The sequence below is a fragment of the Ixodes scapularis genome, unplaced genomic scaffold, assembly GCF_016920785.2.
Source record: "Ixodes scapularis isolate PalLabHiFi unplaced genomic scaffold, ASM1692078v2 PGA_scaffold1__304_contigs__length_218370807, whole genome shotgun sequence".
NCBI lineage: Eukaryota > Metazoa > Arthropoda > Arachnida > Ixodida > Ixodidae > Ixodes > Ixodes scapularis.
In genome coordinates, this window is record NW_024609846.1 from 78,516,917 (window position 1) to 78,660,474 (window position 143,558).

Sequence of the window (143,558 nt, forward strand, 5' to 3'; positions counted from 1 at the left end):
AACATTTACAAAGCTTGTAATTCAGGAACACTGACCAATACCACCTAGAATATTGCACTGACCGAATTACTAGTAAAGTAACAATCTAGTTACGTTGATAGGAAGTAAACTCTAAGAAACTATCCACCAACGGTTGCTACCCGCCAATGATGTACTCCGGTGACGACATGATCAAAAATATGAACTCCCTTTTTAATAGTTTCGGTTTCTCAAATAGTGTTCAGCTGACACCAGGGAGCGCTGGTGTATTTGCGCGCCAAATCTTCTAGGTTTATTGGTTTTTATCGTCACAGACTCGCGGTGGTGCGAAGTTATCGAGTGCCTGAACTGTACGAAAATCGCACTAATTCTTAATAAGAGTAGCGTTTACTAAGGTCTCTTATAGCACGCTTAGTACGTGCATCGAAGGAAACAGGTAAGCCATGCAGTCGACCCGAGACGGCAGTTTTGTTGCCGCCTTTTAAACAGCCGGGTACAGTTTCCGAGTTCTAATTCAAGTAAAGTTTTAGGCGATTCATTGTATTTCGCTGCTTGCGAAGGAAGACTGCCCTAAGGTCTTTTTGACTTTGAGCACGTCTATACGAATTATAACGTCCAAACACTCGCAAAGTAGCAATCTAAACCCCCGCGGTTTTTTTGTTTTTTTTTTAAATACCGTGTTGATATTTTGCAAATCTTTATTTCCAGGGTATCCGGCGCCGTCATTTTCTGCCAAGATGAGTGAACCATTGTGTGAAGTCGCGCCTCCGAAGAAGATGAAGCAGTGTAAGTCGAAAGGTAGTTCTTCATACAGCGTCATTCAACCTGCCCAGCACATATCTTAGCTGATCAGGTACTACACGTCACTTCAACGGCAACGGGTATGACTTGCCACCACCATTGTGCTTCGTGGACATTTGAAACAACCAAACAATTTTGAATATTTGAATTAAATTTTTTCAGATTATACTTTAAAAAGAAAAAAACAAACGCCCCTCGCCCCCCCCCCCCCCCCCCCCCCCCTTTTTTTTTTCTAAGATGCCAAGATGCCCCTGCCCAGTACAGCTAAGATGTAGTGGGCGGGGGAGTCATGGCTTATCAATAAGGCTTCACAACATTCGCGAACAGTCCTTTGTGGCCCCGGGTGTTCGCATTTCTGCACGTCATGACAAAATTTGCATAAGGAACCTCTTTTAGGAGTATCGCATTACTATCAGCACATATAGTCCCCTTCTGCAAACAACTAAATAAAGTAGTATGTCACACAACAATATTTCTGGTTTTATGCTTCGTCCACAACAGCTGGATCTATTTCTGCTGGTAGTGTGCTAGCCACATGTTATTACAGAGTTAACCTTCTGACCGTGTAGGAAACATTTCCTAGCTTGATCTCTGTCCATGAAATTCCTTGTCACTTCCCTTCACATACAAATAAGGTGCACACATCGAAATGTCAAGGTGTCCCTTGTCGCTTGATAGTCTCAGAATGTTGGTAACCGAAGCAGTGATTCATTGGCCCGTGTGTGTGAAAAGCTGGTGCCCACCGCTTATATCCGTTCAACTTGCTAAGGCTGGGTGCTACAAGTGATTGTAAGAGTAAGAACCTCAAGGTACTGGAAGGCACAGAGGTCATACACGGTCCATGTGTCGCCGTCATTCAGAAAAGTAGTTAAACGAGCTACTTTTGTGCAGATATTTTGCACTCGTTTATTTCTTGGCAGTTTCATTGGATCTAACTTGTAGTCCTGACCTACTTGGCACTTGGGATCCATGGGTCTCTTTCATTTAGCAGTTTGAGCAGAATGACCTTGAACATTTGTGATGTGCGCTCTTACATTCTGTCACTTGTGCTTCATTGTGGCACACATCTTTTTGTCAATGCGGAACACAAGTTTGTCTGCTTCTTTAGGAGGGGTTGGGGTGACGTCAGAACGCCGAGCTCTGGTCGGCTCTGATTGAAGGATAATGGGCAGACCTCGAGGCAGCCTGCCTTGAGGTCTACCCACTATCCTTCAATCAGAGCCAATCAGAACTCGGTGCTCTGATGTCACCACAACAATTGCAAAAGAAGCAGACAAACTTGCGCTCCGTATAGCATTCTCTTGGCCTAATCATAGAAAATCGTACAGCATGCCGAGTTGACACATGTGTCAAACAGCTGGAGAGCTTTGTGGGAACTTTTGAGTAAAATGTATGGCTCTTTATCCAGCCAGGGCATTTATTAAGGGTGCTGCTTGATTTTTTTTCTAATGAGCAGAAAGGCAGAATGAAAGAGCAGAATAAAAGCAAAGAATGCAGATGTGCCCTGGCTCGCAGTACAGTTGCCCCACACATATTGTTGCATGATGCCAACAATTTTTCACCCTGCTCGTTTTCTTTATTTTCTTGTCGCCTTCACTTGATGCGTAGTCATTGCAGTGAAACCCGTTTAGGACGAACCCACGTACAGAGAATTATTGTCGATATCGAACTCCCGGAAAATTTAAATAAAAATGCATGTAAAAAGTACTTTTTATAACAAACAACATATTGGCTATATCAAACATTTTCCCTCGGGAAGGCTTCCAAAAATGCACAATCGTCTTCTAGCCTGTCCCTTTCCCCAAAAAACAAGTAGGAAAGAAAAAAAATTTCTAAAGCTCAAGTTGCGAACAAAATTGAGCAAAGAGAAGCGATTCAGAAGGGGAGAATGCTAAAAAATACACTCTGCACGCACGCACAGAAAGAAAAAATCTTTTCATCCCAAAACGGTTGCCCACGAAGAGAAGCGATTCAGAAGGGGAGATAAACTAAAAGAACAAACTCTGATTACAACAGACGCATTGTGGAAGTTCGTTGTAAATGGTTTTTGCTATATCGAAGTGATCGCAGCGTTTTCTGCTGTTCGTTATAAATGTGTTTCACTGTATCACGTCTCTGGCATCTGATTGAGCTACCATTGGCCTTTTCAGCTCGCCTTCCTTTCCAAGTGCTGCCAGCATCCTCACCGCAACCAGGCAAGAAGAGGAAGCTGTCGGGCGAAGATGCAGCAAGCGTGCCGAAGTCGCCGCGCTCCAGCGCTACCTCAGCTGACGTAGAGAACATACCCTGCTCTGCTTCACCAGACACGGAGACGAAAGGCGCCAAGAAAACTGCCGACCCCGCCGAGGTTCCCAATAAAGGGGCATCGATTAAGAACTTCTTTCAAAAGACCATTAGCAGTGTCACTAAGGAAGAATTGTCTCCGAAACAGAACACTAAGAAAGAAGTTGTCATCGACGATGATTTGTTAGAAAGCCTTCCCCGTGGACAGGAACAAGAAAACGGGTCCCAGGACGAGCAGAATCCGACAAGTGTCGAAAAGGAGGCTGGGGAACTTTTTGTGGAACCTCGGTCCAGCACCCCCTCTTTTTCCGCCGACGTGAGCGAGTCCGAAGACATGGCAGACGTGATAGATTTGACGGACACCTCGTGTCGCGAGACCAGCATCCAGTCGGAGGATCCGGGTTCGACTGCCTCCTCCCAGGAGGCCTCCCCGACTGCCTCCTCCCAGGAGGCCTCCCCGACGGCGCCGTGCGACAAGCCAGACGAAAAAGTTGATCCGGACGATGCTTTTGGATCGGAACTCACTGGAAAAGAGGTGGATGGCAAGGAGGTAGTGACAAACTCCTTTCTCATTGTAGCTTGTTTGCTATTTTCGAATGGTTATGCGACGTGAACTTGTCCCGTATTTCTGGTATTTACAGTATTTCTGGTGCGACACGGATAAATGTGGTATAATATTTTGCCGACCTAACGGCAGAAAACAATTCGCAGTCGGCTCAACATTTCCACATGTTTCTGCAGTACTTCAGTTCTACCATCTTTTATGTGTTGGTACCATGGGGAGCAAATACGTGATGTTTGTACCGCGTAGTAACACCGCTTTTCAAAAATTGTGCAATCAGAATTGCACAGGCATCCAAACAAAGGTTAGGTTTCTTATATTCCGCACTTTGACAATTTATGCCGCTCTGAGTCACCTTCAGTAAGCTTCAAAGTTGTTCTTTAGACAGACAATAATGATAATAATCCCTGCAGAAGGGGAACAAAGGACAAACATAAATCTCCAAACACAGCTAGGTGACTGGTGCACGACCGAATGAATCCTCCCGGTCCTTTAGACAAATTTTGATTTAGCGTTGATTGACCTGTGGCTGATATGTGTCTACATAGTTTTTATGATCAACTTTTAAATGAAGCATTGAAGTTGTTTGCTCTTTCACTGTTACCAGAATCACCACAAATGTACCACAAATGTATTGACCAGAATGGAAACTCTACATCCCAGTAAGTTTCCATTCTGTAAAGTTTCCATTCTGGTCAATACATTTGTGGTACAGATTACAAAGTAAACACTGTTAAGGTGTAAAAATGATATAAGGTCCCCAAGTTTTTATTTTGATTGAATCTGTGCCACCTCTGTCTTTTTGACTAGGCACATTTTTATTTAAAGTATCTTAATAGGACACATTGCTTTGTTACAAAAAAAAAAAGTACCCCCCCCCCCCCCCTTTTAAAAAAAATATATATATTGGCGCAACATTTGTTTTATTAATTCATTTTGAGTTAGGAACAATCCTAAAACATGCTTCTCTTTCGAGGCCAATGTCTCAAAACAGAAGCAATTTCAGATAGCTCCCAACTCGAAATGAGCCTCACGACATTGACATTGCGCAAATAATGTTTTCATTTTTTTTTTTCTGGTAAATTCATTGTTAAATGTACATGTCCCAGTTGGGCACTTCAAAATGTTGTTTTTGGTGTTCAATGTACCTTTAAACAACTGACTGCCAGTGTCACCATTCTAAACCAGCTGCCAGTGTAGCCCTTAGAAAAGCCACGCAGAAAGCAAACTGAAGTAATGAAGCTTTTTTTTTTTATTTTCATTATGCACATCTAACAAAAACATAAAGAATCCTTAATCACATTTGTAAATCTGTTTGCCATATTATTTTTTCAACTTGCTACACTGCATAGACATTTGTTTTTACTAATTAAAGCAAGGAAAACTTTTATGCTCATTCTTCTGCCCAACTACCTTACAAAGTGGGCTGCAGCCTGTTCTACGGGGTTGGGTATGCTGGCTGGTTTTTAAATATTTTTTTTTTTTTATAGTTTGTTGCAGAATTGATAGGACATGTTATGTTTCCTCCTTATGAGAAGGTCCTTGTTTTGTTTGCTATGTTCTTTTTTTGACATCTCATCAAAATAGTAAGCAAGAAGGGAAAAAAGCGGAACTCTTTTTGTAACAAACCTAACATGGTGCTCCTTTTTGATGTCGTTCAGCTTTCTAGCTTCGGCAGTTCTTTTATTGTACGTATATCTGTGTCCTTGCAGCATGTGTACGTTCACTTTCAAATGTTTGCTTTCCCACCTTTGTTATATCTGCCAAAGGATCTGCGCAAAGTGCTGACATTTGTGACGCCGACCCTTTCTCTTTCTCATTCAGGTGCCTAAAGCAGCCAAAAATGGAAAGCCCGCCCAGACACTCACAAAGGCAGAAAGGGTGAGCAAACTGGGATTATTTTACCTCATTGCAGCAAGCGCCACTGAAGCTGAGTATTTCAATGCCTTTTGCAGCTAGCCTGAACAATGTCGTATCAATTGTTGGAGGGGTCCCGTTATAACAAAAGACAGATTAAAGTGGACTATTTATCTGACAATTGTTGTGCAAACTTGTTGAAGCTGCGAATGAGCCTTTTGATACATTGCGCATGGTGATCGTTAGTGTCCCCACGACCAATTCGTCCTGGAGGGAGGTTAATGCTCTTCCTGCAATACAGTAGCAAATCGCAGCACCTATGAACTTTGATCACAGCTAAGCTGACAAAGCCGTGGAAGCTACATGCACGCCGGTGCAGAAAATCACCTTCTTTTCGTTGCCTTACCCAGCTCTCCGCTTGACAGTATGCAAAAAACGTGATCAAATTGTGCAAGACCGACGGTTTACTGGTCCAACAAGCATATGTAGCTTCCTCCACCTTGCCGGCTTAGTGGTCAGCGGGGTGAATAACAGAGTGCGTTTTGCCGGAAGCATGCATTTCGTCACGTGCATGTGATTGTCCTGTTTCGTACAAAGTTTAGTTTTATTTACATTGCAACACTAAATGAAACTAATCCACAATACATATGTTTGTGAAATGTCATGCTCTTATTTTGCGCATCATTGAGCCAAAGCCGATGAATCATTTTTTGGTCCATGCATTAATACACATGTTTGCCTGACCATCTGGCAGGAGAGGCAGCGTCAGGAGAAGATTGCAGAGCGCGAGCGTCGGAGGAAGGAGCGCGCCGACCTGAAGGCGAAGCACAAGGAGGAGAAGTTGGCCAAGCAGAGGCTGAGAGAGGAGAACAAGCTGCGCAAGCAACAGCTCCTCGAGGAGCTCTCCAAGCAGAAGGAAGAGCGTAAAAGGTGAGCGAGACAGCGCTTCAACACTTACCTGCCTAAAAGTTGCATCTATTTTCACTTGAGTGTCTGAGCAACGATGCATTTGGGGAATCTGTTTCCTTCGCGTGCTTGCAAAAAGAACAATTTTTGCTCAGTTTTTTTCTTAGAGCACAGCTCTTAGGCGCCCGTTTCCGGCTTGAGTGGAGTCGCCGTCGGTGTAACCGTGAGCCCCCACCCCTCGAGGACCTCTGGAGGACCTCGGGTTCCTTCGGAAGGACCTCGGGTTCCTTCGGGAGGACCTCGGGTTCCTTCGGGAGGACCTCGGGTTCCTTCGGGAGGACATCGGGGAGGGGGTGGTCACATGACCTTCCTCCTCAGTGCCCTTCCCTCCTCCTCAAGAGCTGCTCTCTAATTCGGCGTTACAGGGAGGTGTAAACGGCTTTCACTTTTTTTTTTAGAGTGCAGCTCTTAGGCGCCCGTTTCCGGCTTGAGCGGCGTCGCCATCGTCGTCGGTGTAACCGCGCGGTGCATTATGGGTAAATTTTCCCGAAGGAACCCGAGGTCCTCCCGCAGGACCTCAAGTTTCTTCGGGCGAACCTCGGGTTCCTTCGGGCGAACCTCGGGTTCCTTCGGGAGGACCTCGGGTTCCTTTGGGAGGACCTCGGGTTCCTTCGGGAGGACCTCGGGAAGACCTCGGGTACCTTCGGTGGCCTCGAAGAGGAGGGGGTCATGTGCCCCCCCCCCCCCCCCCCCCCCCCCAAGATCCCAAAATCACGTGACCCCCCCCCCCCCCCAAGGTCACATGACCACCCCCCTCAGTACCCTTCCCTACTCCTCCTCAAGAGCTGCGCTCTAATTCGGCGTTACAGGGAGTTGTGAACGGCTTTCACTTTTTAATCTAAGATAAAGTTTTTACGTTCAAGTTTCTTGTAGAGATTTTCACATTTTGTTCATGTGTGTTTTCTGTCTTTGGAAATATATGCATTAAAAACCCAGTGTTTTTTTGGCAAGTTGTGAGAATTTTAATGGAGGCGCCTACAGTTTGAAACCAAGTAAAACAGTATGCTATATGTGTTTTAGGCTGCAATCTCATGGCGGCAGTATCGAATATGCAAGTTTTTATTCATCTTTAAAACATTAGAAATTTAGCCGAATTTCTTTGCTGCCATCAGTACCTTTATAACTTTCGTGGCCATGTGGAACCAATGTTTCATGGTTATGAAAAGATGGCTAAATGTAATAAAAGAAAATGTACAAGTTGCAACTACTGGTTGCCAAGGTTTACCAAATTACTACTTGATATGTCAGCACACTGCTGTCATATCAAGCTGGTTTAATAAAGGTTTAGCTGTGATGTTACCCAATTCATTAAAAAGTTTTTCTGCTTTCCTTTCCTTTAGAAATACTTTAAATATTAAAATTGAAATTAATTTTAATGAAAGGTTTGTGGTGATCAGTTTATTATTACAAGAAAAAGAGCATTTGGGGGGCCAATTATGATTTTCAACTTTTTTTGTATCTTGTTTAATAATATTATAACTCCCATTTTTTCAGCAGGCCTATATTGTTGATGTGGGACTATAGCCTGAAATGATTACAATACCTTCTGTGGATTTCATAGAGTAGTTCTAACAAATTAAATTTCACGTTTAGAAAAATATTGCACAAAGATAGGTGACACAAACACATAGTTTTATTGTCACAAATACTTTGCATACCTCCCTCAGTCACAGAATTGCGTGTCTGCAAAAAAAATATTCCTAAAGCTGAGTTTCAAAATTTCGTGAAATACCGAGCTCTCAAAAGTGAAATCATTTTGCAATATCTGATTTGTTTCTTGTTCCATTTGTTCCTTACAATACCAAAAGGACCTCAGTGTGGTTGGACACTGGAAGGATTAGTTGTACTTTTCTTTTTTAGAGCACAGCTCTTAGGCGCCAGTTTCTGGGTTGAGTGGCAGCACCGTTGGCATAACTGCGCGTTGCATTATCAACATTCTGGACAAAACCCCGAGACTGGGGAGGAAAAAGGACAACACAACATTAAGTCTCAAACACAGCTGAAGTTTATTGGACAGAAGATCGTGGTTTTATAGGGCACAGGTGCCCGAAAACCAAAAAGGAATGAAAAAGGAGAGGATGAACTTCTTTTTCCCGAACACACAAGAGAGGGAGGACATTGACCAACAGAAAAACCGGTACTGTTCTAGCTCAAACAAAAGGGGGGGAGGGGAAGATCCCTTAACCCACCTTGGTGAGGTCCTGATAACATCTCAAAAAAAGAAGAAAAAAAGAAATCTTTCCCATTAGGGGAAAGATCAAACATGGGACAAAAAACGAAGAACCCCTGTCATTCGTCACACCCGAAACAAAGGGGCAGGGGTGAAACTTAAACCCGAACAAACAATATCCTACACAGATATAAAGGTGACCTCCAAACAGTCAAATTTGTAGAAATCTTTTCAACTCCGTGTCCAAATTAAAAGACGGCCTATTTACTACATTTCCGTGGCTAATAATAGTGAGGGACTCTTTTACCAAGCGTTTATGATCCTCTCTCTCGGTCAACATAACCAATGTGGAATTCCAAAGAGGTACACAATTATTACAATCTAACACATGTTTGGACATTTCTGAATACTGATCTTTGTTTCTAATACAATGTTTGTGTTGAGTTAAACGATCATTCAAACACCGCTTCGTTTGTCCAATGTAACATAACCCACAGGCAAAAGGAATCTTGTAAACTATGCCTGACCACACAATCTACATCTTTTTCTCTATGTTTTTTGGTACATTCAGTTATGGCCGAGTTGAACGGGGTCAACCGACTTAGTTTGAAATCCTTTCTGAACACAGTGCTAATGCCGTAGCGGTTGCCGGCTGATTTTAGATTATGAGAAATACGGTGGAAGAAAGGGAGAACAACACGCCTGGCAGATTCACGAACCTTTGAACATTTCTTTCTCATATTAACCCGGTACAACAACTGTCTGAACACATAATCCTCGGGAAAACCTGCCATGCTGAAACGGTTAAAAATTATCAATGTTTCCCAAATGACATTATGTGTGATGTTACATGGATTACCCTCGTGACGTCACACATGACACCACTCAACTCGCCAAAAGTTTTCCGCTACATTTAGTGGGGAAATGGACGTCACGTAACCTCAACACCAGTTCAGTTTTCCCGCTAAATTTAGCATGGAAATTTTCGCTAAATTTAGCGGGAAATTTAGCGTAAAGTTTCCGCTAAATCGGATGGGAGCAGAGAGGACGGGAGCTTATGGAGGGGAAAGGAGGGGCGTACCCTCCCCTCTGCACGCTCCCCTCCTCCTCCTCAAGAGCTGCACTCTAATTTGGCATTACAGAGAATTGTAAACGCCTTTAATTTTTGTGTGTTTCAATAATAACGCCAAGGCCGCATGGCAGCCATCTTGAATTTTCTGAACATGTAGATTTTTGTTTCCATTTAATTTAAATTAAATTACTTTTTAACCTGTTGCTTGGTCAGTATTGCAACAACTTTTGTGAATGTATTGAGATATGGATATAATTTATTTATCTATTAATACCATGGAGGAATTAAGGTGGCAATGTAGTCGATTTAGTCCTTGAAGGCCTTGATGGAAGGTTGGGCGTGATGGAAGGTTGATAGATGGCGCTCCTTGTGTAGCCGACTAACGAAAGAAAAGAGACGACACGCAGACGAAATTTGTTGGCAGCAAGATCGCCATCATTAGTGGGCAACCATGTTTTTTGTTTTTTTTTGTTACTTAAAATTTTGTTATCATTGTCTGCATTTATTTTTAAATCAAAGTTTCATTACAAAAATATTTTTTTATTTTAGTAGACGACGGTTTTTGTGGTCAGTCTCGCTATATTTTTAAGAAAATCCGGAACAAGGAGGTAGTGCCGTCTATTATTCTTGGATGGAACAGCGTGGATGAACAGTCACACTCACATGCACACAAGAAGCAAACAGATTCGCAGCGCTGACTTTCAACTCAGTTCTATATTTATTCTTCCTGAAATCTTCAACTTCTTCACCTTTGCCGTTAATGAGAACAATCCAAGCGTGAATTACCAACTTGCCCAAGCATCCACATTATCAACCGTATATCATTACATGCGCTAAACACGACTTGATCGTCTGTTTCACTGTTTGCTGTTGACCCTGCCCTGGCAAGTTTTTGGCCATATTTTTTTTACAGAAAGGGAGCTATGCCCTGTAATTTTACAAGGTTAAACAGACCTGTGAGATACACCTTTGACAGAAAGTTTAGATTGCTACGTGCAGACACCGATTTTTACGGCCCATTTTAGATTGAGCCTCGGCATTTCAGGCACCCTACATATATTTGAATATGAACGTGATTCAGAAATTATTCGCGAAATCCTTTTAGTTAAATAAAATGCATTTAATGCAAAAGAATGGCATTAATAGGCAAACAAGCAAGTTTTCATTTGTGCCTGCATAATGTTTTGATTGTGTGTCGATACAGACGATCAAAGCTATGGACAGGCACTGATAGCCAGATTTCAGTATGCACATTGTGACCTTGTTCTACAATTTGAAATTCTAAGTGTTTTTTTTAAATAAAAGTAGTTGTAACAAAACCCTTCTAATTTTTTAAGCACAACTCAGAAATCTAAGTATTTCCGAAAACAAAATCCTATAGAGATATTTATTCACATAAAATGGCCTTGTAAAAAAAGAGTATGAGAAGGCAAACATTAGTAAACTAAAGTTAGCATTATAATTTTTTCTTTTATATTATTGTTTAGTAGCATCTTCGTTGGGCTCCTTTTTTACGAGATGTTACCATTACATACAAAGGCCATTACAACAGTGATGAAGTAACATGCTTATAAGCATGTTCATTTAGTAAATAGAAAAGAATAAGAATGAAGAATGGCATGTTCAGACAAATTCAAGATGGCAGCCTTGAGGTCTCGGTTTCCGTCAGCACTAGCATGAGACAGTAAACTTTACCGGCTCATTCAGGGAAGCACCCTTCAACGCAAAGTCTCAAACAATGTGACTGAGGGCACAGTGCCGATTCTGGAGGCATGTGTTTACTCTTGCCCACAGGGCCAAGGAGGCGGAGCTTCAGAAGAGAGAGGAGGAGAAGCAGAAGAGGGAGGAGGAGAGGCAGAAGAAGGAAGAGGAGAGACAGAAGAAGGAAGAGGAGAGACAGAAGAAAGAAGAGGAAAGACAGAAGAAGGAGGAAGAGAAGAAACGGGCAAAGGAGGAACAGGTAGGTCACTTTTTCTTTCTTGCCCCTTCCGTCGTTGCCTCGGCACAATAATTCTGGCCGTTTTGTGGAGACGACCACGGTGAAAAAACTGTCGGTCAATGCAAACACACTGCCACCAGATTAGGCAGTTTGTTTTTTTACATTTTACGCTCGCCCTTGGCCGACTTTTGGGACACCTCGCCCTCCGTTTGAAGAGCTCATGGTACTTCCTGCCAGGGGCGCATCTGCGCTTGCCCTGCGCCGCGCCCGTGTGCACGTCCTCTCCGGCTGCATCCTTCCTCTCGGTATGGTGCCTGGAACGCGTCTCGGACGGGTGCGTTGAGCATCCTATGTCGCACATGTATCGCAAGTGGTCCTGAAGCGACAACGAATGACGTCGCAAAAAGTATCGTGCTGTCGGATGTCGCGATTCGTGCTGTTGGACGTAGAAGTTTCTGAAACAAGCAAGGGAGAAAGCGAGTGTCTCTGTCGTCGCGGCGTCTCGACTGCCGAAGCTTCCGTGGACTGTTAAGCTGGAGAGCGACCTGTGGCAGAATAGTCGTCTGCAGCTGCTGGTACACCGCCAGGATTGTGGCCGGCGACAGCGTGACTCTTTTTACGACGCATCGGGCGGAAATTGAAGGAGCACTTTTAGGACGCAGTAAACACACCCGTCGGAGACGCGTTCCAGGCATTCATACTCTTGGCGAGGAGAGGTTTCTCGGCAACACCGGAGGGCAGCTAAAAGAAAAAGGCTCGAGGTACACTTAAGCACTTTTTACGAGTTGTGAATGCAAAAACATGCATGCCGCTCTTCCACTCTCTTCTTTCGTCTGCGGCGTACTTGCGTCGACAGTCAAGTGCGAGCGGCCAATGAGAGCCTCGTCGACGCGCGCCAGCCTATGGGACTGAAGCCGAAATCCCTCAGCTTTTCTCTGCTTTTTTTGGAATAGGAGAAACTAGGTGCCGTTTGGCTAGGCTTTTCGCGTAGTTGCATAGCTGGGAGCTGGCTTCACTTGAAGAAAGAATTTAAGGTGCTGTTTGGCGCGGCTTCAAAGCTTATGATGTCGGCTCCCTTCATGGGACAGTTAATGCTTTCGCATTAATGCTTGCGCGAATTGCGTTGTTTTGGTACATTCACAATTTCTGCGCCTGGCAGTGCCAAAAGCGTGAAATTGACCAAAATTAAACCATGCTGTGCCGAAAATCACGGTGATGCTAGATTTAGCGGAAAGTAAACACTATTGACAGCCATGGCTATTCCATTGCCATGTGACACAAGCTGCCGACCGATTCCTTGGTTCAGTTGTATCTGTTCATCCATCTGTCGAATGAATTCTCTGTATCATACATTGTGCATGCACTATGTACGATGCAACGTACCGTGCAACATTTATGTCGCTGAGTTGTACCTTTTCATTTTGATTGGAAAGTGGTTTCTGTAGTTAAAAATCTTTCTGTGTGCAATTTCATATATATCACAGTAAAGTTCTATACGGTGTGCAAGTGCTCTTTGCACACCTCGTGTGTTTGTTTACCCTCCTGACGCGCACACATGCTTTTGTTTCCTTCCAACCTCAACCAATGAAGGCACGCGCTTGCCTGCATCGTCATCGCGCATTTTCTGCGATTCTCTTTGTTGTCCTTTGATTGGCGTGCACCACCCTGCGTTCTGATGCACCCAAGGCGCTTTTTTGTAAGACTTGTTCTCTGTATTGAATACTTTTCAACACTTATAGTACAAACCTAGTTTAGTTGAATAGTAACTCATAGTATAATTACTGGCTAAGATGATCTTTAAAAATGATATCACAGCTACTCCTAAGGTGCTCCAAAATATGTTTCTTTTTATACTTTAGTGCTCCAAATTGCAGGTTTCTCTGCTTCTAAAGCATGGAACACATGAGCGGTGAAACTGGCTGCCGCTCGCCGCTAGGCGCACCACAGGTATTCACCAGCTCTGAGCTCTGTGCCGCCACGTGGAATTGATGTGGGGACGCCAGCTCCTGCTTAAGTTGCTCCAAAATGTAGGATTTCTGCTCCTAAGCTGCTTCAAAATGCAAACTTTTCCGCTTTCCCTGGTCTCCCCCCCAAAAATTGCAAATCGATCTATGGAGGTGGCAGGGGGGGGGAGGGGCTGCCTTGCTCTTCAGTTATACAATCGCTCTTTTACAGTGCCACTTTCGAGGTTGAGTTAAGTCAGTCGGAAGCACATTTTTCAAATCAGGTTTAGAGACTGCACAGCAGGCTGTGTTATGAAAAGACCAAGCAGCCTTGATCATGGCTCCAAGCAGAGGAAAGAGCAGAGTGAGGCTAGAAATAGCAACACACCAAAGCTCTACTTCCTCAGTGCACAAACCATTCCCTGCATTTAATATTCTTTGACGACTGTGTGAGATGGTGTATGCTGATCTTACTTTGTTTTTTCCAGGAGAAAAAGCAGCAGAAGGAAAAGGCAATTTTTGCCAACTTCTTTGTCAAGCGAACAGAGCCCAAACAAGCCAGTGAGGTAAATGCTCTTATCATTTACCCAGTTTGGGACGCCGTTCCATTTGTTAGCCCATTATTTTTTAATGCAACAACCCAGATTTTAGAAAGCATACATAAAAAAGAAACAGACGTGTGATCCTCCGCGTATACAAGGGTGAGTTTATGCACATGAGTGCAATCATATAATTGAGTAACAGGGGGAGCAGTTGCCTGTGAAGAGGTTAAAACTTCTTTGCAGGTATATCAACATTTATTTCTTGCATCCAGTGATAAAATTACTCAGGATCATATTGCAATGAATCACTCCTTGAAGTACTTACAGGGGTAAAGGAAAGGGGGGGGGGGGGGGGGGGGGTAGTACAGTAGTTGCAGACCACAAGGCATCTCACCTCAAGGTTCCCCAAATGCTTCAGGAGCAATAGCACGAGAGCATGTGCCACTTTACGAAATGGTCCATTGAAAGATGCGGCTGTGGTCGGTGGACACTGCCATAGTACTTCCCTTTCAGGGTGGCGGTGGGTCTGCTGCTGCCGCTGTGGGAGCATTCCGTCCGTTCCAGCTCAAAGATGGGATGACCTTAGCCTCCTTCGTGCCGCAGGATGTCTTGCGCCACTTTGATGCCTCTGCTCTTGACCAGCTGCTGCAGGCTCAGGTGGGTGGAACTCTTTCTCAGTTGGCAAAGTTTCCAGAAGCAGGACTATGTTCAAGGGGTTGAGTATGTTCATAGCCTCCTTTATTCTTCAACGCCTGTCAGTTCACCGATGAAGCAACGGAGTGCCTGGTTGCCGGAAAAAGGCGAGTAGTGGCGCCAAACGGTTACTGGTGTGGTAGTGCAGAGCCACTTTTGGGGTGAACCCTCAGCCAACGCTATGCGGCAACCTGCGGCGTCTCTGCGAAACATGCCTACCTTTGGTTGTTTGCATTATAGACAGCAAGCAAACAGGCGAGCTCCAAAACAAAAACAAACTGCAACGGAGAAGGAAAGAAAGGAGGCTTCAGGCGCATGGAGAAGCAGGAGAGGAGCGGAAAGCGGAGTGTCGATGCACCATTTTCTCCTTTCTAGCTGTAAGGAGCGCGTCCGTGTTTTTTAATTTTACCGCTGCAGTAGTTTTGGCGCTGCCTAAGCAAATCCTGCCCAGGCGGATTTGCCTCTGGGCGCTCCTTCTTCCTTGTTCCTCCTTTTCCCTTTACGGCGGTCAGGTTCTTTCACAGTTTGACAGACTTTGGAGAATAAAGGAGGCTATGGTACATTCTGAAGGGCAGTTCTGAAAAAACTATTTGAATTGAGTAGACGGAACAGTCAGGCTTCACTAGTTGCTGACCATATCCTTCAAAGTTGACGTGGATCGTGCAGAAGTGTGAATAATGGAGCAATTCAGGATACCTCTTTCAGCCGAAATATTCTATATTCTTATGCAACTTCCATTCAGTAGGGGCCACTTAATTACCACTTGATTGATAGTCTCAGCTTTTTTCATTAACAACGTGCTGTATTTGCAATGGTTTTTGTTGTAAATCTTTATGGGCACTATTTGTCGTCACTTTGAGACAATGCTCCGCCAGCCAAGATTGTTTGTACTGCTATGTACCGTATTTACTCGCAGAATGAACGCACTTTTTTTCCCGAAAAATCGATACAAAGTTAGGGGGGGCGTTCATTACGCGAAGTAAAAATTTTGCGACCGTATTTACTCGCATAATGAAAATGAAGGGACCTTTTATCCTGTAAAATCGAAGTAACTTCTTATCTCTTTGTGCGCGGCGCCCGACCCCGTAACCGAACTAAACTGTGCAAAAAAAAAAAAAGATTTCTTTTTTTTTAATTTTTTGGTTTTTTTTTTTTTTTGCCGCCTTTCGCAAGCTGTTTTGTTTGCTTAGGCGTTGCTTAGGCGAGGGCTCTCCGCTTATCTTTCTTATCTCCTTGCGCACGACGCACGACCCCCCGTAACCAAACTGCGCTGTGCAAAAAAAAAAAAAAAAAAATAACTTTTTCTTTGTTTTTTTTTTGTTCTGTGGGTTTTCTTTTTTTTTTTTTTGTTTTTTTGCAGCCTTTCGCAAGCTGTTTCGTTTGCTTAGAGGGCTTCTCCGCTCCTCTTTCTTTCCTCCTTGCGCGGGGCGCGCGACACTACGTAACCAAACTGCGCTGTGCAAAAAAAAAAAAAAAAGCTTTTTTGTTTTTTCTTAGTTTAGTGGTTCTTTTTCTTTTTTGCCGCCCTTCGCAAGCTGTTTCGTTCGCTTAGAGCGCTTCTCCGCCTCTCTTTCTTACCTCCTTGCGCGCGGCCGCGCGCAAACCCAAAGTCCAGATTGCTCTAAGCACAAAAAAAAAAAAAAAAAAAAAAAGCTTTTTTTATGTTTTTTTTTTCTTGCTTCCGTTGGATCTTTGCGAATTTTTTTAACGCCTTTTGCAATGCGTTTTGTTCGCCCACGCTGCCCATGCATTCGCGACCTCGCTGCACCAGGATAGAAAAGTGCGTTCATTTCGCACGCGTGGGGGGAGGGGGTCAAAATTTTGACGTCCGAGTTGGGGGGCGTTTATTACGCGAGTGAAAAAAAAAGTCGAAATTTTGAGAGCCGACTTGGGGGGTGCGTTTATTACGCGAGTGCGTTCATTGTGCGAGTAAATACGGTATACTCATAACTCGGTAAATGGCAAAGCCTACGGTCCTAGTGACCCAATGAGCACGTTAAAGCAAGGCGTGTGACAACATATCGTCGGAGTGTTCTCTTCCTGCCGAGAACCGTCTCGCAGCTCGGACCATCTCTCTGATTGACTCAAGAAGACCGTCGTGTTCACTCTTCGGTGAGTTACGGTGAAACCAAATTAGGCGTGTTTGCGGGGAGTGCACTTGAACTCAAGGAACACGAGAACGACAGCAGAGCATTTCGGTGGCAGATAGGTGATTGCTGTGGCCTCTGTAGCAAGCAGACGGTCTAGATGGCTACAACAGCAGTTACCACAGACTGGACAATTACAAAATCATAATTTCACTATATCCTGAATCCATTTTCTTCCTTTCGTAGTACTTTGTGGTGTCAAGGCTGCAAAGCTGATTGTGGAGATGGCACCCGATAACCGAGATTTTGATTAACATCAAAAGATCCATGGATGCTCAAAACTAATCCTCAGTCCTCCGTGGGGGCAGGAGAGATATTCTTTGTTGGTCTGGCACGTAAAGCCCCCAAATTAGCTTTGTTTGGAGCCGTACCAAACTCGAAGCAGTAGGGTTGAACCTGAGTGTGTTCAAGGCCCTAACTTTATTTGGCTTGTCCACGAGCCGAATTGGTTGAAGGCTCGCCCAAGCGTGTAAATATAGCTCTGGGCCCCACCGCCTGAGAAGGTTTTCTTGCTCTCAGGATGCGTCGGAGAAGGGCTGGCTGGCCAGGAAGGCTTTCCCCAGGCGTACCCTGCAGTCCCCCCGCCGGCAGGAGCAGCGTCCACGAGCCAAACTGCTCCAGTTCTGCGAGAATGTGAGGCCTGCCTACTGGGGAACCTGGAGAAAGAAGAGTCAGGCTGTTTCTGGCAGACGTCCCTGGGGGAAGGAGAAGGTAAGCTTTGGCTTTGGCATGGACCTGCTGGGATACGGGCTCGTTACCTCAAAATTAGGGAGCCCGTGCTGAGATATCTATGTTTCGTCGTGCATCCCGACACCTATGCTTCGTCTTATGTTCATAATTATTTAGAAAATATCTTACTCGTGTGGGTATTGAACTAAAAGGTTGAATAGACCTTCCGGAAAATACCGCAATGCCTCTCATCGACCCCACATTGCACCCGTGTGGCGGGGGAAATTGGGGGCAGTTCTGGCATACGCTTGCTTTGGAATGTACACACTGGAAGCAGCACTACAAGGCCAATAGTATGTACCCTGTTTTAGTATGGTCCTGCTTAGTTTGCATTCTGAAGTAGCAAAATGTTAGACAGACACAAACCACTCCTTCTACGGTATTCCTGGGTGTTCCTTTGCGCGCCGTACATCGGATTGCTGTAGTGCATCAAAAAGATGATTGGAAGCGCTTCATAGTATTTCTGGAAAGGTCACTCGAATACTACAGTGTGTGAAGCGATAATTGAAAATGCCACATACATTCACATTATCTCGTTAGAAAAACCAAAAACTGCCGGTGCATTTTAACAATGCTGATTTTTACAAGTCTGGTTTCCACGAGACGAGTGCAACATTCCAAACAAGTGTCTCAGAAAGCTGTTAAATTTAGTGAACCTACATCCTGCTCGATTTGGCGAGTCCCACTAATTAATTATTATTGAGTTGTAACGATAACGAATCAATCGATTAGAAGGAGAAAAAGACACGCATCCTTCCAGTGCACGCTCTGTCTCTCGACTTCCTTTGTAGGGTTATGGTGCATCTCATTTTTTTTTTCTTGCCAAGTACTCTCTCGTTGCAAAAACTCAAATTTTGTGTGCCAGTAATGCCCGTGTAGGATGGGTGCTGATTTCTTCTTTGCACGCCTGGACCTGTGACCCAGGAGCTGGACTATGAGGTGGACAGTGAGGAGGAGTGGGAGGAGGAGGAGCCCGGGGAGAGTCTCTCTGGAACGGAAGACGAGAAGGAGAGCGAAGACGACTACGAGGTGGACAACGACGTGTTCGTACCTCACGGATACCTCTCGGAGGACGAGGAGAAGGGAGACAACGACGTGAGTAACTGGTGGAGCTCCCGGCTTTGTTGGCTGTCCGCTTATTATTGGGTGGCAAGTTACGAGATTACGAGCTTGCCACAAACTGCTACAACCTCGAGAAGTCGTGCAAGCTGGTGTTTGTTAATAAGTAAGCTTTTATGAAAAATTTGACGGGCACGACCACCGTCAACTTTAAAAGATGTATATATCTGTGGCTGGTGCGCTTGGCTACGTTCCCCAAACCTGGTGCGGTTCCGAAATCAACCTATTCTAGCTTTTGCCTTTCTGAGGAAGGCTAGTCCAGAGAAAGTAACATCTTGCCGAGGTGAGGTCGAGAACGGTAGTAATGGCAATAGTGCCACTGGTGGGTCGCTCCTAGTTTTCTGCTGTGTGGGCACAATCTTTCTTTGAGCTCGAAACAGTCTCTCAAAGCTCAGTCATGCAGCTGATAATCAGAGTTTACCACGTCACCTGTAAACTTGTTCTTCCGCATGGCTGTTGGTCCCGTTCCTAACGGAGTACCGTATTTCCATACTGTACATGTTTAAAAGTTTATATTTCATGCGGTGTGGGCTATCTACGGCTGTAGACCATACCAGGATTCATTATTTCCAGACTATTCATTATGACAAGACGTGACAGTTTTTGTGAATGACAAAACATGTTAATGATTGATTATCTATGATCCATGGTCTTTTCTAAGCTAACAAGTCGGGTACTGGTCAAGGTGTGCTGTGTATGAGATTTTTCTTTTTATTTAAATGCTAAATATATAAGAAAAACTTTTTTTTAAATCAAATTGTGCTCTTGCAGATTGAACACGGGGTGCGGTCTGTCATGCGGAAAATATGGCATAGACGGAGCGACTTCTGGTCGCTCCGTTTTGACAGGCCTTCTAGGCTCGTTTGTGCCAGTTCCAGAAAAACAACGCAGTTAGGGATTTTGGGAGGACCTTACACTGTCCTATTTAACATATAACTAACATGAGATCGGTCTTCTTACAAGATTATTTCGAAAATTTCCAACAAATCTCTGGCTAACCGACCCTTCAGCTAAGCGCCTGTAGGACTGGTGATCAATGATTTTATGGACATTGCAAGAAGTGGTGCTAAGGCGGGGATTGTTTGTCTTCTCACTTGACCAGTAGCTTGCATGGACGTAAAATACAAATGCACTTCCTTGTTGCCCTTTATGAAATGGGTTTATGGACTCTTTTCGTAAAAAGGATGCAGGTAGGTGCTGTAGAAATTTGTATCCCCCAAGTTTACGGTCAAATGGGAGGACATACAGTCCCCCATAACACAGCAGCTTGTAACATTCATGAAATATTTAATCACAAACTCTTCAGGTGCTTAGCTAAAGGATCGGCGAGCAATAGATTTGCTGGACATTTTTTAATACTTTCGCACAACGACCGATCGCCTCTTATACATTGAAAGAGCGTAGGTTTAGGATTTTTATATTTCTCAAACTTTGTCGATTCACTAGCACTTACGCGTCCTAGAACATTGTGGCAGAAAGAAGCTTGGAAGGCCTAAATGGGGTGACCAGAAGTTGCTTGGGAGGCAGGAGCCGGGTCGTGTCTGCTAATGTGTCTGTGCCAACTTGAACTTGACTCGAGCTAGGCTTGTAGGCCCGCAACATATACAGTGCAGTCCACTTATGACGATGAGAAAATCCGAAATTTTAATCGTTATAACCGATTATTGTTGCATCTGGACTAGAAACTGATAATTGCCAGTCTATAAACTCTGGAAACTGATTGTTATAAGCGCTACATCGTTATATGTGGTATCGTTGTGGCTGCACTGTACTTCGCATCCGCCCCACAGCCCATGACGCCCGAGACCCTGAAGGCACGGCTGAAGCTTCGGCAGGAAGAGCTGCAGGCCGAGCTCAAGAGTAGCACCGCGCGGCCCATGCGACCCCTAGTCGTCGGCTGCATCTGGCAGACCACGGGCCTAGACCCTGGCCAGCAGGGTGCCGGCTGCCTGGACCAGTTTGCGGCCGTACGCCTCACGCTGAGCTTCAGACCCAGCTGGGAGGTGCGAGAGGAGGCCCTCCAGAAGAGCGCGCAGCCACTGCCTGACGCCGGTAAGCAGTTGCGGGATGCATGCAACCCGTGACTGTTCGTTTTGCGGGGCCCCAGTGCAGAGCGCAAGTTCGTCTGCTACTTTTGCAGGGATTGTGATGAAGTCAGAATGCCGAGCTCTGATCTGCTGTGATCGAAAGATTGTGGGTAGACCTCAAAGCAAGCTGCCTTGAGGTCTGCCCACTATCCTTCAAGCAGAGCCAATCAGGGTTCAGCGTTCTGATGTCACCACAACCCCTGCAAAAGAAGCAGACAAACTTACGCCCCGCATAAAGAGTTGCTCCCGCTCCCACAGACGGTTTGGCTGCGTTGCCCGGAACTCGTCTTGGACTAATGCGTTTGCCTTCCTGTCCCACCCGTGTGTCGAAAGTTATCCTGCAATGGCCGTCAAACATTGCGATCCCGGCAGTTGGTCGTAGGAATGCTGGCGAAAAAGGCTAGCGGACGCAAGGGTCGCCGTCTTCGCGGCGTCCCATTATGTGTCTGATTTGGTTTTCGTCAACCGCCAGGCTGCGGAGCGATTGGCGGCAGTACGGGTGTCTGCTACTGTGCCACCGCCAGGATTGCGACAGGCAACAGCACAACGCTTTTATGACAATGTTGGGTGCAAAGGCCGTAGATTTGGCGTGCGTGTTGCATTTTAGCATGCCCTTGCCATACCGTTTGTTATTTGTGAACGAAAATGCTGCGTTGTGCAGCTCTGTACATTTCTCAAGGTCCGATGATCGCTACGGCCTCACGCTGTGTTCCAACAATGTACAAAGAAGTTGGAAGCTAGTAAGAATAGAAGTCGACACTAGACTTCGTTCACTGCTGAGGGGACGGGGTGTTGGAAGCTACGTGCACCTGGGCCGGTCAGTCTCCCGAATCCGCTCTCTATCTGTGGTGGCGTGCAAAAAGAATGATTGTGTGATGCAAGGCTGACAGTTGATTTATCCAAAGAGCACAGACTGTATAGGCAATTGCAAGTTTTTATGAACACAAGTAATATTTTGCAAATTAAAGAAGGTACTGAAATAAGCGTACTAATAGCGCAAGCCAGCTGGTGAACAGTCATACTTTTAAAGCCCAGAGGGCAATGAAATCTCAAACATCGTCGTATTGTCCCTTGCTTTTCTTTCTCGTCTCGCGGTTTTGCAAGTATGAAGGTACAGAAGTGGCATTTACCTTAAAAGGTAACTGCAAAGAAAAAGTTTTTTTTTTAACAGCTTAATTGGGACAAGCATGTCAAAAAAACAATTTTTTCGCGAGTAACAGTTTTTTTATGGCAATATTTATTGCGTGAGACTGATTTTAGTTTGCGGCTATTTCGTCCGTTTTAAATCGCGCGCCACGAAGTTGGTGTTCCGTGACGTCTAGCACCAGTTGGCTGCTATACTTCTCATTGGCTAAAAGTTTGTTTGACAGCTTAGATCTTGGTTGTTAAACCTTTGTTATATGTTGTAATTACAAGACGGGCACTTCCGTTTGGATTCATACCATAACAAACAAAAGCTTTGCCATCCTTTTATGGCCGCCGAAGTCTCTGCTCCCGCCTGTCTCGCCTACCTCGACTAGTCGTTTCACCGAAGTGATCAGTGTTTCGTGTTGACCCAGGCGTTTGAGTGAGGCTTCCTGAAGTGAAGTAGTGTGTGTTTAGCAGCTGTCACCAGTGTTAGGGAAAGGAAGCGACGCGGGGTTTGGGCTTTCATAGCGCGGCTGGTTACTTTCGTTTTCCTCTTTGCTTTCTTACCGTGGATATATTTTTTTTTTTTTGCTTGTTTGCGTGTGCAAATGCTGATTTGTTTGGAGATGTCAGCTCCTGTAAACCGGTGCCATTGCTCTGTAAAGTGCTGCGAAATGAGTAATCGCGACAGCGAGTCTTCCAGCAGTCGCCCCAAAGATCACAAGCTGAATGCTATTTGGCTGCAGGCAATCGGGCGCTCACGTAGTGACAAACGAGTCCAGGTATATTCTCTTCATTTCGCTCCGGAGGCCTTCGAGATTCGCACCGAATGTCCGCAACTGAGACAGCTATTACATAAAAAAACCTAGCACAGCCAGGTTATTACATAACAACTGTCCGCAAAAGCCTTCGGACGACCGAATTCTGATTTAGACGACGGATCTTTTTTTGTCTTCTTCGGCTTCCGAACCATCCTACGTAAAGTTGTTTGAATTGAATGTGTACTGTTATCGTAAATCTTGGCTTGTGATTAAGCCCTTGTAGATAATCTTATTCGTTTTGCTGGAGAGACGCAAACGACGGGCATAACAAAATTGGTTGCATACTCCGCATACCTTGCAAAAGCACTTCCCCAGTCACCTTGTGAAAAGCGCGAAGCACGGAGTCCGCACCGTTTTTACTTCCCAGTCTTTTACCTGCTTTAGAGCAGTTTGTACCTGCTAGTAGGTATGCCTACTGAAACTACAACTTGAGCAGTGCCAGAGAGGAAAGAGACAATGTTCGGAAAGCTTGGTCACCCTCCCCAATTTCTGAACTGTCGAGTGATTGTACCATAATAAATGCACTAACGCCTCTTCCCAAAATAAAGAAAAACCACTATGTTCACTATGTAAAAAATGGTCTTAGTTTATACATCTGTGGGCAGGTTGGAAATCTCACCCAAATTTATTCACGCTGCATGATGAGAGCTACAAACTCACACGAGATTTACAGGAAAATATCGGTGGTGACTTAAGTTTCTCTGAAATTCTGTTTAACCGGTCGTTTGCAGGACCGAATCATCTACTCGAGCGGTGTGCGTCGTTGTGCAAACACGTTGCTGTGCAAACGCAGTCAAGCAACGCCAACTATAAAAATCTCAGATTTAGGACAACAATCCGGAGCACATTGTGCAATTAAAATGACGTAATTTTGTTGAAAACACCCCGCAGCTTTTTACTCTCAGAATGCGTCGGGAATCTTCCACATTTTGAAACGAAACGAAGGAAGATTTACTTTTAAAAACGCTCGCTGCCACAGCTCACTGCATCCCATCGGACCAGCTGGACCGGATCAGCTGACGACGACAGTACTGAACTTGTGGAACGTCAACCCCACAACAACCAATTTGCGCTCTGTGTTAGTGTGGGTTTCTACTTCCAAGGCCCCGCACCACACACCACGAACGTTTCAGTTCTTTGTCGCATCGAGGTGTCGCACCAAACAGAACGAGATCGCCGAAGTCAACGCAGCGCTGTCGTGAACGTTGGCTTGTGGTTGCGCACTCGTGAACCCTGCGACTCCCTTTGCTTTCAAAGCACACACGACGATTACGAATGATACTTTCCGTCTCCCGGGAACATTTCAGGGGCACCTCTCAGGTCACGTCTCCGCTACATGTGCTCGCAAACCGCGGATTCTTCTCGCGTCCCGTCAAACCAAAACAATACTGGCGCCATGTTGAACGTGCGTTGTTGCAAGATTTTCACCGACCAAACAAATACAACGAAAGCAAACCGGCTCCCCCTGATCTGCTGCCGGAAGTCAAGATGCTGCGTACTCCGCAGCCACGTCAATCCAAGAGAATCCAAGAGTGAGGGGCGGGGCGTACTTTTCCTCCGTAGGGTCGAAAGAGCGGGAGTTTCAAATATGGAGAGGTTGCGACTCCAACTAAATTGGGTCCTGTGGCGTAAATATTGCTAAAAAAAAACGTTCAGCCTTGCCATTCTCGTGAAGAAGGAAGACCAGCGGAGCTGTACTCAATACACTGTGTGCTTCTTCTTCGTCGTCGTCTGTTTTTCGCGCTGTTTCCTACGTTGAATTCCCACCAATGCGCCCAACTATCCATTCTTCTATAATAGCTGGAAAGGTTGCCGCCATCTACGAGCGACGGCGGAAACCATACTGGTTGTCTGCTTGCCGCCATCACTTATAGATGGCGGTAGCTGTCCAGGTAGGTTTGTGTCGACATACCGGACACAATCGTGGGAAACCTAGCCCTTAACAGCTCCGATGTAAAAAAAAAAAAAATTGTTTTCGCGGAAGATTTGTTTTGTGACATGCTTGTCCCAATTAGGCTGTTTAAAAAAAAAAAACTTTTTTTTCTTTGCAGTTACCCTTTAAAGGGACTATGAAATTACCTTTTTACTTTTGCCAAATAACCTTTACATTAAACCTTCAATGTTCACTGAATGCCGAACAGGCATCCTTTTTCGTTTCGGTTTTTTAACTTTTAAACAAAACAAATAATGAAATATTGACTTTTCCTTCGTCTTCGACTCGCCGCAAAATAAGCTGCGGCGTAATTTTGACGGTTGTGACGTCCGCCGCCATCGAAACCGGAAGTTCTTTTAACACTAGGAGAATGGAAGCGTTAGCGGCGGCGAGTTGGCGGTGTGCCGGTAGGTTTTACTGCACTGAAGGCGCTGATGCCACTGACATGTATTCTGAATCGGAACCTCTCATCTCTGCAAAAACTGTAATTCGGGCACTTCGGTACACTGCAGCGTTTCGGCATAGCAACTGAACAATCGATCACAAACAATGTAAACATTTCTCGAGCAGCCAGGAAACAAAAGTCTGCTCTGCGAAGAAAGCGCAACCAGGAGGAAAATTGTTCAGCAGACGGCAGTCGTGGGTTGACTGCGCAGGTGCAGTCGGGTCTTTCTCTTGCTTAGTTTACCACACAATAGATGGCGCTTGACTCTGAGCATTATCAAATTCGGCAATTTTCGTCACATCTCTAATTATGTTACAAAATGTGGATCTGTATATTATTTAACAAAACCTTTAGGAAACATTCGCCGGCTATTTATTATTTCTGACCGCAGTGCTGGTTAGGTTTACCTCTTACCCAATAGGCGACGTGGATTTGGTTGAGGTGCTGCGGTTCCGCGGATGCATCACAGTGAAAAGGCAGAGAGCTTTCGAAGGAAAGAAGGTGTAAAACAGTCCGGTTTTCTCTTAAACATTCTATAGCGAAGATTTTTTTTTTTTTTTTGACTCTCAGTTTTTGTGTTTTAGGGTTTCTTCTCACACCCTTTACGACGTGCAGTGGGTGAAGTTCCATTTCATAATCTTTTTATGGTCCCTTTAACTAAACATCAAAAAAAAAGGAAGGGTGTTTGACTTTCTTTGTCTTCCCACCCAAAATTTGACTTTTTGTAGTCTTGTTTTCAGATTTTAATATTTGTGCATACTGAGACCCTGAGATACCCCTTTCAAGTTCAAGGAATATGTTTAAACAGCCGAATAAAACTAAATTTCTCGTGCATTATTGCAAACAGGCAACTCAAAACCAGTGTTTCTATACTAAATGCATTTGTGGAATGTTTTCTGCTGCATGAATGGACTGCACTTCGCAGCAAGTCCAAAGTCACAGTAGCAGTGGCAATACAATGCTAATGGTTGAGATAAAAGTACAGAAAAAAATGAAAGCCGTTCACAGCTCCCTGTAACGCCAAATTAGAGCGCTGCTCTTGAAGAGGAGGAGGGAAGGGTACTGAGGGGAATGTATAGCCCTCCTCCGTCCTCCTCATCCTGTCTGCTTTCCTCTCTCCGAGCGGTGTCGCCGGCGCCTCACGAGGGTCCATGACCCCTGTGAGGTCATGTGACGATGACGTCATTGCCATCGTCGCTGATGACGTCATCGGTTACGTCATCATCACAGGTGATGTCATTAGTGACGATGCGGATGCCGATGACGTCATCAGTTACGTCACTGATGACGTCATCAGTGACAGTGGCGATGTGGATGCCGATGACGTCATCAGTGGCAATGACGATGCGGTTGCCAATGACGTCATCAGTGACAATGCCGATGACGTCACGCGTCCCATAATGCACCGTACAATTACACTGACAGCGACGCCGCTCAATCCGGAAATGGGCGCCTAAGAGCTTTGCTCTAGAAGAGGGTGAATGCTATCCAACCTGGAAGTTCAAGGCAGTTTGCAGCCACGGTGAACACCTCTTTCACGTAACAGTGCCATTGCATTTGTGCATTCTTGTTGAAAACCAAGTCCAAGATTAACAGGAGTTTAGGATGTGTAATGCAATGATTAATGGTGTTGACAGCCTTTGATTGAACAGAGTAGAGATCACCCAAGTGGTCATCATTCATATCTCATTAAAATCGTTCTTTTTGCAATTATTCCGCTCGTTGCCGGCCTCGCGACTCCAGCAAAACGGACGCCACCAAGCGGGAAAACCGGGAACCAGCCGGTCCAGGTCGCTCCGCGCCCCTCCGCGTCTCTGGTGGCTTTCGCGGACACGTGTTATCGGCGCGATGGCGAACAGTGTATTTCACGAAGGTCCGAAAATTTCTTAAGTTTGCCTGAGTGTTGATTAGTGTGGCGAAGCCTCAGTAGATTGTTTCCTTCCATCACGAGTTTTCAATTTCTTTGATGGGGAGGAATCGCGGAAAAACGTTTTGATTTCTTGTCTGTCTCGAATCACATTCAAAGTGACGACTACTTGGTAACTGATAAGGGGTTTCTTTATAAGGACTTAGAACAGTGTGAGGACGACAGATGAGTCATTTCACTAGAGGGAACACCAATGCTGCAGTCAAGTGAATGGGAAGGTTCGATAGCTGCTTTTCTTGAGTTTGGTTGTGTTCGATTAGCTTCAAGTCTGAGCCACCCACGGCGGTCGGTGCGTTGGCTATTCATCTTGGCTGGTTTTTGCCGAAAAATCTTCTGGGCCACTCTGAAGGACTTGGGCTGATTTCGCAATTATTTGATTCATGAAAGCCTGCTCGCTGCAAATGAAGAATGAGGGAAATTATCTGTTTTCAAAAGGTGGGGGACGACGAGTCTCGCAACGTTAGAAGCTGTCACGGCATTATGATCTATCGCGCCTCCAATATTTATATTATACTATCGTCGAATTAAGCCAGCAGCAATATACGTCTACATTGCTCAGGTTGATCGGCCACAAAAATACTAATTTTTTCCGTTCAGGATTCGAAGTCAAGTTCAGTGCAGAGAGGTTCTGCACTGAACTTGACTTCGAATCTCCAATGAATTGACTCTCCTCAGTTTGTCCGCATTCGTCTCCGTGCTACCGGCTAGAACCATTTGGCTAAGTTTAACTTAGTATCTCTCTGTCTGTCAAATATACTTTTATTCAGCAGTTCACCTAATAGCTAATTAACTAAGGTCATATTTCAAACCGAAGAATATTCTAATATCGCTTTAGTGGGACGTAGTACGTAATATAATACATAACCCGCTCGTCAAAATGACTTCTCGATTGCTACTAAAACCTGAATTGATGTACGAGTATCAGCTGCTCAGTGGGGTGCCGGCGGGTCAGCATGCTCCTTTGCTCAAGAAGCGCTTGCTTAATTTTCGTAATTTTCCTGCAGCCTGTGTTGTTGACCGAGCAGACGACTGAAGCTGTTTCTTAAACGCGGACACGCACAAAAGCCTGATTTCGCGGACAGATAAGTCGCATGGTCGAGGCATGCGAGTTGGCTGAAAATGACTGCCGCTGGGAGAAATTCTGCAGTCATTGCCGCTTTCCTTAGATGAGCAAAACTGATTAGTATATACCGTCTCTTCAGAAGCCCATAGTTTCGGTTTCGAACGAAATGTCCGAAACAAAAGTTTAGCATGAAAAAAAAAAAAGAACACACTTGGAAAACAAAACTATGTTCTGCAAATTTATATTCACCGGCCACACTGAGCCGTCTCAGTTCAAATACCTATAAAATTGGGCATTAAACGAAAGAAAATCTGTTAAATTGAACGCGCCACCTATTCAGGCGGCCCGGCCGAGCCGACGCGACCTGGACTCAGCCGCCATGTTTGTTTGGTGGTGGCGCCCCCTATAGGTCGCTGGAGTCGCGAATATGGCGTTCTCAGCGTTTTTCTGTTGAGCAAGCCACCCGGGAGCAAGCTCGCAAACCAGTGTGCTGACAACGAATGGGCTGTTGTAGAACATGGGTAATGCTGGCTGCCGTTTTCACTTTTTTTTTTTTAACATTTCATTACCTCGGAGTTGATCTCTAAAGAAAATAGTCTTGCATGAACAAAATGTAAGGGCGCAAACGAGCAGGTGTACATTGCACATGGTTGAAAAAAAAAAAAAAACCGAGACTGCGGGTAAATGACACAACACTGAAAAGTCTCTAAAAGACTTTTTAGTCTTGCATGCCCAATTTTAGGTATGCGTGTTTAAATTCGAATTTTGCAAGGCATGCCAAATGTTCTGATCCTTACGGCCGCTCCTCGCATATCACACATGCAGTGTAGAGTACATGTCCTTAGATAAGAGAAATGGCACAGGCTAGCCGGTGAACAGTCATACTCATAAAGCCGGAGACAAAAGGGGAAAACCCAAGCAAAAGAAAAAAGGAGACATCACAATGTCGTCTGAGAACACAGCTGCAAGATTTCTATTATTTGTGTAGAGCTTATCCTCTAAATAAATCTTGCAACTGTGTTTTGAGATATCGTGTTGTCGCTTCATCTTTGTTTTTGCCTTGTCGCAAGGTTTTATAAGGTCCCTAGCATTTCCTTGGGCCACCAGAACATTGCACAAACCCCCAAAGGGAATGCATACCGTAAAATACCGAGTGCCCGCACCTTCCACAATAAGCGCCCACTCCTCGATTTTGTAACATTCAGAAAATACACAGAGGACATATCTTTACATGTTGTTGGCCTAAGGAATGCCCATCCCCCAGTTTTACAAGATTATCTCAAAATTTGAAGTGGGCACTTCCTCAAATTTTACGGTAGGTCTCCCCGAGATGTCACACAGGGGGCTGCTAGAGTGACCCAGTCACAAAACTGGCTTACCAGAAATGTGTTGAGATTGTACCGATGTAATCATGCGCTTCAATCAACAACAGTTTTGTTTTGAGTATTTGAGTACAGCGAAAAGTTTGGACAGCAAACTGCTGTCTTGGGCAGATTGATAACTGCGAAAACGGCCGGGTCGCAGGGCTCGCGCAATGTTGAGTGCACATATACGCAGAATCGGTCGCTTCCACGTGATTTATGGCTTAAGTCATTCCAGCGCATTGTAGCACGACTATTCACTGTGCCGGTTTCTTTTTTGAGGCATCGTCTTGAAAATCGTTCACTGGACACCAAGATCGGAATCCAAAGGTACGCCGCTGTGGCCGTGCTCACGATGCCCTCCGGACTCTTTGTCCCATTTTCCTTTCGTACCACGTTGACTACGTTCGTCATTCCGAGCTTCGCGCCCACGAATTTGGTCGGCACGCCAACAGATCGTCCAGAGTCGGCGGGCGCAGGGAAGAGCCGACGAGGTGCTCGAACTGTCCTCCGGTCCCGACGCAGTGCTTCATGATCATGGCCTTGTACGCGAACGGTTCGGGCAGGCTGCCCTGTTCCCTCAACCGCTTCTCGGTCCAGTCCCGAAGCGTCACCTCGGACACGGGGCACTTAGCGACGGCCCGGGCGGCTTTCTCGTTTTCGGCGCGAAGCTCGAGCTCTCGCAGGTCGTCGGAGCTCATGTGCGAGAACTTGCAGGCGGTGCCGTAGTCGCAGGCGCCCGTCTGCTGGAAACGGCGGCAGGGTTTCTTCGCCGACTCGGCTTGGAAAAGGCTCGCGGCGTCGCGGAACGCATCGTAGTGGTTCTTGCGCAGCCGAATGTGGTGGCTGCCCTGAAGGTGCTTCTTGCGATTGTTCACGTTGTCCGGGAAGGTTTTGTCGCAGTAGTCGCAGTGGTACCGCCTTCCCATCTTGACTATTGCTTGTCGAGATGTTTATGGAGGACAATTGGATCTATCGGTGGTGTTCCGAACGATCTACCAGTGTGGCTGTTTCGGTAACACTGGAGTAACAATGAATTAAAATCGCTAAACGAACGGAATGTTTTTGTGTGGGGCCGCCATTTTGAAATGCAAAAGTTGAGGGGGGGGGGGGGGGGGGGGGGGGTTGCCAGATGCTTTTTTGTTTTGTGCTGCTGGTAGCTCCGCTAGCGCTAGCTGCCCGCAAATTGAAGCAGACAGCACCGGTATTTTCTCCCAATTCGTACGTACTCACTGATCTCTATGTACGTACTAGGCAGTTCGGAAAATTTTTCAGTCACTGCAGACAAAATAATTATTCAATTAAGCAAGTTTTTTTTTTTTTCATTCATAAATGGTGCCAAAATGGCTTCGAACATCTATGGCACCTGGGGGGCTATGTTGCGCTTTTTGCACTCCCAGGAGACTAGGGAGAGGGAAGTGACGTCAACAACGCAGCGAATGCAGATTGGATGATGATTTTGTTTTGTTTTGTCAACATCCAATCTGATTTGCTCTAGTCGTTGACGTCACTTCCCTCTTCCAAGTCTCCTGGGAGTGCAAAAAGCGCAACATAGCACCCCTGGTGCGCGTCTTCGACTAGTGTGTTTAGCGTCCAATGCTGCCCATACATCAAAAGCGGTCCCAAAGTGGCAGCAAATGACGTCACACATGCCGAAGTGTCATGCTGTTGTATGTTGCGATCCTGGCGGTTGGTCGTAGAAATAAGCTGCGAGTAGCACAGCCGAACGTGAGTGTCGCTGTCGTCGCGGCGTCCCAACTTTTGGCTGCCGAAGCTTCCATGGACTCACACTGGAGTGCGATTTGCAGCAGAATAGGTGTCTGCCACCGGAGGCATGCGGTTTAGAGAAGCTTGTTTTAGCAAACGCCGTTTTACCAACCCCAGTTTATCGAGTCCTTTTATAGAGAAACCCAGTTTAGGGAAAATGGCGACAAACCTCTTTTTAGTGAATTTGGCCGCCGCTAAGCGGCGTGTACGGATAAGTCAGGTGAGTTAACATTTTTATAATGAGCCCCCGCAGACTGCCGCCGCAAAGCGGCGGGAGCGCAGCGGGGGGCCTGGGTTAACACGCTCACCAGACGCACGGAGTAGGAAAGCCTTTTTTAAATAACGTCCCCTTTTCGATAAACGTCGTTTCTTTAAGCTGAGGCTCTGCTTTCTCTAAACCATGCCTCGATAAAACATGCCCGTTCTCTAAAACGTGCTTCGATGAAATGGCATTTTATCAACCATAGTAAACCCGTCTGTCACATGCACCACAGCTGTTGGGACGCCGCCAAGATCGGGACCGGCGACAGCATGACACTTCTATGATGTCATCAGGCGGAAATTGAGGGACCACTTTTTTGGACGTGGTAACCATACCAGTCGGAAACGGGTTTCAGGGACCATAGTACATGTATTTATGTGCACTGTCGGACGCTGTTAGCGCGTGTCGGTGCTTTTCAGCATGGGGGATATATAGCGTGACTGAAATACCGAGGCTCAATCTAAAATGAGCCGTAAAAATTTGCGCTTGCACGTAGCAATGTAAACTTTTCATTAAAGGTGTATTTCACACGTCAGTTTTTCTTGTAAAATTACAAAGCGTAGCTCCCTTTCTGTAAAAAAATATGGTGAAAAAACTTGGCAGGGTCAACGGCAAACAGCAACGCGGGCGACCGAGTCAAGTGGCAGGACGCGTTTGGTGCACATATTCATAGATGGTGCTACCTCCTTATAGAGACTGCTCGCGTCCACCGTGGTTTATTAAAATAAACATAATCTTGGTAGAAAAATGAAAGCCGCTTACAACTCCCTGTAACGCTAGATTAGAGCGTAGCTCTTGAGAAGGAGGAGGGGAAGGTATAGACCCTTTCAGGAAACATTTCACGGGCGCCGCCATTTTGACGTCACGTGACCCTGCCGCCATAGCCTACCTTCAGTTTCTCGCCGTTGCTCCGCGTTGTGTGCTGCACCGGCCACCACGGGAGGTTTGTTTTCGTGTTCTTTTACGTTCCGGGTTGAAATCGCGTGTTTTCTTTAGGTCTTTTCGGTATTTCGGGTTTTCATGCAATCATTTGATCTATATTTGAATATAGCTCTTGTATTTTGTCATTTATGGAATGGAATCGGAGAGCGAATGGATCGACAATACAAGATTATAGCCTAGGCTTCAGAGACCATGTAAGTTCATCAGATTCGTTCGTTCCTTCAGATTCGTTCCTTCAGATTCGAATGAAGGGCAGCCAACACCACTGCGACATATGCGCGCTTTAGACATTGTTTCCGTAAGTAAAAGCCGAACCGCACGTAAGCGCTTTAGCGAGCGAGCGACGAGACGAGCGACGGCGACAACGACGAGAGTCAGTGACGAGCGACGGAGATTTCTCACCGTTGTCCGTCGCGTCGCTGAGTTTTGGATTTCTAGAGAACTTAGCGCTCACCGTCTTGGTCGCTTGCTCCCGTCGCTTCCATGCGGTTTGCATTGTCGTGCGACTGACCGAGCGACAGCGAAGCGGGTGGCCGTCACTTGTCTCGTTGCTCGCCAAATCGCTTCCATGCGGTTTATTCTTATTATCGAGGCACCAATGGTTCAGTGCTGTGTGCATCGAAATTAGCTAAGTATAAACCGCATGTAAGCAATTTGGCGAGCGACAGCGACCCGCTTCGCTGTCCTTCGGTCAATCACGTGACGAGGCAAACCACATGGAAGCGACGAAGATGGTGAGCGACGTTTTCTAAAAATCCAAAAACCGAGCGAAGTGACGGGCGACAGCGCTGACTCTCGTCGTTGTCGCCGTCGCTGGCCAAAGCGCCTACATGCAGTTCGACTTTTACTTACGGAAACAATGTCTGAAACGCGCACATGCTGCGAGAAGCACGACTGCGATAGCCTTACTGTGTCAGTTGAAATTTCCATATGTCGCAATGATGTTGACTGCCCTTTATTAGTGACAAAAACAAAAGAATGTGGTGAACTTGCATGATCTCTGAAGCCTAGGCTATAATCTTGTAGCGTCAATCCATTCGCTGTCCGATTCCATTCCATAAAAGGAAACTACAAGAGCTATGTTGAAATATAGATGTCGAATGATTAAATGAAAGCCCAAAATATTGAAAAGACCTAAAAAAAACGCACAATTTCAACGCGGAACGTAAAAGAACACGAAAACAAAGCTCCGGTGGTGGCCGGAGCAGCACACAACGCGGAACAACGGCGACAAACTGAAGGTCGGCTACGGCGGCCCAGGAAGCGCGCTTACTGGTGGCAGCTCGAGTAACTGACTCCCTGAAAGCGTCTATATCCTTCCTCCCTCCTCCTCACCTCCTCATCCTGTCTGCTATTCCTCCCTCCGAGCGGCGTCGCCGTCGTCTCACGAGGGTTACATAACCTCACAGGGGGCACGTGACCCCTATGAGGTCATTTGACGATGACAATGATGACATCAGTGGTGATGACGATGCTGATGACGTCATCAGTGACGATGCGGACAACGTTGTTAGATTACCTCAGTTGTGGAACTCCCGCGGAGGGGGGCACCCCCCTCACTCACTCCAATAAGCCAAGCGTCGATCGAAGCGCCATCTATATTTTCGTTTCATAACTATGCGTTCCCAAGAGCCCAGCTGAAGCGCCAAATGGCGATCACAACGTCGCCATTTATCCTGCAGCGGTCACTCAAGGAACTGCACGTAACATCTATTTTGGCTTCAATCGGCCATTTCGGAGCCGAAACAGATACAATGGAAAGGGTCACAGGGATGCCACCCCCGTGTCCCCAGCGGACGCGCCGCGAAATTGCCCCGAAGTTAAGATGAGCCTAGGTCGGGGAAGCACTACCTGAAATCGCTGCTGAGGCATGGTTGCATGAAAACAATATTAATTGTACTGCAAAACCTTACAAACTAAAGATTTTAGAAAACATCTCGCGCCCCCCATTTTGTACTAGACTCCAATAAAAGTTACTACAGAAGGAGTTTTTTTTTCCGTTGATTTTTACGTTTCTAGTAACGTTGAAACGTACGTATCCTGATTCAGTTCCCAAAGCAGCCGTCTGGCGGCGTGTCGAGCGGCGCTTGGCGAGTCGTGGTGAGTGAGGGGGTACTGTTCGTGTATGCGGCGCCTATGAGCAGTTCCGTAACTGAGCTAATCTAATAATGTTGGATGCAGATGCCGATGACGTCATCAGTGACGATGCGGATGCCAATGACGTCATCAGTGACGATGACAATAACGTTACTGATTATGTCATCAGTGACGTTACGCGTCCCATAATGCACCGCGTGGTTACGCCGACGCCACTCACGCCGGAAACAGGTGCCTAAGAGCTGTGCTCTAAAAAAAACTTGTTTGTTAAACGACGGAACAGCATCGGTGGTCGGCTACACGTTTCGATGCTGTGCCCGACTCCATCTATCAATATGCGTGCCAAACGCGCCATGCAACTATACTCGGTCCTGTGCGTCGCCGTCCGCCATTGAGGCTGGCAAGTTTTTTGGCCCTATTTTTTTACAGAAAGTGAGCTACACTTTGAAATTTTACAAGAAGAAATGGGTTTGTGAAATTCACCTTTGATAAAAAGTTTAGATTGCTACGTGCCCATTTTACGGCCCACTTTAGATTGAGCCCGGTTATTTCAGCCACTCTGTACATGCCAAACAAACTGAGGACATCTGGAAAACCAAGAGAGACGGCAAGAACTATGCAGTAGCACTGGATCAGTAACTTTCTGTGCATGTACAATTAACATAAATTGAAGGCCACGTAATGTAGTCCGATTTTCAGTTAGTAAGTACGGCCTTATTCTTTCTTCTCTTTGCGAATATACTTGTTCTACGTTCAAAACATCACCTTCATGCTTGGAATCTTTGATAACGAGTGCCCGATAAAGGCTGCCCAGCAGAAAAAAATAAGAGACACCTTTCATAGCCCACATACTTTATTCTTTACGTTTTGAATGTTTTTAACCGCTTGTAAAGATGCAAGACAGGCAAAAAGTTGGAGCACAAACGAGCTGTTGAAGGTTTAACATAATTTAAAACAAACCCCCGAGACTAAGGAAAAGACAAAGGACAACACAACACGCAGCCTTGTGCTGTCCTTCGTCTTTTCCCCAGTCTTGGGGGTTTGTCTTAAAATATGCAAGACTTTCATATAGTGACAAGACTGGCATAGCATTAGTAATATATAAGCGTCACCAGAATACCAGCAAGCCTTGAACACACCCTATAGTATTCCTTTCGATTGTTGTTTTGCTTAGAGTCGTCGCTTGTTTTTATAAATCTGCTGTGGAGCACAGGTTTGGTCTTGAAATACAGCGAAGCGAAACGTTGTTCATTGGTGAAGCAAAATGTGCTAACTAAAGCAATTACACTTTTATTATGTTAATAAAGATACATGCTATTCAGTACGACCCAAATAACAAGTTTTCTATGTCATTTTTCAGCAAAGAGACAAAATGCACGCGACTTTGCAGAATGCTCAGGAGCACCCCAAAAATAGACTGGTTGCTGTCTGCTTCAATCTGCGTCACCGAAGTCGTTGAGACACTAGCGCCAGTTGAACCTCTAGCGTGCATTATGATAACCCCATGAGCACGACAGAGACCCCGGAAAGAATCATCAAAAAAACAAAGAACATGCAGGCGAGCTGGTGAACTTTCAATATCTTGAGCATCCGAGACTTAGGAACAAAACAAATTGGACAGCATGCACACATACCTTTTTTGTCTCTTCCAATAAAAATACTTTTCTTTTCAACGAAATTGCAATAATGTTCTTGAAAATTCCTGAAGTTTCAGGTAGAACTTCAGCTTTCTGGAACATGCTGTTTTCCATGTTCCAGAAAGCAACATGGTGCTTCCACGTTGCTTCCAGAAAGCAACATGGCCAGTTGAAGTTCCACTGCATTGCACCACGTTGCAAAAAGCAACTTGGTGCAATGCAGTGGAACTTCAACTTCCTGATACGTGGTGCTGAAGGCAAGTTTGGTTTGAATGCTAAAAAGATGGGTATTGCATCTACTAGTACTGTAAAAATTCAGTAAAAGTAGAACATGGAAAACCTTTTCCTACATTCTGATTTACCTTACGTTGGACCTCAGGAGGCTCTACGACCCATGTTAGCCAATCCAGCGCTTCATGCGTGCCACGTGACTTTATGCTCGGCACCTGGCTCCGCCCAACCAGGAGGTCACATGACACTCTCCAAACTATTTGTCAGCTCGAGTGGCTCATGGCATCTGCCGCGGTCCAACGTATGGCACCTGTGATGCCTTGCCTGTTCAAATAAAAGCCAAAACCATGAGCGCATTTTCGCGTTGCGACAGCCCTGTCCCTCCTGGCGTCCTTGGTGCACAACCGTGTGGTGAAGAAGGCCGAGGTGATGCGGGAGTTTGAATCCTCTTGGGACGGGAACCACGTGCCCCGGAAGCAGCTCCGGGAAGCCCTCCAGGGGCTGGGGGCACACCGGTCGGGGGGACGCTGGCTGCTGGCCCCGGATGCTTTGGAACGCCTCGGACTCTCGCACCTGGCCCAGCCAGTGCCGGTTGTCAAGGAGATCCCTCCCAAGGCCATTCCTAAAGCAGTGTGAGTAGTCAACAGAACTTGGTGCTGTTTCGGTCAAGTGGCGGTGATAGGAGAACGAGATCGCCTAAATCGGGCACCCTGAAATTTGTGAATACATCTGTTGCAACACGTACGGCGCTGCAACGGCGGGGCATTTTTGGAACCCTCAGTACAGATCACGCGCTTTCTCGTTGCACCTTTGCGACCGCGCGCGAGTAGCGCCAGCAATTGCCAGCAGCCGTCGCAGCCATTCACCATCCACTGGAATGTCGTACGTCATTGGCAGCGCAGTGGCAGCGTAAACGCATCACTACGGGTGAAGGTATTCACTTCTTTGAATGCGTTGTTCGTTGTAACTTACCTTCCTATCTGGCAGTGTCACTTAATCCACTTACTTTTCACTGCAAACGTGGCAGGGTTTGGCTAGGTTCATACAGCAATTCGCCCATGACGAAATGCTGTACGAGGGGGAAGGGGAAGAGGAGGCCCCAGCAAAATGGAAAATTTCGGGGGGGAGTATTGTGGTATTGTGGTATCGTGGTCAAGGCAATTCCCGCTCAGCTGTCGATAGAGAGAGCAGCGAACTTTGGCTTCACTCTGGTTCCAATGCGCTAAAGAGCACTGTCAATTTTAAATAGCAAATGTAGGTTTCCATATTATTTGTGGGTGGTTGTTTTTGTTGTTTATGTTTGAGTATTAAATTGGGTAGGTTTTTAAAACTGGAAGAAGCAGGGGGGGGAGGGGGGCACAATTTTTTATTAAGAAATACTTTAGTTGATATGCTGGTCTTTGCAGTCATTTTACAGAAATTATATCTACAGGCTAAATAAGCTACCTGGCATAAAAAAGGGGTTAGGTAGAGGCTTTATCCAAACTGAAGTGTTGTGTTACGATTCATTTTTTAACAATTTTTTGAGTATCCATTTTAAATGGAGCCTACTCTGACCAAAACCTTATTTTTAAAAATAAACTTCTCCTTTTGCAGCCCACCTATTCTTATTACTAAGGGTAATAAGTAATATGGCCCAGTATCAAAAAGAGACCTTCAGTCATTATATAGATTGAGTTATTTAACAACGCGTAAGGGTTTTTGCCTATCTGCCTTGCCTGGCACGCCGCCGTGTGCGCACCAATTTAAGTGCAAATAAATCACTCACTCACTCACTCACTCACTCACTTTTTCATTTTCGAGCTCCAAAATCGTCAGTGGCTGCTCCAAACCAGCATTTTGCCTGCAACAGAACCTGCTGCAAAAAGTCAAATATCGCTTCCACCACGGAGTGATATAAGTCAAGGTGTTCATTACTGCATCCCGCACAGATGCCTTGGTAGTGGTTGGGGAACCTGCGATAGTGGAGGTTAGAAAATGTATTTGGAGAGCAAGTCATCTGTTTCTTGCGCAGGAGTTGCGTTGACGTCAGAATGATGGTGGAGCTCTGATTGGCTTTGATTGAAAGGATAGTGGGTAGACCTGAATGCTAGATGCCTTGAGGTATTCCCACTTTTTTTTGGTCAGCTCGGCGTTCTGACATCGTTGCAACCCCTGTGCAAAAAGCAAACAAACTTGCACTCCGCACAGTCAGTTACAGGTTAAGAAACGTTTTTGGAGGGAAAACAAGGCTTGGGAGGAAAAAGCAGACCGAACGCTGGAGAGAGGAGGAGGTAAATTACTATAGGTCAAGCGTCCAAAGATAAGGTAAGCAAAAAATGGGGATGTTTTATTATATTTTTTGACAGAGAGAGGGAACTCTTTCTCGACTGGCGGCTAAAAAATGCAGCACCCGCAGTGCCACCTGGAATCGTATAAAATCCCTATTTCTAGTTCAAATTGGGCTGCAATATCCTCTTACTATTTAAATTCTGAAGTCCAAGTACAAAATAAAAGATAAATAAAGAACTCATATTTTCCATTTCGAAGCAACAGCTTTCGGGAAGGAATTGAACGACAGCCATATTTTTTAGCCTTACACACAGATGGTGCCACCATTGCATACAAGCACTGGAGCTTCTCTCTCTTCTCTTCCCAGACTCTTGGGAAGAGACTTGGTAAACTTTTTTCAAAAAATGAAATAGAGATTAATTCTGCCATAGTTTTGTCCTGTGAATCTGAATATTATGTTCGTTTTCTCCGAAGATATGTAACTAAATGCTAGAAAACACGAAAAACCTCCAACCAGTCGTGACGTTATAAAAGGATCTCTCAGCCGTCAAGCTCGTGTTGCCCAAGGGCTGTGCTTGCAATCGGACACGAAAACTCTTTTTGTGACGTCACGCCCCGGGAAAGAGAGCCTTCAGCAATACCGTATTTACTCGCAGAATGAACGCACTTTTTTTCCGAAAAATCGACGCAAAGTTGGGGGGTGCGTTCATTACGCGAAGTAAAAGTTTTGTGTCCGTATTTATTCGCATAATGAACGGACCCTTTATCCTGAAAAATCGAAGTAACTTCTTATCTCTTTGCGCGCGGCTCCCGACCCCGTAACCTAAGCTGTGCAAAAAAGAAATCCTCTTTGTTTTCTTTTTCTCTTAGTTCCTTGTTTTTTTTTTTTTTGTCCGCTTTTCGCAAGCTGTTTTGTTTGCTTAGGCGAAAGCTCTCCGCTTATCTTTCTTATCTCCTTGCTCGCGGCGCGCGACGCACGACCCCGGTAACCAAACTGCGCTGTGCGAAAAAAAAGAAAAAAAGAAACGTTTCTCTGGTTTTGTTTTTTCTTAGTTCCGTGGTGGTTTTCTTTTTTTGCCGTTTTTTGCAAGTTGTTTCGTTCGCTTAGAGCGCTTCTCCGCTTCTCTTTCATACCTCCTTGCGCGCGGCGGCGCACGAACCCCGCTGTGCAAAAAAAAAAAAAAAGCTCCTCTCCATGTTTTTTTTTCTTGCTACCGTTGGATCTTTGCGAATTTTTTTAACGCCTTTTGCAAGGCGTTTTGTTCGCCCACGCTGCCCATGCATTCGCGACCTCGCTGCACCAGGATAGAAAAGTGCGTTCGTTTCGCGCGCGGGGGGGGGGGGGGGGGGGGGGGTTCAAAATTTTGACGTCCGAGTAGGGGGTGCGTTTATTACGCAAGTGAAAAAAAAGTCGAAATTTTGAGAGCCGACTTGGGGGGTGCGTTCATTACGCGAGTGCGTTCATTGTGCGAGTAAATACGGTACTTTAAAAATGATTTTCTTCAGCCTCCATGCACCAAATTAAAAAATATTATCAATATTCGAGATCCGGTCAAATTAAGACGATTTAAGTGTGTTTCCTTAAATACAAAACCACTTCAGCCTCCTTTTAAAGATAAAACAGTGGCATACACTTCAAGCCACCCATGCTACAACGACTTTGCTTTCCATGTACCACTATGAATGATCACAAGCTCGCATCACACATGCTCCAGGCTCGCAACTGACCCTGAACTCGTGGCACTTGACATCATCAACAATGCAAGTGCCGACCCTACGTTCGCTTCACGGTGTTCCAGTACTTGTCACCCATGCATGCATTCCATTGCTGTACTGTTTCTACTCTAAAAGGATTGGGGTGTACGCCGACAGCAAATGATAAAGGAAGCTTTCCGTTCCTCAATGCAGACCTCTGGGACCTCTGGAACGGTTCCTGACCACTGCTACCAAGGAAGATAAAGCGGGCCAGGGTCACCAAGTTTCTCCGGCCAGAAAACTTCTTCCTTTGGGCAAATTCAAATCTCCGACCACTTTTGGAATCGGCTCCTGCGCAGAGCCCATCATACTCGAAGACGAGGGCGAAGATGTGCTCGTGACCACGCCGGGCGAACCCCTTGCAGGCCCCACAACAGAAGTGGGGCCCCACATTAAGAAGACTAGCTTGTGCACGTGACTGAAACTGCCCCGTTCAGAACTTTGTTGTGTTCGAGGGTCGGCGATTTTCTCGTGACAAGCAGCTTACTTACAATTGTGCTCCGGATTAGGGGCTTCGAATTTACGAGCGTTGAAAGGGAGGTAATCTGTACAGCGCTGCTTCCACGTCAGTACTGGGAACTGTGTTATTTTGCTTGATTTGGATCGCAGCGTTTCCTGGCACTTTACATATTATAGGCTGATTTAGAGGATAGATTTTAAATGTATTCTTAATTTTGGAGGATATTTGTTTTAAAGAGGGCTAGCTTTTATTCATGTGCCCTTTGCCTCCCATTTTCTTTTCTCTTTTTTGGCCTTCATGTAATGCTGGGAGGTGAGAAAAAAAAATCTGGTAATGTAACAAATACAAAAGATATAACAGGAGGCTCACCTAACAACTTTGCTGCTGTGCTTCCTACGCTCAACTTTGTTTTTTTTTAGTTAGCGTATGGAAGTTGAAAAGTTGAGGAATTATTTAAGATTGATAAATGTGTATATGCAAAAAAAGAGCCCACCAGGTCTGTTTCCTTTTTTTTTATTTACAGCATGGTTCCACATGAAGCAGCAAACGTGTCTCGTAAAGCGGCGGTGTGTAGTGTTTGTAAAATAATAGGCAAAATAACGAGGTAAGTAATTGGGTATTTATTCAGGCAGCGGTCTTAAAGTTCAAAGATAATTTTTGAAAGGACCCCTACCCAAGCCAAGTTTGGCTTGCGTGAATATAACTGGTAGAATGTAATATTATAGCCACCAGCAGAAGCCTGTTCAATCACTGTACAGTGTGTACGGGGTCATGAAATGCAGCTTTTCAGCATGCAAAAATAAACTGCATGGCAGAAGTCTGAAACCACTGGAACTCTTGGTGAATGTTGTGCTAGTGATGGTGATAAGTTGTGCTAGTGATGGTGATAAGTTGTGAAAGATTAAGAACATTACTTCAGCTAGATCAAAAGATAAAACAGACGAGTGATATTTCTTTGAGCCAACAGAGTCAGCATCCACTTTGGCCTAATTTTTGTCCGACCAAGAAATATTGTAAGCTTGTGTAACATTTATTTAAAAAAAAAAAGAAAAAGAACTTTTTCTTGTCCTGCTGTTTTTTTTTTTTTGTTTTTTTTTTACTGAAAATGTCAAAGCGTGCTCACAATATCTTAATTTAACGAAAATGTAGCTTGGGTGGACGTCTGCTCGTAGAGAAATTTTGTTTTTCTTTATATTTTGATCCAGGTAACATCGTGACGTCAAACGTTTGGATTTTATCTTCCGCACTTGTGTCGCATTCACACGCAGCCGGTGGAGGTGCAGCTTTTCTTGGATGCGCAGTGGGCATAAAAGCAGTGTTTAATTTTCGGGGCAATGATTGACGATGGAAATAATGCAAACAATGGCCACATTAGTGAGATACGAGCTTCTTCATGTGTGTCTTCATTATTAAAGCTTAGTAGGGTACGTTGTTGGGTTATTTGGTTCATCTTAGTAAAACATATAAAATAGCACAACAAAAAGACAAGGACAAGAAGTATACAGGACAGGCGTTTTATTATTAAAGCTGTTCTCGCATTTACGCGAATTTGACCCTGTAGGTGTGACGTCACTACTCCAAACAAATACTTGCTAGGGGCGTTGTTATGGACGAAACCGTGGGACAGGATTTAGTTCAGGAAGAACCGGTGTTCGCTAATTGTATGTATAATTCAAACGTTTAGAAATAATAGATATAGGACGGCCAGATTTCAAACTTTTAGGACAGAAGTTTGCCAGAAATGGTCTGTTTCTGAAAAATTTGCTGTAACAACTTTCTGACCTCGAGACGTCTTGAGACGTCTCTTGCACACTAAAATTTTACGTTGATGGCACATGAAATGACTGAGGTATGCCATCTGCAACAGTTTGAATCGTTATACGATTTTGATGGGTGGTTCCCGTTTCGACCCGTTCTCAATACAACCTTCCCGTTTGTACCTTCCTGTTTTGACCCAGCTCAAAGCGACCTTCTCGTTTCATCCTTTCCCATTTCGCCCTTTCCCGAAACAACCTTTCTGCTTCGCCCATCGTTCGGTTAGTTTGTATTGTTCGTTAAAAGTTTATTAGGTTCAAGCGTCCAGTGTCTGTTCCCCTTGCTCGCATCTCTTCTCCCTCTCCTGAAACAACCTCGGAGAAATGGCACCATAAGATAAACGCTGTGTCAGGGAGGGCTCACCCAAACATTTACAACTTCATTGACCTGCAAACGGGATGAGGCCTTGACAAGGATATCGCTGCAGCAGCTTCCCAAATGGTGACTGCCGTGAACTATCACAATTGGAGTGTTGCCTTTCTGATGGCGCGATTTTCATGCTCGACTTCCTCAACACGTCCCAAAAACTTCACGTTTTTGGGACGTGTTTCTTTTAGTTTGCACACATTTTGGTAGGAGAAACTTGTTTCGAAGTTCTGAGCTTGTGAATACTCAAGAATACAACACTTCCGACGAATTCTTGATAGTTTTTTTTTTCTCCAGCTTTTTATCCCCGCAATAATTGTTATGTTTATTTTTTAATTTATTTTTATCAATGGCACAGTTATTCAGGTCGAAAAGACATAGCTGTGAACTTCCGAACCACTAAGCATGTGACAAGTAGTGCCTTCTGACAACCAGTTTTCGAGAATGACCATCTACTCGATCTTTTATGCAGTGAAGAGCGACAGTAGCTATAGACCAACACGCGGCCCTGACGTCACGCAGCTGCGGTGGCGCTGTCGACGGCACTGCGCGTGCGCAGACGCTCCACTCCTCCCGAATTTGGTTTGTGCGCACGCGCAGTGCCCACACCTGGTGTGGGAAAACGCGGGCTTGTTTGTAAACAGCGTGTCGGTCTATACATATGCGTAAATAATTTCTGATTAAAATAACCTCAACCACGCCCTCTTTCCCCGTATTGTTTTCTTGTACAGTCCGAAATATCTGGAAGGGGGCTCTGCCCCCCCTCCCCCCCCCCCCCCCCCTCTCCCGTTTTTCTTCTACCGACGCCACTTGTATGGTAGAACGCTCCTCGACCTCGAGTTGTGTCAGCTTCTGTGTTTTTTTGCAAGGCATTTCCTCCGTCCCGGAAAATAAACCTCCAGGACATGTACAAACTTAATTTACTATATGTCAGCGTCACTCGGGCAGTGTTCGATCGGATTACTACCAGCGTGCAAGGGGTAGGGAAGTAGTTTGCAGGTCGCTTCAAGGTTTTTCTGAGCTTCAACCTCCTGGCCGCCCCTGGACGTTTCACTACTGTGGGATGCACGCTAAGGACCCTCCCTCCCTCCCTCCCTCCCTCCCCCCCCCCCCCCCCCCCCGCCCCCCGGGCCTGGCGGTCACAATTACTGATCTATGGTCACACGTCACTCTGCATCTGCACTGGCAAATATTCCAGTACATTTGGGACACCCGTCGTCTTATTTAATTGCCCGACTTAACTCCGCGGAGTCTAAATATCACACCCTATTTTTTCTAAACCTGATTTCGTGAAAAACAGTGAGTCGTGAAAACATTATTCGAAACTGAAACTGTGGAGGAACATGAAAATCGGACTTCGAACTATGAAAACTTGGACCTAAAAGAAATTCAAAACCTTCGAATATTTTTTTAAAATTTAGCGTTAAAAGAGAATCGAAGCCTTCAAACTTTTCGAACTTTATATAGAAAGAAGTTCGAAATATTCGAATTTTCCGAACTTTATGTTTATACAAATTCGAAGCGTTCAAATTTTTCTAATTTTATATCCAAAGAATTTCGAAATCTTCGAATTTCAGATCCGAGGAAATTTGAGATTTTCTAATTTTCAATTTCGGAAAGTTTGAAAACTTCGAATTTATCGAACCTCAAGTAAAAAAATATTCAAAATATTTGAAGCCGAAATTTTAGTTACCTTCGAACTTTTCGAATTCGAAACTCCACTGTGATCGAAAGTTGCGAATTTTACGAATTTGAACCTCGGTCGGTATGAAAATATAGAAATTTGTCGAATTCAAACCTCAGTTCGTTTCGAAAGTATCGAAACCTTTCGAAATCGAACCTAGGCTGGTTCGCGACATCCCTACCGACCAGCGACAGAAAGATGACATGCAGACGAAATCCTTTGGCAGCAAGAGTGCCATCGTTATGCAACCACAATGTTTTTTTTTACTTCCAAGTTTTTTGGGGTTTTTTTTGTCCACATTTATTTTTAAATTAAAGGTACATTACAAGAATCTTATGTTCATTTTAGGAGACTGCGGTCGTTGCGAGCAGTCTCGATTTGGGTGAATCGTTGCTAGCGCCACTCCCTGGGTGGAGGCATATCTGACATGGCAGGGCTACATCTGGTCCTACTTACTTTGGAGTGTATGGATGTACTTTGTGGGCTGAAAAGTTGTGTTTTTATCATTCATTGGACTACATTGACTCAAGACTAAGCTGACAAGGGCAGCTGAAAGTATGACCCTATATACCGCCTGTCCTCACCCTGGACGCGGCGCTGGGTATGTGGGCACCCTAGTCTCGATCGGAGCCATATATTGGGACTGTTTGGCCAATTTATGATCTCACCGCAGTTACGTGCCAATCAGCTTGCGGCATAGGGTGAGAGGCACGAGTGCATGCGCGTGAACTCCCATGTGAGCATGCATGGAGGGCTGCCATTTTCATTCATTTGCCCGGTGTAATGCATGGGTAGAGTGTACTAGAAAGGACGAGTGGGGCCATCAGAGTGCTATTTTGGTACCTCCGCATGTGGGAAAACACTGCTAATCCAAGCCACTTCGCTCGTTCTCGGGCGCTACGAGCGAAGTAGTTTGGATTCGTTCCGTTCCAACGCCAAGCTTGACCTGGTCAAGGTCAGGGTCATAGAAACGATAGAACGCCAGACCATATTTTTTATACAACCTAGACGTCGGGCATCGCATACATAAAGTCATTGCGACCTGACTTGTCGTCACAACGCCATGCGACATCAGGACGATGCCTTGACGTCAACGTCGTCATCGACAATGACATTGCGCGTTACACGCCATCAAGACTGCGTTCAGATGTCATATTGCGTTGACAGTGATGACAATGTCAACGTTGACGTTGATGACGACGATGACAACACGATGGAACATCAAGGTGACGGCGTCCTTGTCAGTGCACCGTCATAAGGACGCTTGGTGTCAGTTTGTTGACGTCAACATGATGCAACTCGACGTCACAGAAGACGTCCCGACAGCTTCACGATGCCGACGTCATCGTCGACGACGTTACACAACGCCTGGACTTCGTCGTGACTGCGCGTCGATGTTGATGCTGGTAAAGGCGACAACATTATGCCCTGTCAAGGCTTCGTAGTGACAATGACATTCACAATGACGTAAGGACGACGTTAACGTGATGTCATAGCAATGTTTGACGTTGCGTGGGGCGTCGATATCAATGTCGGCGTCGACGACCATGTCCTCGCTGTGGCGCACGACGTCATGACCACGTTCAAACGGCGACTTGGTATCAACGACGTCATCCTCAATGCGACACAATGTCACAACGGCAACTTAATGTTTCGTAACGGCATCCTCAACGCGACAACACGGCTGCGTTACAACGGCGACTTGATGTCGCCAAGCAGCGTCGTCCTCAACGCAACGTCACAAGGGCCTTACGACAGCAGTTTGGCGTTGTGTAACGTCGATGATGACGTCGGGGCATGTCTTGTCGTGGTGCTTTGACGTTATCTCTGACCTGAAAATCATAAAAAATACAATATAGCACCTGAGGGGCTGTATTGCCTGTATGACCTTGACCTGTGTCGTTGCTTGATCACAGCAAAGGTGGTGCTGCGATCAAAGTGGCTTGGTTCCACCTGATCGCTTTCCACATTTTGAGGTGCAACTGAAAGCATGAGCGGAACATGTCCCGCTTGTACTTTCTACCGGGTGATTCAAGGAGAGGCCAGGCTCTTTAAATCGACCGTAAAATTCGGTTTCTTAGCCTATCGCGCTACGACTTTGTGCAGCGTTGCCCACAGATGGTGCATTTTTTTTGTAAAATTTGCAAAGAGCGAACTTACCTGGGGAAAAAGTAAAGAAAGAAAAAGGCTTAGCTCCTATGGAAACGCAGCGAAGCCACCGGTCTTCAAACAAAACGGCGCCGTTTAGCACGGGAGACAAGAGATGGCACAAGCGGTCGCAACGCCAACTGCCGCCAACAAAGGAGCATACGACGCCGAGAGGCGGCGTCTTTAGCAGACAAGGAACTGCAGTTCCTTGTTACCACGCCTGTTTTTGTTTCTGCGACTGTCGCCGCCTGTGGAACACGTGCCGCTTTTGGGTCGAAAAGATTGTCTGCTAATGACGCCGGCTTTCGGCGACGTATGCTCGTTCGTTGGCGACGTTCGTTGTGCCAACTTTTGTCTCCCATGCCAAACGGTGCCGTGTTGTTTGAAGACCGGTGGCGTCGCTGCGTTTCCATAGGAGCTAAGTTTTTTTCTTTTTACTTTTTCCTCAGGTAAGTTTGCTCTTTGCAAATTTTACCAAAAAAATGCACCATATGTGGGCAACGCCGCACAAAGTCGTAGCGCGATAGGTTAAGAAACCGAATTTTGCGGTCGATTTAAAGAGCCTGGCCTCTCCTTGAATCACCCAGTAGTACACTCTAGCACTGGATCGACATCCAAACTTTGCTTCTTTCCTTTTATTTTGCTGGCTCCGGCAAGGAAATGATGTAGTAGTTATTCCTCGGTGGGTTAAAAAGCTAATGAATGAAGTTTTCTTGACATTTGACTACAAACCTTTATTTAGGCGAAAAAGAAGTTGGTCCGTAGCAGACGACGTGTAGCCTCAACAGTGATCGATCTGCGTCGAAAGTGTGTTGCATCAAAATGGCAGCCAAGCAAGCAAATTGTTGTCTGTATGTTTATTCAACCCGAGGTCAGTCTGCCTCAATGGGCGTCTGGTGTCTCAGCACTAGATGAGCAATATAGCCAGTGCGGTACAACCGCTAGTCGTGGGTCTTTAACGTGCACCACGCAGTAGTGATACACGACCGCACGCTGGTACGATGCTCATCCAGATCGAAACGGGCAGGGGTGGGGATTGAACCCAGGATCCCTGGGTTCTGCAGCGCGAGCTTTCGCTTCATGTGCTCCGAGCTGGTGTGCGCGCTAGGGCCACCGATCCCCCAAAATGGCAGTTGATTTCTTTTTGAATCCCTCTTTCCTCTCACTCTTTCGGCACTCTCCCCCCTTTCCTTCACTTTTCTCCTCTCCAGCGCCTTCATCGTCACACCTACTGGCCAGACTCTCCCAATATACGGCTCTAGTCTCGATCGGTCTTGTTTCGAGTAGGGGTGTCGCGAACCGGCCGCGGTTCGAGTTCGACCAGGTTCGACTTTTTCGAAATTTTGGTGGAAATTTCGACGAACCTTCTATCGAGGTTCGACTCGTGTGCGCATGCGCGACAGGCTGGCCAGTTGGCTTCGGATTGGATGATAATGGCTAAGAGATGAATTAAGTGCAGCGCTGATTGGTTATTTCAGTTAATACAGCACAAAACAATTAAGTTATTAACTTCTTCAGTGATTAGAATTGGTTTCTTTAATTGCAACTGTTCATAAATTTAAAAATAACCCTTCGCATAAAAAGAATTTCTCCAAACTTAGACATGCTTTTATAAAGGTCTGGCCACACTATCCACAAAGTCGAACCGGTCGAATTTGGTTAAAAGTTCGAAGGTTCGTCGAACCGGTTCGACCCAGTCGAACCCCGGAAGTTCGACCAAAATATCTGGTTCGACAAAAGTTCGCGACACCCCTAGTTTCGAGTTCCTACGGAAGCCTATACAGCCTATACACGTTTGCAAGTCCGGTCTCAGGACGCCGCCATCTTGCTCAGTGGGGTGCGCTCTAGGGCGCGGCCATAATCCGATTACGACGCCTTGACAAGGCTTCGTAATCGGATTGCGACGCGTCCAAGCGCACTTCAGCCGAGCAAGATGGCAGCGCCCTGAAGCCGGACTTGCAAACGTGTATACATCTATCAATATTTGTGCCAAACCAATTTTTTTTTTTTCAGAGTAAGAGTCTGTTTTTGTATTTCGAAATGATGCCATTTGCCAAACGTGTCCCGCCACACCCCTCTGTAAAGCCCCTTGATAAAAGCGTTTTTTACAAGTACTGCCAACCATTGTTGTGGAAGCGCGCGAGACACGTGCCATGAGCGGGTACTCCGCCGCCATTCGCTTCCAAGGCCCGCTCATTTCAGTGCTGCGCCGCCATTTGCTTCCAAGGGCCACTCGAGACATGGGCCCCGTGCACTCGCGCATTTGACGCTACTTGCAAGACAAACGCAAACACATCGAGGGGCTTTACCCCTCTGTCCTCTGCATCGCCGTCTGCTGTTGACCCTGGCATATTTTTTGGCCCTGTTTTCTTCTTTTTTATTTGCAGGATAGAAGCTACATTTCGTAATTTTACAAAAAAAAAAAAAAAACTTGTGAAATTTACTTTTGGCAAAAAGTTTATATTGCTACGTGCAGGCACCAATTTTTACGGCCCATTTTAGATAGAGACAGCAAAAGTACATCGCAGAGAGCTCAAGCTCCGTCAGAACTAGGGGTGTCGCAAACTTTTGTTGAATCGGATTTTTAGGTCGAACTTTCAGGGTTCGACTGGGTCGAACCGGTTTGACAAACCTTCAAACTTTTCACCAGATTTGACCGGTTCAACTTTGTGGACTGTGTGGCCAGACCTTGATACAGGCATGTCTAGGCTTGGTAACATAGATGGCGCAACGTTCCAGATTCAATCTGATCACTTAGCGCTATCATGGCTAAGGGGACATAAGAATCCGGCTGGACGTCTTGCTCGTTGGGCGCTTACGCTACAACAGTACGACTGCTCCATTGCGTACCGCCCGGGGTCAACTAACAAAGTTGCTGATGCGCTTTCTCGTGCTCCACTTCCCGAGGGACAGTCTCAGGATACCCATGGCTTGGTGACCGTTGCGGCCACGACACAAGAATCTCCAGATTCACGATGGGGTACATTAGTGAGCCGCGAGGAGCTTCGCAAGGCGCAGCTGGATGATGGACTCTGCCAACGCGTGTCTGCTTGGCAGGCAGCAAGAGGTCCAGTCGACCGCCCAACTGACGACGAGTTCGACTCCTACTTGATGAGCGACGACGGCCTCCTGCTGGGCTACATCCCCCAGGCTTATTTCCCATGATGTACCAAAACCAACTGGCCGATCTAAGCATTTTAGTATAGGTTTGGAGAATTCTTTTTTTATGCAAACGGTTATTTTATTTTATGAACAGTTGTAATTAGAAGGAACCAATTCTAATCGCCATAGAAGTTAATGACTTAATTTTTTTGTACTGTATTAACTGAAATAACCAATCAGCGCTGCCTTTAATTCATCCCTTAGCCATCACCATCCGATCCGAAGCCAACTGGCCAGCCTGTCGCACATGCGCACACGAGTCGAACCTCAGCACAAGGTTCGTCGAACATCCCACTCAAAAGTAAAAAAAGTCGAACCTGTTCGATATCGAACCTCGGCCGACACCCTTAGTCAGAAGACTCAGAATGTAGCCTCAGAAGTTAGTATGTATGATTAGGGGTGACGCGAACTTTTGTCGAACCAGATTTTTAGGTCGAACTTTCGGGGTTTGACTGGGTCGAACCGGTTCGACGAACCTTCGAACTTTTCCCTAGATTCGACCGGTTCGACATTGCTATGGTGTACTAGAAGACTGGGCAGTGTAGCGAGCGCCGGCGGAGGGGGGGCTCTTTCAGCGATGACCGGATCGGTGGCCGCGAGAGGGCGCAACGTGTAGTAGGCGTGCTGCCGGAGTGCGGAGCGCAGGCAGCGGTAGCGCTTGGCTGGCTTGGCGTTCCGCACGGGTTCGATTGTTTCGTATTGTTTGGCTAACTCTTTACGGTATTCTTTATTTCTGCTGTTTCACATAATATTTATCGCACTAATTCGTTGCCAAATGCTTTACCCGAGACGTGCATCTTCGGACAGGACGCCACAGTACACATCGCGGCACTGCTAGCGCGAACAAGACATTGGCGCTTTCTCGCATTTATTTCGAAAGAGTATTAGTGAGGGCGAACTTTTATCACCTGCGTTATAGACCCGAATGAGCTTTTTCCCCAGCAAGTAGAACTTTGCTGAGTTTCTTTGGTTTCTCACAAAAAAAAAACAACAAAAAAAACGGCGATCGCTCTTTCGCGCTAACAATGTTGCGTTCTGAATAGGCGGGAAATCCATCCCCCAGAAAAACGTTCGGGAAGTATCTTGAAACAGACGTCGCAAACGTGTGTCATCCCCTGAATAACGTAGGATAAGCATGCTGATGGCATGATACCTAAACAAATGTCTGCTTTTAATTGTGACTCTATAATTTGGTCCATATCACATGAGCGAATGACATTTTAGCGAACAGCGACATTTGAGCGAATGGACGTTTTAGCGAATAACGGGGGCGCGCGTTAACCCATCCGCCGCGCTGCGCTTTACGCGGCTTCGCGGCGACAGTCTGCGGCGGCTCATTACAAAAATGTGAACCCATTTGGCCCACCCGAAAACGCCGCTTCGCGGCGTCCGACTATTCGCTAAAGTGTCATTCGGTGAAACGTGGGCGTTCGCTAAAACGTCATTCGATCAAGTGAGTGCCTCCCCTATAATTTCGCTGTCACTGTAGTTGTGATAAATGAATTCCGTGGTTGAAGCGCACTACCCTAATGAATTGTTTCAATGTTTGGGAAAACAAAATGGGGCTTACAAAACGGATTATATCGTCTACTTCCGTAGGCTGCATGGAGGTGCCACTGTCGACTCTCGCAATTACTTCCACGGGCTTTCGAAGGAATTTCCATCACTAGCCTTTATCGTAGTTGCTGTTACTTCGTAGGCTCAACAAACAGGACTGTGCGAATAGTTAGAAAAATGTATCCACTCACCAGCTCTGGTAGTAACCACAGTAGATAAATTCTTATTTATCCACTGAGCACCAGCTATATTGATATGTGGGTACCAGGGCAGACAGATAAATTTTTAATGATACACTGGGCGCCAGCGCACAGATGAGATTAATGAGGTGCACCCAAGGATTCCGGAGGCGATGGTACTTGCTTTTCCCAAGAGCTCGGGAGAGGGAGGCTCCCGAGCTCCCCCGTAGTCGGCGCCTATGGCGTTTTGTACCTCTGCATTCTCCGACGTGAGGTCATGATCTTGATGAGCTTCGACATCTTCAGGATAAATGACTCAGTATCATCCGCTGGGCCATTAGACCCTTCAATTTTCTTGCGGTAAAAAGAGGCCTCTTAGCACCTTTTCATTGAAGAGACGGAGTGCTGGGCCAACCCTCATCTTTTTAAAGCCGTTAAGAAAAAAAAATAATAATAATTTGCTCATGTGAGGCCATAACCGTTAACGTCACATTTTCACAGTCACTTCTCCAAGCCTTTCTAAAGCAGTCAGCGTGCACAGGACCCTTCGGTGTGTCGAAACCAGTGTCTATTAGACCGATTTAGCAGATACTTTAAAGTGCAAAAAGTCCGAAAAAAAAATGTAGAGGAAGACTGTCATGACTGCGTGCATCACATGAAGCAGAGTCTCCCTGTCACTCCTTTTATTGTTGCGGGATCACGACTTACGCCGTTCGAACTCGAGAGGGGCACGAAAAAGGGAACGGGCTTTTTTGGAGGACCGGTAGCCACTGTTGCAACCCGGCACGGGCCCCAGGAATTGAGGTTAGAAAGGGGGGGTTTCGGGGGGCATTGAGAATATAAGAGTCGTTGCGAATTATACGGGTGCTTTTCGAAAGACAAGGGGGGAGTGCACCCCCGTAGAGGGGTGTAGGGAAATCACTGCCTCGACACAAAACACGGCCCGTCTCTCTTGTCCCGCCGTTTTTCCGTCATTGTACGCGTTGTCTACATCCCACTGAACGGCACCGATCACAATCCATTTCACTCAACCATAAAAAAAAAAAAAAAAAAAAAAAGGAACTGCAGCAAAACAAGGCGACGACGCGAACCAGGCGATCACATGCAGTACGACCACACGGCAATCCGAGCGGGGAGGAGCACGCCTGTTACCCGCAGCGCCCCCTGGCGTCCTTGCTCGCTGTCATCGCTGCGCCGACCTCCTCCCTCCGTTGCTTCTCGGCGCGGACGACACACTGCCCAGTTCTAGTACACCATAACTACACTAAAGTGAACTTTAACTAGAGCACTATATAGCTCCTTCGGAGCAGAGTAGCGCAATCTAGAACGCCGTCTCTCGGCGACTAGCGGCGAACGCCCGGGGGTTCCAACTGCGGTCAGAAATGCATGGGGAACGTGAGAAAATCGTTGTTTCTTCAGTTTTGTGGGGATGTGCGGAATGGAAATCATTTTTGACATAATAATGAAACATTTTAGAATAATATGCGATAAGTTTTGTGCCATACAAGGACGTAACTTTTTTTAAAAAATTGCCTGAGCGGCATCATGCAGCAGACGACACGGCGACGTCACACCATTCACGTGACCCGCTCCGGCCAACCCGAAAAGCCCATCTCCGCTGCGAGCAAAAATCGTCTGCTTCAAACGCCATTGCCTCGGAAATTGCCTTCTCAAAATTTGCACACGCATCCGATATTATTAAAACTTTGATAAAGTGTTTAGCGCTTTACTAACTTCACGACAGGCTACTTTTGAAAAATGTGAACTCGCCGTTAGTTTTTTAATCAGCCGTGTTGTATCGATCTCCATGTATTCTCCCATAGGGCGGGCCGCCTCCTGGAACCCTGAGTACCACGTGACTCGCGCCGAGCCGCTCTGTCGGCCATGTTGTCGGCAAAACACGGGGTTCAAAGGATTGCGCTACTCTGCTCCGTAGGAGCTATATAGTGCTCTAACTTTAACTACACCATAACATTGCGGACACTGTGGCCAGACCTTGATACAAGCATGTCTAGGTTTGGAGAATTTTTTTTTTATGCAAAGGGTTATTTTATTTTATGAACAGTTGAAAATAAAAGAAACCAATTCTAATCACTGAAGAAGTTAATAACTTAACCTTTCTGTACTGCATTAACTGAAATGACCAATCAGCGCTGCCCTTAATTCTCCCCTTAGCCATCACCATCCAATCCAAAGCCAACTGGCCAGCCTGCCGCGCATGCGCACACGAGTCGAACCTCAATACAAGGTTCGTCAAATTTTCCACTAAAGGTTCAAAAAAGTCGAACCTGGTCGAACTCGAACCTCGGCCGGTTCGCTATGGCCTCAGAAATTTGAACAAGATGCCGAAGTTTCAGTACCAAATGTTATTTTATTCAAGAGTTATAATTGATTTTCTGAAAGTTTAATTGGGAAAATGGTGCCCATTTTCGCCCGTTGTCGGTAGTTCCGTAACTGGTTCATATCATATTTAGCCGTTTAGTCGTAACAAGTTGGCCATCACTATCCAAGCCAAGTCAACCAGATTGGACTGGCAAGACCGGCAAGGCGGACGTGAGTCGAAAGAAAGCGCTCAGTAAATTGTAGCTTCGATAAAGCATGAAAACACTTCCTATATGAACACCCCTCTGCAGAAGCGTGATGGGGGACAGTAAAAAGTCAGAAGAGGCACGGGGCACCGACGGCACCGACAGTGCACAAGCGAAGCGTTTGGAGCCACACTCCGAATCGGAAAACGCCGAACAGAATGAAGTGCAAAATCCGGAACCGAAGGCTGAGTCCTCAAGTGGGTGGAGTTCAATTTCCTTCCAATCTGGATATTTTTATTTTTTTCTGGAAGTCCCGCACGTGCCGTGCACAAGTTTTAGCACGGAAGTCGGAACTTAAAAGGGACCTTGCAATCATATTTAATTGTGTCTACCTTTTTTGCGGTTTCCACATCTCTTGGGGTTCGAGCAAGCCAGCGGGCACGGAGAGAGTAATTAAATATCAGTGCGTCATATTTTAACCGGACGACACGGAAACCTCCTCCACCTACGGGGGCGACCCGCGTTGCCGAAAGCGCACGATATATGACGTTTGTGGTCCTGGGCTTACTACTGGTCAGAGCAGCTAAAAGCTTCTTTTTAGTCTAAATGCAAAATATAAGTGGCGCTTGCCGTTTCAAATATTTATAAAAGTATTTTTTTGTTAGGTATTTTAGATCAGAAAAGAAACAAATGCAGTTTATAAAGTAGGAAAACAAGAAATGACTTGTCGACATACCCGCCACCAGGCGGTGGAAAAGGCGGCGCATACTAGAAAGGTGTAGCGGGATCAGGCACCGACAAGCGGCGAGCGTAGAAAGGTCCCGGATGTATGCGGCGGCGCTGCAGACAAGGATCCGACCGGTTCCGAGAGTTCCAAAGGCCTTCGGCGAGCAGCTTTGGCTTGCGGTTTGGCTTTTTGGCTTCATGGCAGCACGAAGTGGCTCCCGTAGATGAACTGATCTTTACCCCGTGTTTGCTGTTGTTTGTGGCCAATGAAGTGTTATGTTGAATTAGTGTTTAATCGTTCAGCAAATACAATGCGAGCTGCCCTGGCTGCCCACTTCATAGCCTATCAAAAACATGCTTTAATGGCGCCCTCTCAAGCCATCAACACGGAGTGCGGCAGCCGTGAGCGCTTGCTGAGCTCACTACCCCTCCTCTAGTTCACGGCCACTCAAGCAACCAAGGACGTATGAGGGAGGTTATTTTTTGCTTGTTTTTGTAATTTTAATTTGCCTACAACTTTTAAACTAAAGCGGATTTCGAGAAAAGGAAAGTTTAATTAAGTTACTATGTTCAATGCGCTCTGGTTCGGTGCCCAGTAAAAAGTCCTTGCAGGGCCCCTTTAATAACTTTTGAAAAAATTAAAAAAAAAAAAAAAGTTTTGGGTTTGGAAGTTTATACAGCCTTGATGTTGGCTTTTAACGGCGACAGGCTAAGAATTCAGGTGAAGCTCCTTCCACCTTTTACCACTCTAGCAGAGGAAACGTTGGAGAGGAAGTTGCCTCCTCTCCAGCGTTCGCTCTGCTGAAGGGGAAAGAGATGGGAGGAGCTCCCCTGAATTTTAAGACTGAAGCTATTTTTTTAACGAATGGCATTGAGATGCATGACGTAGTGCATCGCGACGCCATTTGGGTCACCCTTTTTGGACGGCGCCTGTATCACTGGGGTGCATGTTAAGCCTGTCCCCCGCGTACGTTCATGCCACGTTGCGACGACAGTGTGAGGCTACTAATTACAAAACTATTAACCCACTTAACTCACAAAACTTAACCCACGAACCCGCTTCGCGGCGTCCATCCGGCAACCCAACCCCCGCTGTCTCCGATTGCACCTCTGGAAAGCGAGTCCCATACCATTTAGTTCAGTAAAATTTTGTCAACAATATTCATGTTTTTTTTGTTTCTTTTTTAGTGTTAATTGTAAGAAAGAAATGTAAATATTGCCAAATGCTCAATAAAAAAAAATGTTCTAGAAAAGAAAAAAAAAAGTAAGCCTACACTGGGGATCAAACCGGGGTCCGCTGTGTATAAAGCAGACACCTTACCACTAAGCTATGCCACCACTTGGGAAACTTGTTTTAACCATTCGTTTTATACAAGCTTCGCGTTGTGCGTATAGCCATGTCCGGTCGAGGTGCACCACATAGTGCGTATAACTTTACTTAATTTTTAACCTGTCACTGACTATTAAAGGGCAGCTAAGATCCATACTTTTGATTTTGGGATTATTATTGTTTTTAGCGCAGTCAGCGTCCCTGAATTGCAAGGTGTAATTTTTTCTCGTTATTGTGCATAGTTTTAAAGATATCGACACCTCAAAGTTTTGTTTGGGGCACGGCCGACAAAACCGGAACTAGCCGCTCGAGGCCCCGGCAACAATGGAAAACAGCCTCTATGTGGACGTGACATCAGGATCGTTCTCGTTCAACGAGTACGCAAGCCAAGCGGCACCTACTTCTGTTGCGCTAGCCGTCTAAAGATAGAAGGTAAGCTGATTTTGTTTTAATTTTGTGTACTAGTGGGAAAAAATGAAATGCGAACAGAGGAGCGCGTGGCTCGCGGTACAGGCTGCGCCACCTGGAAGTGAGCCTAGGGGCAAGGGTGTGTGGCCTACTCCGGTGTGTTCACGCCCTTCGCTATGCGCTCCCCAAGCTTCGGCAGTGCGCTGAAAGCTATCACCGCTATCTTTGCTCGCTTGGTGTGTGCGGCGAGCTTCTTCGCACCGCACGCGCTGTGCCAGCAAAGATAGCGGTGATGCTTGCAGCGTACTGAGAGGCGAGCTGTCGAAGCTTGGGGAGCGCTGAGCGAGGGGCGTGAACACATTGGAGTAGGCCATGCACCCTCACCCCTAGGCTCACTTCCACGTGGCGCCGCCTGTACCGCGAGCCACACGCTCCTCTGTTCGCATTTCATTTTTTCCCGATAGTACATGGTAGTTATCCAGCATATGTAGCAAGAGTTAGTGCGTATACCCAAAAGCTAGCGACTGGAAAACCCGTGAACTCATTCGGTGCCGTACTTGGCGGCCGCCGCCGTACGTGTGGTCTGCCGTACTTGTCGCTTGTATACCCAAAAGCTAGCGATTGGAAAACGAGTGAACTCTTTCGGTGCCATACTCGGCGTCCAAGGCTTTCCAAAGTCCGCTTGTTGAACAGCGTTCACCCACACAATCTCCAATTTCCGGTCCGACTTGTGAAAAAGCACCTCCGGGTTGTGCAGCGGGTTGTTTGAGCAGCCCACAGCGCTGCAAGTTGTACCTGGCATCTTTCGAGGAACAGCTGGGCAGTCTTGGGCGCACCGAATTGCTCGCTAAAACAAGTCTTCGAGTCCTCACAAGCAAATAAACAAAAGGCTATACCGAAGCTACACGGGCTACAGATAAAAGCAACGGCTAAACACGCCAATCACAAGCTGAAGTACTGGTGGTAGCGGCTCAAAGAAGTGCACTTCACACTGCTCGACCACGCAATAGGTGCGTATGTCCGGACCGGAGGAAAAAAAGAGAATGATCCTGACGTCACAACCCAACGTTGCTTTAGCGACCGGCAACCCGCTGGCCGCCTGCTAAGGAGCTGCGGCTCGCGGCGGGTCGCATTTTTATTATCGGCATTAGTTGAGAATGCGGCGTCCCCCTGACGTAATATTTTGGCTGGGGTCGCATTTTCTGTCACTACCGTAAAATCCTGAGAGATGCCCTACCCCCGAAAGAGAGCCCACCCCTATTTTTGGCTTGGTTTGCTATATTTTTTTAAACGTCGAAAGATAGCCCATTTCTATTAATCGTAGTGCTGGGATCAGTGATGGCCTCGGCGTAAATGCGGCTAGTTAGCTATGATAGGATATACGAGAACATTGCTGACTGGGAAGTACAGATATCTTTGCTTCGTTGCCGGAAGGGACACGACCTTAAAATAGCAATTTTTTAAACTTTTCTTGATTGTACATTGAAAGTTAGCCCACCCCATATTTTCACCCGATTTGCTCTTGATGTTAGGTGGGCTGTCTCTCGGAATTTTACGGTACAGCGATACCAGTAATTTATTTCATTTTGAGTTTTGGCCGGAGTTGCCCTTTAATCTAGCTTTGTCATTGATGTGATTCAACAGTGGCAAGAGCAGTTTTATGAACACGTTGAAGTAGCGGAGCTCTCTGGTGCAGTGTTCAAACCAGCATCCATCGAGGTCATAGCAGATAGGCCAAATTATTTGCGTTGTGCCATTTGGCCAGCGGAGACGCTGTTGGCGTAGGCTAATCAAGTCTACTCGGGCCCGCCAGTACGACTTCTTCAGGTCGATTGCGTCGCAGTGCTCAACACTGTGCTCTCACCAAAAGAGAATCTTAGAGCATGGCCAGGACTTAAATTTTCAGTAATATAGCATGATGTCCCGAGGTTATGACACACCAATACTAACCACTAGAGAGGAGAGAAACCTCCTCTCTAAAGTTCCTAGCACTCTCCCTGTGTCCCCTCATCCTCCATTGCCCTCCTCTCTCGTCCCATCTTCCTAGTGCTCGCCCTTTCTCTCTGCATCTGGTGTTACCTTTGCCTGCACTGCACACAACTAGTGACATGGAGTATAGACATGGTTTGCTGATGACATCATTGCATCATACGAACGGTCATTCCTGCTTGCCCTTGTCGAGAAATACAAGACGCTAGGGTGAGTATTTGGCCGCTGTTGAAAAGCCAACCTTGGTCACACACTTTGCCAATAGTGTTCCATTCGAGCAGGGTTTGATTTGTCTGTGATGCTTAGCTTTGTTACGTGGCACTGAAACCATGGCTTGTTTTTCTTGAAAACAGTTTGTACATCCTTCTGAGCTTAAAACGAAAGGTGCGTCGTTTTGCAGGGGCCGACAACCCGCTACAGCGGCTGCTGAAGGCTGCGGAGAAGAATGACGTGGCTGAACTGAGTCGAATGCTATCCGAAGACCCATCGCTCGTGCACGCTGCCGACTCCGATGGCTATACGGCCCTCCACAGGGCTTGTTACGCCAACCACCCGAACGCTGCCCGGGTATGCACCTTTCCAGCGTTCATCACCCGGGCAAAAAATGTTGAGGCACTGGGCTCTACACGCAAGCGTGGCATTTGATATTTTGTTGAGTAAAGCAGTGGCGTATGCAGGGATTTCATTTGTGGGGGGCCGGACCGACGAGAGTAAAGGGGGACAAGATAAAAAGAAAAGAAAGTTCAAGAGAAAATAAAAGCATGTTCATTTTTTTTTCTAATAACTATGCATTCTTCTATTAAGTAATTAAAATAAAGTTGTCATAATGATTTTGGGATGATTATGATCCATAAAAATGATGCCCCAGAAATTCCCCACCAGGAAGGCGTTTGCATTTACTTTTTTTATTTACCAGTCACGTCAAAAAAAGACACCAGAGTAAGCAGAAATCAAGAATCATAAAAACAAATGTTTATGAAGCACGGCTCCAATGCACAAAGCCTCCAGTCATCAGGGCTGATAAAACAATGATGCTTAAGAAGGAATGCAGAACATCTTGATGGATAGACAAAAAGCACTGGAAAGCTGCTCCACCATAAAGTACTCCCTATCTTAACCTGATCTAACCAACAAAAATATCACGTGATTTGTTCGTTGGTGTCGATTTCTAAGGTTTCCGAAGTCCGCTCACAAATTAAAGTCAAGGCAGTCACACAACGCAACAAGGGGACGATGTAAAATGGTTTACACACTTGCATATTGCACTTGGCTCTCGTCCTGAGGCAGCAGGTCGCACACTTGCGCCCCTATCTCGCGCGGTTCACAAACTGCCGATGACAACTTCCGTACTCGAACCTTGAACCGCAAATCCTGCGCTCTCTGTGACGTCACGGCGCGGTGGTGGCGCGTCGGTCGCACTTCCGGTCTGAGGCTGTGGGCAGAAGTCCCCATGCCAGACGTGTATTCCTGCGTTGTTTTGAAAGGAACCAGACAAAAACCTGCCTTCTCGTCAAAACGCCGCGACTGGGGCCGTACCAAAAGTGTCGAGAAAGGTTTGAAGGTCAGTTTTTATGTGCTCAGTTCGTCCGAGAATCAGGATATGTGCCGTAAAAAGGGAAAAGCAGACGCCTTCAAACAACGATTGCTTGGGCGGGAAGCACTTTGGGTTGAATTCACGGATACTTGTGGTCATCAGATTTATTTGTGTTGTTGCAACATGAACGCCAGAAAGCCAGAAAGCCATCAAGTTGTGCGGACCACCTGCAGACTACGTTCAGTGCGTCTTCAAGTTCAAACGGCCGCCTGATCGTTCGAGCTGTCGTCTGCTCTCTCAAACGTTTCTGCTTGTCGTCTGCTCTCTTAGACTACGCCGGCCCGTATATGTTGGCCCGGTACTTGCGATAAGAAGTAAGTGCAGGCCTCAAAAGACTTGCGTTTGAAGGTTGGTAAGCAGGCTCGATGTAAACAGTAAATACAAGATGTTGATCATTGTTACCAGTGACTATCACTGACTATCTACGCCTAATTGACTTGGTCCGATTCTGCTTGCGATTTTCAGTATCGACGTCGACCACCTCAGCTACGGTTCACGCTTTTGCAGCCCGAGCGGCGTCGCGACTGAAAATTGCGAGCAAAATCTCATCATGCGAATCAGGTTTTAGCGCACATACTGCGGCGTCCACGCGAAATGAATCGCCACATGTCACATTATTCGCGCGAAGTTTCGCGGTGTAACGAGCCTCGGTAATTTCGCTGACGCTGCTCAAGTAGTCAGACATTGCCAGGAAGACGTAAAATCAACAATTCGAACGCGAAAAAGAGCAGGGGGACTCACACCGACGCCGATAACATCGCATTTCAATGGTTTGTCTATGGGCGACGGCGAGCTTCCTGCCCACACCCCCCTCGCGCATGCGCGGCGCCGGTGGCGTCCGCTAGGGGCGCTCCGGTTTGTTTGTAAACATGAGTTGGTGTATATTCACTTTTCTAAGACTTTTCCCGCCATCCGAGGAGCCAATCAGATATCGCTCTTTTTAGACCAATGGGAGCCACGCTGTACAAAACAAACACATACAATACAATACAAAATCCAATTAAGAAAGAACATGTGCATAGACCCCCGAAAACTCCTAAAAACCTTCGCCCTAACTGTCGACCATCAGCCGGACACCGCTTCAAGGAAAAACCCCTCGTCAGGGTGCAAGAGCAGTACCGACGCTTCTTCTCAAAATAAAAAAAAGGCTACAAAACATCGAGGGGCCTCGCTGTGCTGGAGCGAGGCACAGCGCATGGTACGTACCTAGAGCGGGGTCCTCGAGGAACAATTAAGACAGGGGACACGGGGGCCGCTCTGTGGTGGCGACAAACCAGCCCTGGCGGCTCCGCGAGAGGGACATGGGGCACTCGTGAAACAATAAAAGTAGAAGTAAAGAAAGATATTCGTTAGCTGATTATTTTCCAGTCATATTAGATAAAAGACGTTAAAACTACACATTTTTTATTATTTTTACTATGTCATAAATGGCATATTGCATTCCCTTCCTTTTCTATTTCCTTTTCTTTTACAACTTCTTCATGAAGTTTGATATTTATAAACCCGAGAGTTAGTAACCTTGCCGACTCCACCCCCCCCCCCCCCCTCGGAAATTTCGGGGGGGGGGGGGGGGGGGCGCGGCCCCTTTGGCCCCTGTCTGTGTACGCCACTGCTGCATGCTCAGAATCTGTTCCACGGCCCGGTAGATAAAGACAGCAGTGCTCAAAAGGCAATTATTGAAATGATCTATAGTCAAGTTGACCTCAAGACCCTTTCACACACCCATGTTTGAGTACGACTGACTGAGACGAGACTGGTCTTTAAGCCTCTTGTGGCGGCTTATGACTGGCGGCATTGCTGTGCAGCCAGTCGCAAGCAGTTACAAGAGGCTTAAATGCCGGCCTTGTCTCAGTCGGTCGTAGTCAAACGCAAGTGTGTTTGATTGAGCCTTCACATGTCATCTGACTCAGAGCAGAATAATTATTGGTGCGGCCAGTATGGGATGAGACTAGACTTTGGCACGAGGATAATATGGAGTGCACCAGATAAGGGAGATTATTTCTGTTATAATAAGGTCTTTTTTTTTAAACCAAAGGAGGAAAATATGTTTTATTTATTGGGAGGTTTCCTTACTCTTTATTCGATTTGTTGTCTTTTTAAAATGTTTTAATTACCTCCAAACAATAGACCACATGTGAAATGCACAGCGCCATCTAGTGGGGTGCCGAGGAACTTGCTGCTTCTCACAAGTTGGCTTTGGCGCTGGCAAAGGGGGGGTGTGAAAGCGTAACTCTGAAGAATCCTCTGCTTGCACATGTACTCGTGCAAAAAAAGCGCTTTCGAAAACCAGGCACCCACGCCTGTGCGAAGCCAAATTTCAAGCTGAAGTGTATGTCTGCCATGTTGTTTGCAGTGAGAAACCAGCGACCGGCAGGGCGACGAGCACTTACACATGCAAGAAGAGTGTAAAACAGTTCTAACCCTTAGCTTGCAGGTTTGGGTGAGGATCGATGACAGCGAGCAGTAGGCCTCGATTGTTACCGAGAACGCTACTATAGTCAGTTACAGGTTAAGAAGGTAGCGGCAAATGCCCCTCAAAGGGAATCATATATCCCTCCGCCACCTCCGCATCCAATACCGTCCCACCGTTTCCGTGACGTCGTGGCCAAGGCGCGAGGAGGGTCTTGCCTTTCTGTACATATTTGCTTTATCTTTCGACTTTGACTTAGCATTGTGGAAGCCACGAGAGGGAGATTAGAGTTCTCGCCCACCGACGGAAACAAATACGACTTTCGGGGATTAGCTTCCCCCCCGATGGATACAAAGGCTGCTTTCAGGGGCTCGGTTCCCTCTCCGATGAATACAAAGGTCGCTTTCTTCAAAAGTGGGATCGGAGACAAGTGGGAATCCATTGAAGCGGAACAAGGAGCGTTTCCAGTGAACTCTTCTTTCGACTGCGGAGAGATTTGAAACGGGCGCATCACACTTGTGGGAGGAGCTTCTCCTACCTTCTTGACTTGTAACCGACTATAAATTGAGAAACAGCAGAGGAATCTCAGTGCAACAAAGATGGTAGTGCAAAGAGTGTTGCCAGACATTCAAACAATATCGCATATGGTCTGTTGACAAATTATGAGACACCCACGGAAAATCTAGTAATAGAATTAATTTGAAGCATGAGGTTCTGTTTTACTTTGAGTTTTCATGTAACTTGAATGCCCTAAACAGATATAAAAATCGGCATTTGGAGGCTAGTAACCTGGAATGTTCCCCAGGAGCAGTTTTATTTTCTTCAGTGCCAAAGCATGGCTCTTCCAACGTCCCTGTAAGCATTAAAGTTAAAATCTCCCAAGATTGCTTGCACCGGTTTCCCCAAAGCGCAAAACTTTCAGCTTTTCCACACTGGTGAAAAAGGAAGAGCAGCAGAGCTGTAGCTTCTGTTCTCGGCAGTGGCTTTCCGGGGTAGCGATCTGCTCTTCTTTCACAAGGGAATCTGAAGCACTCGACGCAGTTGAACTTTAGGCGATAGCGGCCTCGCGTTGGTTGCGGAACCATTCGCGCTGCTGTGCACATCGCCGCTCGTTCCGTTCCCACTCTTCTTCTTCCGGAGAAATGTTGTCGCCATCTATGAGCAGCGGTAGCGACCAGTTGTCTGGTTGCCGCGATATATGAGCAACGGCGGCAAGCAGACAATTGGCAAGCACAACACTCTGGACAGCTACCGCCATCTATGAGAGATGGTGGCAACCAGAGTGTTGTGTTGACATTTGTTTGGTACCGGACACTACCCTGGGGAAACTAGCCCTTAACAGCTCCACTGTAATAAAGGTGCCAAATTGCAACAGGGGCACCTATTGGTTACATCAAAAAGGGTATCAAGCATGGTGGCCTTGCATGGCAGGTTGAACTGAGAAGTCCGCAATTATGTCCAATTTATTTGTGGAACTATAGACCTTTCCAAAAAGGAGTGTGCGGTCGGTGCCATCTTGAATGTTCGCGCATATGGCGCGTGTTTTCCTCATTTCTTGAAGCGATGAACACGCATGTGCTGGGCTGTGAAGATCGCATGCTGGACTGTGATTTTGTAAGCATCGGAAAGGTCTATACTCGGGAATAACATTTTTTTGGCAATGAAGCCAAGGCCTTGGTCACCCATGCGCTCGCGCGCATGGAGTGCTGATCACAGCTGTGCTCGCACAGTTATTGCTTCTTCGGAAATGCCAGAAAAAGTTGTCCCTACTATGACGCATTGTTTGCACTAAAAATATTTCGGTAGAATATTTTAAATTTTTATTTGCTAGTAATAGATACTAGCACCAAATTACCTCAGACAGTATTCCGTAGCATATAAAGTTCTGGCCGACCAAAGGTCCTTCTTTCCGACCACCAGCGTCCCACGAGTACGGGCGATGTAGCAAACGACAGCACGATCCAGACAACACATTACGCCGTGCATCTGCATTTTCATCTTTCACCATAGAACGTTGGCACATACTGTCCACCTTAGTCACATCGAGTAGTTGTGCGCCTTAGCAGGAAAAACATGTTCCTCGCCCAACTCCACCCCTCTACCCCGATTGAGCAGTAGATAACCCGTGAATGCTCACATGGCGCGCATGCCCTGTCCGTATGTTGCGTTTCATTGTGAGAGGCGCCCTCGAATGCTGACAAGACGGTAGCTTAGCAGGTTGTTTCCAGATGGTGCCAAAGCATGGTCCCTGAAGGCGATTTAAAGGGAAACTGAAGCGGTTCTCTATTTGAGAAAAAACATTTCAATGGCCTTCATTCTACCTCCAGGATCAGGAATATCAAGATTATTTTTCAATTTGGTGCACGGAGGCTTCAGAAATTAATTTTTAAAGTACCGCCGAAGCCCCTCCTTCCCGGGGCGTGACGTCACACTAGGAGCTTTCGGAATCTGCTCTCGCGCATCTTCAGCGCCTATCAAAGCTATGCACGCGCACTCTTGCTATTTTCAGAAAGGTCAGAAAGAGACGTCACGACTGGTGTCAGTGCGGGAAATATACCTGGCAAGCTTGCCGTTGCACGCGCTGCCCACACGAGCAACACGCGCTTGGCGGCCCGAAGATCCTAGTATGACGTCACGACTGGTCGAATGTTTTTTCGCTTTTTCTCGCTTTTAGTTGCATCTTCAGGGAAAACAAAAGTGATATTCAGATTCACGGGATAAAAATACGCCAGAATTCACCTCTAACTCGTTTTTTCCAAGAAGTGTTTCAGCTAAGCTTCTTTTCCGGCTTTACAGAAGTCAAACACCAACAAAAGTACAGATGTTTGCATTGTGTCTGTAGATGTCTCTAGTTTTGTTGGCGCCAGTCTTTTGTTTAGTTGGAGTGTGGTGCCCGCAATGTATCTTACAACTGTGCATCAAAAGGGGTCCCGAAGTGGCAACGAATGACATCACGAAAGCTGGAGTGTCACTGTGTCAGATGTCGCAATCCTGGCGGTTGGCCCAAACAATTCTGGAAAAAGCGTATGAGAGAATGCAAGTGTCGCCGTCGTCCCGACTCCTGGTTGCCAAAGCTTTTGTGGACTGCGTCAAGCTGGACAGCAACCTGCAGCAGCACAGGCGTCTGCTACAGACACGACCGCCGCTGCGATGCCGCCACATCCGCAGCCGGCGACAATGTGACGCTTCTACTACATTGTTGGGCGGAAATCAAGGGACCACTTTTGAAGACGCGGTAAACACTTCTGTCGGAGACATGTTTCCAGGCATCATGCTCAGAGTAGACTTTTTCGGTCACGTACTCTCCCGGTGCATTTCTGGATTCTTGAGTTAACGGTGATTTCACTCTTCGCAGGCGCTGCTTGCAGCGGGTGCGAGCGTTCGGGCCCGCACTGTTGACGGCTGGGAGCCGCTACACTGCGCCTGTAAGTGGGGCGCCCTCGAGTGCGCCATGGTGCTCCTGCAGCACGACGCCGACCCCAACAGCCCCAGCGAGGGAGGCCTGACACCCGTGCACCTGGCGGCCAGCCAGCCGTCCAGCCGCACGCTGCTCGAGACTCTACTCTGGAACCCGTTTGCGGATGTGCGTTCCAGGAGCCGTGCCGGCGACACGCCTAAAGACCTGGCTGCCAGGCACGGGCCCTGGGCCTCCCTCTTCGACATCGTCGCTGACGAGATCAACGTCTTCTGAAAAACTTGAGCCCGAGCAGCTCCGGCAAAATTCTAAGACGTGCTGATGCAGTGGCACTTTTAGGGAACCTTTAAAGAAGCTGTTCTGTGGATAATTTCGAAAATATTTTTTTTCGCAGATTAATGTTACTCTAGTTGGTGAGCCAATGCCACTGCTGTTGGTGCGGAGCACGAGTAGTTTTTGGCTACGCAACCTTAGACAAATCAAAAGTTTCATCGGGCGATGAAACCTCAGATTTGCAGGACACTTGTTGTTCCTCAAAGTGCACCCATGCTGTTACGACATCTAAGCGTCTGCAGTCAGTTCAGTTGCTTGCAGAGCAGTTCCCTAAATGTGTGTGTAATAACATTGTGTGTATGACAGCGTGACCTACATGGGGCAGCAATTTGTGGTGATGGGTGCCAATGGCTGCAAGCATTTTATATCGATGGGGTCGGTGCTGAATAGTTTTGGAGCAGTGCTGAGATGACTTCTTTCTTCCCACCACGAGAATGAAAATAAACAACACGAAGAGTGGTGTGGTGTGGTGGATGTCTTCATGATTTTTGAAGTTATACAGGTGTTACGTTAATGACAGAATGGTGCCAAAAGCTGTTGATCGTGCTCTACGAAAAAGAGTTAATCAGCTTCATACATGATGTACAATTTTTAATATGACTGTGTTTTGAGTTTTGATAGTCCACGTCTTGCTGCACTGCATGTTTTTCCGTTTTTTAGGCAAAACATGTATAGATTTTTAAAGTTCATGAGTGAAGTTAAATTAAATCTTTGTGTCTATCATAGGAGCGGAAATCGGACATGCTACAGTTCATACAGTAGAATATTTGCATTGTGACTTGTTTCACTTTACAACTCTCGAAGAATGCTGGGAAAATTGCTGCCGGAGTTTGATTATAGCATAATTCTTATCCAAGACTGGCCTATTAGCTCGCCTCACCATTCTCTGGCACTTTTAAAACAAGGTAAGATATTTTAATTAAAGTACTACAAGAGGGACAACTCCAAGAAGCGGTAGGAACTGCTCAACTTTATTCCTTCATCCAGTTTTGGTCTAGTTTCCATAGAGAATTGTTTCATGGCAAAGGCTTCTTTTATTGAATAAAAGGTTAAAAAGCGCGAACAAACGAGGACAATAAAGAAACACGGACGACAGGACAGGCGCTTCACTCTCAACTGTTTTTTAATTAATACCATTGTCACCTATATATACACATTGCCCAAACCACATCGGATTCAATCGCGACAATCAGAGCCAACCTTCCAGAAACACCATCTCACTCTGGAGCGCTGACGCAATTGTTTTCTTTCTTTTTTATGTAGAATTCAGTAATGGACCAACTAGCCCAAACCCAAGTTTTAATGCGTCTTTTATATCTGAAGTTGGCAACCTTGTTTTATACCTTTTTTTGCGCCATTTTGATTATGCGGAGAAATCAAGATGTTTTGGTTTTGGTTTCGTCGAATTAAATTTAAACGCAATAAAAATCGCCCCGTTTAAAGCAGTTCAAGCGTCTTGTAGGGCGTCTATAGAGAGGTAATAGCTCACTCACTGCTTTACTATAATTTATGCATTCGCAAACATAGTTTCGGTTTCACTTCCAGCGCACGATCAGTGATGCCTCTTGCAACATGCTTTCGCTTCTTTTAGTTGTAAATAAGCACTGTAACGTGGTAATTCGCGGAAATGTCAGGGATTTATATAAAATAATACCAAGACAAAACTGATCTATATTTAACACTCAAAAGACGGATTTCTTTATTAAAACCACTTTGGGAACCGAAATAACCGCTGTCAACTTGCATGAAAGGGATACTACAACGAAATTTCGGCACTCATTTTTTGGTCTATATGTGTTCAAAAAAGCACCATCAAATCGAACATACCAATATCTTGTTCAAAAAGTCACGAAAAGGAATTTGAAAACGAATTAAACGATTAGCAAAGAGCACCTGGTGGATGTCGCTAACGCCTCGCGTGTAATGCCCATCTAGCAACCTTAGCAGCTAGTGACGGAGGTTGTCTCCCCCCCGGCCACGACGAGAGAAGAGGGGCAGGAGGAAACCCCCCTCTTCCCGAGAATGCCTTTTGTGTGTCACAGAAGTCGCTATTGTCCTCCTACAATATTTTAGCCATCACTCAAAATTTGTACAAAAGCAGCCGCTTCGGTGGCTGGAACGACTAGGCCATCCTCTCGACGTCATCCTCGCCGCAGCTTTGCTCGTCTTGAGACGAACTACGTCACGATTGCGTTGGATGTCACGTGGTCTCCGCTGGGCCTTCTCCGAGCGCTTGCCAGAGTGGGCCGTTTATAACGAAAAATACAGCCACCAGGCTCAAAATACAAACGTGCGATTGTCATTTACGGATATTGTGGATCATATTCAACCTATTTTTGAACACGACGGGAATATTTCAAATTTCGTTGAAGTATCCCTTTAAAGTCGAAAATTATTAGAAAACGGCACTCACACTACTCACGCGAGCTGTGCGTACATCATGTTCGTGATTACAAAAGCACGCGGCTGGGAAGCCAGAGGACGAGAAAACAGAAATTCTTAGGCCGCAGGTTCGAAGCAGAGCCTGGCAGAGCGTCCGAAGTAGTGCCCCGGGGAGCGTCCTGGCGGCAGTGCCTCACTGATCCGCGCAACGTCACATGCCAGGAGCGAGTGCCACGAACTCGGTCGGCCTGGACCTTCGGCAAATCGGCCTTTGTGGACGCTGCACGGTCCGGTCACGACAGAGCGTGTTTCCCGAGGCTTTCGGTGGTCCTTGAAACGCCCGCTGGCAGCGGACACCGTCCCGTCCCGCCTTGCCGTCAGGGGGCGCAAGTGGCGAAATGACGTCACAGGATAAACACGGTATGGAACGGCGAGCAGTAGGGAGGCCTGTGTTAGGCCCAGCAGCGCTCAGTTCCGTAGTTTTTCTCAATTTGTAATATTTGGAAACTGTTTTCTTTTCTACCGCATCCCCCAAGCACTCCAAAATGGATTCGGAAGACGACAACATCTACAACACGGACTCTGGCAACGAATCTAGTGGCGAGGAAGACGACGGCCTGTCCATTGGTTTGGAACCAGAACCGACCACGGCCAAAGAGAAAATGGACATCGAGGATTTTCCTTTCGAAGTTTTAACCACCGAGGACATTGTGCAGCACATGATAGACTCTATCCGAGACGTTAACAATGTGGTCGAGGTGAGTGCTTCGGCGGTCAAGCCATCACGACCCGCGCCAACGAGAGATCTCTGGCCAACTTTTAAGCCTAACCGTTGACTTTGCGTTTGCTCGCAATCAGCGCGAAAATTGCTTGTTGTCGCATGCCACGGTGCTACGAATGCGTTATTTGGGAGCGCGGATCAGTCGGCCGAGGCGCGCACGTAGTTGTCGTCGCTCGCCACGCGTCCTCAAAAGCTCTGTACGGTTGCACAGGTGTGTCCCCCCCCCCTCCCTTTTAAAGACGCAATATCCGACCGCCCTCGAAGCGTTGGCCAGCGCTACGTGGGACGCTGTCGGTGCTGTTTTACATGAAGCAGACCTTATCTACCTGCGTTTGCTGCCATGGCGCGTAAGCTAAACCCTCTGTACACCCGTTGGTTTTGAGGACGAGACGCTGTCGTCGCGACCGAGCGTGCACTATCAACCAAAACTCGATTAAGCTGCTCAGTCTAAAGGTTTTGCAAGTCATTCTTCCGATAACCTTGCATGTGTTCGTTGGCAGGGTAGCGAAAGTGCTGAGCCTTGTAATCAGTCGACTGCCGCGATAGACGCAACTTTGAGCGCCTGTCAAAGTGAGGCAGAGTATCCCCCCCCTCCCCTCCCTCTCCACCTCTCTTTCGATTGACACAACGTTGCGTGCACGTTCAGGTGTATTTCCTCAATAAAGTTGGCAAAGCTGGCGCGATGAACAAACTTATTTTCCACTGTAATACGCTTCCCAGTCGCGATTGCATCCAGGATCGAAACGATTATGTTTAGATCCTGGAGGCAATTGTAGAACGCATGACTTTTTTCAATCGCAAATTTATTCAAAGCGCTGGCTTCAGAAAAATGGCCACAATCAACCAGTCAGGGATGAGTGATTGCTGTATGCCTGCGTTACAGTTCATGCTGTAGAGTACATGGAGCTTGTGTTGACGTCACGTTATCTGCCCTTGCGGTGGTCTTGCTGTTGAGCACGTACCTTCTGCAGCATATATCTTGCACCACCATATTTGTTCTCTTCGGCACAGCTGTGCCGAAGTCATGTATTGGGAACTCTGGTCGGTCATAAGTCTCAATTGCATATTGCCGTTGCAGTATCTTGAGTATAGGTTTAAGCAAATAGCCCAATAACTGCATCTGTACCTCTGTTGCGACTCGTGTGGTTTGCAGATCCCGCCTACCACAACGCGAATCCTGTTGAACCACTTTAAATGGGACAAGGAGAAGCTGTACGAGAGGTAGGTGTTCTCCACATTGTCGTAGCTCTTCCATTTAGTTAGATTGGGAGGGGAGTCGTGCAAGATGTGAGGTTGGTATTCCACGCTCAGGTACTACGATGGTGACCAGGAGCGGCTCTTCAAGGAGGCGCATGTGGTCAACCCGTACAAGAAACCTTCCAGCAGCAAAGCTCAAAAGGTGAGAACATCACATTGTCTATACACGAATTCAACCCACTAACTTCACGGCACTGCAATGGTGCCGCTGGCATGCGTATACCAGCGATGCGATTGCTGCACCAAAGTGCTTACCCTGCTACATCTTGCTGCATTTCGCCGAAGTGCAAGGAATTTGTGCCAACATTGTGGCACAACTTAATTCCAGTTTGTCAGGGGTGGAAGTGCTGCACTAATTGCTCCATTGTGCGCCAATCCGATTTCGCTGCGCCATCCTGCTCCCAAGTGCAAATGTAACAAAAATAGTCGGAAATGTTTTATTTTTTTAATCGCTAAGTTTATTAGAGTATTTTTGTGCAGAGTGTCGAACCGAAATTTTTACCGGTTCGGGTTCAAGGCTTCAGGTTCGGTTGCGGTTCAGTTCCGGGGAACAAAAAATAATGGTTCGAACTGCTAAATTGAGAATATATTTTCTGCGTTGTTCTGGCAAGAGACGTTAATTACGCCGTTAAACGATTAACTATATAGTTTCTTCTATCGTCCGTGCAATTCACTTTTTTTTTTTCAGGTACCAAAAATATGAAATTCAGTTATTTAATTTTGACGCAACAGTAAAAGAAAATCTACATTAACGTACATAACGTCGTGTTCATACGACTCAATGCCCCTTTGTTTACCAGTCACATATATTTTACCTGAATCAAAATGTTTAAGTACAACAGTAAAGAGTTGAGCTTGTTGGTACGTACCTGTAAATAGATCAGCTTGAAATTTAGAATTATACTGTCCTTTCTTTCTTCGTGTTTAAGTAGAATTTTAAGGTTCAAGCTGATCTATTTACACAGTATAAAATACTGTCGCGAACTGTGGTAGTTTGCATAAAATACCCGTGTTTGGTACAACTTTGTGTCCTAGTATTAAAGGACACATGCAAAGGAAAAAAAAAATTTTTTTAGACAGCTTAGATGGAAAAAGGATGTCATAAAACAATTTTACAACGAAGAAACAAAATTTTAGAGCTATATTTACGGCGCTATACGAATTTGTAGTTGGCGCTCGCGGGAGCCGCTGCTGGTCACGTGGTAGGCCCGCGCGCCGCCGCGCTGCGTCGCCGCCGCACGCTGAGCGTTGTGCGAACGCCGCTTCAACGCGTTTCTCCACGCCGCCGTCGCCGCCGCCGCACAAGTTTGTCTGCTTCGGGGCGCCGCCGCCGTCGTCTGACCGGCGCACAGGTCTATCACGTCTGCTTGCGCTTTTTCAGGAGTTTCCTTTGGGCTCTAAAAGTTACTTATTCGTCTTGGTTTTTTGTTATACTTCAAACAAAGATGAATAAGTTACTTTTAGAGGCCATAGGAAGCTTCCGAAAGATCGCAAGCACCACGTGATAAATAAAGACCAGTCACGTGATAAATACAGACCACTTTTCCGCGGTGCCCGCGGGCGCCAACTACAAATTCGTTTTGCGCCGTAAATATAGCTCTAAAAATTTTTTTTCTTCGTTGTAAAATCGTTTTATGGCGTCCTTTATCCATCTAAGCCGTTTAAAAAAAATGTTTTTTTCCTTTGCATGTGTCCTTTAAACATTAAATCGTGATTGTGTCATCAAACCAAGGAATTTATTATAGGCCAAAAAATCGTGAAATGGGCACCTTGTGGCCATATATATCATGAAATATGGTTTATGAAATACATTTCACAATATATACATAAGGACGACACCACTGAGCTAAAAACAAATGAATTTTTCAAAATGTCAGAAAAGTTTTAGGACAGTCATTTCAGTCTATTTTTATAGAAACACTGAGTGGCAATCACAATGCTTGTTTTTCTAACGAAACATTGTTTACAATCAGCTCCGCGGTGCATGCGACTTATCATGCAGAAGGAAGTAATCTAAATTGTTCACTAATCTTTATGCATCTTCACTCTCTGATTGAATCTGGCCCAAAATAGCGCTTTCCCAAGTCAACATTTTCTTATTCAGGATGAGCTGGCATAGCCTGGCTGTTGACGTTGGTTCTTGACAAGATGCCGGTCAATTTAATTTGGAAATGAGCATCACCCTTACTAATTGATGATTTTAACGCGATAGCGTTAAGGAGCTCATGTCGCAGAAAAGCCGATGTTGGTGGCGTGACTGAAAATCCCAGATTGGTCGATAGGGTCATGACGTCACAGGTACATGCCCTCGCGCAGGAATTTCAAACAACCCATAATGCTCACGTGAAACGTGACATCACGCGTGGAATGAAAGTGATTAAAACATGACATGTAACGCGAATTAAAGGTAGCCATATGTCTCAAATGATTTCACTTTATAAAGTAATTACTTTGCCTTAAAGAAACAAAAATTAAAAATTTTAGGCAATTCAAACCCACGACCCTTCGTTTACAAGTCAGACCAACACTACTTAGACAGCAGGCCTCCGTACGCGTCATCACAGTCGGATCGATCGAGGCGTGAGATTTAAGTAATTGTGGGATCAAAACCACCCGCCTGACGACAGTCGAGCGCGACTCATGGATTGGACACGAGAACTACGTGAGCACTGGACATCGGCTCGTAACAATCAATGCCTCGGTGGGCACTTGGGTAGTGTCCCGTGTCTAACCACTGCGGTGATGAGAATAGCCGAACAATTTCTGAAGCTCCAGCACGTGTTTTCTTCCTTTCCAACCCCAGTACGGGGAGTATGATTAACGTTGGCAGCATAGGATGGGCCCCAGGCCACGTGGCCGCTTCTGGCTCCGAGTTGGGGGGATAAACAATGCTCATATTTCTCTAATTTCTTTGGCGACTGCCATTGCCTAGAAAAAGGAGCTAAGGCAAGTTTATTCAGTTATTGACGTTAGAGAGTGGTTCTAAGTAGTATTTAGTGAATGCATAAAAATCATTATATGGTTCCTTTAAAGAAAACACAGAGGTGGTTGAAACTTGGGGAATAACTTTAGAACGACATTCATGTGAGACTTAGAGCGATTGCCAATGTTCGGCTGTCCCTTTGAGGCCACTAGGATCTTTTTTGCCTCTTCAAGTATCCCTCCTGTACACACATGTAGTACTAGTAACGTCATATTAATAAGTCACATTTACTCATTGGAATACTTCTATTCTCGGGGACATCTTTCCGAGGCAGTTAGAAAAGGCTAAATGCTAGAAAAGGCTTTATCTCGCTTCTACTGCTTTATTAATACTGAAAATATAATAATTTGGGCCCTGCTACATGGCCGGATCGTTACGTCATGCTTCTGCGAATTTTCAGAAATTTTGATTATTGCCTTGAGTAACATACATTACGATTTTATCTCTCTGTTGAACACCGACAATAAGCGGAAGTTCTGCAATATTTCTCATTGTCGTGGTTTCTTTGTTGACTGCACTTCTCATCATGCACCAGTGTAGTGCAGGGAAGTGACAACTGCGGAACGGGCATCACGATTTTGTGTATCCTGCTTTGCCACTGCTCACCTGCATACTAAGAAAAAAGTACTTTTCCAGAGTGGGACGTTGCGTGCAAAGACGTCGGGTATATTAATAGAGAAAAAGAAAGCAAGTTCATGAGGGCTGATGTAATTACCCTGCATAGCAGTAAAAAAAAAATTGGAATAAAAATTTGGCTAGTATTTATGATAGTCTGTAACAATCTGACCATGTAACTTTTTTTTTTAGGGTTTAACAAGGATATTGCAAGAACATTTATATGGATTGCTCTCTAGTTTTATTTTTTATATCAACTCTCTCGTTTAGTTATCACCTTCATAAATGTTCCATCTGCTCAATAGCACAGTCAATAGAGTAAATTAAAACTAAATTAGGTGGAGCAATGGATAGAAGCTTGGGAATAATTCTTTTTGAGAAGGCATAATGTCGTTCACATGGCGATTTTTGTAATGTAGACCTACATATTTGAATTGTAATTAATCTTCATAATCATTGACAGTCTTTATTGGAATTAAGAATTGCTGCTTTATTATAAAGCTTGAATCTGGAATGTAATATCAATTTGGGGGCTCCTGATTATTCTGGTGTTTTTTCAGTGAAATAGACTATTTAGTCTACCTTTGATTCCATACCTAAAGTAACCCACTGCCTGGGGCTTATGCGTGCAACTAAGCAGCTATACTGCTTGTCACCTCACGAAAAGGGAAAGTTTTTGCACAAGCCACGGAAAGTTGTTCTTGCAAGGTTTGGTTGTCGGAGGAAGAAGCTATGCTTTTTGCATTTGAAATGTGTACGTCTTGGTAAGATAACAGATACCTAATCCAAAATACACATACATCTCTTAATTCGTCCCGTAAAGGGGGAAGTAGTGAGGCTCCGGTAAGAGCCAGACTTTTTTTTTTTTACTATGGTTCTTGAGGTGAAAATGAGCATAGTTTTGTGTTTGAGGGAATCAAACAAAATGCTAACAAAAAAGTCGCACAGAAGTGGAAAGGCAAAGTAGACATTATCTTTTAGCTGGGCAGGTCAGTACGTAAATCTCAACATGTTTGTGGTGGTATGAATGAAAATGAAGTATGTGCTCGTGTTCTAAATACTGCAAACCACTTTATTTTTGCAGGCTCAAAATTTTGCGAATTCGGCGAAGTGTGGTATTAATCAATATTTCACTAATCTGGGTGGTATCCTGTGTATTTGCTATTATAGGGAAACATATTCACAGGACCTTTTTCTGGCAAATGTAGGTGATTTGCAAAAATGAAGTCGTTTACAGTAATCGAAGGCATCTCTTATTCAATATACACACTCTTTAAAGGGGTAGGGAAACGAAATTTCAGCGCTCATTTTCTGGCTTTAATGTGTTGCATGTTGCACCCTAACCTCAAAAACACCAGTCTTCCGTTGAAAAGCACAAGAAAACTAATTTTAAAGCTAAATAAACGATCTTCAATGTGCACCTGGTGGATGCATGCGGAGCCTATTTGGGAGGTAGTCTAGCAACGTTGTGGAAACTGCTACGTAGTCGTGACGTAGCAGTTTCCTTCGGAGCAGCTCCGCTCTTTGGTATTTCAACATTTTCCTTCTTAGCTTTCCTCCTCAACTCACAAGTCGCGCATTGTACGAAACAGTTCACGAAGACGGAAAGGAAGGACTCCCCTCTTTCTCGGACCCTCGTTCGTGCAACCGGACATAGCCATTCTCCCCCTAGAAGATTAGCACGTCGCTCAAAACTCGAACAAAAGTTGTTTTCCCCACCTCGTTCAGCCCTAAGCTGACAGTGTTGTGGAAGCTACGTGCTCCTTGGGCCAGCCACACGCTCGTCGCCCCACGGGCACTTCGAGCGGCTCGGTTGTAACGCGCTGACGCTATTAGGGAATTGTAGTAGAGCGTTTCCGCAGCGCGCTAAGCACCCGGATAGCGCTCCGTAATTCGCCACACGACCCTGAACTATGCAGACAAGGCTGGGGGCGCGCATGCGCAGCTGCGGCGTTTTCTTCGGGGATACCGTAGCGGAGGAGAAAAACGATCTACTACAACTCCCTATTGACACCATCACAACGCTGACAACGCCACCAAGGGCAAAGCTCATAACCACGCCTGCCTTGCTACTCCACGAACGTGGGAAATCTTTTCTTTCTGTTTTTGTTTGCGCCGGATATCCCATGACGCATCGCGCTCTCCGTTCGCTTCTCTTCGAGCGCTTGCTCGAGTGCACCGTTTGGAACGAAAAATATGGCCAATCGTTCAAAATACAAACGCGCGATTATCATTTACGGTTAATATACGTCATGCTTGACTCATTTCCGAACGAAATCTGAATATTTCAATTTTTGTTTCCGTACCCCTTTAAAGCTGTAAAACAAAAAAAAACAAGAAAATGGTTGAGTTGCATCTAATTGAGCCACAGCTGCTTTTTATTAAAGTTTAAAAAAACACGTCATGGCTTCAATCATGTGTTGACTTATTTAAAACAGTATTTATTCAGCAAACAATATAGGAAAGATAGACTGACAAGATACGGGATCCAGTTGTTGGTTGCCAGCCTGTCGGCCGTCAGATATAGCAATATGTTCACATGAAGACTGCATGCACTTCAGACATGTCTCGTTCCCTTAGGAGTCGATCGGGAGATTTTGATAAAATAAACGGGAGAAACCTGGAAAGGTCAGGGAATTCGAAAATGTCATTTTGGTAGTCATTTATTAAAAGAAAGGAAATGTTTGCTCTTTGGCTTAAAAAGGGCAGCCTTACTTTGCTTATGTGTATTGCTACTGAGACTTCACTCAACTTGTACAGCTTCTGTACAAAGCATTTGTTTTGTACACAAGTCTTTTTATTTCAGTTCCTGAAAAAAAAAATAATAAACTGGCATCATCTGTATAATTTATGTAGGAAGGGGCTGTGCTGACATTAGCAATATCGTCTATGTTCAAATTAAATACCGAAGGGCCCTAATTGCCACCTTGCAGTACACCAGCTCTAACGGGAAAAACAGAAGAGCAGTGTCAATTTAATATGATGCATTGGTAAAAAAACAATTGGAATATGAATGCAGAAATAGTAATTAATCCATCAAAGTAGAAAAATATTGTGATTGTTTTTAAATCATGTAAATCAGATTTCTTTGATCTAATTCAGATTGGTTTTATTTAAATCTGATTTATTTAATATAAATCAGATTAATTTGATTTAAATCACTGCTGCTGTAAAATAACACTTAATCACTAGATAAACTTTTAAACATGACAGACTGGTTGATTAATCTGTCCGGTCACTGAAAAGAATGCAGAAGAAATAATTACTGCAAATTTAAAGTCAGTTTAATTAGGAACTTTTTATTGGGTAAACCCCACAACAGCAGAATAAAAACAGCTTGATAATTTTAGTGTGCAAAAAAGCTTTGTTTGCTTTTACTTTTGTATTCTGATTCTTCAAAATAGGATATTGCTTTTTTAGCGTTATTTTCTTTCATGTTTTTATCTGCTTAGAGAAAAGTGCTACATAACTGACTAACGAAGTGGATGATAGCAAGAAAGCTCAACGTTTCGATTTTCTCAGAAGCCCTTGATGTAAATACGAAACAAATGCGTGTGGAATGCATAAAAATAGACAAATGGTAAACAAAAGATATATTTTTGGAATTATTTAGGGAAAGGTTTGATTAATAGACACTTTTTGAAAGCCCATCAAGTAACATTGGCTGTCGCCTTTTCTTGGGCACACGGCGTACCATCAGAATGGAGTCCTCGTCACACGCCAACATAGTACTCGTTTCAGACGGGGGCCGAGCCAAGTTCAGGCCGAACGCCGACGCGGCCCTTGTGTCAGACGCATACTCGGAGCATGTACCCAAACTCGAATGATTGGCGCAGCAGCCTCTTGATTGCACACCCTTTGGAAAACGGTCTATTAACTTTTGTTCCTTCAAACAACTTTAAAATTTATTTCCTTCGCTAGGCAAACTCGGTCGATCGACCTCCACAAAAGCCGTACCACGAACCTAATTGTTGGTGCAACTTTTGTGCAGTTGCTTGTTTGTCACTCACGTTGCCAACCCATGTTTTTCCGTCGCTGTAACAAAGCAACTTTTTTGCAGTGACGCGTTCTTTCAGTCATTTTTACCTCAAGCTGTTGCGACTGTCGAGGTCGTGCACGATTGTGCGGTATGGGCCTCTTTATAGCAATCTGCATCTGAATTTTTTTTCTTTTTTTTTTCTTTGCTACCTCATGGTTTTGGTTTTTCTTGGGGGGGGGGGGGGGGGGGTGCTTGAAACATGGGCAAGCATTTTGATGACAAAGGCTACAATCTCTTGTTTTTGGTGGCTTTTGTGCAAAGTAGGGTGCAGCCATTGTGGGCTTCGTAAAACCGGGTGACATTGTTCTTTGCACCTCTTCATATTGCAGAAGTCTTCACGGCCGGTTGCCCCTGGAATGGAGGACTGCGAGATCTGCCTGCGGGATCTGCCGAGTTCGGTGAGCAGCAGGTCTCGTTTCCAGGCAGTGTCTGTAGGCATTGTTTCGATTTCTCTCTGGACAAAATCTTCAGTGCTAGGGAAACTTTATCCACCCTATTATTTTTCTTTCTCCAGTATAAAGCTAAGAATTTTTGGCATAGCTTTTCCTTGTGCACTTTTATTGTGGCAGGAATTATGTGATTTCATTTATTATAGAATGTTTTTGGAAACATGGGCCAAATCACTCCTGCAGAAACTACACATAGCACAGAAAAAAAAGCTTGATGCCGTGGTGGTCTTTGCCAAAGGACTAGTGTCCGACGTCATCCACTACGCCATGCCCTGCTGGCGCCGCCGCGCTCAGCGCGGTCTAGCATGCTCTGCTTCACATTTTTTCTGCTCTCGCTGATCGGTACCAATGCAATCATTGTAATCGAAGCAGCGATTTGGCTCTGGTTAGCTGCACCGTGATAGGTTAAAAAAAAAGTGAATGAGGGGGGCAGTGAGTTAAAATTAGCTTTTCTTTACTCCCGAATGTGACCAATGTCAGCAGAAAAAGATCACAGAACCGTGCCCATTGTCGCTCGAAACGAATCTGCGGGCTGGCTTGCGTTTGGACGGATCAACACTTGGCATTTGTTGTTTAGAGCGGGAACGGCCGCCGGCGCGTGCGACTATCACACAATTACACATAGCTTATAGGTGAGGTAGTTTTGAAATCTAATTATCTCTACCTTTGGTGCGTGTGCCATCCAGCTTCAAGCTTTTACCAGCGTTCCGGGCAAGCACGTCTGGCTCACTAGGCTTACGAAGCTTCTGGGGTAACGCCAGTAACATGCACAGACTAGTCCAATCGAGTACGCTGATGTGGAGACCAACACAGAAAACACGAGCACACCAAACTGACTTACGAGGACGGCGGGCATGCAACACACGGCAAAGGCAGCAGATTCAAATTGCTGAAACAAGCGTCTCGCTGGTTCCGACATCCCAAATGGCGATTCCCGAATAGGGCCGATCAACCATCCGCCCTGCTGGCTCGCGAAACCGGATTAGTGTTTATTTGTTTTTGTTATTTTTGCGCATTCTAAGCACCTTTTCTCTTCTTGAACCTTTCTCGCAAAAATGAGAAATTTTTGAAAGAGTAACAATACTTCACAGGAGTGATACACTGGGTTAGCCCCCGCAAAAGAAGTTGGTTAGCCCTCCGCAAGAGAAATTTTGATGGCTGTTGCCAACGCTGCGAATCACTAAGTCGTCCATAAAACGTCACCAGATGCGCATTTTGAACACACTGGGGCACCACCGAACGTTACACTGTTTTTGCCCGATTGAATTAAAATATGATGCACTAATATTTCGTGGGTCAAATATTGTTACGGGACTCATTAAAGTCAGAAGGCGCCCACATGTCGCACCTTATTTGTGTCGTTTAGCAAAGTACTGTGATACACATACTGTCTTTTTTTTTCTTTTTTTTTAAAGTTTGGTAGTGGTGCACTGTGAACTACTGAGCGTTCAAGTGTGCTCGTCTAGATACCGAACCTTCATTTTTTCCTCCGACTTTCAGGCAGTCATCTTTTGTGCTTTGCTTGGTAGTTTTTTTTAGTTTTTGATGACCCTCATAATTTCTTTTCGTACACATGCTTTTATTACCCGAGTTTCTTTGTGCACTCTGGCGTCACCTAGGAGTGCTTGTCCCACAATGCCCTCAGAGGCAATAATGCCAGTGAACAAGTACTTGACAATGCAGATATCATTGGGAAAAAAAAAAAATGAATAAGCACAACAGGTTTGTTTTTTTGTAGCTGGCAAAATAGTAACTGAACTCCTGTGTAAACTTTTTCTGTAACAGATTCAAAACGACTCCCATTGTTTTGCCATGTTTAGAGAAGGGGAAATAAATATATGGTATCTATGACGCCGGCACTGCTGAATCTGTTGTTGCATCACGCTTTGACAGGCTCCTAGAATGTTTTGAATGCCTGCCATCTGAGTTGTTATGAGTGTTACTCAGGTAAGGATCATGTGTAGGGGTTTCAATGCGAAAAAGGTGGCATAATTTTAGTTGTGTCGTCTTTACAAGTCAGCAAAACCAGCAAGCTTCATTATTGCCAATTTTATTTTTGTTTTATCATCAGCTGGTTGTTATGACGAGAGATGTTAAGCTATGTCACACTTTTTGCAGTCCTTCATCCAAATGAGGAAAGAGCACACCGCTCTCGCACAAATGAGAGTAAATAGAACTCATGACGAAGGGAGAAACGGCATGCTGGGAGTGTATAGTGTTGCGGAGTGTTCCTATGGGGTGTCAGAATGTCTTCCTTTTCCTATGTACCTTTCCTGCAATTGATACTGTTTGTGGAACTCTATAGCCTTTGTAGCCTTTGTGCCGTTTAAGTTGAAGCAATAAATCAATCTCCATATTGTTTTTTGGAGGTGGTTCCTACGATTCTTTTTGTCCTTGAGAGATTGAGCTCTGATTTCAGCGGCAGTTTATCAAGTTGCTGTGGGCTATGTTTTCAGTCCTTGGACAAAAAGCATTTGTTTCTTGCTTGAGTGACCCCATTGAACTATTTGAATTATGCTTTGGCTTGTGGCCCTGGTGCCTTGTATCCATTAATGATCACTGATACCTGATTCAGAATCAATTCAGGCGTCCGGAATTACACTCCGGCTTTTGGCCCTTTTTGACGAACATTTTCAATACCAGCTTCGACGCTTCTTTAGCAAGCCCCACTAAATAACGAACAAGGTTCCTTGTTTTTGGGGTTTATTTTTTCGCCACAAATCTGGGGTCTTTCGGTGTCAACTTTTGGTGTTGGCGGGAGATCGGGTGTTCATCGGGCTTACGTCGAGGCAGGCACGTAGCCAGGGGGGAGGCCCATGGGGCCCGGCCCCCCCACCCCCGAAATCTTTCATTTTGCTGGGACCTCCTCTCCCTCCTCCCCCTCATACAGCATTTTGTCATAGGCGGGCCCCCCCCTGGCTACATGCCTGATGCCAGTACCAACCAATAAAAGGGGGCACCAAGATAAAGTGTGTGGTTCCAAAGAAAGCAGCAGCCCTGCGGAGAGTTCCATAGGGGTTTCTATTGCTGGTCAACACTAACTAAAGCTGTATATAAAAATTTCTTACCATGAAGCTTTTTTTATATTTTTTTTTTCATATAAGGATGGTTTTAATTTGGAGATTATAATCCCCCATATAATACGCCTCAGGGGCTCACTGTATGTTCAAGCGGTTAGCAACTTGACACTCGCCTTGTAGCTTCTTAAAATTCATCTGGTTTATTGGCAACTCTGGTCACTATATTTTAATTTGGGATTACGACTGTTTTTAGCTAAGGCAGTGTCCTTGAATTATAAGGCATAATTTTTTCTTTCAATATTGTGTATAGTTTTATAAATATCACAGCTCAAAGTTTGGTTTCGGGCGTCTACGGCAAAACTGAAACTATCTGTTAGAGGGGTGGCAGCGCTGATCATCAGCTGTACGGCTACGACGTGACGTCACCGTGGTGCTGCGGTACACGGTACAACCAATCGACCGCAGCTCTACCGCGACATGACGTCACGGTTGTGCTGCGTTAGTATTCCTTACTAAAAGCTAATTTTCTTGTCACACTCTAAAAGGCAGCTTGTCGCATCTTAAAAAATCGGTTTTAGTGGAGTACGCAGCTTACTTTGATGCAATATTTCGGCTGTGATCATATTTCATGCCACTAAAACAATACCAGTCATTTATTTTGGTTTCGTTTTTGGTCAGAGTTCCCCTTCCAACTTGATTGAGCAAGAATACAGATAAGGGTTCCTGGTTTACACCTGGCAAATGTTGTGTTGCCAAAGTGAGTCATTGGTACATTAGCTAACAAATTAGCCAAGTTGTGCACCTGTCAAAGGAGAGGATGGGTTTGGGAGACAAGGTAATGCAGCAGACAAGAAAGCTGTGTTCTCAGGCTCACCAAAAAGGAATCGTGGGTGGAACCACCCTAGCTGCACCATTTGCAACAGTTGTAAAGCTTGAGGGAGTCGAATTGAATTGTCCCTTAGCTACATGCTTGCATTTTTCTCGTCACAGATGATGACTGGGCTCGCCTGCGACCATCGGTTTTGCACAGAGTGTTGGAACTATTACCTGACGACCAAGATTATGGAGGAAGGCATGGGCCAGGTGGGTATCGAAATCGGTCATGCTTTACCCAGAAAATTCATTATAGCAGTCGTTCGCTGCGTTTACGTGTATGCGACCTAAGCGCATCGACTCCAATCGTCCTTCGAATGAGGCCGATTTGTCAACGTTTAAATGGATGCGCATCGAGTCCTACACTCGGCGTCAACTATTTTGTGCTACGTTGTCAAAGCTAGCCTAGGTGCCGCAGTGCTCCAACTCTTTCAAAGCTAGTTGCACGAGCACACGTGAATGAGGGCGCAAAAGACAAAGCCTCGTGTCCTCGCAGCGAAGCGGGACTGCTGCTCAGTGGAAGCTATGCTAGCTTTGACAATATAGCACAAAATGGTTGACGCAGAGTATAGACCAACAAGCGGCGCAGCTCTGTTTACCAACGCTCGTCCAGAAGAAAGTGAAGAAAGGTCACGTCATCTCGCGTAAAACCCAAGGAGGCGCGTGCTTATGTTCCCGATGTATTTGTCGGGGCACTCGCAACTATTGATAGCAAAGCAGAAACGAGACAGTTGGGAAAGCCCCGACGCCTGACCGCAATGAGAATATTTCTTTGCTGGGTGACATCTGGCTCATTACCTCGAAAAGTTAACCTGTCACTGACTATGTGTAGTGGAAGCCTAGTGCGGGATATATGTTCTTTTTAAGTCTCAGTACTATCTCTGCAGACCATCTCCTGTGCGGCCCACGGATGCGACATCTTGGTGGACGACCAGACAGTAATGTGAGTTTCGTGGAGCAGCGTGATCTCTCTTTTGCGAGGTTGATGTGCATGGCCGCCTTTTGTCTTTCCGTGTCCCCCCCCCCGCCCCTGCAGGAAGCTCATAGCAGACCCCAAGGTGAAGTTAAAGTACCAGCACCTCATCACCAACAGCTTCGTCGAGGTGGGTGGCCCGTCCTCTGGTCTCGTATATCTGGTTTCTCCTTTGAGGGGAGAGCCTGAGCTTAATTACTCTAACATCTGGAGCCTCTATTGAGCTTTTTTAGGGGCGAAGCTCCTTAGGGTCTAGCCTTGTCCATCTGGCGTCAGTGCTTACATCAATCTTGCTGGTGCTCGCGATCGTGCTTGTGAGCTCTCGTGCTCGTGTAAAGCAAAAAAAAAAGGATGAAGAAAAAATGTTTGCGCAGTTGACAGGATTCAAATCTGTGCGGGGGGAGACTCCAATGGATTTCTAGTCCATCACCTTAACCACTCGGCCACGACTGCGGGACGAGTGGGGGCTTTGAGATGTGGCAGTAACTCAAGAGCTGGGGATGTCATGGATGAAACGTTGCCTGTAGCCGCTCAACGTCTGTACAGGAGAGGGCGCTGCGGTCAAATATGTATATAATCGCGTTAAACTTTGCATGCGTTGGCTCAACGTTTATAGACGAGAGGGTGCTGCGGTCAAATGCTCAAATGCGTGTATAACCACGTTCCATACCACACATTCTCTTTCTGACATGGATGAAAACGAACGAAAGGCTCGGCATGCTGCGGCTCAGTGTCTACGCAGACAAGCACCACCAGAGCTTTGCCCCAATCAACATCATTCACCACGTGGAGATGTTTCAATTGAGATGACCGCCGACGGAGAATCTCTGGAGAGGTCGGACAGGCTACCAAAAATGGGGTTGGGCTGTGGGAAATCTGCAGAGATGTAGTGACGTCCTGGTGTATTTTTCTCTTCATGGAAAAGGGCCTGATCTTTGCTTTTGTAAGTCCATTCCCACTGTCATTGATACAGGCGTAACTGCTTTTGTGCTGTAAAGCCCTCGAACGTCGTCACCCGTGACCATTTTCAGTATCATCCAAATATTAATGGGAGCTCCAAATGGGAATTGAGATTTGTTTCAGCCACCAAACATCCCCGAATGTTAAGTTTGGCACATCCCTGTGGTCATTATTGATAGTTCTGGATGTCTTTGTGGTCCCAAATTTATTACAATAATTTCTCTAGAACAATAAATTCGTAGGATGCGTGCTGCGGGGATCTTGCCTCTCACATTTACTTGGGGAAGGGGGAATTCCATTCTTAACTTCATCAAGAGTAGCATACAAGAAATGGGTACTGTTTTGCGAGGAAACCCTTTAAAAGTCTGGTAGCTGCCGGCTTAAAATATTTGAGGCTCCTACTTTGCAAGGGCAGGCTCATTGACCTCTTGGAACTGATTCTATTCATCTGTTCTCCACTGTGACTGAGAGGATTAGGTGATCATCAGAAGTGCCTGTCACAAATTTAGCAACACCACATGCCTGTTTTTTGGGGGGTTAGAGTACCATACATCATCCCAATTTTTATGACATGAGCAGCCATTTGTTTAACGTGTCTGCCACAGTATGTCTTCCTCTGTAGGGTGTGTTGTGTCAAAGTCAGGGCGCTGTCTTGACCAATCCGACGGTCTGTTCCAGTGCAATCGGCTCCTGCGGTGGTGTCCCCAGCCCGAGTGCAACAACGCGATAAAAGTGCAGTATGTGGACACGCAACCTGTGACTTGTTCCTGTTCCCACACCTTCTGGTGAGCAGTGTGCCTAGGGGCTCTCTCTTCCTGCTTTACACCCAACCTGACTTATCCCTGTCTGGCATACTCGCTGGAAGATTTGGGATGGTAGCTTCTTTAAAGGGACCATGAAGGTGATTTGGAAGTTTTGACAATTGAAATGGGTGTTGGGCACATCTTGGACACTGTTGATCGAGTTCTAGCCCGAACGGACGCTTGGGTGCCGCACCAATCAGTTAAACAGGTATGGTAATAATTGCACCAGGAACGATGCCGGAACCCCCCCCTTCCCCTTCCCTTCCTCGAGACGGCGGCAGAAATGTGAACTAAAGCGCTGCATGATGTTGGAGCATGATGACACAGTCTCCTCATCAGGCAATTGGTTCAAACAAATAACGCACTCTTGGTTCTGCGGTGGCGTCGGTGAGTCGGGTGGAGAGTTGGTAGAGTTGCTTGCTCTGAAGCGGCAACCGAGGTGTCGTTGGCAAGTCTTGAGCTCCCTCGTAAAGCGCCAATCCAGAGTTCCGTGTCCTGAGAAGCATGCCTTGTTCTGTCGGTATGAGGTCCCTGAACGGAAGCAACTTGTCTGCGAGCACGTCGTCGTCGTCGAATGTATTTTTAGCTCGCAGACTGCTGTGCACCATAGCAAACTGCGGGAACTACGCTCAGCATCCACTAAATCCTACAGGCAACCAATGGTGCTACTCAACGTCATGTTTGTTTTGCTTTAAAAAATTAATTTCTAGGCACATAAATAAGAATCGCGGAGCTTAAAAAAAAAAAAAAAAAATAGAGTGGTGTGCTGGGACCCCAATGCATTCGAAAACACCTTCTTTTAAAAAATACTGAAATTTCCTTCATGGTCCCTTTAAGCCTTTTTAAAGCGTGTGTGCGAGAGCCTAAGTTTGCATTAGGCTATTCAAAGTGATGGGAGTGCTGCTCCAAATTGCGCCGTGAACGAGTCTGCTACACCTTGTGCCAAAATGCCATTTTTGCTCAGAATTGCGCCACACCTGCGTCTAGATGGGCAAAATAAAAATATTTTCTTGTTGGTCCACCCTGGTATTCGGAGAAGTGGGAGGAAAAAACAACAGTATGAATATGCATTTCATACGGCGACTCTACTCACCGTATAGTTTGTTTCATCTTAGGTCGGAGCACAGGCGAAGCGCTGCAATTGACTGGTTAGCCGACGAAGGGACATGTACAGGTGGATGGCGAATGCCACGATGTTGAGCTTCGGTACTGTTTGATCTGTCCCATTGGCTCGTAGCGTTGGCTGCGTCTTGACTGAAGGTGAAACGATGTATAGAGATTGCCTGTGAACCACACTCGCCGGTTGATTGCTGACGTCGTCTAAATGTCTAGACAATGTCAGGAGCGAGAAGTTGCCAGAAAACTTATTAAAATGGTAGGATGGTGGCTACTGTGACAAGACAAAACCAGGGTCTTGTGCTCCTGGTGAGATCACTCGATTCTCACATCTGCCACATGCCTCCGTGCTGTCGCTGCAGTGTACCGTGGCACTTGCACCACTCGCGTCAAATTTCTCCCCCTCTCACCGGGGCATGCATGTCGAGCTTCAGCACTTGGCACCGGAGTGCTAGGAGCAGCAGCTGACATGGGGGAGTGCCTCGGTTAGTGAGACAGGCAAAGAATTTATGCTCAGTATTATTATAGGTCAACCTTCTCTGGTCTCGATTGCACGTTGATCTCTAATTTAAAAAAAAGCTGCGCCAAGGGAAAAAAAAAATGAACAACGGAGGTCTATATTTGAATAAATATGGTAGTCAAGGTACTAGTTTCTGCATAGCTGTCGATGGAAAGAGCAGCGAACTTTGGCCTAACTCTGGTTCCAGTTCCATTCCAATGCCATCTTTAAAGCAGAAGTGTAGGCTTTCATACTACCTGTGGGTGGTGGTTTTCGCAGTTTATGATATAAGAGTCTTGAGCTTAGTAGGTTCATAAAACTTGGGAGTGAATTTTTCATTGATAGACATGTTAGCAGATATGCTGTTTTTGGTGTCATTTTACATAGATCATATTTACAGGCTAAATAAACTACCGAGTGTAAAGGGGAAGGGGAGAAAGGCTTTATCCCAATTGAAGTGTTCCAGCACGATTCCTTTTTCAGGCATTTTTTTAACACTAATATTAAATGGGACATACTCTGCCCCTAGCCTTATTTCTAAAAAGGAGGCTCTGCCTTCCTTTTACACCCTATCTATTTTTATCTCTAAAGGTCGTAATTAATATGCTTCAGTGTCAAAGAGGAACCCTCAATCACTATCATAGGTGAAATTGTTTAGCTATGCAATCACTTGTCCAGTTTCAAGTGACGTGCTAACAGATGCTAGCATCTGCCCTAAAAGCGTCAGTGGCTGCTACAAACCAATATTTTGCCTGCTACAGAACCTGCTACAAAAGCTAAAATGCCATCAGTGTATTTGAGAAAGCCAATACAGAGACAAGTATCTTAAAGAAACGTCAGTGAAACGGTGCACAAAGGCAAGCAGGAGCAGTACCGTATTTACCCGCATAATGTACTCTCTCTTTTTCCCAAAAAATTGACCCATATTTTGGCGGGGGGGGGGGGGGGGGGGGGGGGGAGAGGGAGAGGAGGAGAGGAGAGCATTTAAATCGCAGGGTAAAATTTTTGCATTCACACACTTTGCACAAAATGTCATTCTACATGCCAATATGACATGGTAGGGTACTGTAGCACGTCTCCACTGACGGAGGTGCGCACATGGCTTGTTGTGGGCGCACCACAGTGATCATGCTCTATAAATCGCAAACCTTTTTTTAGGGCTCTTTTGGCATGCCTTTTGCTGGAGAAATAGCGCCCTACGAAGCTCACTCAGCACGGAGAGCAAGGTGACCTTTCTTAAGCACGAAACACATGTACGACGAAACAGACTGATCCGACGTGCGGACTACCGGAACGACCTCGGGGGGCGAGGGTTTTCATAGCACCGGACAGTGTTGAAAACCCTCGCCTCCGATTGTCGTATTGCCTGATCGGATATCGGATCAGACGGTTTTCGTAGTACGTGTGTTTTGCGCTTTAGGCTTAACCACTTTCTCTCACTGTCCAAAAGTAGACGACGGACGGCGGCGTGTTTTTTGGCATCAATGAATCCGATCGGCGAAGAATGTTCGGGGCTGGGCAATTCCTCGACCCAAGCTTCGTCAAGTGTGCCTGCCGCTTGGTTTCACGGTTAATCACTTCTGCAACTATGCACTTGCGGCTGCTTGCAGCGATTACAAAAGTGACTTGGCTTGGCCTGGCCTGACCGCTTGTGGAAAAAGAAAATTTACTTTGTGGCACCTAAATTGGACGCAATTCGAGACTCGTGGAGTCGAAAATTGGAAGTGCGTTCCTTACGCAAGGGAAAAAAAAAGTCCAAATATTGGTACCCATTTTGGGGGGTGCGTTCATTATGCGAGTTCAGTTTAAAGGGGTAGTGAAACGAAATTTTAGCGCCGATCTTGCTGCATAAATATGGGCTAGGGACAGGCACCACCTCGGAAATATAAATATTGCGCTGTAAAACACAGGAGAACTAATTTTAAACATAATTAAACGATTTCAAATTCTCATCTGGTGGATGGGGGGAAGTTCTCGTGACATCACTTGTGCCAAAATAGCAGCGCCGTTCTGCGGCAATACGGCGTGCCGGCAGACTTCGCCTAGGCCTGAACGCGTTCGCAAAGCCTTGGCGGAGAAAGCCAAAGCGTAGTTGGCCACAGTGAGCTCGTTCTCGTTGCGGCTCTTTGCACGACACGGCCCGAGCATGCTTCTGGCACGGCCGGTATTAGTTGCTGCGAGTCGCGAGCTGCAAGCCGACGTTAAAAAGGATATGTTTGAACTACGAGGGTGTCAGCAAGAGCCACGCAAATGCCAAATACCTGTTCACACTCGGAGCGGACACGCGCGTTTGATCGAAGTGCTGGATTCGCTCTGTTAGACCGCGTTTCGGTAAGCGCTTCTGGACCAATCTTTTACGATTGCAACTCGATACTGACATGACACTCGGCAAAGAAAGGTTAGACCGACATCGCGTAGCTCCCACCAACTGCTATAGCTCTACACTGACGTAGCGTCGAGTCAGAATAAAAATGGCATACTAATAACAGAGTGTACATACCGAGTTGCCAAGGTAATCCGTATGGCGTTTATTTGAGCTCTATATCACACAAAACAAGGAGATAGAATCAATGAGAGTCCCTTTTCGACGACAGCGTTCGTCACCGCTGTCTCGGAAAACAAGGAGATTGAGATGACAAGGGGAAAATATTGACCTCTGAAATTTAGTTCAGGGATCAAATTACTCATCCGGTAAGGGTCCACAAGGGTCGCGCGGGCATATTCCATTCAGCAGGTTAGCCGGTCATGGACAGACAATCTTGGGCAAGGACCGCCGGAGCAACGATGCGCCGAGTCGATGTTGCTGCTAGGCCTACTATATTCTGCCGAGCTCGCTCGGTCGGCAGAATCGTGGCTGTTGTAGCTCTTCTCGTGTGTTTGTGGATCCTGCGTTCTTGATCGTGGTCTGTTTTAAGTGCTCCTTCCTTTTTTCTTGCTGGTTGAAGTCGGGACGCACGAGAAGAGCACGAAGAAAAATAAATGTCCGTTGGTGGCCGATACCAAGTAACTGAGCGACGCTGTCGGCCTTGTTGATTTGATCGTAAAAAGTGCGTAAGACAGCTTCGGAGCTGTCGTAGGATTCTGTCGTAACCTGCGCAAAGGTTACGACAATTTCGTTTCGAGAGCACGGGTTTTCTCTCAAATTTGTCGTACGCACTTTTTTCGTCGTGAATTCGCTTTGAGAATCCGGCCTCAGAGCTGGTTTTGTCAGTGCTGCCGTGGTTGCCGACTTGCCGTGGTCCCGTGGTGCAGCGTGCGTGCAGCCCTTGCACATCTCAAACGGCCACGTTGTCACAGGTCGTAAATCATCGACGCGCCACCAAGTGGCAACGCTCGTAACCACAACATTCACGCCGTAGCCTTTCCCGACCGGCACAAGTGACGTCACGAATGCGCCCAATATCCCAAGACGCATCGCGCTCTCCGATGGCCGATTTTTGAGCGCGCGCCCAATCGGGCCCATCAGGGTGAAAAATATAGCCATCCGTTCAAAATACAAACGCGCGATTATGATTTATGAATATCATTGATCATATTGAACCTATTTCTGACCATAATAGGTGTATTTCAAGTTTCGCTTCAGTATCCCTTTAAGCTCATAATAGACCAGGGTGCAACAGACATTTGGATGTAGCATACTGATTTGTGAAATTTGGTTGGTTGTCCTTTACCACGGTGTAAGATAATACTCTTCAGGTGAGGACAGTGCGCTCCTCGCGCAGGGCAGATAAAGTTCGCTTTTCACTCTCTCTCTTTCTCTCACTGGTTTCAAGCGGTGCCGGCAGATGACTCGTCGACCCGTGGGCACGGTGCAAGACGCCTCGTGCCGCCTCATGCTCCACACGCGCAGAGCTCTAGCGAGGTTGTCGCTCGTGCAGAAAGAGCACGGTGCACCGAGGTGTCTTGGCAATGAGATACTTTTTTTCGCTCTCACTCAGTTTCGCCGTTTGGCCACCGGCGACACTGTCAGCCACGGGCACGGTGGCCGCGGAATAATGCAGCCTTTCGGATGCTCGTCGAACGAACACTATCTGATTCTTCACGCCGCGCGTTGAGCCCCGCCGTGTCCTCACCTAGAGTGTATCTTACACCGTGTTCTTTACTTACCATTGACTCAACTTCATATCTCCATACAACATACTCCTTTTACAACGGACCGAAACCTTGGTCAAAATCAAGGTCTATTTTAACAAGCTTAGTCTGTAAATATGGTACACAAGATGAGCTCTTCTGGCTCACTGGGGTCGGAAACCGTCACAACCCAGTAGATACAAATGTTATTCACCTCTGACAGTCAGCAGCACTAAGTTGTTTGATGACTTGTAGTGGTGCCCTGTCATATCTGCTTGTTGTGACATTAAAACAAGAACTGATAACAGTATGTGCACTTTCTACCAGTGACCTGAGAACTAGCGGTCCAAAACTATCGATAGTATCTATAGTCGTCAGAAATCTGACTATCGATAGTAAAAAAACTATTGATAGTCGACTATAGAAAAACTATCAATAGTACTATCGATAGTGACTATCGAAAAACTATCGATAGTCGACTATTGAACAACTATCGATAGTGGACTATCGGAACACTATCAATGGTACTATCGATCATAGACTATCGTAAACCTATTGATAGTACTGTCGACGGTACACTATCGATAGTTTTGCGACAGTAGTAGTTTGCGTCGCTCCCTCTTCTCTGTTTCTCGCTTTATTTTTTCAAATGGGATACCCAACTAGCCCAAGCACTTACCATCCTAACTTTGGTTCAGCTTTCAGTGATACCGAAGACGGGAGGTTGGGCGAAGAGACGAGGAAGGGATGCGAGCTTCGGTGCAGCGACTGTGTCTGCTGTAGTAATGCAAAACTATCGACAGCACTATCGATAGTATCGAAAGTCGCCAGAAATCTTACTAACGATAGTAATAAAACTATTGATTATGTCGCAGAACTATCAATAATCGACTATAAAATGAACTAATGATAGTCGACTATCGATAGTTTTATCGATAGTAGTCTATAGAAAAACTATAGATAGTCGACTATAGAAAAACTATTGATTGTACTATCGATAGTTGACTATCGAAAAACTATCGATAGTACTATCGATAGTCGACTACCGAAAAACTATCGATAGCATCGATAACCGATTTATCGATAGTTTTGCATCACTAATGAGAACGCCAAAGACAAGGGCAAGCTGGTCAACTTTCAGCATCTTGAAAGCTCGTGATCTAGAGCCACGAAAAGGTTCAGAGCATGCACGGAAAAGACTGTCTTTTCCGTGTTTCCTCGGTCCCTAGTTTTTGTCGTGTATGCGGTTGGAAAGTATGGAGCAAACTTTGGGGTGTAACCCCCATCCACTTCATCGAATGTACTTAAAGTTCTTGAAATGAAAATGCTGTAGGTGCAGAAGTAAAGCATCTGGATTGGAAGATGGAATTTTCTTTTTGCCATTGCTGCGAGTCATTAGAGAAAAAATATAAATAATGTTTTCCTTTTAATTATTTTTTTACATAGTATTTGGAACCTGACTTGGTGTGTTGTTTTCTGGAAAAATTGTTGCTTTCCAAGATAATGCCGAGAACGTGAACTGCAATGCGTCTTTGTTGGGTCTGCCCGACTATGCCTGTTTGGTTCCCTTGTTGAGCCGTCTTTGTGCCTCAATTGCCTGCAGCTTCTCCTGCGGGGAGAACTGGCACGACCCCGTCAAGTGCCACCTGCTCAAGAAGTGGCAGAAGAAATGTGACGACGACAGTGAGACCTCCAACTGGATCGCCGCTAACACCAAGGTGGGTGGGACACTTGGACTGGCTGACTTTCTTACCCTTTCTGGTGTGCTATTTATTTTTCTGCAGTTTCCAGCGGGGCAACGTCACATGTTGTAAGTCTTGCAGGTTGAGCGGGCAGTCTAAAAGGCAGATTTTTGCCACAAATTTCTTTTTCTGTTCTGCTGGAGTGAAGATTTCCAGCGTTTATTTCACACCAACAAACCTTGTTATCCGTCGGGAACACGTTTTTACCGCCCAGATTACGTCGCGATGGATGGTATTGGCTATACCTTTTTTATCGGGCTGCAGCTTGCGACACTTAACCCAGAAACATTTACACTGCTCTTCTTCAAATATTGCTCTGAATTCCAACTCGTGCTAGATCACCTACCTTTCCAATCTTGTGTACAGTCACCGACCGATTGTCCATATTCGACCCGAACAAGTCTGAATAATCGAGCAGTCCGAAAAAGTGAATTCAGCCGAAGACCCTTTGTATTGGCACTTTATATACTAAATTGCTGGATAAACAGTCCGGTAGTTGACTGGCCGATGCTTCGCCTCTTAGTAATTGGATAGTCTCGCAGTTCAGTGGTTTGTGATGCACTCTCCACGTCCATGAGCTTTTAAATGTCACAATAGCGTCGGTCAAGTTGTCCATAAACTCTAAACAAAGAGCAGCGACGGACATTAAGGCGGTTCACGAATGTTTATATAACCGCAGTCTCTCTGAGCATTCGACAGGCTTCCCAGAGGAGCAGCACAAAAATAAAAGTCTGACTAGAACCTAGCCGTTGATGCAGACAGGGAAGTTAAGATGTAGTTGGCACCATTTGACACTGTTTGGAGATGACTGCAGAAAGCACACGCGGAATGGCAACGGGCAGTACCCGGATATTTAGACTACTACAATCCCTGTGTGAACAACACAAAACAGAAGCGCCAATCAAATCAACCTCGACTTTGAGAAAAAAATGTGACGATTTTAATTATAGTCTCAATCCAGCTTCTGTATCACATAAACAGTGTCTCCTGGGGTAGGGCATGCATAGAACTCAGTGCCGGGGCTACAGGTCAAACCAGAAAAACAGAAATGGCGGCGGTTCGGTTCGTGGGGGCCGTATGGTGGTCGCGAAGAAGTCCCGAAAATCGAGCAACAATGTGTATGTTGTCTGAATTTTCTATCACTGTTCATTAACTTTATGGGTAAATAACGGTTCCAGAAAGTTAGAATAATCGAGCATGTCCGAGATTTCGGCATCCGAAAAATCGGTCGGCAGCTGCATTAATCATACTTGTCTAGACTTTTTCTAAGCAATCTTGTTGGGACACGTGTGTCAAAAACAATTTTATGCAAAAAAAAAAAAAGAAAAGAGAAAACCTTTTTTAGATCAATATTGACGGCGCAAGATTTGTTCAAAATTCTGTGTGCAAAGTCCATGACGTCACGGAATGGTCATATACTCCTTCCACCTAAACAAGATGGTCATACATTCTCTCCACCTCCACTTGATGGCCAAGCCAATCCACCTCTCCTCCACGAGCCAAAAATGCCGAAACAAAACAGGTGCAAATGAGGTGACTGCCGACTAAATTGCTCCTTCCACCATCAATATTGCTCTAAATTTGGGGGCCGCATAAAACTGCCTCGCGGGTTGCATGTGGGCTGTGAGTTGCCGACCTCTGATCTAGAATAATTTATCAGAAATTAACTGTGCAGTGTAAACTAATGAAATTTTCCGGAAATACTCTCTAAGAAAGTATTCCCAGGAAGTTTCATTAGTTTACACTGCATAGTTCATTTCTGATAAATTATTTTCGGTCAACCGATGCTAAAGAAAAAGGGGGGGGGGGGGGGGGGGGGGTTTTCTTCATTCCACTTTTTGGCATAAATTTCACTTTAATAAAACTATAGTTTCAGTATGAGTTACAGTATGAAATAACTATTGTTATTGTTCAGTATGAGATTATCGAGAGACTTAATATTTGTGGCTTTTACTATGCCGAAATTTTATGGAGTCAATTACTATGAACTTAGATTTTGCATTTTTATGTTCCTTTATTATGAAAAATTGTAATTTGCAAGACCTAATAAGAGTAAAATTTTTTTTAATATTTGTTTTTTTTTTAGAAAATATTTTCTGAAATTTATTTTCATAGTAACTGGAAACAAATATTCCAGTATCCATTCCACCAGAAAAATCTGTTTTTTTTTTCTTCATGTTTTAATCATTGAGCAGATTCCATGCAGGGCTATGCTTCACTTCGTTCTGGGGGTATAGTACCTCATAAAATTGGTTCAAAGGACTGAAACTTTGCGTGCCCTCCTTCTATATGGCTGCAAACACCACCTGCAAATATCACACTGATTAAGTGAGCGGTTCAAATGTTGACATTCCCAGGTAGTGTCCCCCCTTAACAATAGGCGGAGTTGGCAGCTGCCTTGTGCGGCAAACTTTTTGAGGCGGCCAGTTTGTGGCCGTCCCCAAAATAATTGAATTTTTTTTTAAATACAGCTTTGAATTTAGCTATTTTGGAAATCCTAGCTCCAAATCTAGCTACTTTCAAAATTTTTAACTCCAAACTTAGCTACCGCTTCCAACTCTTCATGGTCGCTGACCATAGGGAGCGAATGGTGGGGGGTGGGAGGGCATTATTAAAGGCTGCCTAGGGCAGTGAAATGCTAGGTCCATCTCTGGTTGGAGCACTTAAATTTTCTATTTAAATGAAAAAGAAAAAGTATTTCTGAAAAGCCTTTGGAGAGGGATTTCTAGAGCTTTGGAAAAATCCTAAGACCCCATGGTCGTGGGGAAATGTTTGAACTTCTTTTTCCCCTCAAGCTCGCACAAACGGCGGGTGCAATGGCACGCCGCGCAGGTATGCCCCCAGCGTACTCAGGTTTCCTAATAAAACGAAGAGGAATTAAAAAATTTCAGAATAGCCTCTGGAGAGGAATCTTTAGAGCTTTGGAAAGGCCCCTTCGGTGAGGAAGAGTTTGCCTTCAAGCTAACGGTACCTTGCAGGAGTGCCCCAAGTGCAACGTGACGATAGAGAAGGACGGGGGCTGCAACCACATGGTGTGCAAGAACCAGAACTGCAAGGCAGACTTCTGCTGGGTCTGCCTGGGGCCCTGGGAGCCGCACGGGTCATCGTGGTACAACTGCAACCGCTACGATGAGGAGGAGGCCAAGGCGGCCAGGGACGCCCAGGAGCGGTCCAGGGCCGCCCTCCAGCGTTACCTCTTCTACTGCAACCGCTACCTCAACCACATGCAGAGCCTCAAGTTCGAGCACAAGGTAAGCCCCGCCTGCGCCTTTTTCACCGTCGGCCGCCGGCGGGCAGGGCCGCTCGCGGGGTGCTGCGAAGGCGTGTGGCATTACGTTTGCCGTCATACGACGCAGCTGCTCGGCGAACATGTTTCCCGGAATGCGTTTCTGGGTCGTGTGCTTATTGCGTGCCCCAATTTCTGCCCTATGACTTCGTGAAAGTTTCATGTCCGTCGAGATTTTGGCGTTCTGCCGTAGGTCATTGTGCAATCAGAGAGCCGACAGAAAGTGAAGCAGACGTTAGGTGGGATACGGCGGCGATGGCGACCCTCATGTCCGCTCACCTTTTTCGCCAGCATTTTTGTCGCCACCCACCGGGATCGCAACATCCGACAACATGACGTGCCAGCTCTTCTTGTGCAATTCATTGCGGCTTCGGGACTACACCATAGCACGACTGCCATCTAAATAATCCTTTATCTGCGAGAAATGACGGACGTCTGAATGGAAAGTTGTTCTAGCCTGCCGTGAAGCGAGATGTGGTTAGAACATTACCGAGAACGCGAAATTACTAGTGCATTGGGGGGGGGGGGGAAGGGGGGGGAAGGGGGGGGGGGAAGGGGGAAGAGGGAAGAGAGGAAGGCAGATAAAGCCACCCCGTCGTGTTGTCTGCCTTTGTCCTCTCTTTTAGATTTACGCATTCTTCTTTCTGGCTTTTTACCGACCTGCATTTTTCTAATAATTCCTCTTTAAAACATTTTTTTGTCCATGTGGTCGTTTAGATAGTGGCCGACATACGGCCTTGCTAACTGTCCTGAGCGCTAGAACGGAAGCAGCTGCAGGCTTCAGTTTTCAGTTTTACAGGGTGCTAGGGAGTCCAATGCTTTCTGGACGTTCGGTCCAGAAAACATTTTATTGAAATAACTGCTTTTATTTCAAGGCATTACCATATTGCACTAAGCCCTAGCCTAGGGAACAGTCACACTCACTATTCAGTCGCATCTATTTGTTGGGTTTCAAAGAGTTTGTCTGCTTCAACTCGCTTGGTGCCGATTTCGGAACTATTCACTCCTGTGAAAAGGGGACATGACTCTGTATTGGGACAAAAGACGGGACGGCAGAAGCGGACCTCAAAAACGGGACTGTCCCGGCCACACGGGACGTCTGGTCACCCTACGAAAGAACTACTTACCGTTTTTTCTACTGCGCCGATGACGCAAATGTCTGGTTCGCATGGTTGTTTAGGTTGAGTTCCGGGCAAGTAACAACAGTCACCGGGACAACTGTCCGTCGCCCTACACAACACGAGAAGCAATGCAAGGTGCACCCAATTCCTGAGGTCATTATAAGTCATGGTTTTCCATGTGGCACTGTCATTGCAGCCGTTTTGATTGCTTTGCAAGCAATTAGCGCCACTCTCCTTGTTTTACTTCGGTAGCCACCGCGCCAACTGCCGATAACATCCTATCTCGGAAGCCACGACAGACAAGCTGAAATCGCAAGGGGACCTGTTTCGGCTAGTTTGATGCTTTCCCGCTAAGTGCTGCCCATTTTGCTGGAGTCTCAAATGCTTCGTTCACCTTGGAGCTGAGGCTCCAGCCAGAGCTATAAGCACGACCTAGCTTGTGCGCACGATTTTGAGACTGCCTTTCTAGCTTGAGCACTTGCTCTGCAGAAGAATTGGAGCCGCAATCTCGTGCTGCTGCGCTTGTAGCATTGGCTGAAGTCACGGCTATGGGGACTGTGGTAACCGACGGCAGGAAGGACACCCCTGAGCTCTGCCTGCTTTCTCCTTGCTGTGTAGCTGTATGCGGCGGTGAAGGAGAAGATGGAGGAGATGCAGCAGCACAACATGTCTTGGATTGAGGTGCAGTTCCTGAAGAAGGCAGTGGATGTGCTGTGCCAGTGCCGGCAGACCCTCATGTACACCTACGTGTTTGCCTACTACCTGCGCAAGAACAACCAGTCGGTCATCTTCGAGGTTTGTCTCTCTGTCCTTCTAGTGTGTCCGATTACTAAGTGTGGCGCGGAGTAGCCGGCACCTTTTATAGTTTGATTGACTTTGGTGTAAAACACTCGATTACTTTGTTTTAGTGATGTGTAGTTGTAGTACTTTTAAAAATTTTGGTTGGCATAAACATAGCTGAATATGATGCTGATCTCTATGTGAATGATGACTGTCTTTGCAACTAGATGATTTTTGCTAGTCTAAAAAGTCTAATTCAGGTTCCTCATTGCTCCAAGTAATCTGAAGCACACATTATCTTTGCTCGCTCGGCGCGCGCGGCACGAGGAAGCTTGCCGCTAATAGAACTTAAAGCGTGCGCTCAGCCAGCGCGCGCTTTAGCTACTACTAGCGGCAAGCTTCCTTGCGCCGCACGCGCCAAGCAAGCAAAGATAGCCGTGATAGCTTTCAGTACACTAAGAGGCGCACTGCTGAAGCTTGGGGAGCGCCGAGCGAAGGGCGTAAACACATCGAAGTAAGCCACGCACCCTCGCCCCTAGGCTCACTTCCAGGTGCCGCAGCCTGTACAGCGAGCCACGCGCTCCTCTGTTCCCATTTCATTTTTCCACGATAGTACATGTTTGACTGGAAAAGCGCCTAAAAAATATCACGAGAAAGAAGGGACAGGACCAAGCGCTTGGCCACATAATGTTTAGGCACTTTTTCAATTTTAATAGAGAAAATGCCTCTTTTAGCTGTATCTTACATCAGTACCAGGCTCTACAAAAGCAGTTCTTATTGGTTAAGGCGAGACACTGGTTCTAAAATGGACTATTTTATTTTTGCAGCTATACTAATGAAAATCACTGTGCATATGTGTTCCTTCTTCCTCAATTCAAATATGAAATCAGTTTCAAAATATCTCAATTAGTTTTCAAGTTATAAAAAATAGTGTTGCCTAATTTGGTTAATTTCTTACGGGTCGTTAAGGCCATTTCGAACAAAAAATATTTTTTTTATTGATGTAGATGCATAGCTAAAGGTCTGCCATGCATTATAAAGCTATTTATATTTTCACAAAATTACATTATAATATAAAAATGTACTAATTATGCTAATTATGACACTAATGAGGTCGCATTATTTATCATAAAATTTTCGTTGTCATTATAAACTGCAAAAAAATAGCTTTACTCCATAGTCCAGTCCTTTCTGAATAAAACGGTATAAAAAGTTTCAAAATGCTACAATAAAAACCTCATGAAAACTCCCGTAAGGCTAAGCACGTTGACAAAAAACATGAAGATGAGAAAATCAAAGTTAAAGTTTTGACATTGAACATAGAAAATTGTGTGAACAATGATAAATAATAATTGCCACCAAGGTGTAGTGTAAGTCTTCATGAACAACTTGACATAAAAGATGATGTAATCCATTTATGGGAACATTAGGAAAAAAATATGAAAGAAGTAAAGAACGAGTGAAATGTTGATAAAATCACATTTTCCTGTTTCGACGCTGACTACAATAAATTATGTGAAAACCCTTATGCAATAATAGTTATCAAGATGTAGTGTAGTGCATTCTGAACAAATCATTTTAAAAATTGCAATATTTTTGTTTTTGAGAAGATTGCAAAAATGGTGAAGAATTACTGATATAGGCTAAAATTTGCTTCTAAAGTGATGAGCCGACAACTTTGGACAACGAGAGAGGCGAGCAAGAGTTTCAAGCTCCAAACGTAATTTTGTTTGGCCCTGAAAAGGGCCTTTGTTCCACATGGCACTGGAAAAAGCCATTACAGCTGTCCTGGGCTGTAATCTCGTGATGCTCCTGCCTGGTGTCGCTTGGAAAACCTTTCCTTCACGCTACTGCTGCTCTGGTGCACCGAGTTTGCTTTACGTAAACGGAGACTGTCCTTTTCTATGCTTCGGCGGACAAGGCAGTCACCGGTGGCGTAGCCCAGGCCTGCAGCAATGGACTCGTTGGTCGCTCTCCTTCCCTGGTTGTAGACAGCAACAGCTTCAGCCGCAGCCCTCTTCACGCTGTCCAGGGAGGCATTCGCATTCTTTGAAGTCTGCGTCCAGATCACCGAATGCAGGCTCTCACTGGCATTCTGCGTCTTTCCCTCACTACACCGTGCCAACAGGTCTTCATTGCTGAGCCTTTCAAACACTGGCTCAAGTGCAGCCCGAACACAATCCGGAAGAGGATTCTTGTGCGGCGGCGGAGGCTCACTGTTTGCCAAGGCCCTGTTGTACTTGCACCAGGACTCCGCTCCCTCGGGGCACTTGCTGTGGTCTGGGGCGCTGTCTGTTGAGGTCATGTGCAGGAGTGTGGCTTCCACCGCCCTCTTCATCCCTGGAACGTCATGGCTGTTGCTCCTGAGAGCATAGCCGTAATAGTTAGTAATCTTCTTGATCTTTTCCTGTGTCAGCTTTCCTCTCCCACCAAGTGACTCGCCTTGTGCCTTCTTCTTCTCAACAACGTTGCGCAAGGCAGCTCCCATCCGCTTGTGGACATGGTTCACGCAATCCTTCTTCTCTATCTTGATGAAGCCGTAAACCTTCGCTTCAGACAAGGCATGGAATGTCCGGCTGTCCCCATCCGAAAGGACGGTGGTGTAGCGGAGACCATGCTTGGTCAGAGACCTCTGGAACATTGTGAGCGCAGCCTCCACCTCCATACGGCCAGCATTGCAGTCAATGTTCCTCTGGCAGTCGTGGGTTGCGTACCAGTCGCTGTAGCCATCGTCCTCGGGCTCCGGTCCCAAGGCACATCCAAGGCAGAAGTTGGAGTACACAACATGGTCGATGACGAGGCCAGAGTACAACTCCACAATGCAGCCTACACCAATGTGGGAGCTGCGTCCTCGGGTCATCCATGATCCGTCGAAGATGACATCGATGTTGCCAATGGGGTTCATAAAGCCTGTGTAGAGCCCCTTGACGACAGCAACACTGGCGGCTTCACTGTCGGTTGCTGCATTCTCACATGCCCGCACAAGCGTTTTCAGGTGTCCCTGGTACGTCTTGTGGTGCAGGCCCCGATGAGAAATGTTCATGGAGGCACAGAAGTCTGCCAAGGCTGTCACTCCTTTGCCAATGGATTGGATCCCCTTCATGGCCCTCATGTTCACTTCAAAGGGAGTGATCTTTGCTGTTCCAGCAACCCTGGGAGAGGAGAACTGCTTCTTCTGGAAGTCGCAAGTGCTGCAGACGAGCACAAGCTTGACGGCCAAGCCGTACTCCTTGTCCGCGGCCTTGCTGAGCGTGAGAGATCCCACACCGCAGCTTCCACACCTCGCGTGCGCGAAGAGGTCGTTGAGGACTTTCATGTCGACGATGACAAACTGGGTCCCGGCATCGCTTGTTTGGCATGATCCGTTGACTTCAAGCAGATCGAACTTCCGCTGGGTCGCCGACTTCTCCGATAAAACGCGCTTGCTTTGCTCCGATCGCTCGGCGCGCTGCGCTTGCTCGGCCGTGGAGTAGTAGGTAGAGTCGACGCGAGTGGTGCCGGCAAAACTTGAGCCATCCGGACCAGAGCTTGAGGCCGCAGCATCGTCAACGGGAAGGCTAGCCGATGGTCCCGGCAGATCCAATGCGTTCGGCAGTGGCGCAGATCGTAGCGGCGCACTTGCAGGTGTTGTCTTCCGCTTGTTCCACGCACGTCGCGTCTTCCTCCCGAACGTCCGCCGCGTACTCTCTTTCAATCGAGAGTCCCCCGGCATCTCGATCGCTCGAAATAAAACTCCCGCAACTTCGTAGCGAGAAACCAACGATGTCCGACGCGAACGCGCGAACGTAAACGATTTCGAAACAATGTGCACTCAGCCGCGGAACGAACAAAGCGACGGGCCAAAACGAAGCAGACGACGCTTCCCCACGATCCCCTTGCGCTGCTGGAGGCGCGCGCGCCAAGAGGAGGAAAGGAGCAAAAGTGGAAAGGGGCGCGTCTTGGCCTATGACAGGCGCGCGCGGCACAACGTACCCGTGACGTACGCGCGCGGGCCAATGAGCAATCGTTATTCCGGTCGTGAAAACACGCGGAATGCGGACGATCTCCAAGGTTGTCGCGATAGTGAGTGGGATGAGGACGTAGGGAAGAGAACCAGCTCTCCAACAAGACCAAGATGGCCGCGATCCGACGATCGGTCGTGAAGCGACGCGGGCGCGCAGTTTGACTATTTTTTGCGTTTGATTCGCGATTTGAGCGTCGCGGAGGCATCGTATTTATCGTTTTTTTTATACTTAGACGTCGAATAGGACATTGAAACTTCGCAGGCAGGTACTTCAGACTATATTATATCCAAACATGTGATTTTTGAAAAACCCCAAATTTCGCGATTTTTTAGCATTTTAAGACCCGCGTCTCGCCTTAATGATAGTCACTGGCTTACCATTTTTAAGTTAATAATATTTAGTATTGTCAATCACCTAGTGATAAGGGCTAGTGAATCTTGAGGCCCGTTCACACTCTTGCGACCTTTTAAAACTGGGTTCCTTAAAACCTCTTACAATGAGAGGTTACGCTGGCACCATCCATTGGGTAGAAGTGTAAACTTGGCAATCCCAGCATATTTTATATTTCTTTCGAGCATTATCCTTTCTTTCTTGGCTCGAAAACTTTAGTCAACGTCATAAATGAGCCTTCCTTATTAGGATTTTGCACATTTGACCTCGGAAATCCCGCAAAACCTTTGCTCTTGTGAAATGCAGTTCCAGGATCACCGCATAGACGGCGCCATCGTGCCAGTGTGTTCTCTCGTCCTAAGAAATTTTAGGGGGTTTTAACAAGTCTCGTCTCTCTCGGTCGTACTCGGTCGCAAGAGTGTGAACGGGCCTTTACTATGAAGAGCTCCAAAATCCCTTTCCACAGAGACCAGAGTCCTAGTGATTGGCTCAGTACTGTCCAATGAGCTAGGCTGGAATGAGAGCCTACAAATAGTGTGTGCTAATGTTGAGTAATTGAAGCTGACATGTTTTTTTTCTTTTTAATAACTTCTCATGTGACTTTGAAGTTGGGTTACTGATAAGGGAGGTTATCTGAGAGTTTTGCTCTTTGATTGCACAACTCGCAGGACAACCAGAGGGACCTGGAGAGTGCCACAGAGAAGCTCTCTGAGTACCTGGAGAGGGACATCACCCAGGAGAACCTGCTAGACATCAAGCAGAAGGTGCAGGACAAATACAGGTGGGCACGAAGAAGTAGGGACCAGACTGACGTCTTTTGTAGTCGGTGAAAGGTTGAGGGACGACTGCACGAGGCACAATCTGTGAGCTCAAATTGCTCATCTGGAGGTTGCACACAGCTGAAGCACTGTTGAAGACAGTTTGCTCTTGCTGTAGGAAGCAGGTTTTTAATGATGGCATGAGGTTTCATGTAAGCTGTTGTAGACTGAAGATTGTAGGGAAACCAGAGGTGATTGAACGGGCAAGAGACTAGGAAGCAATCGGGACGTTTTTTCCATGTTTGTCCTCATCTTATGTCCTCCCCGCTTTTCTCGTGTTTTTTGTAGGCATTAGCATTGATCGATCATTGAAAGTGTTCCGTTTAGGATCGGGGAGATGAAGGCCACCCTAACCGCTCATTCACACAGGAAGCGGATCCGTGTTCGCAAAGCGGTTGCGAACGCGGTTGTATAAAGTTCCAGTACAATTGCACGTGCACTTGATATGATCGAGTGCGCGTGCAATTGCACTGGATCTTTATACAACCGCGTTCACAACCACTTTGCGAACGCGGATCTGCTTCCAGTGTGATTGAGCGGTAACTGAGGGGTGAACGTCCCTAGAAAGGAGGTTAGGCTAACTTTAGCATCAGTAGTCCTGGCTGAGGTTCTTACTGAGCCAAAATTGTTTGTGCCGCGATGGCTTGGGCTGCAAATGCTCCCAGGTGCACTTTGCACTGCAGCGACAGCTTTTCAAGCTCTGGGACAGGTTCACGCCTGAACAAATGTGTGTATTATATTTCTAGTTTGGCTTCAGTACCTTTTCAATATCTTGCCATGTGTGGCAGCCCTCTGGTGCAAGTTTATATTTTCTGGTAAATTTAATTATGGGAATGGAGTAGAACATCGTAAGAAATGTGTCGATTAATCCTCCACTTTTGGGGATAACTTCATTGTCGAACTTTGTAGAAAAACTGCTGCAAAACAACCTACAAATTAAAATTTTTGGCTTCTAGACCTTATTGTTACATTTTGAGAACAGTGAAGTGCTGTTCGACATTGTGGCATCCGGTAGCTTATCTCTGGTTCGTAGATACGCGTTTGTTTGCATTCACTACACCTGACAATTTAAAGATAGAATTCCATAACTGTAATGAAGCAAAAAAAAAAAAAAAATAGTGCACGTCAGTTACACCTTGAGATGTAACCGTTTTGCAGTATTCTTTCTCCGTCTTCTAGTTTTTTTTTTAGGAGAGGTCTCTCGGTGATGCTGGTGCATTGACTTGACTGAAGGAATGTTTATGGCATCTCGCATCTGCAGCTCACATGCGGCACGTGGGGACAACGCGAAGTGCCAATGTTCAGGAGTGTTTTTTAGAACTTCCTTTTTTTAATATCAACTTTTATTCGTCGTAGCAAATAAAAAAAAATTCTCTAAATATATAATATCAAAATTTACACTTGGGTCATTGCCACTTTCCCAGTGATAAAAACCCTGTCATTCAATAAAAACGATTACAAAAAATTGAAAATAAACTTTTGATGGAGTGTACTTGTGCTTACACACTAAAGCGAAATGTATTAAACATCTTGCACTGGCAACGGAAGAGCGACTTCGCAAAGCAGTGCGTTACTTCTGCTTTTATACATGTGGCGTGTTCGGGAATGTTTCAGAACGCTCGATGGCAGCCGAGAATGGGCTGGAAGCTTCCAGAAGAGTACAGCATTACAAGTGAAAGATCCAGGCTGAGCGGGGTTTGAACAGTGTTCCTCCTAGAGCACTGCACGGGCCGGAATTTCTAGGCCCGGCCCGACCCGGCCCGGTAGAGACACGGCCCGGGCCCGGCACGAGCCCGACAAAATTTTTTAATTTCTAGGCCCGGCCCGACCCGGCCCGGAAGAGACACGGCTCGGGCCCGGCCCGAGCCGGACTGAATTTTTAATTTCTAGGCCCCGCCCGACCCGGCCCGATGGCTGTAGCCCGAAACAACCCATTTCCGTTTTAACCGGTCCCGTTTCAACTTGTTCCCGAAACGAGCTCCCCCTTTGAACCCGTCCTGTTTCGACCCATTCTTCAAACGCCCTTCCCATATAAACCCGCCCCATTTCGACCAGTTCCCTAAACGCCCTTCTCGTTCGAATTTGTCCTGTTTCGACCCATTCCCTAAACGCCTTTCTTATTTGAACCAGTTTCCGAACCACCCTTTGCGTTTGAACGCGTCCCGTTTCAACCTACTTTTATAAGGCCCTGCACATAGAAACCTCTTCGCCAAAAGTCTCCATCGTTCTAAGCCTGGTCTGCGCACCTTTTCTGTTTAAGAATATGTTCTGAAGCAGCTTTACATGTCAACGCGTTCTTAAGATATACAACCCTTTCAGGCAAGCTTAAGTTTAATATATTCCTACTTAACCCCTTAAAACATTTTTTTCAAGATGGTTCCCAAAACGTGCAAGCGCGAAACGGACTACGTACACTGCGCGACACTGATACCGCGAACACGACGTAGGCTCTTTTTTCGAATTTTACTTAGAAATAGTGTTAGTAGGCACCAAAGTATACCGCTTAGGTCTGTGGCCCAGATGAGCACTTCTAAAGACACTAATAGTTTTGAAAACAGCCTTTTGATTATATGAGATAAACATAAAAACACGACGATCGCTTGTTCGCGCTAATATCGTGTCGCGCTCTGTGCAATAAGAGAGTCTTAGAATAAAGTACTCGAGCACTTTGGGCAAGCTAAAATTAGCATCGCCATAGGTTTTACATTGCAACGCTATTTTTACGATACCCAAAGCGCTTGCGTACGTTTTTCTAAATCTTCCTAATAGTGAACTAGATATTTTTGAGAGCGATGAATCAGACAGGTTGACAAGCATATGACTGGGACTTTATTTTGTTTACAATTTATAACTCTGAACTTTTGCTCACGCGGAAAAAGCTTGAAGGCTTTCTAGCTTCAAGACGTCTTTTAGTTATTATTTTTAACGACGCTGTAGTGAATTTGCACTTCGCTTTTTTTGTATTCAATGAACCTAAAAGATTAATGAGCAAAATTCTTGCTATTTACAACAATTTATGATTTACGGCAGAAGATTGCCAAAGCACGGCTCGGGCCGGCCCGGGCCGGCGCGGCTCGAGAACTTTTTTGTTCAAGCCCAAGCCCGGCCCGGGCCCGAGAAAATACGTGCTACCCGGCCCGAGCGCGGCCCGCGGGCCGGGCTGGGCTCGGGTTTTCGGGCTGGCCCGGGCCCATGCAGTGCTCTAGTTCCTCCACATGACAGTCGCGCGCGTTGCCAACTTCGCCATACAAGCGGGAATATGTAGCGGTTTAAATTGTGGGTGTTTTGTGTACACAAATTGTAGAAAGTCCTTCGAATTATCTAATTGCTTGCTTTTTCCATACATTTATATGTATTAGCGCCAGAACTGTAGCCGTGCTTCGAAGTAACTGAAAATTTGAATATGCAGCTTAAAATTAACAAGAGCCGACTGTTCTGCGATGAATACAACCTGAACATAGGCAGTTTTAGCAAATGGTTTTTGCAGACTCAATATTGCTCCAGGCACACACAGCGGAGCATGCTTCAATGCAGAAGCGTGAGCTCCCAATTTCTATGTTATTCCATGAAAAGTGCTCCAATAAGTAATGTCCTTGCTAACCTTTATTTTGTACAGCTTAGTATATGTCAGTAAAGCCACCAGTGTAGGGATGGCATTGGAATAAGAAACAAAATCTTTAACATTGAGTATGTGTCTGCTAGCACAAAAATATATTGTGTAGTAGAGGACAGACTGATGTTAACAATTGCGGTGGAAACAAACCCCGTGTCTCTGCATGATGCATAATAGATGAATAGATTGCGGAGGCAGTGCTAGATCGGTGCCATGGATAGGAACAGCACACACTCCGTCAGTCTCTCTCGTACAGCTTGGAATAGTGCATGCAGTGATCGGGGTACTATGCCATTTGCGCCAAATTGCGCCATGAACAAGTCTGCTACGTCTTGTGCCAAAGTTCCATTTTTGCTAACGATTGCGCCACACCTGCGCCAAAATTAACAAAGCAAAAATATATATATATTATTGGTCAACTCTAATAGTTAGAGAAGTTGGAGGAAAGAAAAATGGAAGATGTATGTATTTCAGAGTGTCTCCACTCACCGTATAGTTTCTTTTATCTTAGGTAAGAGTACAGTTGAAGGCTCGAACACGTACAACCACAAACACATGCTAAAAGCACAAGTTGCAGGACATTCACTGCACTAGATTTGTTTAATTGATGAATGACCACGCGCAGGAAGATGGATGAATGCTTTGGTGTCACACTTTGATGCTGGTTGATCCAATTGGCTTGTAGCAGCTGCTCTTTAAATTAATATAAAATGAAGTACAGTCAAACCCCGACGAAATTGACGGTGTGTGAGAAAAAATTTGTTGTAGCGAAAATTTTGTTGTGAAATTCACAAAAAAATGGCATACCTGAACTGGTAGAGTACAAAAATCTGTACAAACCATGTGTATATAACCTTGTCGAGCTTTTCGTGCGCCGACGGTGTTAGTTTCTTTTGCTTGGCCGATGTCCTCGATGCAAGAGCCTTTTCAATTGCATCTTTCGATTTTAGGATCGTCGACGAAGAACTTGGAGATATTTCGAACTTTTCTGCGATGATAGCTTTCTTCTGTTCACCTGTAACTTCGGCCAGGGTGCGAGCGTTATCTTCTGAAAATAAAAACTTTCGCGTTTTGCTTGGCATGTCCAAAAAGCCCACGTACTGTACTGAGAAAAGGACAACCGCCAAAACAAAAAAGACGACCGAGCCTCGGTTTTGGATAGTCTGCAGCAGAGGAATATCAAGCCAAGAGCTGGGGTGCAACCAACATTGGTGCAATAGCGGAAGAAGGTTGGAACGGCCAGCCTCATCGCTGTCGCCATAGAGTAATGGCGGCCTGCACCCCCAATCAACGTTTCGCTCGGGTTCCGGTTATTAGTGGCAGTTTCTGGTGGCTCATCTCGCGATTTAAACTTTATATAGACATTTTATCTGCCAAAATGCACCAAAGTGCTTCGAATTGTTCTTTAAAATTTTGTTCAAGCGGAATGGCGCAAGAAACAGTGGACGTTGTAGTGAGAATTTTTATGCATTGACTCCTATGGACCGCCGACAGGGAACCGAAACATATTCGTTGAACCGTAAATTTCGTTGAAGCGACGTTCGTTGAAACAGGGTTCGACTGTATTGAGATGGCTCGTCAACTGCGCCAGTTGGTTGATGCGCTGGTAGAATGATTGGCAACATCGTCTAAATTTCTAGACTACATCGGCAATTTGAGGAGCTAAAAGTTGCGAGAAAACATTGCCAAATCGTAGAATGGCGGCTATTGTGATAAGGTTGATCCAGGGTGTTGTACTGCTGATAAGATCACTTAATTATTGTCTGCCGTTTGCCTCCGTACCGCCTCTCACCTGCACGCACGTGTTGAGCTTCTCTGCTTTGCACAAGAGAGCTAAGTGTAGCGGCTGACAAGGGTGAGCTCCTGGGCTAGCGTGATAGGCTCAGTAATTATGCTCGGCACTATTCCAGGTCTACTTTTTAAGGCAAAAGCCTTATTTGTCTCATTGAGCGATAAAGTGGCTTATATGGCCATAAAAATATGATTGAGTGGCACGTGCCGCTCAATCGTATGCTCAAGGACAACACTGCCCACGCATCATCCTTGAGGTTGCCCTAGAGGTCGTTCTAGACATCTGGGGCAACCTTACTTATCCCATTACGCGAAAAAATCTTTATTCCTGAAAAATGGCCATAAGTAACGTCCTTAAGCACGTGCCGCTCACGCTGGCACTCAAGAGTGGGAGCGTGATGTCGCCGCCAGAGTGCCGTGTGCAAAAAGTGCGCTTCGGACTTCATCTGTGCTCGTTGTGTACTTTGTGCGATGGACTGTGAGGCGACCGTGTCTACACCTATGGCCTCGACATCGACAACAGCGTCTACATCTATGGCGGCTCCCGCAGGCGAATGTGGCCGCCCAAGCAAATGCACCACGGCCTCCTTAAGTGTCCTCCACTAGGCGTCGTTCTCGATGTCGTCCTAGAGGTGGTCCTAGACGCCGTTCTTGACGTCGTCCCTGATGTCATTAGAGAGATTGTCTTTGGTGTCGTCCTAGATGCCATCCTTGATGTTGTCCTAGAGGTCTTCCTAGACGCTGTACTTAACGTCAATCTTTAGGATGTCATACCATACGTCATTCTAAACTTTAATACGTGTAGAAACATTCCACGAAAACATTTCCCCTGTGGGACTATGATGCTTTTGCCTTCCTACACATAGGCTGTCTTGAGTGTCCTCCTGCCTTTTTTTTTTTTGTCTTGGTGGTAAGTTAATTTCTAAATTTAAAAATCTGCGCCGAGAAAAAAAGTGGGTGTCTATGTTTGAATAATTAGTACTCGTAGTTGTTCCTGTGCTGCTGTCGATCAAAAGAACAGCAAACTTTTACTTAAGTCTGGTTCCAACGCCGCTAAGGAGCAGTGTCACTTGCACAAGTGTAGACTTTCATAATATTTTGGGGTGGTGGCTTTGGCAGTTCATAATACTGAAGTCTCGAGTTTGGTAGGTTCATAAAACTCGGGGGACGCATTTTTGTTGATAGACGAGGTGGATTTTGCAGTCATTTTAGAGAAATTATATGTACAGGCTAAATAAACTACCAGTGGTAAAAGTGCAAGGGGAGAGAAGCTTTATCCCAACTGAGCTTTTGCGTTATGATTCGTCTTTATCAGTTTTTAGTTCCTATTGTAAATTGAATCTTCTCCGACTAGAGCCTAATTTATAAAATGAATGCCCCATGTTCCTTTGGCACCCTATTTCTCCTCATTACAGAAAGTAACATGTAATAGGTATGCTCCAGTATCAAAGAGAAACCCCCCGTCATTATCATCAATAACTTTCTATAGCAATGCCGTCACTTTTCATTTTTAAGTGAGAGGCTAACAGATGTTGGCCTCTGCCCCAAAAGGATCAGTGACTGCTCCAAACCAATGTTTTGCCTGCTACAGAACCTGCTACAAAAGTTCAAATGCCGCTTCCATCACTATTTATGTACAGCAGAATCTTCCTGACTGGGAAGCTTCCATTATCAGCCTTTGTAGACTGTTCACGAGAATCAGTCTGTCCTACGTTAACATGCAAGCCTGCATCTTTTCACTTGCGAGAGACTTCAGACATCGACCTTGCTTAGGCCTTTCGAGCTCGCTTACTGAAAAGCACAAAGGCACTCGAAGTGGAGGACACAGGAAGTTCTGCCAGCTGTGCATTTCGACATAACAGATGAGATACACAGGTATTTTATAAGCCACAAGCCGGATCAAGCTTTTGAATACCATAGTGGTGTATCAGGAATATTGGGTTGTTTTACTTCGTTGAAGGAAGCAGTATTCTAGGTTGCAGCTTGAACCACAGGTTACTGCGGAGGAAAACTTTTTGGGCATTCACTGCAAGGGCTCAGTTCCAGCAAGAGAGATTTGGTGGCACTGCAACACTCTTTTGCCAACTTTGGATTCCTGTCAAACGCGGGTGTCTCTTGCGTGTTGCAGGTACTGCGAGAGCCGGCGTCGAGTGCTGCTTGAGCATGTGCACGAGGGTTACGAGAAGGACTGGTGGGAGTACACGGAGTGAAGTGGCCTTTACTACCTGCTCTGTCGGAACGGTGCCGCACCAATCCTCCCCCACCCCATCTGCGGTAGGGCCGCGGTGAAGGCCTGCAACGAAGCCTGCGCAAGCCTGCGACCTTGTTTCCCCCCGTCCGGGACCGCCAGCAGACGACGGGACGCTACTCGGAGAAGGCGTCTAAGAGTCGTCGCCTTCCTCCCGCAGTTTCTGCAGCCTCCTCCAGCCGCAGTCTCTCTTTTTTTTTTAATTTCGTGTCCCTGTGTTGCGTGTCTCGGAGGCTCCAGCCGTGGGTCCACACCCACGGTGGCGGCGGTCCCGACTGTGCATCCGGACTTCTTCCGGTGCCCTCTGCCGCCAGCTCCGGCAGGCACGGAGCCAGCCGGCGCCCATGTTGGTCCCGACGACGGGGTGTCCCAATAAAAATGAGGGCAAAAATTGTCCCCCTTTCCTCCTTCTCGGAACATCGGTGCAGGACGTCTGGTTGACGCGGTCGGATCTCAAGGTCACCAGTGTGGTTCTGCGAGTGGTTTTTGTGAGAGCGTTTGTGCACGCCCAGCATGCACGTCTCACAGTTGCAGACGACAGAATGCGTTACAAAACAAAAGTTGAGAATAAAGTATGTTTGTGCTTTTGTTCATTGGAACCTCTCGGCAGCAGAAGGACCTTGTCTTGCTAAAGCGACACGCCGGACACCGCCTGCAGACATGTTGGATGCGGCTTGTTAGCAAGTGTTTTTAGACTGAACGTCACCAACTGGACACAAAAGACAACGTTCGCAAACAAGTGGCTTTGAGACTCCCGAAAGTTCAGTCCGACTAAACCACGAGACCCTGCATTAGGTCGTAATTAGTATATTTTAATGTTCTATTCGTTTCCACGCGAGGAGCGTTTGCCCTGTGTGTCTTCATGCGCAGAGGCACCGTTTTACGGTTCGCTCGCTTTCTCGCTTCGTGATTGACTGCAGCTGCTGATGTAGTCGACAGCATGAAGGAACATTGTGAAGTACTCGGTTTTCCTGTCCTGGTCTGTCTTTGGGAGTTGAGACGAGCCGGCGTTTGAGTGGTAGGCTTGTCGGTGGCCAAAATGGCTCCAAAGAACCTGCCAGAGTAGGCATGGGTTTGTGCAAACCAAGTATGCTTCAGAGGGTACTGAAGTTTTGTTGACGGTGACAGTCAATATGCTTCTGTGGCACTAATGAAGACCTTCTGTGCAATGTGCAAAATACTCTAGTATTGAAGCTAAGGTACTAAATACCCAGTACGAATACTTTGAAAAAGTAATTAAATTACATTCAAAGGTGCTCGGCAAGCATAGTTGCAAGCTAGTAATAAAATAATAAAAAAAAGATCAAAAGGAGGTGCTCTACTTGTGGTGACCGCTAAAAATGACATTCTGCTGTGATCAGGCGTAGACTAAGGGGGCATGCTTTAGCTTGGCGGTAGGCTCGGCCTATGGCGCATTCCGCATCACGTTTGTGATATGCGTTGACGTGATTCGTGGACTTGACAGATAGTCGTATCCCTAACAGCCGAACTAGAAGTTGATCAGGCAGCCAGACTTGAGTACGCGTCTGAATGACAAACGTGCACGCATCGGCTAGGACAGCAGCCTCTCTCTGATGAACAACCAAGAGCGAGTGTTAATTGACTCCCCCAGCCAAGTGCGAGGAACGCCAGAACCTTCAAGCGGTCAAAAAATACATTGGGAAGGTTTAGGGGAAATACAAGCAACACAAGAAAGTCCATGAAACCGCTTTGTATCCCTGGCTCCACCTGGCGGAAAACTAGGTTGGAGGGTTCTGAGAACGAAACTGCGGATTCGGAAGGAGATAAAATAAACGCTTTTGAACGAGCCCAATTATGCCACAGTAGGCACGCAAGGGGCTTCGGGAAATCCCAATCTAGGTCACTGCAGCTCAATAAAACCAGCAGAATCTAGATTCCTTGGCCTTGGGGTGTTCGCGCTCACTTGAAAATGTGATCGCGCATTTTCATACCAGAACCCCTTGAACCGTCGATTTCCGGAAATAGTCCATTGTGACCGTACGTGTGATTGTGAGGCCAAGCGTTGGCGTCACAATCTTCTGTTGACGGCACCACTCTAGCTTCAGGTAAAGATGTAGAATCTCGATGACTCCATTAGTACTTTACTAGCTCCAAGCGTAACGTGCAATTAAAATGAAAAAAAAAAAAAAAAAAAAGGACGGACACGTAAAGGTGGGCGTACTTCGGGCTATCGCTTTGGAATTTTGTTAACATTCGGACACTGCGTTTTGCTCGTGCCTTTTTTTCCTGTCTTGTGTTTGGTCGCTTGCCTCCAAGTCTACCATCGGTTCAGCCTTGCCGTGGAGTCTGACGATCCGTCCCGTAGATTATTCCGGCGACAAATATTTTCGAAGGTTGAAAAATGTTTTTGAGATAATTAGTAGAAGGGAGTGAGAAATGTAATTAAGATAGGGTAGGAAATACTCTAGACGAAATGTTGCAAGATACCGAAACTCTACCAAAAGTATTTGAAATACAGTATCTTGAGTAGAGCAGTTCTGTACAAATTGAGACAATGACGGAAGATATACTCGCCTACATAGCCACTATGTATCGGAAGTGAAATTGTGTTTCATTGAAGCGCTGTATATCGGTTCGCCCGGTGGGTCCACCGATTTCCCTACAAATGGTCGCGCAGATTAGTGGGTGGATTATACGAAATTCGGTTGTCGAAACGCTTTCTAGTAGAGGGTGCGAATACCGTTTCGAATTGAATAGCACGGTGTCGTCCCTAGCTTGAAGACATGAAAACCGGTTGTCGTCATTTGTTTTTCCACTGAATGTTATGAATAGCATAGTGCTACTCAATTCAAACCGGTATTTGTACACCCATATATATTTTCCAGCAAAACTTGACTCTTCAGCGCGAAATTAACTAAAAAAATTCAATGGATGTTTGTTACTTTAGGTTGGGGACCCGGTGTATTTGGGAAGTGACGCTCGACCTCAATATTAAAGTGCCTTCTTCCACGCGCGCTTTTGGTTGAGTGGTCAATTTCCCGCCCAGTCGTGTGTGTGTGTGCGTGCGTGCGTGCGTGCGTGCGTGCGTGTTTGTTTCCTTTTTTTTTTTGGTCTTGAGGTAGGCGCAATTAGGTGGTACGGCTCGAGAGCGTAGCCTTGGGTAATGCTTATGCTTCTTGCGCAGGAGGTTGCGGTGCCATCAGAACGCCGCGCTCTGGTTGGCTCTGATTGATGAATAGTGGGAAGACCTCGAGGGGGGCAGCTTGCTTTGAGGTCTACCCACTATCCTTCATCAGTTTGGCGCTCTAACGTCATTACAACTCCTGCAAAAGAAGCAGACGAACTTTCGCTCCGGATACGCCATTTTACCGGCCGCAACAGTCACGCCAGCGCGTCAACCACTGGCCCGCTCAGTGCAACAAAGGATGTCTTCACCCCGAGGCACGGATGTAGACACCCTACTCAATATGGCCTAGCCATGCCGTAATATTTTGATTAAAATTTTCATAGCGGGCGCTACAGGTCAAGAAATGTTGCGCTTGTACATGGCTTCAAATGCAATTCTAACAAGCAAAGAGCTACGCTATCGCAACCGGCTTCGCTTGCGGAGCCGGCGAAGTGCAGAGGAACCGGCATGCTCTGCACCCATAGTTCCAGTCTGAAGTCTTGTGCAAAGATGGCATCTCTGAAGGCTTGTTCACACTGTCGCAATCGACTGCGATCGAGTCTGACGGAACCGGTTTCCGAGCCTCAAGTGAAGGCTTACGACCGTGCCGCGCAGCAGCAATGGCGGTCTGCGAAAACTACGCATCGCACAGAAAAAGGGTTGATGCCGTAGTGGCGTGTGTCAAAGGGGCCCATTAAGGAAAATTATTAGCTTTCAATATAATTGGGTACTTAGATATTTTGAGTAATTAATTTGTTAATTATTGATCTTTAAGGGATGGTTCTAATTAAAATTTTGCTGAGCATCATCGAAAACTACTAAATAGAGCCACTTTACATTTATATAAGGCACTCGCAGCATTTTACGGCGTCCCAAAAAAGCTCTATTTGGACGCGTTTCTGTGTTTCGGTTTCTTATCGGAGCGCATCTCCGCGCGGGCAATCCCGCTCCCCCCCCCCCCCCCCCCCCCCCCGTGTCTTACAACGCGTTGGGCGTTTTAGACACGAGGGGCGGGATTGCGTGCGCCGCCGCGCGTAGCACGTGAAGCTGCGTCTTCACACTGGCACCGACATCAAGAGGCAAACCTCATGTGACAGTCCGGAGGTTTTCTTGTCTGGCCTCTTTTATGTGCGATGTGTGGCGGCGCACGCACGTTGTAGACACGAGGGGCGGGATTGCCCGCGCGGAGATGTGCTCTGATGAGAAACCGAAACCCAGAAACGCGTCCAAATTTAGCATATATTTTTTTTTTGTTGGGACACCGTAAAATGCTGCATTTGCCTTATATCATTGTAACGTGGATGTACTTAGTAGATTTCAATGATGCCCAGAAAAACCGTAATTAAATCTATGAAATCAACCATTAACAATTTACTCAAAATAATTAGTTACCCAATTACATTGATCTATAATAATTTTCCTTAACGGGCCCTTTGACACAGACCACTACGGCATCAAACTTTTTTCTTTGCGTTACGTAGGGTTCGCACGAGCGACTATGTCCGCGTTTCCGGAAACACCCTGTATATATACTAGCGTCAGATCACGTGGCTGCTTGTTTTAATAGCCAGTTGAGGAGGGGAAAGCGGTTTCTTTCCTTGATTATTTTTTTTTCTGCATCTGCCATCGAGCGGAGAAGAAAGCTAATTGGAGTTTTTTGCAAATTACCGACGTCAGGGATTAGTTCTTAGCGGTATTTACTGAAAGTAAACAAAAATTGTGGAATGACCCATTTCACATGTAGTACATATCATTGAGGCACCCAGTGATGTTTTCGTTGTTGCTGAACCATCTCAGAAAGATTTCCCCGAGAATAGAAGCATTGAATGGACTAAATGCGACATATTTATCCGACGATAAATAGAACTACACGTATGTGCAAGAGGGATAGCCGAAAAGAAAGATCCAATGTGTCCTCAGAGAGACAGCCGAACGTTGGCAGCCGCTCTAAGTCTCACACGAGTGTCGTTCCCAAGTTCTTCCCCCAAACTTTGACCACCTCCGTATTTTGTTTAGACTCCACAGTGTTTGGGTGCAAAATAAAAGGAATGCAAGATTACCGTTAACAAATGACACCAATGTAATTATCAAATTAACCCGATCTAACAGGAGAGGGAGTCCTTCAGGGATAAAAAGTATCCTCTGGAGGAGCATCGAAACAAGAAAAAGGGTGGGGAAGTGAGGACGAGGGTGAAGGGGAGCGAGGGGGGGGGGGGGGGGGGGGGGGGAAGGGCGGCGTAGTTTTAAGAACATACTGTCTTGTAAAGATTCCTCTGCTCCGCATCTTCGGAGCAGAGGAATCTTTACGAACTACAAAAACACTCTTGCTAGAAAGCGCGTTTAGCAGAGAGCTGCCAAACAGGGAACAAAAAAAGCACGTTTCCGCAGACTCAACAGTTGGCGAATTTTCGAGTATCGTTCTCGCGTGTCGGTCTCAAGCGGTTATGTGAGCTTCATGCAGTCAAATGTATTGATGATATTAAAAATATATTTAATTGTTGACCGAAGATTTGGCAACATAAAGAAAGGCCGACCACATTAAAGTTATACATCGTGAGCAAATGTGCCCTCAAATTATCTCAAATATGTCTGCAAATCTTTTTCGGCGTTTTATCTTCGATAGCTACGTCTAAAAGAGATTTGGGAGAACCTTAAACAAAATCTTGGTTTTGAAGCTGGTTTAAATAACTGTGTTCCTGACACATAGTTAACTTTTCAAACATATAGAAGTCTGTTGTTGCTTCTTTAGTGTAATGGACAACAATTGTATTTATCTTTGGGCTAGACAAGAACAAAGTACACAGGAGCGCGTGGCGGAACTATAACGATTGCGCTCGCAGACAGTCAGAAAGGTCGAATAGAGCATGAGATACCACTTTGTTCTAATTAACAAGAAATCACAAATTAGCAAGGGTAATGCTTAATTGCAAATTGAATTGACCGGCATCTTGTCGAGAACAAACCTCTAAAGCCAAGTTATGACAAAAATGTTCACTTTGGTACGCGCTATATTAGGCAAGATTCGGTTTGAGTGAGAAAAGTGCGTACAGAATAGGAGAAAAAAAATTGATCACCCTTTTCTGCATGATTGTCCGTCCCCATCACGGTGCTGAGTGTAAACAATGTTGGTCAGGAAAAAAAGCGTTGTGATTGCCGCTCTGTGTATCTATAAATAGGTCGACGTGAGTGCTTGTCCTCAAAATTTCGAGACATTTTGAAAATATTATTACTTTTAGCTCAGTTGCTTCGTCACGACGTCGTCATATATATTGTGAAACGTAAACTAGATTTCGCTATATATATGGCGAGGGGGTGTCCATTCCAGAATTTCCTGCACTGCAATTAATTCAAAAGTTGAAGAGCACAACTAGGATTCAACGTTTAATACTGCGACGTAAAGTTGTACCAATCGCGGGTATTTTAGGTGACCTTCCAGACTTTGGGATCACCTTTCGGCTCAAGTGAAATATATGCGACTGAGATGAACAAATAGATGTTTAGTCGTATAAACACGACGTTTTGTATGTTAATCTAGTGTTTCTTTTACTGTTTCATGCCCCTCTGCACTACGCTGCTTTATCAGCCTCGAGGTAGCGCAGCATGCATCGAAGGCTACAAGCTCCGGCGTTCCCGCTCGTACTGTGAAGTTCTGTTCACGATAGTACAGCAACTTCTATCGGAAGCTTCAGTCACTCCAGTAGAGTAATAAACCCTAGGCGGCGAATATAAGTAATTCGACACATGTGGCTTTAAATTAACGCCAAGTATTTCGCAAGGAAGATTACTACAATATTAGCTCATTAATTCGGACCGTTATTGCACAAACTCGAAAAGAAACTTACCACAAGATAACCAGAACAAATAAAAGTCAGTCGACGAGATTCCTAGAACGTCTGGCGCCTATTCGTGGCGCGTGCGCTCGGTGGCGCTTGCTACACTATCAGCCCGCCCAATGGACGGAAGCGGCGATAGCTGCGTGGAACGTTGGATGCACATTACCTGCCGTGGAAAGGGATTCTGTCGTGGTCTTTATGGTAAACGTAAAGTTTACGCGAAAGTTTGCGCAAAAAGAGTGTCGTTAGAAAACGGTCCTTTGTTGCCCGTGGAGGCGTTGACGCTGGTAGCGCTAAGAACGCTATCTGCCCGTGCCTGCTTGCGTGCAGGCGGCAGAGGAGAACATACTTCGAACGCCGCTCTTCCGTTAGTGTGAACTAGAATACTTCCGTGAACCCGGTGACCACGATTATGGCCGGGATTCCGGCGCAACAGCCAGATACGGTCATACAAATAACAAAATGTGGATGACGTCAAGAGCAGTTGAGCAGATTTTACTGACGTCTGTAAAATCTAGCAATAACGGTTCAACGCAGCGGAGGGGTAATTTAGACAGTGAAGAGGTTTGGTCGTCTGTACGTTAATATATGTTTGTCTCCGGCTATCGAGCAGAGAAGGCAATGGCGCTATTTTCCCAGGATCCAATCACTTAGCCTACAACAGCTTTTCTTTTTAAGCCCTGGTACAAGTTAGCTGAAGTAAGTAAATATGCGTGTGTATGTTTCTATGGCCTGAACTTAGTCTGCCTCAACGGGCGACCTCTCTCTCATCTGTATATGAGACATTTAGCCAGTGCAAGTTAGCTGAGACACACTGTACAAGTGCGACCAAACCACCTGAGCGAAGCTGCGGGGACTCCTGAAGAGCGTGCTCTGCCTGTTAGGCTCCCATGGGCTGCGGCAAAACCAACCTGTTAAAAGAAAACAAAGAAGTTGAGAAATCTCTGTAAGGCGAAATTAGAGCGCAGCTCTTGAGGAGGAGAAGGGTAGGGTGTGGAGGAAAATGTATGCCCCTCCTCCTCCTCCTCCTCCTCCCCTTCTCTCCTCCTCCTGTCCTCCTCTTCTTTCCTGTTCCTCTCCTCTTCTTCTTTCCCTTCTCTTCCTTCCATCATCCTCTTCTACCTTCCTCCTCCTCCTTTATTCCTCCTCCTCTCTCCTCTTCCTCCTTCTCCGTACCTTCCCCTCCTCCTCCTCAGCATATGACGTCGATTTTCCCGCCAAATCTAGTGAAGAAACCGAATGTGTTTATAGGTGACGTGACATAAACTCATGTAACGTCATTTTCCGGGGAAACTGAAATGGTGTTGAGGTCACGTGACGGCAATTTTCCCGCTAAATTCTGCGGGGAATTGAATGAATGTTGAGGTCACGTGGCGTCCATTTTCCCGCTAGATATAGCGGAGAAACTGAAATTGTTCATAGGTGACACGACACGAAGTCATGTGACGTCATTTTCCCCGGTATATTTAGTGAAAAAATTTTCGCGCTAAATTTAGCGGGGAAATTTAACGGGAGGAAGAGAGGAGGGGGAAAGGAGGAGGAGGGAAGAGAAGCAGGGGCATACCCTCCCCTCCACCTCCTCCAGAGCTGCGCTCTAATTTCGCATTACAGAGAATTGTAAACGTCTTTCATTCTTATAAAGTGCGACTTAAATCGATCCCGAATGTTTTTTTATATATACCGACATTTTTGCTCTCCGGAAGATAGGATAAATTGTTTTAGTGCCGATCGGAGACGTTGGAATTCACCCCTTTCGAACTTTCAAAATGATGCATAGATTATAAGCGACCGCCATTAGTTGGTCACGCACTATGAGCACGCATTTGACACGAGCGTTTAGTCAGCATTCGGAGCGCACTAGGACCGGAACGCGTTCCACACGAGTGCTGCGTCAGTGCTCCGCGCGAGCTCGGAACCATTCACGGGCTTTACGCTGGAAGCGATGAGACCAACTAATGTCGGCTGCGCATGATCTACGCGTCATTTTACAATTCCGGAAAGGGCCTATTGGGAGCGTCGTAGCAGCTCCATCCTTTAACTCCAGGTCACGAAGTATTAAGTTTGAGGTTTCGGTTGCTAGACATGAAAAGTGATCGTGTTATGATGTCAAAAGCTTGTCTACCTCTAACGAATCGTGAACAGCTCGACTGGCTGTTTTATTTCATCCGAGAGCTGCAGTGTAAATTCAGTCACAGCACTGGTCTCTCGTAGCTTAAGCGGTTCGTCTTATTTCTTATTGACACGGGATGAAAGGCAGTGTATGAAGGACACGAATTTCCTAACGCTAATCTTGGAAGAGGATTGAAAGCGCGGTATCGATCAATCTCTGAAAAAAACAATCACTATAGTTCGTTTCACCTTATGGGCGAGCGAAGCCAACGCTACAAGCGCGAGCATGCTGCTTGTAACAGCGCCTGTAGTGCACGAGCGCACGTGCGAAGCCGGAACACCCAGAGCGTTGGGCTCGCGCTTCTAGCTTCGACTTGGCTCGTTCATAACGTGAAACGAAGTATAGTCATTTCTGTACTTCAACAAATAATCTAACTGTTCGCGGTATTCAAAAATAAGTCACGTACTAATTCGTTACGAGCAATATGTTCACTTATAAGGTGACGAGTATGATCAAAGCCCGTTTTTTGGTTCTATTTTCCCAACGCACTCGAAAGACCTTAATAAAACTTTAGACCCTTTTTTTTTTCTTTTTGCAAGCGCAATTAGGCGGTGCTTTAGTTTTTGACGTGCCAGCAAACTTTCGGTTTATAAAAAGAAAAAAAAAGGGGGGGGATGGAACAATATCAGCCATTCACAAAACAATGTGTTTGTGAACGGGTGGTTATGTTCATAAGCTCTTTTTATTCTGTCGGCAAATTGAAATCTCCCTGCTAAATTGTAATAAAAATAAAATCAGATATAAATGGGCATTCACAACGCTGTGGTAAAATAACCGTCACTAAAACTCCTTTTAGTCGCTTCATTTCTAGCGTGGTTGTCGATCGCCGAACAATCTTAAAGGAACCATGAAATGATCTTTTTACTTTCCCCAAATGACTTTTACACTAAACCTTTATTATTCACTGAACGTCGAACAGGCATCTGTTTTCCTTTCGATTTATTAACTTCGACACGAAAAATTATCGAAAAAGCCACTGCGTAATTTTGAAGCTTGCGACGGGGCACTAGGAGAATGGGAGCGTTACAGGTGAGCTGGTGGTATGCCGATAGGTTTTAGCACAGGGTTTTACCGCGCTGATGGCGCCGATGCCACCGACATATTTCCTGAATCGGCGCCTCTCTTCATGACGATAGCCATGGACACATCACAGCTGAGCGAAATTCAATCAGGTATGCTGCGCTACAGCGACAGCATGGGACTGGTCCCATCCGCCAGTACGAAGCGCAGAATGTCGTCGGCACGACCTCTGCTTCTCCGTCGCCATCAGCCGTTTCCGCGGTATCTCTAAAAAGAAGGGAACGCGCTGTCACTCACTGGCGTAGCAGAAAATGCACAAAGTTTTCTATGAGCTCAAGCTTTATTAACTTTTATTTTGTCCGCTAGGATAGGGTCGCAGGGCAGTGGGGATGAAAAAAGAAAAGAAAAAGATGCAGTACGCCATCTTGGACAATCACGACTCTAAAGCACGACTTTACTGATAGTAAAAATCTTGCCACACGCCTTTTCTACGATTACAAAAGACAATGTAATCTTAGCAGAGATATAACAACGTAGAAATATGATTTAGTGATCAAATAGACGTTACGATCGTTCAGGGAATGCTAACACTAATTACTTTTTTCGGGTGATGAAGACGCGTCAAAATTCGCATCCTTCATACACGCCTTTAAATACAGTACGCGCCAGTAATACCTTAAACTTGAGCACACCCATGTAATGCGCAAAATAACAAATCCGGGCGATGTTCGAGGACGAAAATGCTAAGAAAGCACAGCTGTGGTCGAAGTAAACAAAGACGGCGGCACGAGCATTTCTGCTGTCTTAGGGTGCTGCCACAACATTCAAGGATAGCGCTCTACGCGGAACGATGAGCTTCCACCACGCCGACCACGTCAACGATCACCACCGACGCCATTTTTTCAGCAGAGCAGGAGCGCAGGAACCGCGAAACAGCGCAGCGCAGTCTTGCCTTTTTCTTGCTTCGTTTACCACATGATAGATGGCGCATAGCTCCGAGCATTATAAAATTCAGCGATTTCTGTTACATCGCTGATTATTCAACAGCATGTGGATCAGAGTATTTTAAAAAAATAAAGAAAAATTTTCCGGCTATTTATTGTTTATGATCGCGGTGCTGGTGAGGTAGGCTCTTATTCAAAAGTTGACTTGAATTTGGCTGACGTGACTTGGCACCGCGGATGCATAGTAGTGGCAAGGCAGAGAGCTTTCAAAGGAAAGAAGGTATAAAAGAGTCCGCTTTTCTTCTGAAATTTACATAGCGAAAAATTTTGTTGGCCTCAATTCTTGTGTTTTGGTTTTCTTTTCACACCTTCTAAGACGTGCAGTGGATGAAAATCGACTTCAAAATCACTTCATGGTCCCTAACGAAACTGCGGTCTCCTGCAGAGCGTGCTCTGCCTGTTAAGCTTAGGTGCGCTGCGGCAAACCCAACCCGTAAAAACAAAGGGCGTTATTTTGTTTTGTTTTGTTTTGAAAGTGCAACTTAAATAGATCCCTAATGTCTTTTACTCCTTGGACTGCGCTTGTCCTTGATCGTTGCAGAAACCAGGTCCATAACCCGACACCCCCTTCACCTTTTCCTTTATTTCAGTTTCTGTGACATCCTGTAACTTATATGCAACTCTATCGCTGTCGAGATTTGGGATAGCCCTTCTACTAAATTCGCCTACACCGCATTTTAAGATTCGAGTTATAACGCGAACGATCATGATCTCAATGGAGTCTTCACCCCAATGCGACGCAATAATAACTCCCCCATATGCGAGGTAAGTGCCTTATCCTTTGTCGAGAGCGATCATTCCCTGAAAGGTTTTCTTAGAGTTCGCGTGTGCCGTCGCGCGCGAACATTTGTAGGATCTTTTAACGTCATATCGGAGTGTTATCGGTTCTTCCAACTTATCGCATGCTTCGCAGTGCCACATCTACGGTCTAAACATAACACGGTGAAGTGAATGCTCTCTGTGGACAAGCCACCAGCATGGCGGACCGAAATTTCTGTCAGGGCAAGCTGTGTATGAATAACGCTCATTGTGTCTTTGTCCAGCAAGGTAGCCAATGATTTATGCTGCAGGCGATCAGCGTCCCCATGACGTCGCCGTACATCGACGTAACGTCTCGTGGACCAGAAAGACATTTAGAGGGGGGGGGGGGGGGTTACTCTACCTTTTTTATGTTTACTTCGGGGGAATCACCTTTCGCACTTCTTAAAAAATGAAATGCCATATAGCAAAAAAAAAAAAAAAAGAAGAAAAAAAAAGCGTGAGTGTTGGGAAGCAGTTGTTGGCCTGAAATATTCCATGAGCACATCTTTGAAGTTTGCAGGTACCGCTATCCTCTTTCTTGAGCTTCCGTAAATTGCTTTTTAATATATAATCCACGCGTTTGTGGTATCGTCGGATCTTAAACGCTCATATTTATTATGCAAGTAAAAATGTCAGACATAGGCGCATAATTCTATGGTTCGATAGAAAGGGCTGCCTTGGGAAATAAGCGAAACAAAATTTCATGTTTAAAAGTTCGCACATCTTATGGAGATCATGAAATCCTTATAATTATGTTGTACAATAAGAGATAAAACATCCAATGAAGGGATTAAGGATACCTGTATTAGGTTACGAACGCAAGCTATAACTTGCTTTCATTGACATGATTTAATTGGTCTAATCGCTAGGCTTATTTATCCGTACCCTTCGTCCTGCTGATTTTACACAGCAGAAACGATCCTTTGAGGAAATTAACAGGTAGAAATAACCAGCAGTACCGTCGAATCACGTTATGTGCAAGCAGCGTATACAATGAAAACCTCCTTTTTCACGGATGTCACGGATGCGTGCAATTATCGGCTCCCCTGTAAAGAATGTTTCTCAGAAAGAGTCGTAATCCTTCTGGAAAAAGAAAAAAAATATGAATGCCAGGGACCCGCTCGCGCTTGTTACTCAACCACGATAAAGCCCATCTAAAAAACAGGCGCCCACAGGGAAAAAGTGGTTTTGAAAAGTTGAAATACTGAAAGAGCACACACAGTGGCAACACAACGGCAATTCTCAAAGTAGACTGACCCCCATTCATTTTTACCTTTGATCCTATGTATTTGGCATCTCGGTCTTAGGTTCCTCATATTACCAGAGATAGTTCATGTCACAGAGGCTTGAAATGTTGTAGACACGTATAATAGGCACTGTTAAAACTGATTTTTGTTTTTCACACTTGAGCGCCACGAGATACCTGATAAACAAACATGTTGGTGAGCAAGCTTTACTTTTATATGATTGTCATAGCCTTCATAAAGCTGTATCATGCTGCATCTCCGGACAAAAGTCTCTTACTCGTCGCGCTAGTGAGACGAGACCACGAATGCATGCTGTAGCGTGTATGACCCCACGGTTCTAGTTCGGCCCTTGACCCTCTGCACCCAGAAAAATAGAAACACGCGATTGGTACGGTGTTTAGTCAAATCAACCAGGGCTTGCAAGTTGGGGCTCAGAGAGTGGTTCGAACCGGCCACGCACAAAAAGGCCATGTTTTTACTAGCATACTTTTAAATTTTCATATTTTTTTTGTGTGTGTGTGTTTGCGAGCAGGCAATGTTTGGTGGAAAACAAGTATCATTTCTGCAGAAAATTTAATGAACAAACAAAAAAGTAGCTGGTTGTTGACTGGATCTGAATAAAAACCTCGAAAGACACAGGAAAACGAAAAAAAAAAAAACAAAAAAAAAAAAAGGGCAGTTGTTTGCATTTTTTATGCCGTGAATGCTCGTTCGATTTAGCAGGTGATATGTAACCTTGAAACGGCCAAATGGTTGACCTGTAGGAATATGCTCGAGCATGGATTACGGCCAATGCTTCCGACGAAACTTTTTCTTGATCAATTGACAGTAATATGTGCGAAGAGTAGAGTTTATAACCCCGATCAGACGAAACAGGCTTAATTGTCTCGCGGAAATGTGGCTCGTTGAAAATAAGGATGCACTTCAGTGTTCGAAAACGTCGCATACGTGTTTAGAACTAGTAAAAATGAGGGTTACACGGTGGAAACCGAAAAAAAGGCGACGATGACGCCGCGCATGCGCGGAAACGCACTTTCAATGCCGACGAGCAGCCAGAGAGGAAGGAACTCTCTCGAATCCTTCTCTCCATTCGAAAAAGAGGGAGATGCTCCTCCATTCTGTTGAGAGTAGCCAACACTTCCTAGATAACAAAGCCGTAGTGCTGACAGAGATGTCGTCATCAGAGAAGGCAAACTCTGGTCGCAGACTGGACACGACAACTGGGTCAACGTTCGGCTCAAATTTGACTCGAAGCCGAGCGCTGACGCAGCACTCGTTTCCAATCAGTTTCCAGCGGTGGCCTTTGCTGGTGACGCAAAAAAAATGTCAGCACTACGGCCTCGTCTTCTAGGTGGTGTTGGAATATATCTCAGAGACCCGCTTCCGTGGGGAGGGGAGGATAAAATAGGAAGAGAGGGAATGGAGAGAAGGAAACGAGGCACCGGTTTTCTTCCCGTCAGAAGGCGATTCTGTACGTCGGCCTTTAAAACAGTCTCCGGAAGGAAAAAAAAAAGAAAAAAAAGAAAAAGGTTCGCTCCACGTTTTACGTGCATGGCTGCCCGGGGTCCGACTGCGGTGTCCGGCTGCAGGACCCCCGGACTCCTGCGGGGGCGACTCCGGGCGGCAGAAGCGACGTCCCCCGGACGGAAGCGGCGGTCCCTTGGATCGATGTGCGGTGGGAGGGCAGCGGTCGCGTTGCCCGGGCGACGCGCGCGACAACACGGGCGTGACCCCGTCGCGCGGCCGGAAGGAGGCAGCGAGCATCGATTCCGGGACACGCGCCACGGGGTTTCTTCCGGGGCTCGCACCCCGGCCGAAGCCCCGCGGAGCCCCCCTCCCGGTCGGACGGACGGACGGCCACCTGCCCGCTCATCGCCGCCCGGCCTAATGCACTTCCGCTGTCGCGCCGCGCCGGCCCAGCGACGACCTCCGATGGAGAAGCCGTGTCGTTCCGGGGTCCCGTTGAGGTCCCCCGCAGGTCCGGGACTGTCACCCAACTCACCCGCACCTCCTCATCGTGTGGACCGCGGCCTAGACTCTGCGAGGGTTCGTGCGCGGAGGGAGCTGTGCACGAACGATCGTGCAGAGGAACACTTACCGAAGCCGCGGGCTCGAGCTTGTGTAGCTTTCCATGCGGCCTATACTCGCGGCGGGGTGTGACGCGGTTTCGGAAGCGGCTGTGGGACGTTACACTGTGTCTTGCCGACGTTCGAGTCATCGTCTCGGGGTAAACGCACGCTGTGAGAGTCATCTTTTTTTTATTTTTATGCATACTAGGGTGGCAGTTTGTGGAGGTTAGGCGCCATAGATGATAGAAGAAGCTTGTTTTGGCTTCCTGGTGGGGTGCCGGTAACTGCTTGCGTTTGGAGGTGAAGTGGCCACCCGCTGCGAGTTCGTTAGTGCTGGCACTTACAACGACTCTTCTGGAGTCAAGTGCCTATGCGTCAGTGGGTCACGTGTTTCCGGCACGCGTTGCCCACTGCTGAGACGATTGATTTGTGGAGCCTTTGGTAGCGTGAAGGGTGGCTCCAAGAGTGTGGCTTGATGTAGTCTAGGCGGGGAACGTCATGTTGACGCTGACCATGAAACGCAGTGTCTACTGACTTTCGTACACGGCAAACTGTGCCTGAGATTCTCAAGGCAACAGCGAACTTCCGGATAAAAAATAAAGACTGGAGGTTGGTGGGCTTCAGTCCCACCATTCCCATTAATAGAAAAAAAAAAAAAAGAGTTGTTCCGCATATTTTTATTAGGAGGGCCTTGATGCGTAGTTTGGGTCTGAAGCTTCGAAACAAAAGTCAGTTGTGGGCATGTTTCATATTCCTTTTTTGGGAAACCTATTTGGCGTCATCATTCTCAAATAATTTTAAGCGTAAACTATAGCAACAGACCCGCTGGGATAAATTTGCAAAATATCTTCAAGGTCAGTATTTTCTGTTTTAAATGTTGAACATGTCTAGTTTTGTGTTTGTTTACTCTTGCAAATTCAAAAAAAAAAAAAAAAACTGTTACACAGTAGGCACTTTCACACGGAAGAACAATCTCAGCAGAATTGTTTTGAAATAATTGAGTTACCCCATTTTAAAAACTTGAATTTTCCAGAGATTTGTTGTTTACGTATACGTAGTTCGGCTGAACTGCAAAAAATTTGAAGAGCGTTCACGTGATCAATGTTTTTTTTCTAGAAAAATATTTTGGGTGAAGGTCATTTGGGATTTGGCAAACTATAATTAGTTTCAGCTGAAGTCTACACGCAGACGACACTATAAGCTAATGGGACCAATCAAGCAGCGTCAAAACCGCAAGTCACTAGGCCTTTTTTGTTTATGATTGGTTCAATGACGATAGGACGGTACAGAAACATGACAGAAACCATGATGGTGTACTTTTGACGTTCTCTGATCGACCCCCTCAGCTCATAGCGTCGGTTCCGTCATTTAAGGTGAAAGGAAGTGTAAAGTTCCTCGATAGTTTCTTTTACAAGTAACGACAACCGACACGCATAGCGAAGTACAATCCGCTGAAATAAAATGGAATCCTTCAGTTTATTGTGCCGCTATGCGCCGTCATTGACTTCCTAAAATCTGCACCGTAGGGCAGTCGGCGCTTAAAAAAAAAAAAAAATTACGTTACCTTTAGGAAGCACGAAGTGTGTCTTTTATGGAGGAACCTAGCGAAAGCTCGCGCTGCAGAACCCAAGGTTCCTGGGTTCAAACCCCAGCCCTGCCCGTTTCGATCTGGATGAGCACCGTACCGGCGTGCGGTCGTGTATTACTACTGCGTGGTGCACGTTAAATACCCCAAGCTAGCGGTTGTACTGCACTGGCTAAATTGCTCATCTACAGCGAGTGACTAGTCGCAACTTTGAAATGGCTGACCAACTACACGCTGTATAAATATCCACACAACCCCGATTATTATTATTTTTCGGGAACTTTATAGCATACAACTACGACTTTCTTCGAGCTAATTGGCGATGGTCGGTATCATCGTCTAGGACGTTTGGCATGGAATGATTCTACACCGTGATCCCTACCAATAACAATAAAAAAACATAATTTTCAAACAATATTTGCATAGTCAGAGGGTGTGGCCCTTTTTGCGTCTTTCGCTGTCCGTTGGATGGGTCACTCTAACATAGGGGGAGTTACACCTCAAGAAGGGACCACGACGACTATTATCTGAATCGTCCGGCGCCATGTATATGACTCAGCATAGAAAGATACGCACGGATGTCACGTGACTTTTTTTTTTAATAAAAGGCGCCGTTTCCTATTGACGCTGACAGTTCCCGTCCCGATCTTGCGTGCGTAGAACCAACACGGAAAACACGAAAAAACTGTAAGTGCGTGAATTTACTTTTTTTTTTTTTGCTGGTCGCGTTTAGGGTGGTGGTTTGCTGCGATGAATGCTTCGTTCCGAGGACGACTAACTTTCGTAGCTTTCGTGTTTGCCATGTATCGGGCGTTCCAGACATGTGTACTAACTGACTTCTGAATTCATTTTCCTGGTATTCCATTGTCCCTCAGACGATGACCGCTGTGCCTGATCCACTCGTCGAGGGTCAGAACGCCGAAGATGAGGTACCCGCCGAAGTCGAAGATGCTGAGGCATTCGCCGAAGTCGAGATTGCCGAAGTTGACGCACCCGATCAGGTTCAGGACGAGGAAGCTGAGCCAACTCCTCAATTCAATCTGTTGAGACGTTTGGGCGCCTTACCCGCTGTGGCTACTCTTTGGGACGCTGCCGCACGGTCCTATGGACATGCAAAGAACCGCTCCCAGGTTGTGGCTACGACGTTGCACCTTGTCGAATGTAGCGCGGAGATAGTCGTAGTGCGCGGCAAGCCCGTCGCGAAGAAGTTCAGCAGGCAGCTGAGTTACGTGGACGGTCTGGCCTGTCGAGGACTCGACAAGGTCCAGGAGGCGTACCCGGACATCGCCGAGAAGCAGCCACGAGAGATCGTCGGCGACGCTTTGCAGTTCGGCCGCAGGAAGTGCGCAGATGCCAAGAACTACGGCGTTTTGAAGGCATGTATATAAAATAAGTATTTCGCTTGTAGTCTGTTTGATAACTTGTCGATTTCACTGATATGACTTCTTTGTTGAGGCACTTCGTTCATTTCTATTCAACTCGATATCGAAGCTGCACTCCCCTCCCCTGCCTCTAACGCGTCGTGTGCTTCCCATTGCGGTGAGTTATGTTCATGCAGAAGTACCGTGACCGTTTAGAACACTCAATGACTGGCAGCTGGTTGCCAGCTCCGTCAAACCTTCGGAGTCTTTAACGTCCGTTTCCCCCTCTTGCATTGTTTAGCTTGACTATGCTTCAAGTTCTGGCGTAATCTTTCTAATAGCATTTCGTGCTAGTTATTTTCGTTCGTGCTTTTAATTCCTTCTTTTCTCCCTCAGGCGCAGAACGTCAGGACTGTCACTGTTGGAACTCTTCACGCCGTCGTTCACCCCGTGCAAACCATGTCATCTTGCAGCCACCAAATTCTGCGGTACTCTTGCAAGGGTCTTCAGGCTGCGGACGCCGCCTTAGATCGAGTATTCTTTTTTTACTATTTTTCGCCTTCCCTTTCCTTATGGTATGCGTCCGGTGGTGTTTTGTTCTCCGTGTAGCACCATCGGCAGGGCTTCCTTATGATCGTTCCCGAGGTTTTCCCATCCTGGGTTTATCGACAATCGTCTATCGGAAAGAGCAGGAGGGAAGGGGAGGGGGGGGGGGGGTGGAGAGAACTCGGCCAGCACCACCTATACTTTGTTTCACCTAGGTTAAGATTCGGCCGACGCTATGAGTTCTGGGACCAATCGGACGACATTAAAAGCGCTCCATCATGGTGTCGCTGTCAAGCCCTGTCAACTAGAATTCTGACGCCATCAGAGTTCGAGTGAAGACTCAGATTGGATACGCGGGTGCGTCACTGCTCGGCTGCTCCTAGTGTCCAATGAACGCGTCGAAGCTCGCTAGGCATCGGGCTCGCGTCCGATTGCCGAGTTGGTGGCATCAGACTGTGATGCCGTTCCACGGAGGTAGAGGGGAATGTTCGCAGGCCTCGAATATTCTACGTGGTGTTGACTCGGCTTGGGATGCATTTGGATGTGTGTAAATCCCGTTACTTCTGGACTTTTCTTTTCTAGCACATGACTCGACGAGGTATTGCGCCACCCGGCGAGCCTTCCGCCCACGTCACTGAGGCCATTGCTGTTCTCCAGCGTCTCGAAACCGTGGCACAGAAAGCGGAGGCCTGCGCTCGCGTCCACTTGTACGCTCAAGCTGCCGCCACTTACCGAAGTGCCAACGAGGCCCTCGCCAGACTCGACTACTTCGTCACCGGCCCTCTGGACTCTCCCGAAGCCCTGGTACGTAGTGTTCCGAATATCCTTTAATTGCTTCGTTTCTTCGCATCCCCCCCCCCCCCCTCCCTCCCCCTGATTCGACTTGCAGCCCACACCGTGCCTCTGCTTGCGTTCACTCGTTGCAGACGCTCCGTCAGGTGTTCCGGTTCCTCGACAAGAAGATCCGGACTTTCCTGATTGACCCTCCTCTCACCGTGGCCTATTTTTTCTTCTTGTACGCAGACAGATGTTGCTCGAGATTCCTGACCAACCTGGTACGTTTTTCCTGGAGTCGTTGCATAGGTGTTTGGGCAGCGTTCGGGCCGCAGCACCGGTGCTCCGTTTGTGAAAGTGCGCCAGTTGGTACTGAACCATGTTTTCACGACTTACCGTGGCCCTGGACCGCCTTGCTGGAAGTAACAGAAAGTTTCCCGTTGCTGCCGGTTAAATTACTCAACTTTTTACACCTTCCGTGTAAAGAGGGGCGTGTGCTCGTTGATCGTGGAAACCAACTGACACGCCCTTTTGTTAACTGTTTCCTGCTGCCAAAATATCCCGAAGGGCATAGCTTAACGGAAGAGCTGCTTGAAGTTGTGGCGAGGCTGGTGCATATTAAACTTGATGGTATACAACGTTGTCTTTCCCCCTTAATCTTTTCTATAGGCTCTACCCCAGTTTCATGCCATGTTCGGTCGTGGCTTATTACCTGGCATTTTTCGTCGCTCTTGTCGATTTGCCTCTTTCCCTTAGTGGTTCTTTCTTTGCTGACCCCTCCCTTGTTACCTTTCTTTTCAGTTTCCCGTGCTCGAGGCCAGGGAGCAGGAGGCTGCCGCTATCCGTAGGGACAGGGCCGGTCCGTCCAACGGCGCACTCTACTGCATGTACATTGAGGCTGCGAACCGGGCTGCGAACCGACGTTAAACGGTTCGCAAGATTCGAATGGTCCAAACCGCCTTCAAAAGGTCCGCAAAATTTGGTTTTTAACGTATCTCTCTGCGGCTACCTGGTGGAAGTTGGGTGTGGAAATATGAACGGATAGACGTAACCTCCTTCTTTTTAAAGAGTCCGTTTCGAGCAATTTACGTCAGCATCCGCAGACTGTGTCATAACGGTGCTCCCCGACTTGGTCGAACGAGGAGCCGCATGCCCTCGTACTTGCAATCCACCGTTATGACGCCTGAAATTGCTGAAAAAATTTCTTCCAAAAGAAAATTTAATTGGAAGCTTGTTTGGTATTTTCACTGCGCGCTTCCACCTCTTGGCATCCTAAACCTTTAAAAAAACATTTTTTGTGGACCCTACAATACCAAGTGCCACAAGTGCACGCTGCGAACGTTCTGCAGCCCCACGCCGCCGCTTTTACGCCTTTTGGAAGATTTCGTTCGCCTGGGCGGTTACTTAAATTGTGCTTCTTAATAAACGATTTATTTCACTCTCGTATGACTACCCTGTCTTGTGGCTGTCTCACATCCAGCGCGTGGAAAGTCTGTCTATCGCGGATGTTGAGCTTCTCGCAATTATTCTTGTTGTTCTCCGGGCACTCAGGATGCCAGTTTATTTTTTTCCTTATACGGATTCGTGCTTATTTAGGGCTAGTACGTCTACCATTGTCAGACACGCGTTGACACGTCTACGGCCTTTTTCTGGACGAGTCGACACATCTGCGGCCTTTTTTTCTGGCACATCTCGCAACACAAATCGCACAAACGAGGGATCGTACGGATTAAGGTATTAAAATGTGCTGAAATGTGCTTATTGTGGGCATCAACGTTGGCCAGTAACTTTTTCTGTTCGTTACTGGCCTGGTTTGAGTAAGATACAATAAAAAGTCATGTTCACGGTAAATGAGTCGTGTGTAAATGCAGTTGACGGTCTGGTTTCTCGCCTCAAACGGAAGAGAGTTCGGCTCCCTTAATTCAACGTCTGTTAGATACTCTGTCCTCGCTGCATGCTGCAGGCACGCAGCCAGGGGGGGGGGGTGTCTGTCCCCCACCCTTCCCCCTTTTTGAAACAAAATTATGGCTACGTGCCTGGCATGCTCTAAAACATCGTCTGCAAGTCTGTGGTGGTCAGACCTTACTTGGTCCTCGATTCAAAAACCTAGAAACTCCGTCCGGACGCAGCGGACGCTACGAGCTATCCCAGCCAATCCCGCTGTATTGGACGCAGCTGCTTTCCGCGCGTCGCTATGCTCCCTCTCCAAGGTCACGTGATACTCATACGGCCTTGGATTGGCCCCGATGGCTCGTAGCATTCGCTGCGCTCGGACGTAAGGCGAAACGAAGTATGTCTTTGTCGTTTCTTGCAGGCATTGTGTGGGGGACGGCTATACTATTACAAAGTGGTATTTGGTCGACGATGTGTTTTATTAGTACTTCAAGGTACACCTATGATAGGCGCTTTGCTAAATTACCCAAGCACCAAGTAACACTCCGAGAGCGTAGTTATACGTGCTGGTGTCTGCGGCAGAAACTATTCGCAAGTAAAAATCTAAAAGAAATGACACCTCTTCCGTGCCGTCAGCAACAATATTCAAGGGAATCGGGGTAGGGCCGTCCAAAAAGCAAAAATACTCGCCCCCGCCCTCCAGCAGTAAGACATTTCAACCTGGAATATGAGTGAAAATATAGGTGAGGCAAAACAAGTATGTGTGACAATAGCGCATTTTTCGTGAACAGCTTCCAGCGGCGTGGAGAGACCAAAACGGTGTTTTAACACATACCAGAAGTGACGACGTTCAAGTTGACTGCGCCATTGTGGAAAAGCTGTATAGGTAATTTTTAGTCGTAATTCCAAAGGGGGCGCTTTGTTTGAGGGCAATAAGACGGGCGAATTACTCGTCAGTTCCTGTAACGATGGTGATGATGGTGTTTCTATCCTCGATGGTGGCGAATAAAAGATGCGGAAAAATTAAGCGTACAAAATATCCTTCGTTACATTGCCTCCTCTTTATGTGCGTTAACATCCTTTCAACTTGTGGGAGAGAAAATGTCTGGAGTTTTCTGTGCTTACTTTTCTTTTTTTGTTTTGTTTGCTAACACGCGCGTGGATTGATAAGGGAGGAGAGCGGAAGGAATTGGGTGTAGGGCTACCCTGCGGGAGCTTTCACTGCGGACGGTGGGATACCACTGATATAATTTGGCTGCGACATTTGAACCCCTCACTTTGTTACACACTGCTAGATTTCACCAAAAGGTGAGGAAGGTTTTGAGCCGACATTGCATTAAAGTTTTCTCCATCTTGCTTCCCAAAGTAATGCGTCGGGATGCTGCGCTGCCGGCCCTATGCGGTTAGCTTGTGTGAATTTTTAAGAATGTCCAGTATCGATTTGAGCAACATGTAATTTCATTTGACCCTTCGTACACAACACTTACAGAACCCGGAATTTCCGCAACATGTCCCACTGTCCGTGATCTGGTTCTGTCCTGGGGGTCTAATCTTGATTTTGGGCGAAAAAGTGGGCGAAGAATTTGGCGGCCGTGATTGGCCGGTTCCGTGCTTGACCTTGGCGCCGTCCAATCACAGCGGTTGGATTCCTCGCAAACGTTTTCGCCAAGTGTCCAGATTAGGGCCGCTGGTCGGGCGGGCCAGCTAGCTCCTTTGAGTGCGCTTCTCCCTGGGTAACGCTGCGCTGTGGAGAAGCGCGTTAGATGCCCAGGCCACGCGGTCGGCTCCGCTCCGCGCGTGGTGAGTTTTATTTCGGAAATATAATTTAACTACAATTAAAACTACCGAGCTTTAATATTAGATAATCACGATTTGAATTACTAGCACATAAAAAAGTAATTGAGTACGACTATGCATTATTTTCAGAACGTAGTGCAATTAGTTCTCGATTACCTTCCCTTGAGAGCCACCCAACTTCAGTGATACGCATTTTTTTTTCTATAGTGAAACGTATTTGTCCATTCCGTGTCCGCCCGTTGAAGATTCAAATTGTGGCATTTTACAATCGTCGATTTTTTTTTTTTCTTAACCAACGTAATCGAGGAGCTGAGTCCCGAACGTGGCACGCGTGAGTTATTTTATTACTTTGCAACACTACCGGAGGTTGTTAATTATCTTTTAATGACGGCAGTTCGAAGTTAAGGTGATCTGTTCCCAGGCAGCACACCAATGTTGGACCTACATGGGGCCAACAATGGCAAACGCTGGCTCCGGAGGTTGGTCCAACTTTGGTATTCTGGCCGAGCGCAACTTCTTTCAATGTTGGCCCAGCCATTGGCACCAACGTTGGGCCATCGTTCAACCAATGTTCCAGCGATCATTGGCACCAACGTTGGGCCATCGTTCAACCAACCTTCCAGCCGTCATTGGCGCCAATGTTGGGCCATCGTTCAACCAATGATCCAGCCATCATTGGCACCTTTTTTAGGCCATCGTTAAACCAATATTGCAGCCATCGTTGGCATCCACACTATGTCATTGGCTATGCCAATTTTGGCTTTCACACTAATTCAATGGCTATGCCATCATTGCTATACAAGTTCAATCATTGAATTGGCCGTTATCGGTAGTCAAGCTGATTCATTGGCATGTCCCAGTGTTAATGCCTTATCTTTAATGCTGGCCATGCAATGATGGCAATGTGTTTAAATCCTGGTTATTCCAACATTGGGTTTTAAGAACCCCTGGCCTGTTTCTTATTAGCAGCCCACTGCAAGAAAAACATTCTGGGCACAAATGGCAAGGTCCTCCTATGCTTTGTCTGTGCACCATTTTATCTGGCGAGCAAATGACTATTTCAAGATCAATTAATACTTTTTTCGGAACTTTTATTGAAAGGGGCTAGGGAGGAAGCTCAGCGGGGAGCCTATGCCTGATCCTGGGGAAGGTCCTGGGGCGAGTCCTGGGGCTGGGGAGCCATTACGGCTTCCGAACGCCTCTTCCTGCAGCCTCCCCTGTCGCAAGACCCTGGCAGCCACTTCAGCACCATTTTTAAGCTGCCGATTGTTCAATTGTTAGCTTCGCACTGATGGCATCTACGAAAAGATCCAAAGGTCAAAGATCAACGCTTTCGAACCCACATTGGTCTTAGTAAAGCACACTCCCAAGCAGCACTTCAACAAATGTTAAGGTTTGAGTGTCCCCTAAAAAATCCCTCACTCACGACTTTTCAGTCCTTGCGGCGTAGCACCCATGGTAGCCGATGATCAGGGGTCTACGACGTCAGGGCCGAGGTCCGGACGTAGTGACGAGGCAGTTGACCGATGGCCGAAGGCTTGAATCAGGCCCCGTACGCCGGTGGCAGCCTATGACCAGGTGTCCGCCAAGGTCTGGGCCGAAGGACGTAGCGACGAGGCAGTTGGGCGTTGGCCGAAGGCTTGAGTCAGGCTCAGAACGTCTGTGGCACGGAGTGGCAGCGGGTGTTCAACTGCGCCACGCATGCAGTCTTGTCTACCTCCGGAAGGTTGGCGCCCGGACTGCCTGAGAAGTGGGTTGTGGGTCGGGCCTCTTAACGTCTGGTCACGCCGACGGAGGTCCGGCCTGGTCGCGTCTGCACCGTCCTTTGTCAACCGCCCGAATCCCCTCTCGCGCTCCTCGCATGCCCCCACCTCGTCTTCTTCTTTCTCGTCCTCTTCGGCTGGTCGCGGGATCGCTCATCACACCAGACTGGTAGGCCACTGGCTAAGACAGGCAATTGGTGGCCAGCTTAAACCAATCGATTGCCAACTTTGGTAACCCGTTGGCTCTATTACAGCTTATATTTCTGAGGGCGTTGTCACTACCGTAGTCAGTACTGCAGTTGCCGTATTTTGTACGCACTTTGAAGTCATTTTTGGGCAAGCAGGCATAACGCTCAGCTTCTTCTGTTATAGACCTTTCCAATGTTTACAAATCCACAGCTCAGCGTGCGATCTCCACAGCTCAGCGCGCGCGTATGCGTCGCTTAGGAAAGTGAGCAAATCACGCGCGATACGCACGAACACTGAAAATGAAACCGGCCAGCAGCCCTTTTCTGGAAAGGTCTATATGTTGCGTGATAACCTTTCTTTGCAGATTGAAATGCGCATCAGCTTTATGTCACCTCCTACCTCAAACATAGGGTGTTCGAGATGTTAATTCAACGCAATTTTTTATTCGTGAAGACATGTAATTGCTTAATCAGTCGCTGGATATTTGTTTAAGGTTTTATTTTTTTGCTAAAATTATTAGTGCTTTTTATTTATCTTTTAATTTTGTCCGATTCAGTCTGAATTATAGGCCGCGTTTTGCGGCTCAGCAAAGCGGGTTGCCTTGAGATTTTCAAGATCACATACAGCTGACAATACACCCGTGTGCTAGGTTGGGGAGGCGGGTGGAAATTTCGGGGTTAAACCCTGCCTCCCCCCCCCCCCCCCCCCCCCCCTCTTTGGAAAGGTTTCCCGGCTGCGTCGCTAAATGGGCATAAGAGAAGAGGCACTATGCTTTTTGCCGTATAAACATATACACAAATCGAAGGAAGCGTGCATTTTGTATTTTGTGTGGAATTTACTAAGCATAACTATCAGTTTTGGGAAGACGCGTGTTAGTTATAGTCGGTGACAGGTGGTAGAAGCTCCTCCCATCTATTTCCATATTTGTAGATCGAAAGATCAGGAGGAGTCGACCTCCTCCCCAGCGTTTATTTTTAAACTGTCACCGAACACGGTTTTTTCTGCGTGGACGTTCAAACTTGCTACAGCTCGCAATACATACAGCGTTCTAATTCAGTTGCTAACTTGCTCTGCGTGTGAAAACAGAAGAATCGTTCCCCCCGGAGGCATAGCTAGAGATTGTTCTCAGCGTGCGCGATCAGCACATTAAAAGAACTAAGCCAATTATATATAACATTGGTAAGCCACTGGCTAAGACAGGCCAATGTTGCCCAGCCTAAGTCAATCGATTACCAATGTCGGTAATTGATTGGCTTAAGCTGGCCAACATTGGCCTGTCTTAGCCAATCGATTACCAATGATGGCAACTCATTGGCTAACATAGACCAATGTTGGCCAGCCTAAGCCAATTGATTACCAATGTTCGTAACCAATTGGCTAAGACAGGCCAATGTTGGCCAACCTAAGCCAACCAATAGCCAACGTTGCTAAGCCGTTGGCTGAGGTTGGCCAATGTTGGCCAGTCTAAACCAATTGATTGCCAACGTTGGTAAGCCATTGGCTGAGGTAGGCCAATGTTGGCCAGCCTAAGCCAATCGATTACCAACGTTGGTGAGCCGTTGGTCAAGTCAGGCCAATGTTAGCCAGTATATTCCAGTGTACCACCAATATTGGTTCTACGATGGCCACATTGGCCCACTATTGAACCATTGTTTGCCAATTAAATGCCAATGTTGGCCCGACGTCGTGTGCTGTCTGGGTTTGTGTTATTAGGCGCTAAAACAATTCAGTGGAGGTCCAAACTGATAATTAGTTTGGAGATGTCCCAAGGTTTGTGTCTGAGTGGAATCGTTTGTCTGACACCATTCATTTCACGTCCATCGATTCATTCGCAAATGCCACTGACCATTATCTCACACGATGTGTTCATAGCACTACTGGATTACTGATGACATCATATTATTATTTGCCCACTTTACATTTTAGAGCGCAGCTCTTAGGCGCCCGTTTCCGGCTTGAGTGGCCTCGGCGTCGCCGTCGGCTTAACCGCGCCTCGCATTATGGGAAAGGTCCCATAATGCGACGCGCGGGTCTCACTCGTGACCCGCGCGTTGCAATATGGGAAACGTCTCATGATGGGACGTTTCCTCCTCTTTCTTCCCTCCTTCCTCCCTCCTCCCCCTCTTCCTCCAAAAGAAAATACAGTGCTCAACGAAGGAGGAGGCAGGAGATGAGGAGAGAGGAGGAGGAAAAATGCCAGCTACCCGTTGTGCAGGCAAGTAATATAACCATTCACAAACCACAGAGAGGCACGTATGAAAACGTGGTGTACTCGCTATCCAAGTGGCCATCTACATGGATACGGGTCTGTTCTGCACCCATCAATCTCTGTGGCACGTTAGACGAAGTTGGTATATTGTGTGCCGCCAAGGTTGACAACGGCTTGCTCGTGGTAGCTCTGTATCTCTCGCCTACGGGACTCACCAAATATTTCGTGCAAGACAAAGAACGTCATACCAGTCTAGCAGGAAAACATCCCATTGGCCCCGAGAGACGTGCACTCGCTGTTCTGCTTTGCCATCTCGGGGAGCACGCTCGAGACTAATGCTGAGGAAATAAAAAACGCCGAGCAGACTTCGACAGAGCTGACAGCATGTAGGATGACATCGAGAGCATGACTTGCTTCGTGAAAATGTGCTGACTTTAACGCTGTCTCGTTCTCCCGCCTTGATCCTACTGTCGTGTTTCCTGGCACCGGCAGAACTTAGACAGAGCGGAGCTTCCAGCAGACCGGAACTTCCAGATGTGAGAACTACATTTTTTTTTCCAGACAAAAGGTTGAACGAAAATACCAAAAAAAAAAAAAAGAAATATATATATATATATATATATATATATATATATATATATATATATATATATAATATATCTTTCTCAGATTGTTTAGCACGGTACATCGCAAAATCGAAATACCTCAGAGAGGAGCAGGAGGCGGTAGAAAGGAGGGGAGGAGGAGATGGTACGGATGAGGGGGAGGGGCATACTCTCCCCTCAGTACCCTCCTCTCCTCCTCAAAAGCTTCGCTCTAATTTGGCATTGCAGGGTGTTGTAAACATCTTTCTTTCTTTTTTTTTTTTACTTTTTTCTTCATTCTTTAAACTTGTATATTGTGTATTACGCTGTATTATTGTCCATATATGTATATTGATCTGTCTAGTCTAACTGCGTTCACCCTATAATTTGTGTAAGTTGACTGCCCCCTACCAAATACTGTTTGCCCTTAAACTGCACCGCCGACTAACGCACGATCTTCAACACTTTCTAACCTTCCTACTGAATAGAACTGGCAGCATTACTAAGCCAATAAACAAATAAAAAATTAAATCGCGAAGAGAATGTTTGGTGTACAAATCGCTTCATTTTGATTCGTTCCCTCCAACCGGACAATGTCAGGCGATCTCGCTTTATGCGGGGCATGCACATAATGCCCATCGTCCTCCAGCCCTCTCGAGAAGAAGGCATGGGGCGTCTTCGGTGCCTCTGCGTGTGCTGTGGTTTTGACAGCTGATCATCTGACAACTGCTCAGTTTCGCGTCCGGGGTCAGCACACTGGCACAGCGTTGGCGCTTTCGAGTTAACGTAGCAGCTTGGGCGAGTTGGTGGCTCATTTTTACACACACTACAGCGCACTATAGCAAAGGCTCCACGATTTGACGCAAAAGCAGTGAGACAGATGCTGTGTGTATTTTTTCCAGGGTGGAGAATAAAAATCAGAATGATTTAGGTCGTGATTTAAATCATTATTTGAATCACAACTGTTTTACCCCGATGATTTAAATCAAACTTTTCTGGCGAGAAATAATCCTGAAACTATTTTTTATCATTTACCGTTTGTTTATCATTTTACCCTTTCTATGGGCATTTGTTTTGTATTTAAGCGATCATTAGGCGATAAATATTTATATCTGCTGAGCAAGAAGAGCAAAAGGCTGTGTTTTTCTAAAGAGACTAGAGCTTCTATATTTTTTTTCTACTTTCCACTTTTTTTCGTCAGTTACGTAAAGTCGTACTGCAAGCCAATAAACTTTTGTTCTGGAATGGCGGGGCTTATAACAAAAAAAGTTGTTAATTAGACTGTACTTTAAACTTACCGTAATTCTTTCATCCGTGTTGTTTTCAGCGAAAAGGCGCATTGACCAATCAATCTGCCATGTTTAAAAATACGTCTAGTAATATAGAATCCCCATTTCATAGTCACAGCGATTTAAACAAAATTAATCTGATGTAAGTAAAAAAAAAATATTGAACTTACAAAAAAGAAAAAAGGATGGCTTTCCATCTTGTTTTTTGCCAACAGTGCTGCAACGCGACAAATTCACAAGAAACTAGTAGTGGTAATTATAGCTGTAAACGTTACAGCTATAATTGCTATTTCTTTATTCAGAATCGGTGAATTATTCCTACGAATTACTAAGAAATAATTAAGTTAGAGTAAAAGGCAATTGAATCGCTAAGAGGTAATGCAGTTACAGCTATTACTGTAACTGAATCACTATTCGGACTAGTCGAAAACCCGTCGATAAAGTACTGCGGAAACGGCGGAAACGGATCGTAGGCAGAACGGCGGACGCTCGTGGACAAAGATTGCCTGAGCTGAATCTAGATGGCGTGACCTGTCTCGTCGTAGGCGAGCTCGAACTGGCCGAGTTTGTGGAGTAGCGGATCGCGCTTTGACCTTTGGTCTAAATACCCCGGATGAACCGTTTAAATACAGCGAGGCTCAGATGTATCCGCCCGGCCGCCACATTACCAGTCCCAGACTGCGCTATCCTCAACCCTTCGCCAACTATTTTATCCAGTTTCCACGGGATTCCGTTTTGAGTGCACATGGCACGATGCGATGCACTTTGATACAGGTAACATGCAAACTTTGAAGATAGCCGAAGAAAAGCTCACTGATTTTTTTTTTGTTCTTCTTTTGATATGGAGGCTGTTGGATCATGCGTAACATATATCAATTTGTTATAATTAAAATTCGTCAGCTTTTAAAAAAAGTTTTTTTTTGTAATATTTGTAAAGCGTATTGGGTATATTGCTCCCCAATTAATAATTGCGGGTGAGTGTTTTCTGTGGCTTACTCTCTAGGGAACGAAAGCCTAAACGGAAAACTAAAACTCAATAATGTCTGCCTAAAACCCAAAAATCAAAACCGTAATTGCCGAAAATCCAAAAGGGCACGCGGAACAACGCCGTGCCTGAAATTCTCTTTGAAGCTTTTGTTAACCTTTGAAAACAGGATAAAACAGTCAGCAGGACATCGAGGCTTCTTTCTTCCACGGACATGCACGTTTTTTAGTCGTTAGTGCTGGTGTTTTCGCACGGTGACTTTGTGTGAGAGTGTCCTTCTACGGTGAGCCACCCATGACTTTCAGAGCTGCACACTGGCACCGTTGTGACTCGTGACCTATATAAGATCTAGTCTTCTGTAAGGTAGCGAATAGGGAGAGTTGGTAAACGTTATACATGATGAAAACTGCCCAAACGACGACGACGGAGTGAACATAACAAACACGACAGGACGAGGCTGTTCTCCCAACACAAAGTATTATTAGTGAAAGTAACAGAAATAGCGAGTTCGTTTCACACACACTGGCACCGTTCGAGTTCTCTCCCAGATTGCGCGATGCATTCCGTGCAACACTCACAGAGTGTTGCACGGAAAACTGGACTCAAACGAACTCGCCAAATGCACCGAGTGCAGAAGGCTGATGCTGCCGCCATCTATGTTGTAGAAAAGGCACCGACTTCAAACCGAAACTAGCGTCTTTCTGTTCGGAGTGATGCGTGGGAATGCGTGAATGCAGTCGCTACCAACGTTTATTTACGAACGTTGGTCGCTGCAACCTGTAGTTTATAGTTGCGATGACTTCAAGCAGCTCGGCTGCCGTAGAGGTAGTTACAGACGGCGTAAATTTCCGCAACCAGCTGTCTACAAAGCAGCTGGTTATTCTTATAACCGTTTACACTGAAGAAAACTGATGATGCTGTCCGAGCAGAGGCTTGATCCGTTTGAGCATGGTATTATGCGTGAACCACTGAAAGGATACGGCTTAAAACTAGCCTGTTGGAATATCCAGCAAAACTGGGACTTTCGATTTGGATCGTCATTATAGGTGGATCAGGTATTAGCCTTGGTGAGGGCGTCGAGAACGAGAGCTTTCTCGAACAAAATACGACGGGGCAAGCTGTCTGACGTAGGTAAATGTTAAACATGATGATGTTGCCCAATCCTCGGGTAAAGTTACCATCTTTAGCTTTCTCTGATGCTTATTGGGTAGTCAGAGGTTTCTGCTGGGGGAGTTTTGTCGACAAATGTTAAATTTTTCACCCGCACACGGATGGTGATAGACATCTCGGGGGCCGCTGTTATGTTTGTTTTGAGCATTTCTTTACACGCTGGTATATTTCAGCGTTTGTACGGCAACAGAGCGATTTAAAACCTGCAAATAAATCACGGGTTGTCAATTGCTTTCTTCGGGAAATAGCAGACGCTCACAATTCAAGCTCGCGTTTGATTTCGTTGCCCGCGGGACGCGATTTCTATCAGAAAATCTACTTTTTTTTCCGTTCGGTTCCGCGACACATCGTAGCAGACGAACCCTCGTCGTCTGCTCCCGCTCCTCGCCGGCCCCACCGGAGCGAGGCATGACGGGATTACATTTTGGCGCACTCCCGATTTTCTCGGTGCAGCGAGTGCATGCACGCGTGGGGTGTCAGCGCTGAAACGAACTCGGAGAGTGCAACCACTCGTGGAGTGCCGGCCGAAACGAACCCGTTCCACGCTGCGAGTGGGCACGCGTGGGCACGAGTGCCGTGAAACGAACTCGCTAAAAGAAAACAGCACAGCCGACACTGATTACATCAACAAACACCTACTTATTTATTAGGCACCACACAATATTTGGAGCTAAAACGGTTCACCACACCGCTTTTCATATTAGCTCGCAAAGAACAAGCCTCTTTATCTGAAAGAGCTGCCGACAGCGCACTGTCAGTTGTCAATAAATTGTTGTCTTTTTTACCGGTGTGCGATGTTCTGATTTTATACTTGTGGCTTCATTAATGAACAGAATGGGTGATTACTAATCTCTCAGGAATTTGTAAACATGGGCCAATGAACTTCAAGAATATT

General features: G+C 46.1%; 4 protein-coding genes across 4 annotated transcripts; 3 read left to right on the plus strand and 1 right to left on the minus strand.

Annotated features, from left to right (window-relative positions):
* The first annotated feature begins 222 nt into the window (after positions 1–222).
* Positions 223–41,814, plus strand: LOC115320392 (chromatin assembly factor 1 subunit A). Its single transcript, XM_029980517.4, has 13 exons — positions 223–415; positions 688–765; positions 2,931–3,613; positions 5,450–5,506; positions 6,237–6,412; positions 11,485–11,650; positions 14,061–14,138; positions 14,628–14,771; positions 17,474–17,665; positions 18,608–18,778; positions 20,593–20,854; positions 36,877–37,135; positions 40,683–41,814. The coding sequence occupies exons 2-13, from the start codon at positions 717–719 to the stop codon at positions 40,945–40,947; spliced, it is 2,502 nt and encodes an 833-aa protein (XP_029836377.3). The 5' UTR covers positions 223–415; positions 688–716; the 3' UTR covers positions 40,948–41,814.
* On the minus strand, positions 27,985–30,653 carry LOC8024943 (zinc finger matrin-type protein 5). The gene has a single exon (XM_002407534.5). It carries the CDS (start codon positions 30,494–30,496, stop codon positions 29,978–29,980), a length of 519 nt encoding a protein of 172 aa, XP_002407578.3. The 5' UTR covers positions 30,497–30,653; the 3' UTR covers positions 27,985–29,977.
* Positions 41,815–54,646: 12,832 nt separating the features above from the next.
* Positions 54,647–67,093, plus strand: LOC8024944 (ankyrin repeat domain-containing protein 49). Its single transcript, XM_040222421.3, has 3 exons — positions 54,647–54,685; positions 59,188–59,448; positions 66,241–67,093. Exons 1-3 carry the CDS (start codon positions 54,647–54,649, stop codon positions 66,574–66,576), a joined length of 636 nt encoding a protein of 211 aa, XP_040078355.1. The 3' UTR covers positions 66,577–67,093.
* A 2,300-nt stretch (positions 67,094–69,393) lies between these two features.
* Positions 69,394–111,846, plus strand: LOC8024945 (E3 ubiquitin-protein ligase arih1). The gene is made up of 13 exons (XM_002407536.4): positions 69,394–69,773; positions 70,950–71,017; positions 71,108–71,195; positions 79,020–79,088; positions 83,150–83,242; positions 83,920–83,975; positions 84,069–84,135; positions 85,644–85,750; positions 93,058–93,172; positions 96,175–96,447; positions 98,222–98,398; positions 103,446–103,558; positions 111,128–111,846. Exons 1-13 carry the CDS (start codon positions 69,561–69,563, stop codon positions 111,207–111,209), a joined length of 1,521 nt encoding a protein of 506 aa, XP_002407580.1. The 5' UTR covers positions 69,394–69,560; the 3' UTR covers positions 111,210–111,846.
* The last annotated feature ends 31,712 nt before the right edge of the window (positions 111,847–143,558 follow it).

Bases quoted from the DNA above. Each gene is read 5' to 3' on its own strand.
- LOC115320392 (XM_029980517.4), top strand. From the start codon at position 717: ATGAGTGAACCATTGTGTGAAGTCGCGCCTCCGAAGAAGATGAAGCAG. The intron at 766-2,930 runs GTAAGTCGAAAG...TGGCCTTTTCAG, and splicing joins TCCGAAGAAGATGAAGCAGT to CTCGCCTTCCTTTCCAAGTG. The intron at 5,507-6,236 runs GTGAGCAAACTG...ACCATCTGGCAG, and splicing joins CACTCACAAAGGCAGAAAGG to GAGAGGCAGCGTCAGGAGAA.
- LOC8024945 (XM_002407536.4), top strand. From the start codon at position 69,561: ATGGATTCGGAAGACGACAACATCTACAACACGGACTCTGGCAACGAA. The intron at 93,173-96,174 runs GTGGGTGGGACA...GGTACCTTGCAG, and splicing joins GGATCGCCGCTAACACCAAG to GAGTGCCCCAAGTGCAACGT. The intron at 103,559-111,127 runs GTGGGCACGAAG...TGCGTGTTGCAG, and splicing joins AAGGTGCAGGACAAATACAG to GTACTGCGAGAGCCGGCGTC.
- LOC8024943 (XM_002407534.5), bottom strand. From the start codon at position 30,496: ATGGGAAGGCGGTACCACTGCGACTACTGCGACAAAACCTTCCCGGAC.
- LOC8024944 (XM_040222421.3), top strand. From the start codon at position 54,647: ATGAAGTGCAAAATCCGGAACCGAAGGCTGAGTCCTCAA. The intron at 54,686-59,187 runs GTGGGTGGAGTT...TGTGATGCTTAG, and splicing joins ACCGAAGGCTGAGTCCTCAA to CTTTGTTACGTGGCACTGAA. The intron at 59,449-66,240 runs GTATGCACCTTT...CACTCTTCGCAG, and splicing joins ACCACCCGAACGCTGCCCGG to GCGCTGCTTGCAGCGGGTGC.